At 43.8% G+C, this 144,179-nt stretch overlaps 1 protein-coding gene and 1 pseudogene across 1 annotated transcript; one reads left to right on the forward strand and one right to left on the reverse strand.

Annotated features, from left to right (window-relative positions):
* Positions 1-25,609: 25,609 nt before the first annotated feature.
* On the reverse strand, positions 25,610-110,871 carry HS3ST3A1 (heparan sulfate-glucosamine 3-sulfotransferase 3A1). Its single transcript, XM_027131092.1, has 2 exons — positions 110,262-110,871; positions 25,610-26,256 (listed from the first exon to the last, which is right to left on the reverse strand). Exons 1-2 carry the CDS (start codon positions 110,858-110,860, stop codon positions 25,635-25,637), a joined length of 1,221 nt encoding a protein of 406 aa, XP_026986893.1. The 5' UTR covers positions 110,861-110,871; the 3' UTR covers positions 25,610-25,634.
* Positions 110,872-120,701: 9,830 nt separating this feature from the next.
* Positions 120,702-126,220, forward strand: LOC113632979 (uncharacterized protein C3orf38 homolog pseudogene; annotated as a pseudogene).
* The last annotated feature ends 17,959 nt before the right edge of the window (positions 126,221-144,179 follow it).

Raw genomic sequence — 144,179 nt, forward strand, 5'->3', positions numbered from 1 at the left:
GCCAGGGGCAGGAGAGGGGCTCAAAGAAAGCCATTTCTTACCAATGTGGAGCCCCTGTAATGGGCAGCCTCTGCTCTAGGACTCCCCATCCGAGGACCTTCTCAGGGCTGCACTGCAGTTTGAGGCTCTTCCTTCCCTTCCTAATTCCTTTCATAAATGTCACACTTGCATTCGGATCCGAAGGCTATTATCCTCAATAAATTTTGCTTCACCTCGCCTTTATAGAAAGAGAAACAGCATTTGCCCCAGCAAACCTCTCCTACTTAAAATTCCATTGTAGGGTCTGCTCATAGAGCCCTAACCCTAAAACTAAACATCACCCTCACCCTCACCCTCGGTTTCTTCCTCACCTTTTCCCACTCTTCCCCTCTCCTCTGGGTTCCTGCCCACACATCTGCATCTGCCACACAATAGCCTTCTTTTCTTTTCTTTTTTTGGTGGCATATCAGAAATAGATAAATATTCCATCTGTCTTATCCTACCTAAACCATTAACACACACACACACACACAACTGCTTTACTTTCCAAGTCCCTGCTCTCTGTGGGGCAGGAATTGATCCTCCTTCTTAAGCCCCAGCCCCCAGTAAGACAGATGAAACCTTCTAGTGAAGCAAAGAAAACAGTAAAAATCAAGTTGAACTTTGTAAAGGATGGGTGAAACATGCATACGCTGCTGCATCTGAATTTTACTTGGTCATGTTTTATTCATCTTTGTATTCCCATCACAAATGCCTGGAGTATAACTAACATAGTTGAAATAACTGTTGAATAAAAAACCCACAAAAATTTATCTCTGCTGTTTCCCCACCCACACTCCTCTTTACATAACCCCTCTAGCACCTCCTGGTAGCCAGTGGCTTCAAGCTTCCTTCTGGCATTTTCTACAACCTTAACCTTTGCACCCAAATTAGAACTCTCACCACTCAGATTCATTCTTGGCTCTCATGTAAAAGCCGTATTAAAATCCTTACTCTATTAGCTCCCATTATTCCGGCTACCAGAAATCTGATTAAACTCATAAAGTGGGAAAAGAATTTCCATGGAAGTCAGTCTGCTGCCTTTAACTAGCGGAAGATTTTGGATAAGTGATTCCATTCCCTTGGCTTCAGCTTTCTCATCCGTGCTACCTAGTGTATAATGTCTATTGTACATTAAGGGAATTTTCTGAAAAATGAATTCATACAACAATACAAATGGTTGAAATTTTACTTTATACTTTCTGATATATGTATGTGTGTATATATATATATATTTATTTATTGCATATTCTTGTTAGATCAAATAAATCAGATGCATTCAGCCTTTCTGTTGATGAAGTGAAAAATGTCAAGTAGTGTTGAGGAGATTCTGGGAGGATTGGAAAGAGTGATTTTCCTGCCATCAAGGTATAATCACCACATACACTCACACTCAGTCACACACACACACACCCACATGTGTCTTGAGAGCCATATCCCACCTGCTCTGGAATATCAGGGCAAAAAAGTCTTGTTGACACACTTGGGCAACTCCTTGGTGAGACACTTAAGTCCTTTTCTTGGCCATCAAGGCACAGGATGGATGTCCCGACAGTGCAAGACAGCAACAGTAATAAATGACATGTAAGGGGTTTGAAATACAGGGCGGAACCTTGGTATTTATGCTGAACCGCTCCGAAGCTCTAAGAGAAAGGAAATCTGGCAGAAACCCCTGCATTTCCTTTCCCCACCTCTGGGACGAGGCCCTGAAATCCACACACCTTGGAAAAATGCAAAATATCTCTTGGATCTAAGCCCCCTCCCTATTGGTTTTAAGTACCATAATATACAAAGACGACGGACAGCCGGGAGACCCTGCCGGTGTTCCTCAGTAAAATGTGCCATTGTACATTGTAAGACGCTCCCATCAGAAAGACAGCAGATAAACAGCCTATTTCCTTTCTGTCCAAACTTTTTGGCAGGATCCTAATTTTTCAGTCTCCTTTATTCTCACAACATAGCTAATATATGTCACTTGCCCTAAATGTACCTGAGGGACCCTTGGGGTCACAGGAGTAGCAGCTTCAGGACAGACAATTAACTTTAGGAAGCTTGTTGCATCCATCTGATCGAAAGCAGCAGATAACACAGGATGAGATTTTGAAATACCAGACGAAGGTTCTCCTCTTTTACTGTGTGACTTCCTCTCCCCAGGACAGATAGAACACTCCACTTCGGTGTATCAGGACAGGGATATGTCAGCAGCTGTGCCAAAAGGAAGAAGAACTGAGTCAGCTTTGGATCAAAATTGATTCTGGAAACTCCTGGCAGGAACAGTGGTCTACTAGAAAAAGAATTTTAAGTCACAAGGACCTCAAAATTAGGAGTTTCAAGAGCATACATGGTCCAGCAGATGCTTTCATACATCTCCCTGAAATGAGAGGTAGATAAACAGCTGAGTTATCCTGCCTGTGTATTGGGCAGATTTCAAAGGCTGGGAGGAGAGAGGTTCATTAGAAGAGAGAAAGGAAGTTAGAGGCTCACCTGGTCCTCAGGCAGGTCAGCAGGGTAATCGTGCCAGGTAAGCTGGAGAAGTAAGGCCGCGACATCTGCGTCTCTTCCCTGTGGAGCCTGGGGAGATAAAAACCCTGCCCTCTGGTGCTCAGCAGAAGCTGGAGCTGTAGAGTAGAAATGGCCGTGAGGTGTGTCTCTAGGACTCAGAGTCTTTAGTCTCAAGAATGGCACCAGAGAATGGCTGAATGTCTGCCTTGCACCCCTCTCCCCTCTGCCAGAGAAACAGAAAAGGCTGAGTGGGAGCTAAACAGGTGTGTATGAAGCGGCCTTTTGTCTGGGGCAAGAAGGATGAAGCAGCAGGCTGAATGGTCAGGTAACTGGAGAAATGTTGGGACCAAGGAAAGATAAGACAATGAATGCCAGCTCTGACCAACAGCAGCGGAGGGACACACACACACACACACACACACACACACACACACGCACACACACACACACCCCTGCCTTGGCACTTGGCAAGAAACTGAAATATAAAATGCTATAGGAATTGGGAGAATCCCCAAATTCACACATTCAATGACTTGTTTCTTGAGTTTCTGTACATCGTTTTAGGTTCCTGGGGATAGAAAGGAATAGAAAACATTGTCCCACCCAGTGGCATAGGATCTTAAAAGAGAAAATAGGATCAGCTAGAGATAATAAGGTAATGTCTTGAAAGGGCGAGTTTGTGGCCTGAGATTGGTATTCATTCCCCAGGGGTCTCGGGGCTGGGGCAGGAGTCAGGAAACACAAAGAGAGAAACATTGATGTTTTGCTCTGGTTCACTTAGCTCGAGGGCCTGATTTTGCCAGCATAGTGCACAATATGCTTCATCTCTCTTTGCTGGGCCCTGCAGCCATCTTTCTGGTAGTTAATCTCAGAGCAAGACAGAAGGGGAACCATCTTGACAGGTGACTCAGGATAGAGGTAGAAGTTATGGGACTAAATAAGATTTCTTTCAACCCTAGACTCTTGATCTTGTCACTCTGCCCAGTGCTCACCCTCGTGGGGTTTGTGTACTGGTTCTTCCAGAAGGACTTCCCTCCTGGCCCAGATGCCCAGGGGCCTTCCAAGTGCCCAGCTTCTCGCTCCTAAGCTACTAGCTGCCCTGGTTTCTAAGTCCTGGCTCCCTGAGGCTGATGGAGTATTGCCAACTCTGTTTTGATGGAAACCATATGTTTGTAACTTCATGTCAGTGTCAGATGGCAAGACATGGAGTAGAAGCCATGGCTTCTTGTTCCAAGGGGTCTTTGCTTGCCTTAGGCTCGTAGATCAGTCCTACAGTTTGCTGGGATAACCCAGCATCCCTGTACTCCGTACAAAAAGTCCTTTTGCTAGACGTGCATGTGCTCTTGGTTCTTCCAGGCAAGAAGGCAGAATAGCCATCTCAGAATTGAAGCATCGTGTTGCCCACCCCGACATTGCTCCCTGCAGGGACACAGTTCACCTGGAAGGCAGTGAGGATAAATCCGGGCTTTGTTCCACATGGTGGTAGAAAATACTAGTCACCAAACTTCAAGTCACCCTGAGTGCCTGCTGCTGATTATAAACAAAGAGGAGGGCCTGAGATGGGCAGAGTCTAGGGCCAGGACCACTCTCTCGGGCCTGAGCATAGGGGGGCACAAAGACCCCTATTGTTTACACTGGACCTGTCTGATGCCCAGTCAGGAAGCCCCCTTCGCAAACAGAGTGGCCTCTGCCAGCCCTCGGGGACCTGGGGAATACATTCGCCCAGCCTTCGGTCTGCGTGTTTAGACTCACGCCACACCGAATTTCATCTGGGAGGAAAAGCTGTTTCAGATGACCATGAATAGCAGCTTTCAGCAGCTGTCACTCCCCATTAGGGCCAGCGTGATGTGGAAATGTACTAGAGGCTGGAGTGGAAGCAGCTCTTTCTATTCTAAACATTTATTGACTTCATTTATCCTTTCAAAAAAGTTAATCAGTCCATTTGACTTTCACCACCCCCATCTGGCTTAGGTTCATCTGACTCTTTGGGGCAGAAAAATTTGGTACCTTAAGGCCAGACCTGGGTGGAACTAAGGATGCCAATCTAGGTGATTCTGGGATTCCATTTAGTGCTCTTTCCCTTGGGGCAATCAGCTGTGTGCCTCAGCTTCCTCATATGGACTTGGCCTCAAAGAGACAGGATATGTTTTCTGTGTTAGGAGAAATGGGATAATGTCCCTGTGGGCAGGTATTCTGTCTTATATTTGTCATTAGGAGTAGTGATGGGCTTGCTTCAGGGGCATTTGGTAAACCAGCTCCCTCAGGAAAAAAAAAAAAAAAAAAAGAAGAAAAGAGGAAAAAGAGAGAGAGAGAGAAAGAAAGAGAGAGAGAGGAGGGAAGGAAGGGAGGGAGGGAGGAAGGAAGGGAGGGAGGAAGGAAGGAAGGAAGGAAGGAAGGAAGGAAGGAAGGAAGGAAGACCATATATAGCGTTTGCCAATTTCCAAAGTATAAATACTCTCACCATGGTTGAGTTCAAGGTACCAGCATGACATCACTGAATGTGGTGTCCATGCAGCTGGGAAGAGATGCAAGCTGTTGGCTCTAGTGAGCCAGTAGGGTCAGTTCCAGCACACCACTGGTGCGTGGGCCTGTTGGTTGGTTGTACAAAGCTGTGTGATGGGTACAGGCCCAGGAACTTCTGATTGACCTGTATTCTTCAAGCCAGCCCAGGCAATAAAAGAGCTCTCGATCCGAGCTATGGAGGGGGCAGGAATGACTGGCTGTAGCCCAAGCTAGCAGACATAATGTACTTTAAGCTCCAGCCTAAGACTAAACAGGTCAGAAGAGTCAATCATTAGCCATTCAAGATGTTGAACAGGCAGTGGGGACAGGCCAAACCCTCGTGTTTTGATCCTCGACATCCTGCTTATGTTTGGCCACAATATAGAGAAATGCAAAACTGGTAACCAGGACTTGTTCATGCAGCCTTGATGGAAAGCAGATTCTATTGTGCTGGGCAAGAGAAGGAATCTAACACCTTTGAAGAAAAATGACCCTCGCTAGGAATTTTCTGTATAAGCTGCTATGGCTAAAGTAAACTTTCACAAAGCCAACTGGACTTCCCTGATCACCACTGATTCACTTAAGGATTAGTGCTTGGTTCAAAGCAACTGTGTGTGGAGCGTCTAGGGTGATCTCTGATGAACACCTCCTGTAGGGGCACTTGTACAGCGTGGTGGCAAAATGGTCCAATCGGGAAAAACATATAAATGTAAACACAGACAAGGTGAGTCCTTCGCCCTCAGTCTTTCTCTGTGGAGGGGGAGAAGCTGTTCTTCCAGTGAAATGAGGGGCCTGTCTGGTGCCATAACAGCTGGACCCTGGCCTTCCCTTGTGTCCTCATCACAGTGCCCGGGTCTGCCTCGATTTCTGTCCCGGAGTGAAACCAGTCCTGCGCTTAAGGAAACTGCAATCTAGGAATATAAGTTTAGTATATAAATAGCTAGTATACAAAGAACAACAAAGAAATTGTCAGGTGTCACGAAGGGCTTGGAGAAGGGTGGGGTAGCTTAGAGTGATTAGAGTGATTGGAGAAGGGATTATTAAAGACACAGCGCTGCAACTGGGCCTTGAAAGGGTCACAATATGACGACCTGCAGAGAAATTAGGAGAGAAGGACAACAGGAGAACATTCCAGAAAGCATGAGCCAGTGTATCAGAGTCAGGCAGGCACGGACTGTAAACTGGGGAGCAGGAAATGAAGGAAGGAATCACAGAAAATAACATCAGGAAAAAAAATACAGACAGACTATGGCAAGGCAAATAGTGAATTAATGAAATTTTTGGACCAGGAGGGAGTTTCTGGAAGATGACTGTGGTGATAGGGTGAAGCCAGGAACATGAGAGAAACAGGATCCTTTTCGCTGATCCATCCAGAAACAATCTGACATTGAAACTTCTCCTGATCAGGATGCCATACTCATTAAAAGATGACAACGCATGTGACATCTGGCATCAATGAAAAGGATACGGGAGCCGTATGACACTAGCTCTGGAGGTAAGTTAGCTCTGCCCGGACAGCCTGCCAGGGCCTGGGTATCTGCCATGGGGAAAGATGGTCCCTACGACCATGTGAAGCCGGGATGAATCCCTGAAGAAGGAGGAGATAATAGGATTCGCTCATTAAATTTTTCTTTCTGTTTTTCCTTATGAAAATTTTTCTTATGAAAGAAATGGAATAGATTCATCACGGGGTGGCTGCCAAAAGTGACGTAAAACCATCCAACACGGCGTCTATAGGAACGGCTTAGAAATGCTTTCCCAACATGACTCATTTCACTTTGAAACGCTCAAGTACAAAGCCCTCTGCGATGATGGACCTGTCAGAAGGCAGAGGTGGCGGAGCAGTGGGGTCAGAGGCTCTGGAGCCAGACTGTCTAGTGTGTCGCGCCCTCCATCGCCTGCCTCCTTCGAAAACTTCAACTAGCCCTTAGCTACCCCAGGCCTCGGTTTCCTCTTCCATAAACGAACGTGGAGCTTACTGACAACACTAAGTGAACCCGCACGTGAACTTAGAATAATACCTAACCCATGATAAGCAAGCAATAAGTGTTAGCCAGGGATTCCTATCAACTTCACTTGACTGTTGACCTTCATGGCTCTCAGATAGAAGTTTGCTCACCCTTGAACACCCAGAACGGAGCCGGACATGTTTGTGCCTCTGGGATCCAGCTGTAGCGGTGCCTTCCCTGCTGCTTAGAAGAGAAATTGTCTTAATGCAGCCCCTTTTAGGCTGTGGACAATAAGGGCTTTTAGATGTTTTCTATCCAGGTCACCCCTGGAGGGCTTTCTGGTGCCTCTATGCTCCCACGAGGTCTCCTGAATTGCTCTAGACCTCCCTGCTCGCCCTTCCTTCCCTCCCCACGCCGGGCCGCGCCCCCGGGGGTCAGGGGGAGATGGAAGGGGAGCGCATCCGCCCGCCAGGTGTCCTGTAACGGGAACATAAAGAATTCCCCGTCTTTACCTCTTTCCTGGGAGAACACATTTCCTTTTAAAGCAGCCCGATCTTTTTCTTTTTTTAAACACTTTTAGGTCACCAACAACATCTATAACAGGTTTTGCAACAAAACTTTAAAGAATGCTTCATTTTGTGCTGGTGTCGAGTTAGGAGAGTGAGATCTGGGCCCCAGACTCCACTGCTGCTCACCAGCCCAACACATGTTCTATTCTGAGGCTGATTTTATTCCAAGATAATCTGTCTACCCTCCCCCACCCCTTTTTTAAACCAATGCACGTATACAGCTCATGAGAGGACTTCACTTGATCTACATTTTCCTTCTTCCCCATTCAGAATTTGCTCTCTCTCCTACAGACCTACCATCTCAGTCCAGCTTTCTTCAAAAATACCTGCCGTTCTCCCAGTTTTAAGATAAATAAGTCCTGGGGATGTAATGTATGGCACGGTGACTCTGGCTAACAATACTGTATCGTCTATTTGAAAGTTGCTAAGAGCAGATCTTAAAAGTTCTCATCACAAGAAAAAAATGTGTAACAATTCGAGGTGATGGATGTTAACTAGACTTACTGTGGCAGTCATTTCGCATTATAGACATTTATCAAATCATTGTGTTATATACCTTAAACTAATAGAGTTATATGTCACATATCGATAAAACGGGAAAAGTGTTTTGTTTTGGTCTGGTTTTTTTAAAAACATCGTTCTCCAGTAATAGGGAGAATGAGAATAGGAGTATCTTCTTCCTGAACTTCCCCTTGGTCCAAAGTTAGTATTTTGAAGGAAACAGTAACTAATCCGTATTCTTCACATAATCTCCTAAGTATTTTTTAAAAAACCAAATCTATAGATGTGCATAGTTAATTTACAAGAGGTCGGGAGGCAGGTGTGCGTGTGTATGGATACAAGATGGGAAGGGAGCAATAACAATGAGCTTAGGGGTCCTCCTCTCGCTCCCACCCCTGCCCCAGGGATAGAATTTCTGAAGAATTTACAATTGTGTAGACAGGGTGAGAAAAAATGCACCTTCCTGATTTACTCATTTGGGCAGGATATGCGCAGTCCTGCCCATGGATTGTGGATTAGTCATTCCATCCACCAGGAACTTCGGGGATTGTTTGAGCGATGTCCGGCTGGGGAGAACATCTTTCTGAAATAAACCAGGAGTCAAGGGGTAGAGCCTTACTGACCAAGTCAGCTCATACCTCACAACCTTGATGCCCTCATCTCTTCCCAAGCCCCATTGGGTGATGCTCTTTTCACAGTGTCTTATCTCCTTTGGTTCTTTGCTTTCTCTCACCTGACCCTCGTCATTCCCCCATCACAGTGAGTTTGGCATGCACTAAATCCCTGCACTTTCACCCTTCCTCTTGCCAGAGCTAGGGCTTTCTTTGTTCTACATTCTGGCTCTATGAGTTGGATTAAACCCGTCTGCCCTCACATCACAGGTGGTTTGCAGTAACATCGGGAAGAGTGTCTCATTCCGACCCTTGAGCTGAGCCCAGTTATGCTACACAACACAACGGTATTCATTCCTTCCCCCCCACATCTGGAGCCCCAGTTCTTGAATGTGAATGCCTCATGCTCTCTGTACTGGGTTCCCAGGTAAGTCACAAGGAACAAGAGAAGAACAGGCAGCTTCAGTGGCCGGTGGGCTGAAGAGGTCGTGGCTGGGGGCATAGTGTGCTAGGAAACAGGGAAGGTGGGGAAGGTGAGATGAGTTTGAAAGTCATTCCAGTGGCATTAGGCAAATTACAGAGTCCACAAAGCCAGGTCTGAATTGACATCCGGAAGTCAAAGCCAGAACTGAATCAAGTATGGAATTGTTACTGGCATCCAACAACTTCTAGAAGTACTAGGCTCTCTTCTTTCCACTCCTTACAAAGAAAATAAAATTTCATTAATGTGCCAATGGATAGAGTTTGAAGTCACAAGAATAAAGTTAAGAACCCTTGTTTCCTCATGGAGAGTCAGTCCATCTAGGATTTCTCTTTACCTCCAAATAGTTAATAGAATAAGAGGGGTCGAAGGGGTCTTCTCCTCTGTTCCCTTAGAAGGTCAAGGAGATCAGGATGTGACCACTAGAGAGAAGGACGAGGTTGACCACTTGGGGGCTTTGTCTAGGTCTTCAGGAAGCTACCATGGTTAACTCCAAAGATCTTGTTGAATTCCACGATTAAATGAAATTGAAAATTAACTGAGATTTTCTGCATGGCAGTTAACATTTAATTGACAGTGCTGTGCCTTTGTTTATGCCTCTGGCCAATCATATTGAATTCCTGGATTTGGGTCCAGGGGGTTGGGAAATGATCAAATTGCATGGCTGTGTTTGAAATCCTAAGCTGTTACAAAGCTTTAAAATTTAATGTATCTTCTATTTTTCATGAAAAAGGTCGTGTGGGTTGTGGATATAATTAGGATTGAAGCAGAACGTTTTTCAGTGGCAATCATTGGAATCACTGATTTCACTGAGGTATTTCTTTTTTCATTCCTTTTCAAATGTTTTTTGCTTGGAGCACAGGCAAAAAAAGACCCTGTGATTTGCCGAATTCTTTAATGTCATCCCACCTTCCCCATTACAGCCCTTCAGAATGCTACAGGGCATCACCCAGACGCACAGGGAGAAGGAATTTATGTGCCCACCAGGCCTGGAATGGAAGTTGGAATCTCAGAACACTTCATAAATCTGGGAGGCCTCTCATGCCTGTCGGCAGACTCCTGGCCCCTGAGCCATACGTCAGGTTGAAGAGCAACTTTCCTTTAAGAATCTCAACTATAAAGCATGATCCATTGTGCAAGAAGAAGGTCCCTGAGGGCCAGCTGGGTCCGACTTCCATTGCTCTGTTGGAAAGAGGTCAGTGTGTCCATCCTTTTTTATTTTTAGACAGTAAAAGAGAGACACAGATAGGCAAGAAAGCCTGTGACAGTGACCTTCGTTAGCTTCATCCTGAAAATGTGTAGTGCGGCTGACCCTTTTTTGCTTCAAGGCTACAGCTTCACCCACTGACACGGCATTTACTGCCAGGCGTGTGATGACAACATAGCTTTTCTTAATTGCTCTTGAATGTAATGAAGCAGGAAAGAGAGGACAGGTCTTTGGATTCCTAGCCTCATCAGTGGCTGATGAATCAAGCATTCCATCCCAGGATACCGCTGGTTTTAACTAGCAGTAGGTGCGGGATTTATTGGGGCAGATGGCGGTTATACGGGATGCGGGTGTGCAGAGTTCCCCTGAGCTGGAGAGGTGCGTACCCACCGGGGCAGCCTGGTGCTGTGGAACAGATGTACTTCCTGCCCTGGTTACTTCTCCTGAGTTCTGTAACTAAAGAGCTCCCTGCTGACAAATTCCTCCAACACTTTAAAACCACATTTCCTGTGAAGGTCTTTCGGAGGTGAAGTAAAAGTTAACGGGAAGCGCAGTGAGGGGCCGGGATCGGGTTGCCTTGGGGAAGTTTATTACGATTCACACAATGCTGTAGACCCTGCAGACGTATCCACTCTGACGTGACGTGGTGAACTTAGAGGGAAGCAAGTTTGCCACTTCCTTCACATGGCTTGTCCCTAGAGCAGGGGTGGGGTTCCTCCCAGCCCACACAAGAGAGGCCGTGTTGGTGGTCAGAGGCGCCTCCCAGACCTCACTAGGAGGGGAGCTGCTTGGTCCTGAGGGATGTTAATGTCAGTGACAGCTCACGTTTATCAAGTACCTGTCACTGGCCAAGCCCTGCTCTCAGAACCTGATGCACGCAACTTTATTGAATCTTTAAAACAGTTCTACAGATCTGATGTCATTAATACCTCTATTAACAAAGGAAAGTGAAGCAAATTGAAAACACTATCGTCTGACTCTGCGATCTCTGGGAACCCAGATATCTTCTGGGCGCCTGTATTTCAGCTGTAGGTCTGGGAAGCTGAAATGTGATTAAGTTGGACATACTATAAAAGAGTAAGTTATCATGCGAGACCCTGGGGATCTTGTCCATCTTCCCTTCCAAGCCTCACTTTTCCATTTTATTCCTAGAGTTCATTCCCTGAATTCTAGAGCAGGGATGGCAAATAGGGTTATCACATGCAGGGGCTTCAGTCACTTGGTAGGAGGTTCCCAAAGCATGTGGCTGGGGAGGATTCTCAGGGGAATCGGGGTTCAGTACATCAGAGCACTAAGATGAAAGAATGGCATCTTCTGTGGGTACAGGCGGGAGTGGATGAGGGGTTAAGACCATCCCCACAGTGGTGCCGTTGTATCTCCGTTGGCCCTTCCATAGGGACCTGAAACAGTAAATCAGTTCATTAGCTTATGTATCCTGAGACGCTTCTCTGTGGCGGCACCGTGTTTTCTCGTGCCTTCACACCACCCCCAACAATCCCATCCGTCCTGGGAGGTTTGGGTCAAATACCATTATAGCCTGACGGACGGTCCACAGTGGTGAGGCTGGGGATTCAAAGAAGAGTTTCACCAGCTACTGGCCCCCAATCAGAGTTACTTTACTTGAATCTCCGTGTAAAATAATAAGGAATGTCCTATAAAGAAGCACCAGTGAGTGACAGCAACAGACCCTGTATCGTATGCGACGGGTGCCGTTTATTACATACAATATCAAACACAATATTTTTTTAAAAACAGAAATAACACGGAACACAAAGTGTCCAACAAAATATGTGAAGACAGATGTTTTAAACTCCTTAAACCTTTATCACAGAAAACATACATATTTTATGTTACATAGAAAGAGATAGAAAACCTGGCGCAGTGGTGCAAATTTAATAAATACATTTAAAATGGGATTTTCCAATTTTAAACTTAAATTTTTTTTTTTTTTTGGCCTCACCCCATGGCATGCGGGATCTTAGTTCCCTGACCAGGGATCGAACCCGTGCCCCCCGCAGTGGAAGTAGGGGACTGCCAGGGAATTCCCTTAAGCTTAAATTTTAAATTTGTTACTATTGCCTCTAACTTTCCTTTTTGTAATTTTGTCACAGCGAGTCTTAATACATTAAATGTAATTAATACATTAAACAGTGTCTAGTTTGAATTACTAGAGTAGAAAAGTTAAAGAATTAAGAAAATTCTCAGAGAACCATTTTGAATAAAAGACCTTAGCAGCTTTTGTAAGAACTGATCAAGAATGATGGACTGAAAACAGAAGAAGAAATTATATTCCCTCAGAGATAGGAAACGGTCAGTTGTCTCAGATGGGGTAAAATTTGCAGTACTAAAAAAGAAATTTAAAGACTTAAAGCACATAAAAGCTACCTTTTTGATAACTGTCAGAGAAAAATACTTTAAAGGAGCTTTGAAAGGCTTTTTTTTTTAAAAGTTAATTGTCATCAAATACGACCAAACAACTTGGAACTTCAAATAGAGTGCCCCCTTAATACAGCATACATGTATTTCTACTTCAACAAACATGAGAAAATAAATTGCATCAAATCAACATCCACGACCACCAATGGTCTCCTTTCAGTTGCCTTTGCTCTCCAGGGGAAGAAAATAAACAAACATGTACAATTGGCTTAACGGAACCAAACCATGAAGGGAAGCTATGAATTTGCTTGTTTTTTTATGAACCTTAATATGTTTGCAGAAATCTATAGGAAACCCAGATGTACCCTTGAAAAATTCCAACTTTTAATTTCAGAAAGTCAGGGAAGCTAAAACTGTTTAACCAATTTGATAGATATATAAAATGCTAATAGCCCTAGTCTCTAAGGCCGGGAGACTTGTAAAGTTTTATTTCATAGCATCTAAGTCCTATTTCCTGGCAAATATCTTCATCTTATAGAAGTGCTGCTAAAGAGCATTTTTGTCATATTGAGGTTTTGCAACTGTAATCGTGAATTAATTCCATGACCTCAAAACAGTCTGATAGATACAGCATCCCAGTTTTATTAACCTAGTTTATAGTCGAAGAGGTTGAACAACACCCTTGCCAGTATATGAGTCATCTCTCATTAGGCTTTTTTCCCTAAACTTATCACTATTTTAAACTTCCGAACCATCATCTTTCTTCCTCTTGTAATAAAAACAGAAAATGTGAATTTACGTTGTCTCCATACCAGATGATTGCAGAAGTGGGGTGTGGCATAGGCTAGTAGGAAATCTGCTGGATCACTGGGCCGGTGATAATAATTCTTAAAATAAAGAAAATACTCTGCCATGTAGTTGCAAAGGTAGTACTGAAGAAGAACCATTGAACTTAGGGGCTATGAGGGATACTCGGTGATGAACATGAAAAGATCCACCTTCAGGGGCTCTGACTCCCAAGAAAAAAGTTAGCCTTTGGTGTCAAAAGTCTTGGGCAAACTTTAAAGTGGCCACAATTAAAATGTGTCATCATCAGGGTTAGCCAAGCGATCATCTTTTCAGGTTTGACAAAACGTGCATTTATCCTTGTTTAGAGCTGGTGGGAGCCTTCAAAACCATCTATTCTACTTCCTGAGGAGTAAAGTGAGACTCTAGGAGCCCTAGGAATTTCAGTCACAAGAGAGTGGGACATGAGGCTATGGGGGCTGCTCCGGCCCTGCCCTGGGGAGACCCACAGGTCACTCCACCAAGTAACCCCACGGGTTTGTTCTCTGTAGGATGACTTACAGTGGGCAAGCCTAAGTGGTCTCCCTCCTGCCCATGACTTGTTTCTGCAAAATAGAGGCGGGGGAGGTGACTGAGGGGTCACAAACACAGACTCCATCAGTGGGTTTATGCTACTCCCTGCTCCTTCCACCTCTGGGATTTGGAAACTTCCAGTGTAAGAGCAGTCTTCTAATTTCAGGGTAAAATAACCTTAAAATGGAGTGCAGTTATCCCAAATTGCATAATCTCTGTGCAAAAAGACCTGGAAATGCATAGGAAGATAGGGATGCACCTGTATGTAAACGTGTTCATGCAAACAGTCATTTCCTAAAAGCAGGAGAGGGGGTCTGTAATACTCCTAAACAGTAGCAAACAGAAAGGCTGAAACTTACATCCTATTTGCTGTGCGCCAGGCATGGATATCAGCGCCTCACATAACAATTCAACCCTCATGTCAAGTCAGTGCTTTAAGTGCTATTATTGTCATCCTTTCTTCACAGGTTAGAAAACTGGGGCACAGAAAGCTTAAGTATGTTTCCCAGGGTCTTCATAAATTAATACATTTAGAAAGTAATAAATCTAGAATTCAAATCAAATATCCATGCTCTTAACTAATAATTTACACAGACCCTCGGGATGAAAGACTTAGAAAATAAGCTCAGACGGGCTTAAGAAGGATGTGAGGTGATCTGGCACTGCCAGTTAAAATTAAAATACATCGTCATCATTCCTTTCAAATGGAGCTGAGAGGATGGTCTCCATTGCACTGGGCTGTCCTTGTCTCTCACACGGCTCCATCAGCCTCTCCTGTAAGTTACAGCTGCCGGCCGGGAGCAGATGATGAGAATGAGGAAGGGGAGCTGGGGAATAAAGCAAGAGCCTCGCAGCACTTCAGATCACGGTGAATTTGAACGTGGTTTCGGGGAAGGCCGTGTGCCTGTGGCTGAGTGTGTGCCCTGGCCCCATGCTACTGGGAGGACGAGAAGGAGGTACCGTTTGGTCGCCTTCCAGAGCCCAGAACGGAAAAGCCAGACAAGCTGGGGGAATCAGGATCCATCCAGATGAAGCCGCCATGTGCTTGCAGGACAGATGATCAGGAGGGTCTCTGGGAAGGGGAATGTTGGGAAGAAGCAGAGGAAGCCGTGGAAGAAAACAGAGGATGAGTTGGGTCTTGTTGTGGAACGAAAAGGGGGAAGCTGGTTTCATCTGAGGGACAGAGAGGGGTGAAAAGGTCAGGAAAGGGCAAGGAAAATGAGAAACAAGTCTATGTATTTAAAAAATAAAAAAAATTAAAAGCCCCAAGAAGAATGACAAGAAGAAGGAAAGGGCCAGAAACAAAGATTTTGAGCTAAGGAATAAGAATAGAAAAAAGGCATCCTTTTCCCCCCACATCTATTAGGATCGCTATTATCAAAACAATTCAAATAAAATAAAAATCAAAGAGAAAATAACACGTGTTGGAGAGGATGTGGACAAATTCGAAATTTCATGCTTTGCTGGTGGGAATGTAAGATGGTGCAGCAGCTATTGAAATGTCTGGCAGGTCCTCAAAGAGTTAAGCACAGAACTACCCTATGATTCAGGAATCCACTCTGAGGTATATGCTTAACAGAATTGAAAGCAGAGACTTTCGCAGATATTTGTACACCCATGTTCATAGCAGCATCATTCACAAAAGGCGGAAACAGCCCAAGGGTCCTTCAAAAGATGGATGAATAAATGAAATTATATATATATATATATGCAATGGAATATTATTTATCCTTAAAAATAAAGGATCATCACAATGTGGAAGGATCCTTAGAGACATTGTAAGTGAAACAGCCCAGACACAAAAGGACAAATATTATATGATTCTACCATGAGGTACGTATAGGGGAGTCAAATTTATGGAGACAGAAAACAGGATAGACACAGCCTGGGCTGGCGGAAGGGGATGGGAAGTTATTGTTTAATGGGTACAGAGTTTCTGTTTGGGAGGATGAAGTTTTGGAGGTGGTTGGTGGTGACTGTTACAGGACAACATTGTGAATGTATTTAACGCCACCGGATTATATACTGCATGGTTAAGATGGTAGATTTTATGTGTGCTTTACCAAAAAAAAATTTTTTTAAGGACCCTTTTAAAAAGAGTTCAAAAGACCCTCGGAAACTAAGTAAATTCCCACAAATCCATGCCAACTGGATTTAATTATGAGGCCCTTAGGCACAATGGATAGTGCCTTTTCTGGTCCCTTGAGGATAATCTTTGGGCAAACCCTAGACTCAGAAGGCATTTGTATTGCTGATCAAGAGGCAAGAAGTATGGTCCCCATTTCCAAATGGTTGTCAATGGTGCATTTTCTCAGTAGTAAAGGATTCACAGAGTGAGGTTCTGTCTTCTTCCTTTGCAAGCAGGGAATGAATGGTGCAGGAGGTGGGAAAAGCCAGAGTATAGAAAATCCACGGAAAATAGCATATGTCAAAGGAAAAGCATGGTCTGTCTGGACCAGATCAAAGTGATGATGAAGGATATGGTTAACACAAGCATGAATGAGTTTCTTTATGGCTATATTTTATCGTTCAAGGTGGGAGGTAGTCTGTAAATTAAAGACCCAAAATGGATGGATCAAGATAGTCCCAAAGTAGAAACTGTTATTAAGGACCTTCTTTTAAAAATTTTTTTAAATTTTATTTTATTTAGTTTTTTATACAGCAGATTCTTATTAGTCATCAATTTAATACACATCAGTGTATACATGTCAATCCCAATCGCCCAATTCATCCCACCCCTCCTTCCCCCCGCAGCTTTCCCCACTTGGTGTCCATACGTTTGTTCTCTACATCTGTGTCTCAATTTCTGCCCTGCAAACCGGTTCATCTGTAACATTTTTCTAGGTTCCACATATATGCGTTAATATACGGTATTTGTTTTTCTGACTTACTTCACTCTGTATGACAGTCTCTAGATCCATCCTCGTCTCAACAAATGACCCAATATCGTTCCTTTTTATGGCTGAGTAATATTCCATTGTATATATGTACCACATCTTCTTTATCCATTCGTCTGTCAATGGACATTTAGGTTGCTTCCATGACCTGGCTGTTGTAAATAGTGCTGCAGTGAACATTGGGGTGCATGTGTCTTTTTGAATTATGGTTTTCTCTGGGTATATGCCCAGTAGTGGGATTGCTGGGTCATATGGTAATTCTATTTTTAGTTTTTTAAGGAACCTCCATACTGTTCTCCATAGTGGCTGTTATCAATTTACATTCCCACCAACAGTGTAGGAGGGTTCCCTTTTCTCCACACCCTCTCCAGCATTTGTTGTTTGTAGATTTTCTGATGATGCCCATTCTAACTGGTATGAGGTGATACCTTATTGTAGTTTTGATTTGCATTTCTCTAATAATTAGTGATGGTGAGCATCTTTTCATGTGCCTCTTGGCCATCTATATGTCTTCTTTGGAGAAATGTCTATTTAGGTCTTCTGCCCATTTTTGGATTGGGTTGTTTGTTTTTTTTAATATTGAGCTGCATGTGCTGTTTATATATTTTGGAGATTAATCCTTTGTCCGTTGATTCGTTTGCAAATATTTTCTCCCATTCTGAGGGTTGTCTTTTCGTCTTGTTTATGGTTTCCTTTGCGGTGCAAAAGCTTTTAAGTTTCATTAGGTCCCATTTGTTTATTTTTGTTTTTATTTCCCTTATTCTAGGAGGTGGATCAAAAAAGATCTTGCTGTGATTTATGTCAAGGAGTGTTCTTCCTATGTTTTCCTCTAAGAGTTTTATAGTGTCTGGTCTTACATTTAGGTCTCTAATCGATTTTGAGTTTACTTTTGTGTATGGTGTTAGGGAGTGTTCTAATTTCATTCTTTTACATGTAGCTCTCCAGTTTTCCCAGCACCACTTATTGAAGAGACTGTCTTTTCTCCATTGTATATCCTTGCCTCCTTTGTCATAGATTAGTTGACCATAGGTGCGTGGGTTTATCTCTGGGCTTTCTATCTTGTTCCATGGATCTATGTTTCTGTTTTTGTGCCAGTACCATATTGTCTTGATTACTGTAGCTTTGTAGGATAGACTGAAGTCAGGGAGTCTGATTCCTCCAGCTCCGTTTTTTTCCCTCAAGACTGCTTTGGCTATTCGGGGTCTTTTGTGTCTCCATACAAATTTTAAGATTTTTTGCTCTAGTTCCATAAAAAATGCCATTGGTAATTTAGGACCATTTTTTTTAAACAGAATTTTTTTTTTCAGAATCCAGAAAAGATAACGGCCTTACAGTCAAGGAGTGAGAATGCCAGGACTGCAGAGAAAATAGGAAGAAACACACAATTCAAGGGCAGTCATCACTCCTCTGACATTGACAAATGCAGCTAAGTGATAGAGGAAGGAAAGGTTTGGTGGCCAGCTAGCACTGATTCTTATTAATAAAAGCAAATTTTGGTCACAGTTTTTAGTGGCCTATGGGAAATAGGTAAAGCAATTGATTTAATGATAAGCATTTTAAGAGACAGAAGAAAAATAATTGTGACAGCTCCAACCATAAAATGTTTCCAGACATTTCAGTTGGACTGAGCTTGACAGTACAGTTTATCCTGTGCATTTTTTAAAATAAATGAGAAAATTGAGGTTTAGTGGTACTGAATGATTCATGCAAGAGTTCATCATTTCTGGTCAAATCAAGACTGTTCACAAAATAATCCACAGGACATGGGTTTTCATCTTTAAGGCACAGAAAAAGCTGATGAAATGAAACATCTTTTTTTTTTTTTTCTTTTTTAAAGGAAGCTAGGGTTAAGAAAATGGATGGAGTGGGCAGGTCATGGATTCTTTTCAAGGCATATTTAACTTTGAAGTGTGAGATAAATCTAATGACTATATAATCACATTATTTATCATTACGGCTCTATCCCTGGCCTCAAACAGTGAGTGGAGAAAAAAAATTTAAGTAATGTAGGAAATGAGAAGGGCTGCTTAGGAAGGGTCAGGCAAAGGCAGACTCAGCACAGTTCTAGACACATAGCAGACATCACAGTGGCCAGAGTAGAAATAAAGGAGGGGACAGTAAAAAGGATGACGATCAGGCTAGAGAAACTGGAGCCAGAGTCAATTAAATAATGAAAATGTCGTAGGAATAAATGGGCCTGAACAAGCAGGGAACAGACTGGCGAGAGAGCTAGAGACACACATCGAAAGACTGATGAGGGAAACAGACTCTGGGCATTGTTATCACACGGGAGATTTGCAGCTTAACTTAGGACACAGGATGATGCTGGTCAAAAGAGATCTGCTTCCAATTTTTCCGTGTATTCATTATATATGGCTCAGGCTAGCGGAGTTTATCATTCAGCTCATACGGAACTTTTTACTCAAATAGCAGAGGCCAAAGAGTCTGAAAAAGAGCTCATTATTTACAGCTAGATGGAGGAAGAGCTAAACGTGTTCAACACAATCATTTCACAGTTGGGAGCCAATGCCGTTCGGTGCTTTTGCATCTTAGTGGGTAAGAAGGGATCAGAAAGCTACATCCCCAAGAAAGTTCTCAATTCCAGACGCTCAGGCGCTAGTGGGAAGGGGATTTTTCTCTAAAGAGGACTTTTCCGAAAATGAAAAGGCACACTCTAAGAAAAGGTAAAGTAGATCAAAGAAGGGAGAATCAAGGCCAAGTTGGGAAATGAAAACAAGGTATCGTTCTGGGGCCAGATGGTTACAAAAAGGGAAAAGTGACAACTAAGAGTCTCATTGAAAAGAAAGGCAGGAACCCAAAAAATAAAGATGCAAGATGACGTCTGGCATAAAGATTTTGATACAAGAAAGTATTGCAGGGTAAAAGGTCACCTAGAAGAAAGATGATATGGAAGTAAGAAGGGTGGGAAAAAAGGGGTGAAAAGATATTTGTAAGTTATTCAGTTGAGGGGAAATGTGGAGTTCTCTGGAAATGCTGAAGAGCTGTAATAGCCTAAACTTTTTTTTTTTTTAATTTAGAAAGAAAAAGAAGAAAAAAACTGTTCAGGCCTAAATACAGTATAAAAGTGCTTTGACTCATTCTATATAAAGGTAAGTTATTATTATTCTAGAATATTTACTTGGACTTTTCATGACAAAGTACAACTGATCTGGGGTTTAAGGGGTAAGATCAAGTGGTCTGAAACAAGAACTATGTTTTGCTCTGAAGGTATCAGTTGATAGTAACTCATCAGGAACTCTGTTCCTTCTGAAAAACTGCAGTGAAATGACTGCAAAATTTTCTTGCTTCCTACTGTTCCCTAGTTGACCAGCTGTTGCAGGCTTGAAATAAAGAAACCTGAGCTTAGATAAGGCTTTGTGGGAAAACAGGTGGGAGGAAAATGCCATTGCCCAGACCAGAGGCAGACAACCTTTCAGGAGTGGAATGCCAAGTTGCTGACCCTGGTTCTTCAGGTCAGGGATGAAGGGCAGGGCCCTGGGAACCTGGGAGGTTCCAAGAACACCTCCAGCTCCAGTCAAAAATGTGCCCACAACTTTCACCTCTGTTTCATTCATCTTCCTTTGGGCCCTGTTTTCCTAATGTAAGTATTCTCTGGGAAAATGAAACTCATCTGACCTGCATCTGTCTGGGTGTCTACATCAGATAAACAGACTACTTTCCATAGAGCTAAAGCTCAGAGCAGTTGCCCCAGGTGGACCACAAGGTTTTCCCCACGAATCTGAAGCGTGAAGTGGACACATCAAGTATGGTGCTTCTGATGAGAGGGCAGAACTTAGACCAGTAGGGTTAAGCCCGTAAGGACACAAGGGAGCAGTGGACACAGGCAGGATGGGGGGGAGAAGATACTTGAGAAGTGAAGGAAGCGGGGGTCTAGGAGGTAGGAGGGGAAAAGGCACATCACTTCTCTTTGTGATGAAAACAAGCCCCCAAGGATGGTAAACACTTTATGATTACTATAAAGTGACTTTGGGGACGTGGACCATAGTTGGACAACGTCTAGACCAGACAGTAACCCGAATGCCCCTGAGGAGTTATCAGTTAGCGCCAGCCTAGGAATCTGGCCTCATCATGTACCAGCCAGGAGGAGCTAACGAAGGATGCCATTTCTCATCACATGTGATCCTTCGAATATACCTAAAATATCAGACCCAGGAACTGGGGGATGAAAAGGACTCACAACAGAATGTATGATCCCTCTGTATTGTTACTTTTTATTTTGACAGTAAAATTAGAGGAGAATTAAGATGTTGAGCCTATAGCTATTAAAAGAACACAACCAACTGTTGGAAATTTAACTAGATAATTAGGGTTATAGCCTGAAACATACTAACTAAATATTCTAAATGTCCCACGATGGATTCATATATTAGAAGCAATTTCTATTTTCAGTTTTGTTTCCTCCTGACGTAACGAAAATCCATTATTTTGTTACTCTGTATTTGAGGTTGCACTGCCTTGTAATTTTCCAAAATTCATTTCTTTAAGCTTTAAACGAAAGACCTGCCATTCCACAATTTCATGATGTGACAAACAGGTCTGTACTTTCCCTGTCCATGGTTTTCACCATATAATTGAGGCTCTGAATGCAAATCTGTCTTCACGTCGACGAAGATATTTCAAAGACCATAAATTCTACAGTAGCGCTGATGTTTCTTGATGTTTGGGTTTTTAAAGTCCCCTTCTTCCTCAGTGATTACAGGATGCAATAGGAGAACAGGTGGGTGTTTTATTTCTACACTAAGACTTTCACTGGACAGTGAGCCATATTTTCTTAATTTGGGGAACCATACGATTGTCTCTTCCTTGATTCTATGGTGGGCCCATACAAAGACCTGGGGTTTCTAGAAAATGTGGCAGTAAGAATTCATCTTCCTTTGTAAACCAATAGCACATCTATTGTGCTATTCAGGGCCAATTGTAAACCATAGCACATCTATCTGGATTTAGCTGGTTTACAGAAGTCGAGCCATTTACTTCTATTTCTCGACACTTGGTTGTGTCAGGTGACAAGAAATACTGTCATGGCACTCTCATGGAGGCAAACTGAAGCTGCAAGACTTGAACTTGAAAAAGACTTCAGAAATGTTTTATCAGAATGACATTTTTCCACCCGAAGCTGACTGATTCCACTTCCCAGAAATGCAGTGATCCATTTGTTACAAGCTGCTCCTGTATCTCAGTTGTAAAAAGCCCAGCTCAGCGATGCTTCTCTTTAGTACTTCTCTTGACAAAGCACACCCTTAAACACTGATCTAGTTACTATAGTGGAGTCACTTACAGAGTTAGAGAAGGAAAGGTTTTCAAGAGAAAACCTAGAGCGGTGAGTGAAAGAATTACTAGCCAAACCTTAATTAAAGTCTGGTTTGGACACAGACTAGCTGTAACTGGTGTACTTCTTCGTCAACTGGAAACCTCAGCACCACTGAGGTGCTGATGTCTATGTGTGATAACAAAGAATTATCACACATTTTGGGTGTGATAATACTTTGTTATGAAGGCTCTCATGTACATTATTAGATGGCATCTATAATCCACCATGCTTGGGACCCCCAAATATCTCCAGACATCACTTGGAATGAAAAACTGCTTTTCGTTGAGAGCCACTGTCTTAAGTGTTAGTTTTTGATCTGTACGGTGGAATGTAAGTGGAGAGTAGGTGTTGGTTTAAGGGGAGAAGATGTACTTAGGGTAATCTGCTACATTAATATAAGCTATTATCGCTTTATAGACACATTTATTCACATATTAAATGTTGGTTATCTTCATGGGTAACAGATTTGGCAGGTCTCAGCTGACAGAACAGGATGCAGGTGTTTAGAAGAAACGTATCCTCTTTACAACTGTAAAATCAAGAGTTAATTTAGAGACACATCAATGTTTTAAACCCCTGCATAACCAGCTAAAGAAAGGACTCAAGTGCCAAATGGGGATTTAATCCGCATTACCATTCAGGTTTATTCTAACTTTGAGGATTTTTGAAAACAAGAAAATTAGAGTGGGATTAATACTTCTGGAATAATAAATATCTGTTCTCTAGAAGCTTATTAATCTGTAGTTAATAGGACAAAATTAATTTCCCTTAAAATTTCTTAGTTACTGGAAGAATTGATACACTATAGGTGTGGCCTCAGAAGCAGACGATTCAGAATGAAGCTGTAGACCTCTGGTTGTTCTCTAAGAGGGGTGAGCTTGGAGGAAGGATGATTACAATGTTCAAATCAAGAGCACAGCCTATGATCTGATGTAGCCAAATGGACGAACGAAATCCGAGGCCAAGTCCGTGTACAACAAGAGGAAGTACCACATAAAGGCAGAAATGGAAAATTCCTGTTCTGAGGTAGCACTGACCCAAGATCTTTATACACTTGGCTGGGATCTAAAACCTCTACCACTCTTATGAAATCTTAGAAGTTAGAAGGCTTTCCTGGAATGCTCTGTAGTCATTCATTTTAAAAATCATATGACCAAACAAAAAATCTACATGCAAGAAGAGGTTCTTTGCACTCAATTCTGTTCTTTTATTATTTCTTAATACACAAAAAGATGAAGGTTGCTGAATACAGTTGTTAGATGCACTTGTGTCCCTGTGCAAAAGCCACCTTCGCAGAAGGTCCGGCACATGCTTATTAGGGAGTCAGAAGCACAAACGTGAGTTAAGAGAAAAGACGAAAAGAGTTTAAAATGCGTTTCTTGTTGCTGGTAGTGATGATTCAAGTAGAACCAAAAAACAGGCTGTAGCATCAGGAAACTGAGGGCCTAGAAGGGAAGGCTGTCGGCTGGGAAAGGGGACCTGGATTGGGGGTTTACTTAACCCCTGTAAAAGAGAATTAATAAATCCAGAGATTTAGAGCAATGATAGAATAGCTAGAAACTTAAACTTTTTTCCTTCATTTTAATCCCGTGTTAGACGTCTCAAGAAATATTTACTTCACCCGATGCAGCATCTATGTCAAATGCACAATGAAACTGCATATTTTAAAACAACTTTAGTTTCTTTTGATTGACAACACTGGAGAAGAATATTCTTTTAGAATACTGGAGTGTCTGGTCCTTTACATTATGGAAAATTTCCATGAGATTGGAGACATTTTCCTCGGGTTTAAACCTGTAATAAAAATGTTGCTGACAGACTAATTATGAATGTTTTATATAGTTTGTGCATATGTGCTCTTCTCTAAACCAATTTAATTCCCATTAATGCTAATCTCGTTAATGCCCACTCAGAGAGGAGAGGAATACTCTTAATAAACTATTGATTTATTTGAGCTATCTAAATGGGGAACAGGCAGAAACAGATGGGAGAAGAGGAAAAATCACCACTTTACCCATATCTGCACTTCTTGTTTTCCAAATATTAACGAATATGAGGTTATAACTGGTACAAAGAGGAAATGGGGAAAAATAAAGTGACAAAGTGACAGCCCTCCCTCCACGCATGAAAAATTGGGGCCTTGTAAATGAGATGTTGATTGACCTTTTTTTAGTACTAGCTGCAAGTTTAGAAATAAGATACTACAAAGAGAGGCAGATTTTCTTTGTTAAAAAAGAGGTTTGTAAAATGAGATTCATATTTGTAAGCTCTTACTGAAGTGGGTTTTTCTTTAAGAAAAAAAGGAAAATACAGTCAAAACAAGAATAGGTAAATTCTTCTCCTACCACACCTTGTACTCCTAGTGTGACTGGCCATCTTGTTCTCCATACAAGGATCCAATAATTTCTCTCAACTTCAATTGAGTCGAGATATCCATGTCTTAGGGTGCTTTAACAACCCAAGATTGGCTCTTAAAAGATGTTGTGTCCAAGACAGAGTGGTTTCCTTGAGTACAACTGTGTAAGGTGTCTGAGTGCCATAGAGGCTAGCCTAGAACTTAGAAAGCAACAGGAAACCCTCTCTGTTGGTCCCCAAACTAGCTAAGCATTTCTAAAGGCTGTCTGTGCCTTTCCCATTCTCACTGGAAAAAGTGGCACAAAATAGGGAACAAGTGGAAGGTAAGGTTTTGTCCATAGTCCGCCATCTGGCCTTAGGACACATCACTTAAGCTCCCTGAGACTCAGTTTCCTTATCTGTAAAACGGGGGTAATAATCTCCATGTATTATGTTATTATATCACATCTGAGTATAAGGATCAAGAAAGATACTGTATTTGAAAGCACTGTGGTAACTGGGAAGTGATGTGCAAACATACAGAATCACTAACTGGGAAAGGGGTTAAGAAAAAGTGGCACAGGAGAAAAACTAAAGGGAGAAAAACATAAGGGTAGACATCAATCTTATCCGGGCTTTGTTAAAAAAGGAGAGAGAGCACGAGCTATATACCCTCAGGAGTTTCTTAAAAGTTTTCACGGCAGCTGATGCTCATACTTCATAACTGTGCCTATAAAACATGAAGTGAAAATGGAGAGAATTTAGTTAGATGCGTGCACGTTTCCTTTTTTGTTTCTCCAGATGTTTGCGCGCACAGTTGTACATGACGGTGAGGGCGGAGGCGAGAACAATCTCGAGAACAATCTCTTTAACAACATTCATGGGAAAAAAATACTGAAATATCAGCAGCACAAATATTAAACTGCCTCTTCTCTACCGATTGGTAAAAAAATATATTATCTTCTGATATTTTTTTTTTCTTTTTAAGTTATAAGGTTATCCGTCCCAGCCGAAGTCGTGGCCCGTCATCTGGTAGAACTTGCGGTTGAAGGGCCGGTAGAAGTCGCGCAGCCGCCGCAGGACCTGGCCGTCGATCTCGGGGTGGGGTCTGCCCTTGGTCTTGCCCAGGCAGTGAGGGCGGCCGCTGCCCTCGGCCTTCTTGAGGCAGGGGAAGCCCTTGGTCTGGTTGAAGTAGAAGTGCTTGTCGGAGATGATGCGCTTGAGGCCCAGGAAGTCCTGCACGCGGCCCAGCTCGCCGGCCGGGTCGCGCACCAGCCGCTCGCCGCTCACGAAGAGCAGCTGGCGGGCGGGGAAGTGGCGCAGCCAGCGCTCCAGGTGCTCGGCGTACAGGCCGATCTGGATGGCGCTCCACGCCCGGTCCACGAGGCCCGCCGTCCGGTTCCTGAAGGCCAGGCTCTCGAAGCTGGGGATGTCGGGCCGCTTGGACAGCGTCTGCGTGTAGTCCGAGACGGCCCTGGTCACCGGGTCCCGCACCACCACCAGGAGCTTGGTGTCCTTGGACATGGCCGAGATGCGCGCGGGCGCCTCGCGCGTCACGAAGTAGCTGGGCGTCTTCTCCATGGTGATCTGCCCCTCCAGGGTCCTCGGCATCAGGTCCCTGAGCGGAGCAGAAAGGCACGTTAGGGCCTGAAAACTGAGCGCCTTCCCCTGATTGCCACCGCGAGCTCCTTCCCAGCAGAGGGAGGGTCTTACAGACCCGGAGCCTGAGTTGAGGTACTAACTGCTCCGCTTACTAGATGTGTGACCGTGATCGCGGAGAAGTCGCACAGACGCAAGGCTGTGCACCCCTGGCTCCTCGCGGATGTACTTAATGGGAAATAATAACACTACTGATCTCCTACGGTTGTTGTGATGATTAAACGTATTCATATACCTCAACAGCTTAGAAAAGTGCCGGGCATAGAACACGCGCTGTGTAATTTTTATTTTTTATAATTATCAACCCACAAGGCTGTAAGAAAATAACCTTGATCTAATTCTTTAGGTGAATTAGGATAGTGTAATAAACACAATTGTATGACTATGGGATGGTGTTAAAATACCCTGAGCCCTTTCTGTAGTTTTCTAACAAAGCAGTTACAGTCAACATAATACCATTGCATAGTACACAAAATACTTCTCTTTATAATTCCTGAATTTTCCTGTAACAAGACATGAAATAATCCATCTTTTATCTAATAATTTCAAATGCCATCCTTCCAGTAGTCTGAGTATCTTGGTTCCTCTTTCCATTGGCCCAGTTATCACATTATGGTATATTTTCATGTCTATCAAAGTAAATTCTGACTCTGTTGTTCAAAACGTTCTTAATGATTCTTGTCTGTTTATTCTTCCAGATGAATGTTAGAATCACTTTGTCCTGTGGAAAAAAGAAATCCTGTTGGAGTCTTGATGGAGCGGAGATTGCTACCTAGTTCAAGCATGCGTTCCTGCTGAGAAGTGATGGGTCTCGAAGCCAGTCCAAAACTGTGAGTAGGAGAGGTAAAACCTATTTATCCTTCCAAAAGTGTACTGCCATTAAAGCCACTATTTATTATATATATGAAATACATATATATATTTTTTCTAATTTTAAGGCACCGTCTTGCTAATTCCAAGTTTTATAAGAAATAGACATTGTCCAAGTCAATATTAGATAAGTGTATTTGGGAGATTTACTGCAATGACAAAATGTATTTTGTCCTTTGATCCACTGATCCAAACTGGTAAGTACCCTAATATTAGATTCACTTTTATTCCTGGAGTAAACCCTATTTGATCATGGTATATTATTCTTTCAATATAGTCCTAGACTTGATTCATCATTATTTTGCTTTGGATTTGTCATCCATATGCATTAATGAGATGTTCCTGTAGTTTTTCTTTTGATCAATAGCTTAATCAATTCTGAGAACATGAATTATTCCACAAATAACATGAGAAATGTTTCATATTCTTCTATATCCTAAAGAAGTTTCAACAGCAAAATAATTTTCTGTTCCTTCAAAATTTGATGGGTCATCTACAAAGCCACCTGATACTGGTGGTACTTTTGGGGTAGAGGGTAAGAAAGGGATTAGAATCTTCAAGTATCTTTTCAGTTTCTTCTGTGGTTATTGTTTTTTGTAATACTCTGCCTCATCTTGTGTCAATTTTGGCAATTAATATTTTTCTAAATGAATTATTTTGAAGTTTATCTATCTCAGACATAATATCAACTGGTTCATAAACAGTCTGGTGCCCATCTGCATTACGCCCGGCACAGATTCCTCAACAGTTGTGGCCATAAGCCACTGGTGCTGTGTTAGTTTAATGACGCACGTTTTCTCACACTTTTGCCTTCTTTGATATTTCAGTCAAGTTATCTTTACTTTTTTTTGGAGGGGGAAATGATAATTAGATATCTCATTTCTGTTGCTTTTTTCTTTGTTGTTTTAAAAATCTGCAATTCCTTTTTCAAAAGAACTTTTAATGTGTGCCCATTCCCCATTTCTTAAAAATGCCTGAAGGTCTGGGTAGGATAAAGCAAAGACCAGGGAGGTCACTGTTGACACAAGGGAGACACAGACTGTCTTTACTGCCGACGCAATGCTGGAGCCACTGCGTGACATGAATTCACAGATTTCACCACTGTATATACATATACATACGCGCTATATATATATATTCCCTTCATGGAATTGAGAAATAGGCTAGACCAACCTACTTTGGAAGTTTAGTTACACTTTTATAAGATGAGCCAGGAGATCTATCCAGAAACTGTTGGACTATCTCAGTGAAGAAAATTGGCTCAAAGGTGTGAAAAAGTTTTGGACTGTAGAAGCAAACATCAGGCATCACTGAAACTACAAGAAGGAGTATCTGGTGATTTTTTTTAAAGTCAGCATTCTTGCCTCCTTCCCTATCATCTCTGACTTTTAACCACTCGACCTCATATTTCGGCCAGTAAAATAGAGATAACATACTTCACGTGGGAGCTACTGGTTGGTAATCTCAGCCTTCCTGCCCTCTGGCCCTGGGGAAAAGCACAGACTCCCCAGTAGCCTTTCAGCAGAGATGAAAGCTGCAGAATGTGCCATTCCAGAGGAACTATTACCAATATTTCTGAAAAAAGAAACCATATTTTAAATTATCTCAGTAGGGTAGGAAAAAGAGCTATCCAAAATAGGAGGAGTTTGAAGAGGAAGCAGCTAAAATAGGATTTCAGAGGAAAAACACATTAATTACTGTCATCTACAGGATGAGGAAAGCTGACGGGTTTAGCATCCCCATTGGGATGGGGAGTCGGGTTAACTATGAACTCTCTGCAGTCTACTTTCCTCAAAAACAAAGACGTGCAAGTGTAAGTAAATCCTCAATGAGGCTTACATTGTAGAGCACAGTTGTTTGGTAAAAGGATTCACAACAGAATTCTTTAAAGAGCAGTCTCCCTTTTAAATTCTACATTCATTTTCTTACTGCAATTTGAATTTTAACGTTCAGAAAGGAGATCCTCTATCACATAAAACAAAATGCACATGTACTTTGGAATATCGTATTTCGAGGTGTTTAGGCAAACTTAGAAATCTTCCTTCCTTACCAGAGTGAGGCATGTACTGTGACTCTGCTCTGTGCAAGGGCTCGGCCTGGGATGGGCGATGAAAGAGCCATCCCAGTACGATGAGAGCTTTGCAGAAACACCAGGCACGCGCGAGGGGAGCAGAAAGGTGTACGCAATGAGAAGACATTTGAGGTTTGTCTAAGGACAAGCTGGGGCGGAGGGTGAGAAATTCCACTGAACAATGGCAAGGGGAGGTCCTAGGACGCCTTAATTTCCAGGCAAACAGTATTGGCTATTCCATTCACTTCTCCATAGTGAAAAGAATTTGGAGACATTTATAGTAAGTATAGGAGAGGAGAAATGGGTAGAAACTAGAATAATAAAGAAAAATTAGAGACGCTTACTTGTTTTCTCCTGAAGATGACAAGGAGAAGAAGGAGTTTTACAAGCAAATGAAGGATTATTACCAGATGTGTCCCACACATTTGTTCTTTGTCCCCAAAGAACAAAAGGAATTCTCCATAGCCAAAAAGTAGAAGCAACACAAATATTCATAGAGGGCTGGATGGGCAGGCAAATGTGATCTCTCCATGCAGTGGAGTAGTATTCAGCCCTAAAAAAGGAACAGGATTCTGACACCTGCTGCAACGTGGATGAACCTTGAGAACTTTATGCTGAGTGAAGTAAGCCAGACACAGAAGGACACAGATTGTGTGATTCCACTTGTATGAGGTCTCTAGAGGAGTCGAATCCACAGAGACGGAAAGTAAGATAGTGATCGCCAGGGCCTGGGGGTGGGGGGACGAGGAGTTCGTATTTGATGGGGACAGAGTTTTAGTTTTTCCAGATGGAAAGAGTTCTGAAGAGTGACTGCTCAGCACCGTAAATGTACTTACCGCTGTTGACCTGGACACGTAAGAATGGTTGAGATGGTAAATATTATGTCTGTTTTACCCTGATTTATTAAAAAGAGAACTCACCCAGAGGGCAAAGACTTCCAATTGCATCGATAGACTTGAATTAGATAAATGAATCTTTTTGGCTTTGCAGGTAATTAAACACTAGCATGAGGTACCTGAAGAAGATGGTGGCCTTGCTTTCCTCTTGCAAGACCAAAGGGGAATATAATCATGATGAGATTTTATGGAGCTGAGATCAGAAATGTTTGTGGCCTGTGTCATTTCTCATTTCCTTTTTGTTTACAGTGCTTCTGATTTTTTAACTACCAGCAGGGTGACCATGTGCTACTCGTAACCTTTCCAATCTCACCAGAAAAATCAAGCCAAGAGCGTGGGAAATCTGGATTGTAACGAAGTGTCAGCACGACAGTTTCTACAAGGAACACACCCAAGCACTGCTCTTAAGAAAGTGACGCCCAGTGTGCAGAATTCCCAGCAGTCGGGAGAACCCCATTCCGTCCAGATAACTCGGGTCCAGGGGAGATCAGAGACCCCCGGGCGTGTTCCTGGGACGTCCACACACATGCTCGCTTGAGGCCTCCTGCTGAGGAGGTTCGGATGGTAAGGAGGCTGATGTGCGAGCCGTGAGCTGGCAAAGCCGAATTCTCTGGAAGGACAGAGGCTGGCTGGTTCTGGTGGGAGAGATGAGCTTGGCTTCTCAGGGGCAAAACCCACCTGTAGTGTTAGATGTCAGGACAGCTGTTGCCTTTGTGGAGGGGGGCGCTTAGTGACCAAAAGGGGCCACAGGGGGCTTCTGGAAAGTCAGGAATATCCCAGTGCAGGACCTGGGTGCTGGTTTCACAAGTGTATCCACCTTGTGAAAAGTCACTGAGTTGTATGCCAGGATCTGTGTCCTTTCTGAATGGTGCTATACTTCAATAAAAAGTTTACGACACTTACAGAGGGCGGAGGGGAAGATGGCGGAAGAGTAAGACGTGGAGATCACCTTCCCCTCCACAGATACACCAGAAATACATCTACATGTGGAGCAACTCCTACAGAACACCTACTGAATGCTGGCAGAAGACCTCAGACCTCCCAAAAGGCAAGAAACTCCCCACGTACCTGGGTAGGGCAAAAGAATCGGGACGGGACCTGCACCAGTGGGAGGGAGCTGTGAAGGAGGAAAGGTTTCCACACACTAGGAAGCCCCTTCGCGGGCAGAGACTTCGGGAGGCGGAGGGGCGAGCTTCAGAGCCACAGAGGCGAGCACAGCAACAGGGGTGCGAAGGGCAAAGCGGGGAGATTCCCGCACAGAGGATGGGTGCCGACCAGCACTCACCAGCCTGAGAGACTTGTCTGCTCCCCCGCCGGGGCGGGCGGGGCTGGGAGTTGAGGCTCGGGCTTCGGTCGGAGCGCAGGGAGAGGACTGGGGTTGGTGGCGTGAACACAGCCTGAAGGGGGTTAGTGCGCCACGGCTGGCCGGGAGGGAGTCCGGGAAAAGGTCTGGAGCTGCCGAAGAGGCAAGAGACTTATTCTTCCCTCTTTATTTCCTGGTGTGCGAGGAGAGGGGTTTAAGAGTGCTGCTTAAGGGAGCTCCAGAGACGGGTGCGAGCCGCGGCTAGAAACACGGACCCCAGAGTCGGGCGCGAGCCGCAGCTAAAAGCACGGACCCCAGAGACGGGCGGGAGACGCTAAGGCTGCTGCTGCCTCCACCAAGGGGCCTGTGTGCGAGCACAGGTCACCATCCACACCCCTCTTCCGTGGAGCCTGTGCAGCCCGCCACTGCCAGGTTCCCGGGATCCAGGGACAACTTCCCCGGGAGAACGCACAGCGGGCCTCAGGCTGGTGCAAAGTCACGCCGGCCTTTGCCTCCGCAGGCCCGCCCCGCACTCCGTGCGCCTCCCTCCCCGCCGGCCTGAGTGCGCCAAAGCCCACGAATCAGCGGCTCCTTTAACCCCGTCCTGTCTGAGCAAAAAACAGACACTCTCCAGCGACCTACACGCAGAGGCAGGGCCAAATCCAAAGCTGAGCCCCTGTGAGCTGTGAGAACAAAGAAGACAAAGGGAAATCTCTCCCAGCAGCCTCAGAAGCAGCGGATTAAAGTTCCACAATCAACTTGATATACCCTGCATCTGTGGAATACCTGAATAGACAACCAATCATCCCAAATTAAGGAAGTGGACTTTAGGAGCAAGATCTATGATTTTTTTCCCTTTTCCTCTTTTTGTGAATGTGTATGTGTATGCTTCTGTATGAGATCTTGTCTGTATAGTCTTGCTTCCACCATTTGTCCTAGGGTTCTATCCGTCCATGGTTTTTTTTTAAATTTTTTTCTTAATAATTAATTTTAGTAACATTATTATACTTTACCTTCGTTTCTTTCTTTCTTTCTTTCCTTCCTTCCTTCCCTCCTTTAGACAACGAATCATCCCAAATTGAGGAGGTGGTCTCTGACAGCAAGATTTATGATTTTTCCCCGTTTACGTCTTTTAGTGAGGGTGTACGTGTATGCTTCTGTGTAAGATTTTGTCTGTATAGCTTTGCTTCCAACATTTGTCCTAAGGTTCTATCCGTCCCTTTTTTTTTTTTCTAAATAAGAATTTTTTAATTCAATAACTTTATTATACTTTATTTTTACTGTATCTTCTTTCTTTTTTCCTTCTTTCCCTCCTTCCTTCCTCCCTCCCTCCCTCCTTTCCTTCTTGCCGCCTTTGCTTCTTTCTTTTTTTCTTTCTTCTTTCCTTCCTTCCTTCCCTCCTTTCCTTCTTTCTTTCCTAATACTTCTACTACTTCCCTCTACTTTTTCTCCCTTTTATTCTGAGCCGTGTGGATGAAAGGCTCTTGGTGCTCCAGCCCGGAGTCAGGGCTCTGTCTCTGAGGTAGGAGAACCAACTTCAGGACACTGGTCAACAAAAGACCTCCCAGGCTCCACATAATATCAAACGGCGAAAATCTCCCAGAGACCTCCATCTTAACACCAGCACCCAGCTTCACTCAACGACCAGCAAGCCACAGTGCTGGACAACCTATGCCAAACAACTAGCAAAACAGGAACACAACCCCACCCATTAGCAGAGAGGCTGCCTAAAATCATAATAAGGCCACAGACACCCCAAAACACACCACCAGACGTGAACCTGCCCACTAGAGAGACAAGATCCAGCCTCATCCACCACAACACAGGCACTAGTCCCCTCCACCAGGAAGCCTACACAACCCACTGAACCAACCTTAGCCATTGGAGACAGACATCAAAAACAGCGGGAACTACGAACCTGCAGTCTGCAAAAAGGAGACCCCAAACACAGTAAGATAAGCAAAATGAGAAGACAGAAAAACACACAGCAGATAAAGGAGCAAGATAAAAATGCACCAGACCTAACAAATGAAGAGGAAATAGGCAGTCTACCTGAAAAAGAATTCAGAATAATGATAGTAAGGATGATCCGAAATCTTGGAAATAGAATGGACAAAATGCAAGAAACAGTTAACAAGGACCTAGAAGAAATAAAGATGAAACAAGCAACGATGAACAACACAATAAATGAAATTAAAAGTACTCTAGATGGGATCAATAGCAGAATAACTGAGGCAGAAGAAAGGATAAGTGACCTGGAAGATAAAATAGTGGAAATAACTACTGCAGAGCAGAATAAAGAAAAAAGAATGAAAAGAACTGAGGACAGTCTCAGAGACCTCTGGGACAACATTAAACGCACCAACATTCGAATTATAGGGGTTCCAGAAGAAGAAGAGAAAAAGAAAGGGACTGAGAAAATATTTGAAGAGATTATAGTTGAAAACTTCCCTAATATGAGAAAGGAAATAGTTAATCAAGTCCAGTAAGCACAGAGAGTCCCATACAGGATAAATCCAAGGAGAAATACGCCAAGAAACATATTAATCAAACTGTCAAAAATTAAATGCAAAGAAAGCATATTAAAAGCAGCAAGGGAAAAACAACAAATAACACACAAGGGAATCCCCATAAGGTTAACAGCTGATCTTTCAGCAGAAACCCTACAAGCCAGAAGGGAGTGGCAGGACATACTGAAAGTGAAGAAGGAGAAAAACCTGCAGCCAAGACTACTCCACCCAGCAAGGATCTCATTCAGATTTGATGGAGAAATTAAAACCTTTACAGACAAGCAAAAGCTGAGAGAGTTCAGCACCACCAAACCAGCTTTACAACAAATGCTAAAGGATCTTCTCTAGGCAAGAAACACAAGAGAAGGAAAAGACCTATAATAACGAACCCGAAACAATTTAGAAAATGGGAATAGGAACATACATATCGATAATTACCTCAAATGTAAATGGACTAAATGCTCCCACCAAAAGACACAGATTAGCTGAATGGATACAAAAACAAGACCCTTACATATGCTGTCTACAAGAGACCCACTTCAGACCTAGAGACACATACAGACTGAAAGTAAGGGGATGGAAAAAGATATTCCATGCAAACGGAAACCATAAGAAAGCTGGAGTAGCAATTCTCATATCAGACAAAATAGACATTAAAATAAGGACTATGAAAAGAGACAAGGACACTACATAATGATCAAGGGATCGATCCAAGAAGAAGATATAACAATTGTAAATATTTATGCACCCAACATAGGAGCACCTCAATACATAAGGCAAATACTAACAGCCATAAAAGGGGAAATCGACAGTAACACATTCATAGTAGGGGACTTAAACACCCCACTTTCACCCATGGACAGATCATCCAAAATGAAAATAAATAAGGAAACACAAGCTTTAAATTAGATACACTAAACAAGATGGACTTAATTGATATTTATAGGACACTCCATCCAAAAACAACAGAATACACATTTTTCTCAAGTGCTCATGGAACATTCTCCAGGATAGATCATATCTTGGGTCACAAATCAAGCCTTGGTAAATTTAAGAAAATTGAAATTGTATCAAGTATCTTTTCTGACCACAACGCCATGAGACTAGATATCAATTACGGGAAAAGATCTGTAAAAAATATAAACACATGGAGGCTAAACAATACACTACTTAATAATGAAGTGATCACTGAAGAAATCAAAGAGGAAATCAAAAAATACCTAGAAACAAATGACAGTGGAGACACAATGACCCAAAACCTATGGGATGCAGCAAAAGCAGTTCTAAGGGGGAAGTTTATAGCAATACAAGCCCACCCTAAGAAGCAGGAAACATCTCGAATAAACAACCTAACCTTGCACCTCAAGCAATTAGAGAAAGAAGAACAAAAAAACCCCAAAGCTAGCAGAAGGAAAGAAGTCATAAAAATCAGATCAGAAATAAATGAAAAAGAAATGAAGGAAACAATAGCAAAGATCAATAAAACTAAAAGCTGGTTCTTTGAGAAGATAAACAAAATAGATAAACCACTAGCCAGACTCATCAAGAAAAAAAGGAAGAAGACTCAAATCAATAGAATTAGAAATGAAAAAGGAGAGGTAACAACTGACACTGCAGAAATAAAAAAGATCATGAGAGATTACTACAAGCAACTCTATGCCAATAAAATGGACAATCTGGATGAAATGGACAAATTCTTAGAAATGCACAACCTGCCAGGACTGAATCAGGAAGAAATAGAAAATATGAACAGACCAATCACAAGCAAAGAAATTGAAACTGTGATTAAAAATCTTCCAACAAACAAAAGCCCAGGACCAGATGGCTTCACAGGCGAATTCTATCAAACATTTAGAGAAGAACTAATACCTATCCTTCTCGAACTCTTCCAAAATATAGCAGAGGGAGGAACACTCCCCAACTCATTCTACGAGGCCACCATCACCCCGATACCAAAACCAGACAAGGATGTCACAAAGAAAGAAAACTACAGGCCAATATCACTGATGAACATAGATGCAAAAATCCTCAACAAAATACTAGCAAACAGAATCCAACAGCACATTAAAAGGATCATACACCATGATCAAGTGGGGTTTATTCCAGGAATGCAAGGATTCTTCAATATACGCAAACCTATCAATGTGATACACCATATTAACAAATTGAAGGAGAAAAACCATATGATCATCTCAATAGATGCAGAGAAAGCTTTTGACAAAATTCAACACCCATTTATGATAAAAACCCTAGAGAAAGTAGGCGTAGAGGGAACTTTCCTCAACATAACAAAGGCCATATATGACAAGCCCACAGCCAACATCATCCTCAATGGTGAAAAACTGAAAGCATTTCCACTAAGATCAGGAACAAGACAAGGTTGTCCACTCTCACCACTCTGATTCAACATAGTTCTGGAAGTTTTAGACACAGCAATCAGAGAAGAAAAGGAAGTAAAAGGAATCCAAATCGGAAAAGAAGAAGTAAAGCTGTCACTGTTTGCAGATGACATGATCCTATACATAGAGAATCCTAAAGATGCTACCAGAAAACTACTAGAGCTAATCAATGAATTTGGTAAAGTGGCAGGATACAAAATTAATGCACAGAAATCTCTGGCATTCCTATATACTAATGATGAAAAATCTGCAACTGAAATCAAAAAACACTCCCATTTACCATTGCAACGGAAAGAATAAAATATCTAGGAATAAACCTACCTAAGGAGACAAAAGACCTGTATGCAGAAAATTATAAGACACTGAAGGAAGAAATTAAAGATGATACAAACAGATGGAGAGATATACCATGTTCTTGGATTGGAAGAATCAACACTGTGAAAATGACTCTACTACCGAAAGCAATCTATAGATTCAATGCAATCCCTATCAAACTACCACTGGCATTTTTCACAGAACTAGAACAAAAAATTTCGCAATTTGTATGGAAACACAAAAGACCCCGAATAGCCAAAGCAATCTTGAGAACGATAAAAGGAACTGGAGGAATCAGGCTCCCTGACTTCAGACTATACTACAAAGCTACAGTAATCAAGACAGTATGGTACTGGCACAAAAACAGAAAGATCAATGGAACAGGATAGAAAGCCCAGAGATAAACCCATGCACATATGGACACCTTATCTTTGATAAAGGTGGCAGGAATGTACAGTGGAGAAAGGACAGCCTCTTCAATAAGTGGTGCTGGGAAAACTGGACAGCTACATGTAAAATATGAGATTAGATCTCTCCCTAACACCATACACAAAAATAAGCTGAAAATGGATTAAAGACCTAAATGTAAGGCCAGAAACTATCAAACTCTTAGAGGAAAACATAGGCAGAACACTCTATGACATAAATCACAGCAAGATCCTTTCTGACCCACCTCCTAGAGTAATGGAAATAAAAACAAAAATAAACAAATGGGACCTAATGAAACTTCAAAGCTTTTGCACAGCAAAGGAAACCATAAACAAGACCAAAAGACAACCCTCAGAATGAGAGAAAATATTTGCAAATGAAGCAACCGACAAAGGATTAATCTCCAAAATTTACAAGCAGCTCATGCAGCTCAATAACAAAAAAACAAAGAACCCAATCCAAAAATGGGCAGAAGACCTAAATAGACATTTCTCCAAAGAAGATATACAGACTGCCAACACACACATGAAAGAATGCTCAACATCATTAATCATTAGAGAAATGCAAATCAAAACTACAATGAGATATCATCTCACACCAGTCAGAATGGCCATCATCAAAAAATCTAGCAACAATAAATGCTGGAGAGGGTGTGGAGAAAAGGGAACACTCTTGCACTGCTGGTGGGAATGTGAATTGGTTCAGCCATTATGGAGAACAGTATGGAGGTTCCTTAAAAAACTACGAATAGAACTACCATATGACCCAGCAATCCCACTACTGGGAATATACCCTGAGAAAACCAAAATTCAAAAAGGGTCATGTACCAAAATGTTCATTGCAGCTCTATTTACAATAGCCCGGAGATGGAAACAACCTAAGTGCCCATGATCGGACGAATGGATAAAGAAGATGTGGCACATATATACAATGGAATATTACTCAGCCATAAAAAGAAACGAAATTGAGCTATTTGTAATGAGGTGGATAGACCTAGAGTCTGTCATACAGAGTGAAGTAAGTCAGAAAGAAAAAGACAAATACTGTATGCTAACACATATATATGGAATTTAAGAAGAAAAGAAAATGTCATGAAGAACCTAGGGGTAAGACAGGAATAAAGACACAGACCTACTGGAGAACGGACTTGAGGATATGGGGAGGGGGAAGGGTGAGCTGTGACAGGGCAAGAGAGAGTCATGGACATATACATACACACTACCAAACGTAAGGTAGATAGCTAGTGGGAAGGAGCCGCATGGCACAGGGATATCGGCTCGGTGCTTTGTGACCGCCTGGAGGAGTGGGATAGGGAGGGTGGGAGGGAGGGAGACGCAAGAGGGACGAGATATGGGAACATACGCATATGTATAACTGATTTACTTTGTTATAAAGCAGAAACTAACACACCATTGTAAAGCAATTATACTCCAATAAAAATGTTAAAAAAAAGTTTACGACACTTATAAAAAAATAAATGGACCAATTTTCCATAATTCTCCAAGGAACACATGGATTTCAAACAAGGGCATTTGCTAAACCAGCTACATCTCCAGTTTGTGGACGTTTAGGTCATAAAGGCAAAGGAACTGAGCTCCCATTTCTAGGAACCAGTGGTCCTCATAGGGACCTCTTGCCCCGCACCCCCGGTAAGCATCAGAACAGAAGCTGCCTGGCCTCTGTCCCAAACGAGGTTCTCCCAGCGCTATAAGCACTACCGGGTTCACGTTATCATGGAAGATGTGTCTCTAAGGTGTGGACACAAGCAGAGATACCTGAAGAATGTATTACGCTTGCAAAACATCTTATCAATGGTTTTTTCCCTTAAGATAGGCATTATGCTCCCCCATTTTTCTGATGAAGAAGCTGAAATTCAGGGAGGAAAAGCTGCAGGTCCACGTTCCCACAGTCAGTATATGGAAGGTGACAGAAGTCCTCCCAGTGCCTACGGCCAGGTTATTTCTGTTGCATCAGATGAGAGGAAGTCAGCAGACAAGAGGGATGGGAAAAGGGTATGCCCGAGGTGACTTGGATGGAGCCAGTTGGACGGATGGAGAACCCAAGGACGTGTGAAACTCACCCAGAGGGTAGCTGTGAAGAGCCTGAAAGGCCCAGACTCTGAATTGGACACAGATGAAGAAATTTGTTTGAAACAGGGGAACTGTATGAAATGAGGCTGCAAGTGTGAGGGTGTGATTAGAGTCAGTGATAGATTTAAATCTGAGTCGGAGCACAAGTCCGGACGGATCAGGAAAATCGTGCAGGTAGTGAGATATTTTGCAAGGCTCCTCCGGTGTAATCCAGGCTTGAGGAGCTGAAGACCCTGGGTTTGGGGGCTGATGGTGAGAGAGAAAAAGGTGGTGAGAACGAGAGGAACATTGGTGGGAGAACGGAGGAGGCTGCACAGCTGACTTATGGACGGAATACGTTTTCAAACGTGTTCCCAAAGCTTTAGAGGTGGAAAATGATAGAAATTTTACTTTAAAAAAAAACCCAAAACAGTTCTTTTCAAGGAATAAGTAGGGCCCCCTTCCTCTTAAAAAAGGGGGAAAAGATGTAAGTTTCTCCTTCAGTAGAGTTGAGGCTAATTTTTTTTATACATTTATTTATTTAAATTTTTGGCTGCGTTGGGTCTAAGTTGCTGCACGCGGGCTTTCTCTAGTTGCGGTGAGCGGGGGCTACTCTTTGTCGTGGTGCACGGGCTTCTTATTGCGGTGGCTTCTCTGTTATGGAGCACGGGCTCTAAGCACGCGGACTTCAGTAGTTGTGGCACGCAGGCTCTAGAGCGCAGGCTCAGTAGTTGTGGCGCACGGGCTTAGTTGCTCTGCAGCATGTGGGATCTTCCTGGACCAGGGCTTGAACCCGTGTCCCCTGCACTGGCAGGTGGATTCTTAACCACTGCGCCACCATGGAAGCCCGAGGCTAATTTTTTAAGTTAAGATTTCTGCCTAAGAATTCTAATGGAGACAAAAGACGACACATGATTGGCTTTATCCCAAAATAAGGCTCAGATGGATCACATATTTCCATGAAGAAACCACAGTCTTATGGGACACTCAAAACTGGGAAGAGAAATGTGGATTCAGTCTTGATTCTGCTGTTAAAAGCTGTGTGATCCTGAGCAGGTCACGTCACTTCTCTGGGCCTTGGTTTCTTCATAAGCAAAATAAGACCACCGTCCTCCACCTCTCAAAGGCCATCCCACCTCTCAGGTCCCATGCAGATTCAGGGCTTTCACTCCTTAGTAACTTGTCAAATTCAAAGTTCTGCACAGCGTCACACTTGCTGCTCTGTTCTGAAGTGTGACTCCACCAATCAAATAAAGGAGATCTGTGTAAAGCATTAAGCAGGGCAGTTCTGCAGCAACAGAATTGATTTCAAAGTCAATGAGGTCGGAAAGAACGCGGCTCCCATGACAGATGCCTAGGGAAGGTGCTCAGGCTGGTTCAGACGAAGGCTGTCCTGGCCACGTCCCTCCTGCCTGGAGCTAGCAGAAAGTCCAGCAAGTCCACCAGCCGAGTGCTGTCACTGCCTTTAAGAGGGCAGGGATGAAGGAGACCCATCTCTGTCCCACACGTCCTCTGTGCCCAAAACATCAAAAGAAGATGTATGTCCCTGCTAGAAGGTGAGGTTCCCAGATAGGGCACTGTTACCAATAACACACACAGGGCAGACAGGATTTCAAGTCCAAGTGTCTTAGGAAGAACATGATGAAGCAAATGAGCACTTACTAAGCGTTTACCGTAGGCCAAGATCTGATGTATCCTTTCCTGTGTCTCACAACAGCAAAAAGCTAGAATTACTGGCATAATTTCTCAGATGAGATAGTAGACTCAGAGAGGTAACGTGAGTTGTCCAAAGACACACAGCGATGAGTGAAAGGGACAGAATGAAAATCCAGGTCTATTCTGCTCTAAAGCACACGCTCCTTCCACCGTCCCAGACACCCAGGCAGCATGAGCAAGAGTCTCTGGGTGGATGGTATAGCCATCTTTGACGTTCTGTCAAAACACAGGAATGTTAAATGCACTACTTCCCTATTCATCTCAGAGTATAAATCACTGGAATCTTGCAAACAGGTAATAGACATGTTTTTCAAAGGCTTTCTTCTGTAAGAGAAGGACCTGAGTGGTAAGGCAAAGGTAATTTACCTTGAGAAATAAATAAATCTGGCCCGTGTACACATACAGTTTTCTTTTTTTTTTAAAGTCTCTGCAACCAAAGAGAACCATGTGTCTGTTTTTGGAAGCCTCCAGCAAAAGCAGAAAATTCGAAGGGAAACATGCTCTTTTCACGGCCACGGCATGAAGGTGGTTCCCGGGGGGCCCTGGTGGCGTGAGCTTGGAGCAGAGGAAGCAAAGCAAACTCCGGTGCTGTCGGGCCTGCATCCCTGGGGCCAAGGACCAGCTACATCGATATTTCTTTTCCTGCTGCTGTTATGCGGGACCCTTCCCCCCCCGCCCCCCCACCAAACGTGCCTTGTGAGGCTGGAAAGAAAACTCCCTTCCATTGTTTTTTGAGTTGGCTTCTGTGGGAAAGGAGGACGTATTGTTTTTGAACCGGTTCCCACACTGACCGAATCTGGATGTGCAGATCTAATAAGCAAACTGTCGTCAAGATATTCAAGCATCAAACTTAAAGGCAGGTACGTTTCCCAGTGCCCTTGATGGCAGGTTCCTTCTAAACCTCTGAACAATCAAGTAAACGGACAGAAAGGCATGCTTCTCACCCTCCCCAGGCTTAATGACAGAGGAAACAAGCTTATTTCAAGAAAGCAACACAGTGTTCCTTGGCACTGAGAGGAGAAGAGTCAAGAATTCTTGGTTGATAATTTGGGGTAACCCGTGAAAGGGCAGAAAACACATCTCTCAGGTCAGAAAGAAGGGCAGCCCTGAAAGGGAAGGGGCAAGGGTTATCTGGGATCATAAATTCAAGCAAGAATCCTTGATGTTTGTGTGGGACCTCAGAGTTTCCCAAGCAATTCCACAATTTTTCTCATTCGTGGGCTCTTAGGAAGTGTAAAAATAGACCAGTAACTTCCAAGGCTCATCGCTTCACCCTCTGATTTTCTCCTTCTAAGTTCACTTCATTGGGAAACTCATGTATTCGTAAGATTTAAAATATCATTTCTAACCTTCTTTACAGCGTCCCAAACTCTGTTTTAACATAGTGTCTGGCTCTTGGGAACTGAGAGCTTCTCCCAAAGTCCTAACAAACTATCAAAGAACATCCAGAAGGAAAGCCCTCACCCCCTTAAACACTAAAATGCACAGACCCGCTAATGATAACGGCAGAATCTATAAGAAAATCGGAGCCTGAGAAAAACATAGGAAGTCGCCACTTGTCCACGGTGGGTCTGTCTCTGGATGTCAGATGTTCTTTATGCTTCAAGCTAGAAAGGGACAATCATTGTTCTACCCAGATGCGAAGAATTCAACACTGCACTACCCAGAGAGGAAGCACCTCCTCAACTTCTGCACCCTGTGTGCTACCGATGCCTCACCCTAGCTCTGGTCCTGGTAGAGACCTACACTCTGAAATGTATGAGCAAAATGCTTTAGAATTTGAGGATAAAGAAAGTATTTCACAGGCGTTCACATAGAAAGGCGAACAAAAGAGCATAATAACTAGGCTGCTGAGGAATGAAGGTGACGGAGGGGGAGCTGGGCCCTGACTTCAGTAACGAGGGCCCAGAGCTTACGGAAGATTAAAGAGAACAAGACCTTTCGACTGAGCTCAGTTTTTACTTCACTGAAAGTAGTATCCAAATACCATCTTCAGATACGCAGTGATTCCAAACACTTGGCATCTAGGCAAGCTTGAGAAAAGTGCAACCTTGAGATTTCATTTCAACTGAACCACAGATAGAGAAATGAGAAGCTCACATGTTCAAGGAACGGAGGGGACATCTAAATTCAGTTAGAATAGAAATGTCTTAAAGAATGTTTCCAAATCTAGTTATAAAAAATGACCATAGAAAACAGAGATAAACTGTGATTAAATTAGTCAGGCTCTACAGCCTGAAAAATATTTAGAAACCCTTAGAAGTGTGTGTGTGTGTGTGTGTGTGTGTGTGTGTGTGTGTGTGTATGAGAGAGAGACAGAGAGAGAGAGAGATTGATTACAGAGAGACAGAGAGAAGAGATCAAGAATGAATGAGCTGGAGAAAGTAAGTCAGACAGACAAAGACAAATACCATATGATATCACTTACATGTGGAATCTGAAACAATGATACAGATGAAGTTATTTCCAAAGCAGAAACAGACTCAGACACAGAAAACAAACTTACGGTTACCAAAGGGGAAACATGGTGGGGGGGATAAATTAGGAATTTGGGAGGAACATATATGCACTACTATACATAAAATAGATAATCGACAAGGACCTACTGTACAGCACAGGGAACTCTACTCAATACTCTATAATAACCTATGTGGGGAAGGAATTTGAAAAAAGAATAGATATATGAATCACTTTGCTGTACACCTGAAACTAACACAACATTGTGAATCAGCTATACTCCAATATAAAATAAAGCTAAAAACAAAAAGAATGAGCTGAAGAAAAGGAAGCCGGCAGACTGGGCTGTCCCGTGGGGCAGCATCACCAAGAACTGGGAGGGTCTCAGAAGCCCCCGCCCCAGCCCCGTGGTTTCACAAAGGCGGGAAGTTCTGAAAAGACATGCAGCCAGCTGGACCCGAGGCTTGGCTTCACTCTGGTCTCCTGAGCCCTGGTTCACTGTTCTTTCCATGATACGGAATTCTGCTCCAGTTCTAGAAACACAGCATGCTCAGGGTTTGACCACCTTGAAGTTTCAACTCCCTAAAAAATAAAGTTCATGCCTGCAGGGGAAATTCCCTCGTGGTACTTCTGAGGCAGGAAAGGTACATTAAATACCAGCCCTAATTAAAGGGAGAACTGATTGTCCTTCATCCTATCTGGTACTTTTAACCACGTTCTAAGATCAACAATCCAGAAGGGATGTGGAATTCCTCATCAGAGTGGGCGGGGCCCGGGTCGGGGCTGGCGGGCGGCTGTCCCGGCTCTGCAGCCACGACCCCGCACACCCCCAGCTCAGCGCATCTTGGCTCCTGACAGGGGATTTTATAAACGACTGGTCTGAGAGCTGCGCTATCAGCTTCTGTGGCACTGTGGATGGGGCCCTCTCATCAGCCTGGAATCATCAGGTTTTTGCATACATGCCGCTGCAGATAAGGGAAGAACCGTGCTTTCCTGGCCCGAGATCCACAACCTAAGGACACTGAGACAACTGAGAGGCCGAGGGCATGATGAGGAAAACCCTGCCATTTTAGACAATGTTACATTTGGATGGTGCATTTTTTGTTTTGGTTCCCTTGATTTTTTTGTCTGTTGGTTGGTTGTTAGGTTCTGGACACAGAGTGGGTGCTCATCAATAGGTCTTTCAAGTTTAAAACAGGAAAGGTGACGTGAAGCTATTATTTCGCAGCGTCTGGGGCCCTGGCCTTCCTGGACGTTCTTTCTGAAGTTTGCCATCAGGACCCTGCCATCGGCCTCCCTGGGTTTGAACAATAGGAAACGACCCACATCCTGTCTCACTAACAGAACTTCCAAAATTATCTCACTCGGGTGACACAAAACAAACCTCCAAATTTAGGGCGTCGTCGTGAAATGAGGCGAACGGACAAAACAGGCCTCAGGAGAGCGACCAGTGAGGGCCGCTAGACCCACAGCGCCGGCTGGCTGCCGGATGTGCCGCCACGAAGGGGAAACCCTGCAACAGGGACACAGGTGGCCCATGGGTCAAATCCAGCTGTTTTTTATCAGTAACGTTTTATGGACACACAGCCATGCCTGTTTGCTTACTTATTGTCTATGGCTGTTTCTGAACTTGGACAGCAGGCCAAGCAGTTGTGACAGAGACCAGATGGCCTGCAAACTCTAAAATGTTTCTGACCTTGGCCTTTTCAGAAAATGTTTGCCAACCCCTGCTTCAGATCATTATTGCCACCAGAACAAAATTATTATGAAAATCTTGATGGTAACGTATTTAGTATTTTGCTGAAATTAAGCAGGAGAAATGAATTGTACTGCAGAAGAGATAATTGCTCATGGTGTGTGTGTGTTTCCATTTTATTACTCACCCACACGTCACTGGTCCATGCACAGAACACCGAGCAGAGCAGTAACAGTCAAATCGAGTTCCCTCCGGTATTTTGCCAAAACTTTCAGACATATAAAAACAATAGGTTTAAGCACATTTTTTTGTTTTGTTGTCATGAAGGAATATTTGTCAAAACAGAATATATTATGTTTAACAGTTTATTAGCTTGATTTATCACTTTTGAAATGTTTAGATGCATATGGGATGTGGGGCTTCCATGAGTAGTTTTGTCCAGGGACCCGTTAAGGGTGGATCGGAAGAGGATGTACCAGGGCTTGGAGAAGAAATCACAGAGAAATAGAAGGCAGACAGACAAGGCTCTGGCTCCAAACAAGCCTGAGGGCCTCCAGGAACTGGGCTTTCGAAATGAAGCAATTCACAGGGACCAGGTGGTTCTCCTATGGCAGAGATGTCACAGATGTGCTGTCACTACATCTCTGTGATGGACCAGGAAGGAATCTCTCTCCTATCGGCTCAAGGAAACAAAACACTATAGGCTGCAGAGTGAGATCATGGAGAAAAACAGCTGCTTTCCAGAAGGACTAGTTTTTTTTAATTAAAAATTTTTAAATTTATAAATTACGCAAGTTAAAAAGAATTGCACAAAATTGCACAAACTGCACATTGTAGAAAAATGAGAAAATTCAGAGAAGCCCAAAATTCTTCTACACTCGGATGTAGTATCTTGAAGTATATCCATCCAGGCTATTCTGTGCAATTCTTTATAACATTTGTGAAATGAGATCGTTTTGTATGTAAACCATTCTGAACTGCTTTTCTGCACTGAGGAACAGGAAATTCCTGACCTTAAATGCACATCGACTTCATTTTAAACGACTGTGCAGTAACCCACTATATGAATCACCGTAAAGTGTTTAGTGAATCCCTTATTATTGGATACTTAGGTTGTTTCCAAAGTTAAACATTTTCATTCATGTTTAATTATTCCCTTGACATATAAAGGAAGGTGTGTATATTTTAAAGGTTTTTGAATCATACTGCAAACTGGACTTCCATAAAGATTTTTAAACTTTATCTTTGAATTTGAATATGTTACTTTAGATATCTCAGTTCTATTTCCGTATGTTAAAATATGTCTTCTAATGCATTCATTTATACTGTGTATTATGATATTGCATAATTAATTCCAACAAACATGGAAATGATTTTTAAATATTTTAATACTTACATTTTAAGCTAGTGAGCGTTTTCTCAGACATTCATTAGAAAAGCTACTTTTAAAAACACTACCTGGTTATGCATTTTTGTCTATTATTCTCTACTGAGATGCCTCTTAGATTTTAAGTATTTCCTTTATATTAATTTATTTATACCTTTTCTTTTATGTAGCAAATATTCTGGTTTATCCTTTCTCATTTCCTTTTTGTTTATAGTGTTTTTGATATTTTAAGTGTTTTTAAATCTCTCGATCTTTTTCTTTGTGACTTTTCCTTCATGATGTTTTCTAAGGTCGTCCTTACTTTAATAAATATTAAATAAACAAGTATCCATCTTTGATTTTAATTTTATTCATTTTGGAATCCATTTTAAATTATTGTTGAGGTTGACTTCTAAATATTTTTCTTTATTAAAAATTACAGATTTTTATCCATTACTGATATGCCACCTACTTCATATACCAAATTCCTGTGTAACTTTCATTTTGTGTATTAAGTTTTTATATTCTTTTCTACGTTTATTTTGGCACTAGTAAAGCAGTCTTTTAATTATTGTAATGTTATGATAACGTCTTAAATCTAACACGAAATTGCCCGTCCTATTCTTGAATATTTTTTATTAAATGTTTTCTTCCAAATGGACTAAAGGATTATCAAATATTTTCATCAAGTCCTCTTCTCCTCATTTCCATTGGAATTGGGATTTCACAAAATGTAAGGACTAATTTAGGAAGAAATGACATTTTTCTATATTGAGTCTGTCAATCTAAGAAGATGATATGGATTTCATTTATACAGATTTTCTTTTATACTCCTCAGTAAAGCTTTTATTTTATATTTAAATTAACAGATAGTAAAATTGACATTTTCAAAGCATGATTCAATGAAATTCAGTTATATCTAGATTTGTGTAACCATGGTGACAATCAGAATGTAAAACAGTTCGATCACTTCAATACTGTGCTGTCACTTTGTAGGTAAGGTATCCTTTCTTCACCCCTAACTCCTGGCAAACATTGAATGGTTTTCTTTCATGACAATTTTGTCTTTTTGAGAATATCTTATCAATGGAATCCTGCAGTATATAACATTTCGAGACTGGCTTCTTTCACACAGCATAATGCCTTTGAGATCCACTCAAGTGTTGCATGTGTCAACAGTTTGCACCTTCTCACTGCTGACTAGTTTTCCATTGCATGGATGGACCACAGCTTCTTTATCCAACCACGTGTTGGAAGATAGTTGGGTTGGTTCCACTTTTCAACAATTATGAACAGAACTGCTGTGGATCTTTGGCACAGGTTTCTGTGTGAATATGTTTTTCTCTTGGTTAAACAAGGCGTGGGATTGCCAGGGCATTTGATAAGTAGACATTTCACTTTATAAGAAGCTGCCAGGCTGTTTTAAAGATTAGCGATACCAATTTGCATTCCCAAAGCAATGTATGAGGGGTTCCATTTGCTCCAGTGTATGTCAGCACTTAGTACTGTCAGGTTTTTAATTTTTTGGTTTAGTCTTTCTGACAGTTACGTAGCGGTATCTCATAGTGGTTTTAATTTACATCTCCCTAAAGGCTAATGATACTGAACATCTTTTTGAACATCTTTTCATTTGCTTAATTGCCTCTTGTTTGAAATGTTTGTTAAAACCTTTTGCCCATTTTTAAATTCGGTTATTTTCTTACCATTAAATTTTATAAGTCCTTTATATATTCTAGCTAGAAGTCCTTCGTTGGATACAGTATTTGGAAATATTTGCCAAGTCTGTAGTTTGTCTTTTTTTCATGATTACTGCACTAAATAGTGAAGATTAAATTTGAAAACTTCTTTTTTTCAATTTTTTTCTTTTTCTTTTTTCTCGGTGAACACATTTAAGTTCTGCTCTTTTAGCAAATTTCAATTATACAATACACTGTTATCAACTATAGTCACACCATATAACTACAGTCATACGTTAGATCCTCAGACTTTATTCATCTTAAAAATGAGAGTTTGAACCAACCTCTCCCTAGTTTCCCACCCCCCCAGCCCCTGGGAACCACTTTTCTACTGTTTTATGATTTTGACTTTTTTTAGATCGCACACGAGTGATACGATGAAGTATTTGCCTTTCTTTTAGCAGTGTCTTTGGCTAAGTCGAAGTTTTTAATTTTGATGGAGTTCGATTTATCCATTGGTTTCATGAATTACGCTCTTAGCATCCTAAGAGCGCTGCCTCGCCACAGCTCATGAATCCTCAGTAAAGACCTGTACAGGCGAGTTGTGCACACTTCTTATTGACATTATTCCTAAAAGTTCGTATTCTGGCTACTCTTTTGCATGGGATACTGCTGTTTCATTTAATCTAAAAATACTATTTTTAAGTGTTTTTTAAGATGCAGAAGTCATATTTCTTATCCAGTGATTTTTTGAACTCTCTTTCCTCCGAGAAATAGAACATATCTATGTATTTACACAGAATTATGGTTAAGTAATGTCAAATGAGTCTTGAGACCTATTTGTGGTAGATGTTTCCCTTTTATATATATGTAAGTCTCCAAAAATATTTTAGGGGTAGGTAAGGTCTCTAAAATATAAAGATAGTGATATGAAAATTCCATATTCTGGCCACTTGCACACTTGTCATGAAGTGAGAATTAAGGCCTATGACGGGGGAAGGGTCATGACGGATGCTCTAACCCCAAGTCCCCCAAATCTGTCCTTCGTGGAGCTAAGTCTGACATGGGGTCACGTTCCTATCAACTGGAGGTAGAGGTTCTCAACCGAGGTCCCAAGACTGAATACAGGAAGTAGAGAACTCACTGCAAGTGTATGTAAAAATGGGAACAAGTACATATACCTATTTTTCTGAGGGAAAAGTCTGAAATTTCATCAGACTCTCTCAGAACACCGTCCGACGTCAAGAAGCCACGCTGACAACATTCTTGCCAGCTTCTCATTTCAAGTATATCCAACTCACTGCACATATTCAATAAATACTTACTGAATCACTGAACAAATAAGTATCTATTAAATTATTTTGATATGGCTACCATTAGTTTTGACCCCCAAGTGTAAGATTTTTACTTAGCAAACCTTTGTCAAGCGCCTACTTTGGTCAAGCACCCAATTAGGAAATGGAGCTATGAGGCTCAAAAGACGACATCCCTGCTCTCGGAGAGCTTTACCCTCTTGACAGAAAGACGTAGCAGCAAACGTGTTTGGGAAAATGACTGTAACGGGAGTGTTTAGATGTTCAGAGAAGGAGTACCAGTCTGCCCAAGGAGCTTAGAGAAGGCTTCACAGGCACAGTGGTGCCTGAGTGAAGACTGGAATGACGTTCAATTGCTAACGCTGTGAACCTGAGATACTGCAGGGTGCGTCTGGTAGGGAGGCTGGCAGCCAATCACCAGTGATGCTATACGCAGGTTCACTTTCTCCTGGGTGTCACTGTATCTTACTGGTCAAGTGGAAGAGGGAGGAGGATTTTAGAAGCAACAGTGTTTGATGAAAACATGGGGGCGTAGAAGATGGGGGCACATTCAGGGGATTACAAGTTGCTCAGTCTTGCTGGAAGATAAAGTAAGAAGGATCCCACAGGTTCAATTTACTGGCATATCAGTGTCAGTACACAAACCGTTATGCAAACGTGTCCACTGCAGCACTATTCCAAAGTTCCCAAAACAGAAAACAACTTACATGCTCAAAATTAGGGAACTAGATAAAAACTTCTGGTATATTCATATAAAGGAACATTTTGCAAGGTTAACAAGATTGAATTATATCTGTTTCAAATTAAGAAAGGTCTTCAATATTGTATACGCCATAAAATGGTAGGATAGAATACTATCTCGTATTTGTAAAAACAGGCAATTAAAAAACTGCTCATGTGTTCATTACGTTTCACTGACTGTTAGGCTGGGTGTGCTGACGGCCCCAATTCTTCATTCCTCTCTCTCTCCCGGCCCTTTGCCATGAACTTAGCAGCTTTTTCATCGTGAAGGTGGAATCTATTTTCCCATGCCTGGATACTGAGTGGCCATGTGTCTTGCTTAGGTCAATGAGCATTAGCAAGTGTATAGTTATTTCAAGAAGAGGCTTGAAAAACCTCCTGTATGTTCCTCTCACGTGCCTGGCCACCTCTGTGAGGACATGTCTGGATGAGCCTTCTGGAGGATGGAAGACAACTGGAGTAACATTGAGTGACCAAGTTATCTCAGCAAAGACCACCTGAGATCAGCCTTCGGCCAGCTAATTCCCCAGACATGCGAGCAGACCCAGGAGAGATCGGGACAGTCATCTGGTTGACTCACAGCAGACCACACACACATGAGTAAGGCCAGCTGCGACCTCAGGCCAGCCCGGATCAGAGGAACCCCGTAGCCTTGTCAGATAAACAACGGTATGTCTCTGAGGTTTCACGGTAATGTTATGAAACATGATTTTAGCCATAATAACTGATGTGATGTGTTTGTGTATGATACTGGCTTACCAAAAATCTGGACGGATGCACACCAAACTATTAACAGCGGTGACCTCTGGGGAATGGAATTGTTGGTCAGCTTATACTTCCCAACGCCGAAAGTACTGCTGTATCTTCTAAGAAATAGAGTTGCACCTTCTGATTTGATTCATTTTCCTTTAACTTATTCTTAAAACGCCAAAAGCAGAGTAGATAAGAAAATAGGCCCTAATCCTGGGAGCCTTAAGATGAAGTCCAAATGGTTACAGCACCGGCTTTGTTTGCAAAAGGTTTCGAATGGTCGTCTTTGGTTCTTGCCTGCAACACTGATGGTCCGAACATCAGTGAAGGAGCCACTGAACCTCTATTTTAGCCCGTTTTTCTTTTGTAAACATGCAAGTAGCTCCTGCTTGGGGTGAGGTCATCGAGATAATGGTTGTGTCTCCCAGGAATGGGAAAAGCCAGGATGAGACACTGTTCGAGCTACCCACGATGCTCTACACACACGCAAACCAGCTGAAGGTGCTCGGTATGGTGAAGCTGATGATGCAATGAGTTTATTTTTCGCCACAGGAATGGCCACCTGCTACATGATCTCTTAAAGTCCTTGAGGTTGATCTAGTTTGGACTTTCAGATGATGAAAATAAACGAGGTATTTTTAAATACCGGCTACTGGTGTGCATAGTTGTTTCATTCCTTCATGCCGCCTGTCTGGGAGACGATACGGCTATTGTTTAAACGTGACCAAGTCCAGAAGAAGAGAAAGTCACTACAGACTCTTATGATGTGGTTGGATTTTTCTTCCCCACATTAAGCTTCAACAAATACTGTTAACTGCCTGTAAGGCATTTACAGTAACTGTAAAATCCAAAATATCAGAGGACCATCCCCTGGTGTGAAGTACAGAATGCAGAGGTAGTAAGATGGGGAAATGGTGTAAAAACGGGTCGAGTTTGGGGACTAAACCAGAAGCATCTGGTTCCATTTCCTAACAATTATCTGACCCGTAAGTGTCTTACTTTCTGTCTCAGTCTCTTCCTCCACTTAATGGAAATAGTCAGTGCCCCACCGTAAAAGTCAAACTCAGTCATTTGCCACCATCTCCCCACTTCCGCCTTCCTAACAGTAAGAAGCCTGCAAAGGATCAACGAAGGAAGAGCTGGTTTACATACCACTGCTACTGACACTCTCCATAATTCTTAGAATCGGGAAGTTTTAATTCGTTACTAACTCCCCTTCCGTGGTATGCTTTTATTTTCTAATTCTGCTTGGATGGAGATATGTAGAATCTGCCGTAATAGACCAGTTCTATTATTGTCCAACTCTCTTAAATCCATAGTAAGTTCAAGGGGAAACAAAGCTTTATAGATGACACCAGTCCAACCACACATTTAAATATTACAAAAGCCTGGCTGGGAGATGCAAAATAATTTGCCCAACATTCTACTAACCAAATAGGAACAAAAGTCTAAGACTGCAGGCCAGAGCAACCTCTAGAATATTTCCTAACCAGTGCACGTCTGTGGAGCCAATCCATAGTGATTATAGCTAAGAATGCTGAAGGACAGGCAACATATTTCCGTCTAGATAAATAAAAGGCATCGCTTATTCATAGAAAAACCAGAACCGCATCCTGTATGCTGAGTTTGATGAGGGCTTGGTGAGACCACCCTAAACCTTCCACCCAAAGCAACTTCATCAGCTTCCTTCCAAATTCTCCATCTTTCACACGCATCCTGCTGAACTTCTCTGGTCCCACTGGCATCTTTCCTTCCTACTCAGGAGCAGCTGTCTGCAGAGGCACCCTTCCCAAATCCAGGCTTCTGAGTTTCAGTCACAACCTGCTGCTTGGCCGGGTTGGTCTACAGACTACATTCCAAGTCTCTCCACTTTGGGTTCCGCTTTCAGATTCTTTGCTAAGCGCCTGTTTCTTTTGAGGGGCACAAAAAGGGCCTTTGCTTCCTTGCCCCAGTGGGCAGGATGTCCTCTGCTTTCAGATGTCTTAGCCCTTCCAAATATAGTCTTCATCTTGGGAAAGGAAGTAATTAGCCTGATGGGGAAGAAACTGCCATTTCAGCAGTTTTCTCCCTCTTGGGTTTTGAAGTAATAGAGGCCCAAGCAGGTCAGAAAGAAGTTGAGGGCTGTTGGGTCTTAATGCCCCACTAAGCTCAAATACCAACTACGGGCACCCGAAGCTCATTAGCTCTAACCCGACCCTGCTAATCACCCTGAGTGCTGAATCAGCTTCCATGGACGCTTAGAGAAGCATTCATTAGTGTTTTAACCTCAAAGTGCCCTGTGTGGCCTTGAAGACCTAAGTCTCACTAGCTGACCTACACTTGAAGAAGGAGTACGCCACGCGCTAAAGGAAAAATGGGTCCATTCTGTGGGGTCCATTCTGTGGGGTGCCCTTAAAGACAAACACTGTACTTACTATTCCCCTTGGAAGAACCTTGGCATGTTATTAGGGGCAGTGTTCCCCCTTCTTGGTAACCCTAGCAGAGAAGTGTTTTTAGATCTGAGGGCACAGAGCTTCAGATCAGCACTTCTCAGCCTCAACACGACTGACATTTCAGGATGGATAATTCTCTGCGGTGGGCTACCCGGGTTGTGTAGCACGTGAGCAGCACCCCTGGCCTCTACCCACGAGATGCCAGTAGCACCCTCCCCCCAGCCCCTGCGGCAGGACAACAAACAAAGATGTCTCCCGCCATTGCCAAATATCCCCTGGGGGAGCGAAACCACCCCCTGCTGAGAACCACTGCTTTAGAAGATTGCCACCTGCATTCAAAAGAACAGACCTCAATAAAATAGGACAGGATAGAGATTACCACACAGCATCACAGAAGAATTCTTTTTTTTTTTTTTTGAAAAGCACTTGTTTTATTGTTTTATTTTTATTTATTTATTTTTTATTTTTGGGCTGTGCCACGCGGCACGTGGGATCTTAGTTCCCTGACCAGGGATCGAACCTGCACCCCCTGCATTGGAAGTGCAGAGTCTTAATCACTGGACCGCCAGGGAAGTCCAAAAGCATTCCTTCTTGAACATGTATTTCACATTTTGTTTGTATGTATATGCACGTAAATAACGTGGGTCATGGTAAAAAAAAAGTGAAAAATGCTGATAGAGTATCTTGACCCTCACAAAAACAATTACTTATCTGTGCTTCTGCTAGGAGATGGGTATTAGTCTCCCACTTAAAAATCTCTAATTTTTCTTCAAAAATTTATTGCATGTTTTTTACTGGGTTCTTTTTAATTTAACATGGCTTTATTTCAACAACAAATGGGCACTCTGTCTTCTACCTTATTAAGACAATTGTGCTGATTTATCTCTACTCTAGATTTACAAAATTATCAAAACAAAACATTGTGGGTCATCCAGCAGATTAGGGAGTCTTGACTATGGGCTGAAAGAAAATGTGTGAATCCAAACGCTGCCATTTCAGGGTTTATCATCTGTTTTAGGAGACCATGCATTAAACGATGTTTCTTTAAGTCTAACTTTGCAGGCAGATCACACAGTTAGTCGGTGAATATCAAGTCATACAAGAAATGATATCTGCTCTTTAGGGATGCCTGACGTAAACACATAAAAACTGAAACAAGTATACAATGGTAAAATAATCTTTCACAAACCAAAGCTGTTATGAGTCAAGCTTCATAGATTCACCAAAAACAAAAACAGTGAGCACAGAAGAACATATTACTCCCAGTTTGGGCCACATCACCATAGAACACACAAGTGAAGTTTTGTAGGCGGTGGCAGAGCACGTTCTCAAGCTGAAATAGACATCTGGAATGAGGCAGAAATGCTGAGTGTTTGGAAATGAATCAGAAGTGGGTCAAGATAGGAACCAGAGGCAAGAGGTAAGGTCAAAAGTGAGACATTATACAAGCCAACAGGTTCATAAAGGAGAGAGGAGGAACTAGATCTCAAGGGTTAAGCATCGAAGACTGTAGAGTCATCTGAGACTCTAGAATCAAGCAGAAGATCAAGAGAAGTTTTGTCCACTTTCCTCTGACATTAGTTCCTTTCTAGAAAAAAGTGATGTCAAGATCTGGCCGTGTAGTTGTGCAGAAAGTGGGTAAAAGAAGGAAAAGACAAAAAGAATCTGGTTAGTTTCTTGAGAAGGAAAGAGGATCTGGTGATTGAAACAAAGCATATAACAACTGATGGGACAAAGCAGGGGAGGAAGAGGGTGGTGTCGATGAAAAACGAAACAGGGGACGGAGGAAAACCTTTTAAAAAGCAGTCCTGACCAACAATGTCAAAAATCAAATGCTGCAAAGATGTGGGTAAGGATGGTGAGGGCTGGTGGACTGGACAACATGGTGTACCTCTGTTACCCAAGGAAAGTACGCCCTCCACAACTCCCCATGGTGAGGCTGGTATTTTCTGTGCCTTGGATAATGATAACAGAGGAGCGTACTTTGCCATGGAGAAACCTCTAACAGTTTTCTCTCAGTAAGATTTTGTCTGCTTTTCTTTGGTTGTTTTTAATTTACTTTGGATTGCCTTTCAATAACTGATGTCCTTTGTGTTTCCTGCAGACAGTTTTGGTGACTTGTGTCTTTCAGTAGATTATATATTTCAGGGATATAGATGGTCTGTGATTTATGATGCTTCAGCCTATGATTTTTCAACTTTAGATCCTGCAAAAGCAATATACATTCAGTGGAAACTGTACTTGGAATTTTTTTTTTTTTTTTTTTTTTTTTTTTTTTGGCCACACCATGTGGCACGCAGGCTCTTAGTTCCCTGACCAGGGATCAAACTCGTGCTCCCCTGCAGTAGACGTGCAGAGTCCTAACCACTGGACTGCCGGGGAGGTCCCCGTACTTGGAATTCTGAATATGGATCTTTCCCCAAGGGAGTGGAGTGACAGGAGGTACGATGCCCTCTCACGATGTTGGGCAGGGCAGCCATAGTTCCCAGCCAGCCCCGAGATCACAAGGGTGAACCACCCATACGCTTAACAGCCATCGTGGACCCAGACAACTGTTCTGCTTTTCACCTCAACCCATTATAGGAGACGTTCAACACTTTGTTATCAAGTAGGCTTTGAGTTAGATGGTTTTGCCCAACTGCAGGCTAAGGTAAGTGTCCTGAGCACATTCATTTCCTTCACCGGAGGACACGTGACGGACAAGAAGGGAGTGAAGGAAAGGTCACGGACAGAGGTGGTTTCCTATGGGGGCCCCTTTGGGAACCTCCACCACACTGGGCTTCTGGCTGGATGCTTCACTGTCTGGGGACCAGGGCCCCATCCCCAGGGACTTCCTGCCCCTCCGCATGTGTCCACCCCAAACAACCTGCCCGTTTCCACTCCTCAAGCCCCAGGAGCTGTAAAGAGAGAGCTGAGACCGGCAGTCTGGGTCTGCCCTCACCTACCACTGCTCACGTCCATCCTTTCCAACTGCTTGTTTTTTTTTTTTCCCTTTTCTGCCTGGGCTTTAAAAAAATACGAAACAAAGGCTTTCTATGTCCACAAAGTGACACTTTAGGGGGAGGGAGGGAGGGAATGGGGCACGATAAAGAGAGAGGATGCTCGAGAGACACAGAGTGGATTCTGCCTAATTATACTTTTTAAACTCCCCTAATTGCTCTGTTTAATTATTGATGTGGAAAGTGTTTCCTTTGAGGGAGTTCAGTCATCAAGAGCCCTCAGGACCAAGGAGACAGACATCACCTGCTTTGGGCTTGGTAATTAAGGCGCAATTGTCACCCAGGAGTGGGGCAGACCCCTTGGGAGGGGAAGGTGGGGCTGTGCCCACCGCCAGTGCACAGCCCCCAGCCCCCAGCCCCCAAGCACAAGTGCACCTAAGGCCTCAGAGCCCAGCAGCTTCTAGGAAGAGCAACTGACAAATAGGACGGGACTCTGCCACAATCGACTCCCATTCTGTCACTGATCTTCCTCCTTTTACAAACAAACAGCTGCCCACAGACTCCCAGCTCTTGCTGCGGCTCACGTGTCTTTGTGGGTTCAGCTCCCCTTATGACCTCTAATTGTTTGGGGACTGCAAGTCACAAAAGCCTAATATCTGAAGTGTCAATACAGTTTTGTTTTGGTTTTTTAATGTGTAACTGAACCACTGGGCCTAGTGCCGATATCCCAAGTAACGTCCTCATTTTCTTCCCTGACGTCCGGCAGTATTCATTTCCTCGGCCCCCAGGAAAAGGCGGTGCCTCCCGGGGCGGCCGGATAAATGGATGCTTGAATGTCACTGGAATGAAGGAACAGGAATGGGAGTGGGTGGATTGATCTAGTAGATTCTGATTGAGATGCAGTTCAGAATGGACCCTAGAATGAAGGAAGTCATAAGACGGTGTCTCCACTTCCTCGTCTGTAAAATGCAGGGGCTCCAGTGCACGACCCTTAAAGGCCCTTTCCGGTTCTCATGTTCTGGGTATATGTAGGTCAAAGAGTAAAAACTCTGATTAGCAGCAAAAAAGATGGAAGACACAGAGATGAACTACTCTGATCCCCTTTCATGCAAGGACCTGCAGCCTGGCTGTGTGACCAGCTGCCAGGTCCCAGTCGTTTGAGCCCTTAGGGTCCATCTTACTGCGAAGCACAGGCTCTGCTCCCGGGGTCTCTCCGTCAAAGCCTGGACAAGGAGGCAGCCTGGGGGCTCAGCCCTGTCTGCCCAAGTTGGGACGCCTCTGATGACTGATCTTTGCTCTGGGTCTCCCACTGCGGCTGGCAGAGACTGTCAGGTCTACACTGGGTCTGCCCAACCCAGATTCCTTCCCTTTTCCTCCGCAGGTGGCCTCTCTCCAAGACATCTTTTATACACCTAACTCCTTCTCAGGATCTGCTTCCCGGAGAAGGAGAACCCAAAGGGTGATGGGGAATGAGCTGTAAACAAAATGGCATAAAACTCAGGAAAGGATGCCATGATTCCAACCATGGGGGAAAGCACGGTCACGAAGGAAGTGGCATTCAAGGTCGCCCTTGAAGAATGAGTGGGTAGAAAAAGAAGAAAATCGGCCTTGCAAGCAGAGGGATGGATGCGTGCACAAAGGCACAACGATATAAATATATAGGACGTGGGACCACGGGCAGTGCCTGGAAATGGAGTATTCCGTGTGTGCAGCGGTGGCGGCCGGAGGGTGGGCCGGAAAGGTAAGGCTGGAAAACACGGGACCCAAGATATAGAGCTGTCACAAAAGCCCCGTATAGACAGCCACTGGTTTGTAGACTCTGACATAGGGAACTGGGAACCCTGGGAGAAGAACGAGCTACCCAAAGCAATAAAATACGGGAAATTCCATAGCACAGTACTTTCGACAGCCCTAAAAAAAAGATATTTTACCTCTGTGTAGGTGGCTTCCTTGAACGAAGACCACCAGCTCTTTGTCAGGGAGAAAATGAATTGCTTGTCCCACGTTACGGCAAAATCAATCATATCGTAACACCGATCTATCAGGGAGAATTCAGTTTCTAGGCCCGTGTTTTCAGGGGCAGTTAATACTCCGATCCCTTTTTAGTTATTCAGGAGAAAAAAAGGACCTGCCCCCTGGGTCTCAAAATAACTTCCTTACGACCGTTATCAAATTCTGACACTGAAGTTCATCCGTCCTAACAAAGTTTTCATTTTATAAATCACAATTTGCTGTAATAAAAACAAAACAGCATTTCCCAAACTTTGTTCCAAGGAACACACAGTCCTTTGGGTTCTCACTGTCATGAGGGAGACACTGTGCATGACAAATCCCATTTACTTGTCATATTGAACCTGAGAAACACAGCTCTTAGAAGTCCACCGTGAGAAAACCCTTAAAAGACCACCATTTAAGTCTGCTGAATCCATTTCCCATTCATATCTGACCACAAAATCTTCCTGCCCTCATGACACCCACAGACACTACAGAAGTGACATTATAGGGAATACATTTTGCAGGCTGACTTTGAGGATTTCAAAAGCATTTGCTATCGAAACGTGACAGTAGTGAACAAAACCATCGCTTTCACAAAATCCCATCTTTTATTCTTGAACTTGGTGCCTCAGGACTCAAGGTAAAGTTAAAGGGGTTTCACTCCCAACCAGGTATGTGCATGGTCCTTCCAACCGGTCATGGTGTGGAAGGTCCAGTGAAAGGTGGGATGGGGAATATTAAATTTACTGTTTCTGTGGTCAAAAGAAAAGCTCTAAGCTGGAAGCACACATTGAAGGTATAAATGAGAAGCTCCAGGCCTATGGTTTGCTGACCTGCCAAACAATCATCTATTGAACGAACTTCCTATTCTGCAAAATTAAGGAACGTTTGTATAGAGTTGTCTTAGGGTTTGTGACCCCAGGGCAATATTCCTGTGTTCCCCTGAAGTTTCGGTGATGTGATCAAAATTGCACATTATTAAAAAATGATGCAAATCTGTCCCACACAGCTAGAGAAAATGCAAGCCAATGAACTGTTCATTCAAACTAGGCTGAACACAAACCTCCAGGCTTCTTGGAAATGTGTTAGGGACACCCTACTAGGTGAGAGGGTGGGTCAAGCAGGTGGGTTCTGGACACCCACCCTCCCTCACTCAGTCAGCACGGATTCTTTTATAGACTAAGAGGTGGCAGGAGGTTTGTACGAACATTTGAAACCAGAACTGTAATCTATCTATCAACATGCACACACTGGAAGGTAAATCTGTCATTAGGAAAAGGGACACGACCAGGGGCTTGATGGCAGGGGAAGAAATGCCCTCCTCTTCATTGCTCTGAATAAATGCAACATGAAGTTCCCAGGGGATTCTCCTGATTAGATATCCACAATCCCACCTAAAATACAGCTCTTATTTTCGGCTTTGAAAATAAGAGGAAATTGCCGGGTCCAATGTCTCCAGTCACTTTAAGTGCAAAGGATGTTTACAAATGATGGGTCCAGAAATGATGGCTTCATGAGGTCATGGGTCAAATGACAAAAATCACAACAATAATAACAAGATAGTTCACATACACCATCTCTATGGTCTCCAACTTCCCGGATGGCGAAACTGAAGTGTGCAGAGATTCAACAACTTGTCCCAAGTTCCCTGGGGGTAAGAAGGAGTGTTGGGACTTGAACCCCAGATCGGCAGTGCTGTTACAAAGGCAGTGGGTCACATTAAGCAACTTTAAAAGGCCCTAAGTAACACATCTATTCAGATATAGGACAAAACAGGTTATTCTCAAGGATCCTCAAGGGGAGGCTCGCTTTGTGGAACTTGGAGGCAACTGCTACCAACCAAAATTTAAATGGTGCTCAAACAGCTGATATCCCTGAATCATGGCTTCCTCTGCTTGAACTTGCCAGCGGCTATGCTCGGTACAATGTGCAGTCACTGCACGCGGACACGCATTTAAAGCTTTGTAAATGTGACGAGGATGAGGCGGGCATTTCCTCTCTTCCACCCAGTGGTTTTACAGCATTGAGTCAAGGCCTTCTCTTCCCTATCTCTTTGAGGAGGGCCAGTGAGTGTGTGCTCACTCCAGCCTGCCCAGGAACGAGCCCACTGGCCACCTATTCTGATAAACAGAATCAAGACCCATTTCCACTTGAGCCAGTCAGGCAGCTCTTCCCGAGGTCAACTTGGTGTCGTCCAGAATTCGAGAGAATCCATCTACTGCCCAAGTCTGGACGTCTTGACTCATTCAATCAAACACTTAGGGAGGAAAGCACCAAAAGACGGCTGTGTAATTTTATCATGGCTTCTCTCCCAAGTGCATTCAAAGCAAAGCATGGATTGAGTTTGTTCAAAGAATGGCCAGCTCCTTAGACACACTCATTAGTAAATAGCTCGCCTTCAAAATCTAGAACCCACGGTTGCATTTTCCATTTTCAACCAGTTTTCGTCATCAGTGCAATTCCTGGGTGATCACCTACCCCCGCGCGTGACATCCCCTCTCATCGGAACAGGAGTTTGCAAGTGGCAGCGCTTTGTGAGGGCGGCGTGGGGGTGTTGGTCCTACCCACATCCCAATATCGGAGCGAAAAAATAAATAGGTTTTGTTCCCTTAAAATGTTTCAGGCAGGAGAGACCGCCTTGAATGTTATAAACTTCAAGAGAAAAAAATGTCCATTCTTCTTCCCCACACCCCACTCTGTTCGAGTCTCAAAAAACATGTAAATCTTGGCCCAGACTAAGCAAATCACCTTAAAAAGGAAGGCTGGAGAACTGTTTATTATTTGAAATGTCTCTCCCTAGGCCTTATTTTTGATAAATTGGCTTCAGCTCCATTACTTCATGATATATCTCCCTTGACATTTAATTATACTTACTTCAAACACATTAAGCGAATCAGTCTGAACAGCTTCTTATTAATATGCAAATTTCTCCTTTGAAAACCCATGAATCTGTGGAAAATCTCTTTAGGCTTCCGTTAGACCCACTCAGGAAGTTGTATACCTCACACAGACACTCGCTTCATTCACTGACTCAATGATTCAGCACTTACTAATTGTCTGAGTTAACTATTCTGACCACATCAAGGGGAGTTGGGAGGAAAGCGGGGGGGGGGGGGGGAAGAGGGGGGACAGGGAACCAAATGGGATTCAGAAGCTGAACACTTAAAAGATGAATGATCAGAAGGCCAGGCCTGAATTAGCGGCTGTAATTAGAGTTGAAAAGCCTCTCTGCAAACACAATCAGCCGTACAGCCAGATGAGCTGACACAGCCCCCTCTGTGGCGGAGGAGGCCCAGCTCACCAGTGAGCGACTGACTTCTCCGGCCACTGCTCTCCAGGACAGAGGAGGGGCAGCCGAAGGTGGGCTCCTGCGTGCGAGAGATCTCCGTGCAAGCTCAAGTGTTCCCTGCCCGTGTGTTCACTTACGATCATGTTTGCAAAAGACCTGGTTGTCCTGTAACAGGGGGACCAACATGGACTCTTGTAGTTCTCAGAGGAACAAAACAAAGACCAAACGGAGCGCTCAGAAGTTCAGACTTCAACTTGGCAAAGGCATGGTCCTGAGGCTGTCGGGGGTCAGAAGCAAGTTCCAGAAGAAGAAGCCATAGCTCCCCAAATCAGGACAAGAAGGCTACACTTCCGGAGCAAGGAGAAGTCCTGGCACCGAGGAGACAGAGGCAAGATGGTGCGAAAGTGAGATTTCTAGGAGAATCCAAAGCCTGAGGGGTCAGAAAAGAAGGGGAACAAAGTAGAGATCAAGGGAGAAAAGGAATCTGGAGAGCCAGACTTCATGAGAGAATTAAGGGATTCTTGGCTCTCTGATGATGGGATACTCAAGATGGGGAAAGACCACCATTCTCCACGGTCCTCGGACAAAAGTGTGGGATTTGGGACATCTGGGCAGCAGAGGATAAGAACATCGAAAAGCAGCGTATGCCGGAGGCAGATTCCGTGGCCTTATAACCGTGATGGCATTGGACATGCCCAAGAAATACTTGCAACTGGTAAGCAATAGGGTGGCGTATTTGCTTTGACTCATGATGAAAATGGAGGAGACGTAACAGGTTATTTTCAGTGACATCTGTGAGTGCCACTTCGTAGCTGTGCCAGCCGGAGTCTTTGCTCCTATAAATGGTTTAATGCCCTATCTGCAGCGCTGCTGAGAGAATCTAAAGATGATATATTTAAGGTACTTGGAATGAGGAGTCACGAATGGTCGGTGCTGTCATTAAACACTCCTTGAGGATGCGATGTGTTCTACTGCACTTTGCATCCTTCCCCTGAACAGGTGGGCTCTCAACCACACAGTCTATTCTCCTTATTCCAGGCACTTTACAACGTCCCGCAAACACTGAATCAGAAAATACTGAATCATGCTCCTAGGGGAAACGCAGGGTTAGGCTCCCATGAGCCTCTGGCCACAACATTTTCATCAATCAATCAGTACATCGCCTTGTCTTATGTGTGTTTCTGTTTAAAGACACCTCACTTAATATATCCTGTTGATTCATTAATGTTGAGCTTGCAGCCAGCCATGCTCTAACTCAGACCTGAACGAAGCTCATCTAACACACGGATTTTCTCCACAGAGCACCTCGCAGCCTCAGGAACACTGGACAGCCCTTCAGTTCTACGCTTCGGGGCCACTTTAAAGAGTGAAATCACCAACAAAAAGCACGAAAATGAGAAGCGCATGGCACTAAACAGATCCCCAGGAGGACGTCTGTTCACAGTCTGAGCTGAAACAGGAGGGCAAGGCGTTGCTTTTTTGTGATCTCAGGTGGGAACACACACACACGGCGACTTAAGTTTTCTGTGCTCTGCCCGTGTCCAAAAATGACCCCGAAAGCGCTGCAAGTGAAAACTGGGGGATTGCAAATAAATTTTAGCAAGTAGGCGAATTCACAAACACAAATCTGTGAATAACAAAGGTCCACTGTATTTATTAAGTGGATGAATAGAAAGTGAAATGAAAAACCTGTAAAAAGCAGGCCAACTGCATTGCAGGGCTTCTTCCAAATTAGGTTTTCTGCTCTTACAAAAAAAAAAAAAAAAAAAAAAAAAGCAAAACATCTTTAGGTCAGAAACACACTCATTCATACGAAATGGCACGTTGATGTCAAATTGCTTTCCCTATGCTAATAAATGAATGTACTGACCCACTATCTATTCTCTGGGGCATAAAAAGGGAGAAGAGAACAGATCTACAGAATTATTTTAGATTCTCTCATCAAGCCCAAAAACGGAAATATCAGCATGTTTTTCTGACTCCAGAACCTTCTCTAAAGAACGCAGAGAACCCCAGAGTCACCCACTGTGCGGCTGCGGCGTGCAGAGTGCTGTTCCTCGGAGCTCACACACCAAACCTGTACGCTCAGGTTCAGTGACCCTTTCATGGTTCAAGCCAGAAAAGTTATACCTCATCCCATTCTCATTTGTCAATAACCCAGAAGTTCAACTTCAGAGCGCAAGCTTTAAAGAAGGCGCTCGGGTTTCAAGGTCTCTTTCCAAATAGATAAACCTGCCAAAGTCGGCTGCAAAGTCTATTCCAAGATAAATCAGCTTGGGGACCAAAAAAGAGGTTTAAGTTGTTTTTTAAAAAAAAACTAATTTTTTAGGCTAACTTTTAGGCTAATTTTTAATGCAACTGAATGGACTTGGGTTTCATTTTGTAGATATGAGAAAATACATTCTTTTTTAACTTAAGTTCTCCTTTGCTCTACAAGACAACGGCCACAAGCTTTCTGCTCCCCACCTTCTGGGTACCCACGAGGGTCCACAGACCTCTCTGCACAGATGCATGGTTTGCAGAACAGAATAGGGAGAGGCCCTTCGGACTTAAGGTTTGAATTTCTTCTCTTCCTCGAGAGAAGATCCTACTTAATAATAGTGTTGCTAACTCATCCCACCGACGCTCCCCCCGGCCAAGGTGAAAGCTGACAGTCACGTCCAAACCATTCAAGGCATGAAAACCGAAACCTCAAGATGAGCAAAAGCTTCTCGTCTCAGACTCGTCACCGGGTCGGGATGAGCTTTGCGGGCATCAGACCCACCACCCCACAGGGTGCACGCTCAGAAGGGCTCCACTCCCTGCTCAGTGCTCTGCTGCTGCACCTAAAACTTCGCAATAACTTTTTAACAAGGACCCCTCCATTTTCACTCTGCATTGCGCCCCGTAAGGTAGGCACCTGGTCCTGCACGGAGCTAATTACTGACTGAGAGAGAACTCCCCAGATCCCTGGTCCAGTGCTCCTCCCATCTGGACACAGTCACCACACCTGAGGTCCATGGGACAGCTCACCTACACAGACATGTGGCATCAATTTTGTGCCCCAAGAACCCATCCATCCATCCGTTCTTTCATCTGTCCATCCATCCATCCGTTCACTCATCTGTCCACCCATCCATCCATCTATCCACCCATCCATCCATCTGCCCAGGGCGGGCTGTGAACCAATCTCTCTGCACTGCCCGACTCGAACGCACTGGAATCACAGCCTCCACTCTGCTCTGCACAGACCCAGTTTAACTTTATTAAAAGAATGAGCTAACAGACAGGCAGGTTAGGGATACAATTGTTTCCTGGATAAATAGCACGGCCCTCATATGACTGCATCGGTGGCATATTTTATGCGTATGTATTTTTATAAAGCAGCTAGAGAAATAAAGCAACGTTATATCATCTAAGAACTACAATACGTGACTTTCTGTTTGGCCGGCTGCCCTGCAATCCTTCCCTCCACAGCTCCTGGAGTGGTCCCCTGCCTGTCCCCATTACTCTGCACAAAGGTGAATAAATCAGCGTGAAACTCTTACTATCTCATTTTCTCTCTGCTCCCCCCGCTTCTGTCCTCCGCATCTTGAACGGTTTGAGAAAAATTAATGCCCGTGTCTCTGGCAAACGTATTGCACCTATAATTCAGCTTTAAAACAAGCACACCAGCAGTGGCCAAACCTTGGGTGGAAGGTTCATTTTTCACATGAGTAATTGAATCCTTCCCTTCAATTCCCTTTCAAGTATTAAAGACGACTTATGCCTCGCTGAAAAATCTTATAAAACTTCCACCAGACACTTGTCAACTGAGGGTAGAGATGCCTCTTGTACCAGACAGGGATGGGGGGAGGGGAGAGGAGACGAGACAGCGGGAAAGCATTCTCCTGTGGTTCACAGGTAGAAGGTTATCCTGAGGTACTGAAAGTAATAAGAATCCTCTATTTCTTCAGCCTCCACTCTATGCCATCAACATTTCAGTAACATGAAAATCTGGACTTCAGTGTTTACTTAGGTGACATCGCCAAATTTAACTGAGTTTTCAACAAATGCAATAAACATTCTTTAGCAGATTGCTTTGCCCTGCCAAGGTTTTAAAGAGTGTTTTCTACCAAAAAATATCTGTTTGGCCTGTAAGTGCTACATTTGTGTATTTCAAGTGACACATAAATTTTATAGTGTTTTTCTATCCAACAGAAGTGACATGTCTGACCACTTAATCGTCAGACAACCAGCAACAATTTCATGCAATGAAGCTCACTGTGGTACTGCATAGCTAAGTCACCCTTTGTGTTTACAGACGGTGATTCCACCTTTTTGTTGTTTATCAAACTTCTTTTACTGTTCCCTGAAATGGCTCAGTGATTCACCTCCAACCACCTGGACTGGCCACTGAGTAGCCCAGGAGACATGGACTCACCATTTTCCGAGTCCACCGAAGTTGTCTCTTGATATTTTGATGGTAGCACTTTCTTTTCCTTGAAATTCATCCCCCCACCACCTTACCTTATAAGTGTCTAATTTCCCATTTCTGGTCCTTATCACTACCCCCTTCTCCCTGAGGGTTTGTATTCTTAAGAAAGTGTGTGTCACCTGTCACTGTCTTCCTTTGCCATGAGAATTGAACACAAAGCACCAGTAAAATAACATGGAATGTGAAATTCATAAAACTGTGACCCGCACTGGTGACCACTCCTACGAAGCTGGGAGTCACATCAGGACACTGGGGCCAGGTCCTCCAGCCCCATCCTTCAGCCCCATTTGGGTGGAAGGGAAGTTCTGCAGGGTCGAACACTGAGAAGTCCCAGATGTTTTGTTTTTGTTTCGCTTTTCTTCACCTAGAGTCTGGGCAGCATCAGAAGACAAAAGAGCAGAAGAGTCTATCAGAAGGAAGGGAAGCGTCTATCAACCAGAGTCCATCAGCAATCTCCCGGCCAGTTGTCTCAGCTCGCTACTGCTGCTTAACAAAGCACTCGATGCTTAGAGTGACGCAAAGCATTTTGTGTTTTAAGAAGAGCTTGGCTAGGTGGTTCTTCTGCTCTACATGATGTCATTTGGACTCATTTAGCTTTATTCATCTTGGAGCTCAGCTGGGGCTAGAATGACCAACATAGCTTCCATCACACGTCTGGGTCCTCAGCTGCAGAGACCGAAGAGCTGGGGGCTGGCTAGCCTCTTTCTCCAGCAGGGTTGGACTCCTTGTACGGCGGCTCAGGGCGCCAAGAGAGCAAAAGCAGAAGCTGTCAGCTCCTTGCATGGCTAAGCCTGGAACTGGCATGGCATCACTTCTGCCTCCCTCTACTGGCCCCTGCAAGTCACATGGCCAGCTCAGATGCAAGGGGAGAAGAAATAATTAGATTCCACCTCTTGATGGGAGAAATGGATGAACAAATATGGATGGGAGGAGCTGTCTGTGGCCATTGTTGGAAACAACCCCAGACCAACCCCCAGTGTTCTTCTAGTCCGAGGTCCTAGCTTAGGGGAGGGTACTAAAGGTCAGTTGGGGGAATTTGTGGTCATTCTCTATGATTTCGCTTCACAGGTTAGACGCATTGCCAAAGAACACCTTTTCCCTTAAACAACACCGCATACTTGCTATTATATCCTCACTTCAAGTTTATTTGAGTTACACATCAGTGCTATCACTAGGAGTCAATTTGTGGATAAAGTAGGAAACTTGTATAGTGGAATCAGATCCCATGCAATTCCTCAACGTACTCAACTAATCACTCTCAAAGAGAATGAAACATTCTAAAAAAGAATGGAAAATTGGGAGATTGGGATTGACATATATACAATAATATGTATAAAATGGATAACTAATAAGAACCTGCTGTATAAAACACTAAATAAAATAAAATTCAAAAAAATATAAATAAAACGACAAGTTTGTAAGAGTGCTATGAATAAACAGACTGATGAGGTTTAAAAAAAAAAAAAGAATGGATACATGTATACGTATAACTGAATCACTTTGCTGTACACCTGAAGCTAACACAACATTGTAAATCAACTACACTCCAATAAAATTTTAAAAAGAAAGAGAACGAAATGTATAATATATTTATGCTGCCCTGCTTAGTTCAAAAGAGACCTTGGCTTCCAACAACACAGGAAAAAGAATATCTCAGCCAAATGTCCAGGAAGAAAAATAATATATGATTTGTCTTTGGGCTTCTATGGGTCTAAAGGATTCTCAGAGACCATTCTGATTTTGTAGCTCACTGATATCAAAAGCTCAGCACAAATCATGTAAGATGAGATTCCACTCTACACGTTCCAAACTTACCACAGAAGAGCTATAAAGAAAGGGTACCCGCCCCGCTCCCGAGTCTGGGCTCAGGTAAATAAACCCAAATTCCCTCCACGAAAACATCTGAGCCTTGCTGGTGAGACTGACAGACTCATCTTTAGAGTTCCAGCAGAAATTAGCTCCTTGCGATACATCTCCGGTACAGATGAAATGCAATTTTGTACAAAGAAAGTAAATGGTTTCTTTTAAATTTCTGATTGCCTCTGATTACCGAGCTTTTCTGATAGATCAAATTGTCCTCAGGCAACAATCCATACTGTTCTAGTGTTATCTGTGTCACCGGCTAGCTTCTCAACATTGGGCAAGATATTTTTCCATTCTCTGAGCTCCAGTTAAGGGGTTCAGTGGCTGGTCATCAAAGGAATGTTAAAGAAAAGGAGTAAACATCATCATCAACACTTATTCTTGCAAAGTGTTTTACAGGTTACAAAGCACTTTTATGTCATTATCTCATTTGATTTCAATTTCTAGGGTCCCTGCCATCTTCAACACTATCGATTTGATGGATTAAAAAATGCATGGTCAATTGATAAAATATACCTTGTTTCAGCAGTTTGCTTTAAAGAGTCAAAGAGTTTTAAAAGCTCCTGCTGTGGGGAAAATCTGATTCTTTCAATCCCTACATTTATGTTGGAAGACCACATATCATTTTCAAAATAGTTTTCAAAACTTAAGGAGAGGTGTGATTTACTACTTAACGATCAGCTTCCACTCCCACATGCTCTGTGGTCCAGGAGAAATTCACTGTAGAATGAGAACCTCCCAGAGAAAAGGCATTCGATCTGTCTTCTTGGAAGATCCTGGCGTTCGTTTCCGTTGGGTCTCTGCGACTTCACATCCTTTCTTCAGGCAGAGCACCTTGCTCTTACCAGTACTGTTCTATTTTACCTCAGTGTAAAATTTCAGTTGAACCCAGAGTTCTAAGGTCACCAAGTATTTGAAAACTACTGCTTAAAGAAACACATGTGGATTTGTACATCTTGCTAAATCTACTTAAATATTGTGATGTAATTCTCCCTACCGATGCTGCAAAAGAACTTTTTTCTACGGAAATCTACGATATGAACTATTTAGACTGACCCTGCCTATCCCCAAAGGCCTCCTTCATAGCTCTACCCTGTAGTTTGAGTGAGTGTTGAACGGATGCCCAACATTTCCTATCTCTGGGCTAAAGAGCCTAAGACGACAAAAGAAATCACGCCAGGAGAAAATAAAAATGAAACAAAGATCCAGCCATAGAGTTTGAAAGAATTCTCAGATGTTAATTCTGACCCAAGTGCCAGTGTGAGGCACTGTTGGGGGAGATGCTGAGTGATCTCACTCTGGACTTCTTAATCCATGTTCTATTAATGGATTTTAGCCACAGCTCAAAAGGTTAGGAATTAAAGACCACATTTCCACCTCTTCTTATTAAATTATTCTAACCTCACCCTGGGTAATTCATCACTGTCTCACTCACTCCTGGTATACATGTTGGGAATGGAAGGGCCGGTGTGTATAATTACCCTCTCCACCTTCCCAAACATATTATAAGAAATCAAGGCCTGAGTCCGGTTTCTTTGAGATTTGAGAGGCTGATTCTTCCGATTTTACATCCTGTGCTATAACAGGACAGCCAGTTCCAAGAGACTCGCGCTCCGTGAGAACTCTCCTCTCTCAGTGGAGTCCTAAGCTTGATTATTTTCAACGTTGATCTAGGTTGAGTCTTCGAGCATCACGGCCAGACGGCTCTCTGTTGGCTGTTGACACGGCACTCGTTCGGTGCACACGAATTCCGAAGGCTATTCGAATGAGGGAGGTGCAGGCCTTTCTCCATCTGTGGATGGTGCTGGTTTTCTCTGTTCTCGGTATATGTAATAAAGTATGCTGAAGAAATGAAAACCTTGACCTAACTGTACCTGTTTATGCGCTCAGTGCGTCTCCTTAAAGTCTGTGTGTTGAAGCTTTAACCCCTAAGTGACTGTATTCAGAAACAGGGCCTTTAAGGAAGTAATTAAGGTTAAATGTAGTCATAAGGGTGAGCCTTAATCTAAAAGGACTGGTGTCCTTATAAGACGAGACAGAGACAACAGGGATGCACGTGCACAGGAAAGGCCCCTTGAGGACACAGAGAAAAGGTGGCCATCTGCAGCCAGGAAAGAGGTCTTACGAGAAACCAGCCCTGCTGATACCTTGATCTTGGCCTTGCAGCCTCCCAAACTGTGAGAAAATTAATTTCTCTTATTTAAGCCACCTAGCCTGTGGTATTTTATTACGGTAGTCCTAGCAGACTAATACAGTACCATATAACTGCAAGACCTGGAAATCAGCATAAAGATTAGTTTCCAGGAGACATTAGGACTGTCTTTATGTGAGGGGCTGCTACACAGAGAATCTAATTTTTTTCTCTGTGTACCTAGGAGGAAATCCAGAATCTGCTAGAATTATAAAGCTAAAGATTTGGGCTCAATTATAAAAAAGAAGTTTTAGTGGCTAAGGCTATTCAAAAGAAGAATGAGCTATGCACAAAGAGCAATGAGGTCCCTTCACAAAACAACCACCTGTCAGGATTCTGAAGCATCATGTAGAACGTCAGACTACTATGAGTCTATGATGACGCTAAGTGGTATAAGTAGGACTAAGGAGACCTCTCATCAAAGTTGACCACTAACCAGATCATGATCTTGGCAAGCTGCACAACATCTCTTCATCTCAGTTTCCAAAACCTTTTTTTAGAGCAAGTACCATTGTTGTGAGAATCAAAAAAGACTATTAGTGAAGCACGATATGAATGGGAAAAACTAATCGCCATCACCATCACCACGTTTTTCGGGCCATCAGGCACACCTCATTTTATTGTATCTACGAAGCCTTATTGCGCTTCACCGATTTGCACTTTTTACAAGTTGAAGGTCTGTGGCGACTCTTCCTCAGGCAAGCCTAACGGCGCCGTTTTCCCAAGAGCATCTGCTCACTTCAAGTCTCTGTGTTACACTTTTGTAATCCCCACAGTATTTCAAACTTTTTCATTATTATTACATTTATAGGGTGTTCTGTGATCAGTGATCTTTGATGTTACTGTCGCAAAAAGATTATCATTTGCTGAAGGCTCAGATGCTGGTTAGCATTTTTAGCAATAAAGTGTTTTTTAAGTAAGGTATGTACACTGCTTTTTAGACATAATGCTATTGCACACTTAACAGACCACAGTACAATGTAAACGTAACTTTTATGTGCCAACAAATCCACACGACTTGCTTCATTGCAATACTCGCTTCATTGTGATGGTCTGGAACCAAACCCACAGTATTTCCGAGGTATGCTCCTGTCGGCCTCACCCAGAGCATCAGCACAAACACTTAAAAACTATCAGATGAATCTTTATCTGCAGCCTCCTGCCTGCGTCTATATACAGTTGGCCCTTGAACAGCACAGGTTTGAACTGTGGGGTTCTTGAAGATTTTTTTCAGTAAGTATTACCTGATCCTCGGCTGGTTGAATCCATGGACGTGGAAACGAGGATAAGCAGGGCTGGGTATGGGACTTCAGCATCTGTGGATTTGGTATCCATGACGATTTTTTTTTTTTTGCTCTGGGCTTGCTTTAAAAATATAAACATTTATTTTTGAAAGTGTTTATTGAAAAGGCAATCATCTAGACTCCTTTACAAACCAAACCCTAAACTTTTGTATTACATCAGAAGAGGAAGAAAAAGCAGAGGTGAACTTGGACAGAGGGTTCTGTTTTCCAAAATAGGTGTAATGGGATCTGTATCAGCTGTAGATGGAGAGAAAGAAATGTCAGTCCTTCATGATAAGGTCTGGGAAGACCTTTGTAACTCGGGCAAAACTGCCTTTCCTGTGAGTCACCCTTTGGAGGAAAGGGCCGTCTGCCCGGGAGCAGATCTGCTGTCTCCCATGCTTTCATCCATCACTCCTCAGGCCCTGGACGTCCGGCACAGCCCCTGCCTCTTTCCTGGCTCCCCTTGGCTCCTGCTGCCGTGGAGAAGAGAGGTCAGGAACCTGTGACTCAGGTGAGCGACAGGGAGCAGATGGCGCCTACACTACCCCAGCCCCTCCGTGCACCCGGCTCCTCGGAACACGAGTAATTATTATAAATGGGCGGGTGACTGGAGGAGCAAAGACGGGGGTTTTCCAAGGGGACCTGAAAGCCTCATCCTCTAAAAAAGAAATGCAGCCTCGGAGCTGGGCAACACAAAGGGACCCCTGACTGGACACTGTTTTCTGACACGATGCTCCCTCCGCAGGCTGTTGTTCTAATCTGATTAATGAAAGGACAGTGTTAACGGTGGGGGGGGGGGGGCGCACAGCCTGCTGCATCTCGTGGCGGACCAAGTCGGGCAATTCCCTCTAGAACATCAATTCTCGGTGCCCTTGTCAGATAATTGTTTATGACGAGATGAATGTATGTGGCCATCTCGGGTAAACGAGGCTGATGGATGGGTTATTAATGATGGCAATAATCAGTTTGGTAATAGCCGGCTCGCGTGTGTCAAGTGGCAGCCAGGAGGGGTAGCCTTCCTCAGTGCCCGCATCTTTATCTCCAGGCTGGAGTCTGACAACTGCCCAAGATCACCCGTGAATAAACACTGCGTCTTCCCCAGACATCATTAACCTGCCCATGCTGATACGCCTAAGTAATGCTGATATCTTAGTGACACCAGAGAGTGTCCAGGTAATGAGAGTGGCATGAGGGGTCGGGGACAAGGCATGGAGGCATCGACCCTCTGCTCGCTCCAGGGAGCAACTCCCCCGTAACCCACCCCAGGGTTTGCGTGTCGTCAGGCGTTCATTTCTGGATTTTCCTCTCCCCTTGGTTTGCCATCCCCACCCCAGAAAGCTTTTCTTTCCTTTCTAGTCTTGGGGGCTAAGCATCTCTCCTCACGAAAGAAGTTTTCATGTTTTCTATCCCACTCCAATGGGCCCAATTTCCGTGGTCACGTGGCCTCTGAAATAAGCCAACTGTGCTCCGGACACGGATGAACGTGAATGTGGATCCTGGACCTGGAGCTGCATCACCGTGTCCGTGAGGTCATGGAAGAGACCCCGGTCCTGGACGTGACCGTCTCCTGATCTGTCTGCATCACCCAGAGCATCCAGCCCAATAACTTAAAAAGTACCAGATGAATCACCATCCAACCATCTTATGGCCTCAGGGGATGCCCCTAACACTGATTCCTCACAGTGAACCACATCCATTGGTCCTTTTCTGACGGTAGCTGGTCCTTACTCTCAACTTTTGTTTACAGAGAAGCTCAGATCGGGGGATTTATTCAAAGACAGGACTAGGGTGACATGAGTGAGAGATTTTCCTCTGGTATGCAATTTAAGGGGGCACAAAAAATTCAGTCATCAAGATAAATAAGATGTTAATGCAATATTTTAAGAAATCAGAACTGATGCAAAAAATATCGATCACAAACAAATGAGCAACCTTTTAAATAAAGGCAGGATCACCGTTCATTTGCTCCAGCAGCGTCCTCTCCTAATTTGATAGGTTTCCACCCTCTACCATGCACACAGCACCAACGAACTGTCCTAAAGAACAGCTTGGACCTCACCCTGCCCTGTTCAGAGGACCACAGATAACTGCAAACTCCCGAGCCAGCGCCCTTCGCTCTCAGGCTCCAACTATTTTCCACGCTTTGATGAATTTCTGTCTCTGAAAAACAAACAAACAAACTTCACTTCTATCTTCACTATTCACTTCTGTCTTGATGCTGTGCTTAAACTTTTTCCCATTCTTAAATTTTCACTCTTTACCAAACCCTGTCCATTAAGATCCAATCATCTCCTTCATGCAACTTTCTCGTAACGACCTCTTTGCCTCCTGCATTTCCTTTTCTGTTTTTCATATATGATTTAACCCAAGAATTACTATTCAACTTTGTAGGGCTGAGTCTACTTTATTCAACTAAGCTGTACGCTTTGTGAAAGTGAAGAAAGTTCTGTCTTATCCGACTGACAGGCACTTAACTGATTTGATTGAGGCCTGAGTTTATGGCTGTCTGACCGGCAACTGCTGGTTTTGGTTTTGAACACTTTAATTTTCCCTTGGCTGACCACGGTACTTACAATCCAAGTGCCAAGGTACGTCAGGGCAAAATACGATTGCGACACTGATCGATACAGCCTCCCTGTGAAAGCATCCTCAAGGGTGTACGGAAAGGGGATGTGGGGAGGGTGGGAAGGGGGTCCTTTCTGTCTCTTCTTAGGTGGATGGCTTTGGCTCTGACACCTCATTTGTAATCTTATTTGTACAAAGAGTTCCCATCTGTACTGAAATGTGTTTGTCTCCAAACTCTGCCCACTGGCTGGAGCGGCAGTGCCCCAATCGACCTTCAGCATCATGATGATTCAGTACTGCATTTGTTAGTAACTTTTCTGGCAGGTCTGGGAGACTTTTTCAAGTGCAAATTAAGGCAAAGAAAGGTAAAAAACTATAAACAAAACTACCATACGACCCAGCAATTCCACTACTGGGCATATATCCTGAGAAAACCATAATTCAAAAAGAGTCATGTACCAAAATGTTCATTGCAGCTCTATTTACAACAGCCAGGACATGGAAGCAACCTAAGTGTCCATCATCAGACGAATGGATAAAGAAGATGTGACACATATATACAATGGAATATTACTCAGCCATAAAAAGAAACGAAATTGAGTTATTTGTAGTGAGGTGGATGGACCTAGAGTCTGTCATACAGAGTGAAGTAAGTCAGAAAGAAAAAGACAAATACCGTATGCTAACACATATATATGGAATTTCAGAAGAAAAAAAATGTCATGAAGAACCTAGGGGTAAGACAGGAATAAAGACACAGACCTACTGGAGAATGGACTTGAGGACACGGGGAGGGGGAAGGGTAAGCTGGGACAAAGTGAGAGAGTGGCATGGACATATATACACTACCAAACATAAGGTAGATAGCTAGTGGGAAGCACCCGCATAGCACAGGGAGATCAGCTCGGTGCTTTGTGACCGCCTAGAGGGGTGGGATAGGGAGGGTGGGAGGGAGGGAGACGCAAGAGGGAAGAGATATGGGAACATATGTATATGTATAACTGATTCACTTTGTTATAAAGCAGAAACTAACACACCATGGTAAAGCAATTATACTCTAATAAAGATGTTAAAAAATATATAAAAATTTAAAAATAAATAAATAAATAAAAAATAAAACATTCCCTCTTCCAGCCTCTTCTCCAGCCCTTGAACTTGAGAAGGGGGAATGGAAGCTGCAGAGTAGGGTAAAGAGCTTCCCACGTCTAATCTTTCTGCAGCAAAAGCAAATAATCAGAACCTCCAGTAACCCCGTTCAGATTATTTGGTTACTGACTAATACTGCTTCCCCTTTAGCAGAGAGAGGATTGAAATCAATTGCTTAGAGAGGTGGCCTTTTGGTGTCATTTGGACATTTGGTTCCCCTGGGACTAAGACATGCTGGCTTTTTCCATGATTAAGTAACTTTTTAAAAAAAAACTTTTTATTTTATATGGGAGTATTGCTGATTAACAATGTTCTGATAGCTTCAGGTGTACAGCAAAGTGATTCATTTATACATATACATGTATCTGTTCTTTTTCAAATTCTTTTCCCGTTTAGGTTGTTACATAATATTGAGCAGAGTTCCCTGTGCTATGCAGTAGGTCCTTGTTGGTTATCCTTTTTTTTTTTTAATATATAAATTTATTTATTTATTTATATTTGGCTGCATTGGTTCTTCATTGCTGCGCTCCAGCTTTCTCTAGCTGTGGTGAGCAGCGGCTACTCTTTGTTGCGGTGCGCGGGCTTCTCATTGTGGTGGTTTCCCTTGTTGCGGAGCACGGGGTCTGGGCACGCGGACTTCAGTAGTTGTGGCTTGCGGGCTCTAGAGCGCAGGCTCAGCAGTTGTAGCGCACGGGCTTAGTTGCTCTGCGGCATGTGGGATTTTCCCCGACCAGGGCTCGAACCCGTGTCCCCTGCATTGGCAGGCGGATTCTTAACCACTGCACCACTAGGGAAGTCCCCTGGTTATCCATTTTAAATATAGCAGTGTGTACATGTCAATCCCAATCTCCCTAACTATCTATGATCGATTTAATTTAAATTCCTTTTTTCTTTCTTCCCACAGAGCAGAGTCAACTCAGTAAGCATCACTGTGGCCCAAAGGCACACACGAAATCCAGAGCCCTATGAACAAGGGGTTGGCTTGTGTCTTCAAGGCTGAGTAGAGACTCGTGCCAGTGCCCCCTCCAGCTCCACATGGACACTAAGCGTGCAGGGGTGGGGAGACAGGAGAGAGTTGGGGTGCTGTGAGTTCACACGATGGGAAACTTGATGCTGCCTGAGCAGGTGTAGCGGGTGGGTGGAAACCCGGGAGAGCACCTCCTGGACCCCGTGCAAGAGAAGCTGCCTGTGGGAAGAAGCAGCTCTCACGGCAGGAGCCGTCCTGAGGCATCACTGCAGGTTCCGAGTGCGCTGATACGGATTTCTCTGCTGATGATACTATGTTTTCTCTCTTCATTGAAAAAAACAAAGATCTTTTCTACCTGTGGTTCCTTCAGGGTCCTCACGACTTGTCCAGATCAGATGACGTTCTAAAGAAACGATCCAGGTACTGAAATTCTAAACAGCAGTTCAGATCTCCCTAAACATCTCTGAGATGATGCCTCACCAATCAAGTTGCCATCCACAGCACTCCTTGCTTTAAAAAAGGGGTATTTCGCCTGAAGTGCCCCTGGCCGGCTGATATACTACTTTCTGAACGCTCTGGCATTTTTCCCAGGCACATGAAATAGTGTTGATTTCCCAAAATATATATACTTTTTAAGTTCATCATCCCTAACCTCCTCCCCTTACCCTTTCAGGTACTTCCTTTTAAAACTTGGCCTAACCCCTCACATCTTTATCAAATTTCCCTTAAAATGATACCCAGGAGGAATCTTACTCTTTTGGAAGCCCTTACAGATAGAGACTTCAGAGCAAGGGATCATCTAATAATTTTCCTACGAAAACTCCAGGCAGGAATCTACAACGGAAAGTAGACACTGAGATAAGGAAACGGAGCCTCTGATATGATCGCCAGCAAGTATGGGGGCTGGAGACCCCAAGGAAAATCAGAGATTCAAACAAAAAAGAACCTTCTCGGTAAATTAACCAGCGTTGGGGACACTTCCTGCCACATAAACGAGACATCTTATCCATTCGACAGATCGCAGGTTTATTCCTTGGGGTTTTCTTGCTTGTTTGTTTTCTTTTGCTTTGTTTCTGAGAGCTTCTATCGAGTTGCCAGCCTGTGCTCCAGGCAGGACTGAGGCTCAGAGCTTCGCAGGTCCAGCTGCAAAGCCCACGGCCCAAGTCCAGCAGTTGAAGCGGCCTGGAGCCCTCCATGGACTGCAGCAAAGCAGCAGGGAAATTCGAAGTTCTCAAAGCGGTAATTGCCAGTTATTGCTCTACTGGTTCCAATTTTAGTAGTAAATTAGCAATGCATCAGGCTTATTAAAAAATAAAAATGAGAAATAAAAGTGCTCCAAGGGGAATGGCAAATCCGCGAAGTTTTTCCAGACACAGCCGTGACCAGAGCCGCCCTCTGACTGCTCAAGGCCCCACGTGGCACTGATGTCCCTGGGATGCGGCCACCCGCCGGGCGCTCAGGGGTCACTGCACAGCCCTGACCGGAGCACAGCCTTCCGCGCTGAGTGCCAGTGATTCAGGGACTGTCATGACCCAACCCTATGAGGGCGACCTAGTTAGCAGCGCACTCAGCCTTCTTCCAAAAGAGAGAGAAGGCAAAGGCTTTGTTTTTCAAGCAGGAAGAGGAAAAGTTCATCGAGGTTTTCCAGACCTGCTGAGGTGGGGAAAGACGCTGTCCCCGCCACAGATGTCACCTCCCTCCAGCATCTGTCCGCCCTCCGTGCCTTCTTATCTGTAAACTAAACTATGTGATGTCCTCGTAAGTGACCTCCTTGTAGGCAAACCGCGTGAGCATGCTTCTGCTGAAAACAGACAAAAACAGCAAAGTCCCGAGAAGCCAAAGCCCACGTCAGAAGCAGCCACGCAGCTCAGCAGGGTCACAAAATGAACAGGGGCTGGGGGACAGGCTGGAACGTTTCCCTGGCAGAGCCTGTGAGACGCCACCTCCTCCCTCCGGCTCACAGTTGCCGAATCACTTAATGAGACTGGATTTTTCATTAGCTGACCCTCCTGTTTATCTGGGGTGATTTACACACTCTATTTTTCACGCAAATGAAAAGCCTGAATAAAACCTTGAGCGTTCAAGTACGAGTCAACAGATAACAACAGACATCAGCTCTAGAAAGAGGAGCCACAAAGTTAAAGGAACAAAGCCCTAAATAGAAAGGGACTACAAAGGTACATTTTGGAGAGAAAAAAAAAATTTACAACAAATAAACAAAACCCGAAGTAAATTTTAAGAGGTATTAGCCCGATATGCCCACAAAACTTAAATATGGACCTTACGGAAACAGAGATAAATTGTGAAATAGTAAGGATAAAGAGAGGCTCAGAAAGAGCGAGTGGATGAAAAGAGTTGCCGTACAATCCGGCAATCCCACTCCTGGGCATCGATCTGGACAAAACTCTAATTCAAAAAGACACGTGCACCCCTACGTCCACAGCAGCGCTACTCGCGATAGCCAAGCAACCTAAAAGTCCGTCGACAGAGGAATGGATAAGGAAGATGTGGTACACACACACAATGGAATACTACTCAGCCAGAAAAAGGAATGAAATAATGCCATTTGCAGCAACACGGATGGACCTGGAGATGATCACACTAAGTGAAGTAAGTCAGACAAAGACAAATACCATATGATATTACTTACATATGGAATCTAAAATATGACACAAATGAACTTACCTACATAACAGAAACAGACTCACAGACGTACAGAACAGACTTGTGGTTGCCAAGGGGGAGAGGGTGGGAGAGGGATGGATTGGGAGTTTGGGATTAGCAGATGCAAGCTATTATATATAGAGTGGGTAAACAACGAGGTCCTACTGTAGAGCACAGGGAACTAGATCCAATCTCCTATAATAAACCATAATGGAACTTTGCTGTACAGCAGAAACACAACATTGTAAATCAACTATATTTCGATAAAAAAAAAAAAGTTACAAAAAGGAGTGGGTTGAAAGGTAACAGAAATGGGAAGGGAAACAGGACAATCATTAAAAGACACGAAAAATACAAAGGTAGAAAAGTTCATCATCACTGTGGAGGCCAAAGGTGACTCTGTGTCCTCTTAGGCTGCAGAGAAAAGTTGTGGAGAAAAAAGGACAGAAAAGGGGGAAGGGCAAACAGAGACCAGGGCTTCACGATGTGGGGATGGGCTGCTCCAGATGAAGCTCTCATGACCCTGAATCTTGAGACAGAAAGAGTTTACCATGGACAAGGACGACTACTGAAAAGGGACAAACACATGATGTACCCAGGTAAACAGTTTGAATTTTAAGAATAAAGACAGAATCATACAAGTTACCTAAAAGCAAGACAACAGTTGCCTAAGGCATCTCTTTCACAGCATGAAATACCATAAAAGCAGAAATCAGCTTCTGCGGAATTTGGTGGGGGGAAATATCTATGACTCAGGAAAGCTAACATTTACCAAGATTTCATTTAAGAGAAGATTTTTTTTTATATTGGACATGCAAAGAATCATAATGAAATGCTGAAATATTAAAGTACTACAATGAATACATGGATAAATGGAAATAAAATGTTCAAATATCTTACATAAATTTTAAAAACAAAAGAGAGCAGTTATTTATGGTATGCGTCAGTAATAAAAATAAAAATATACAACTGAATGATTTTAAAAAAAGATTACCACAAGGGACAGAGTATAGGGGCTGGAATCAAACAGGGACACAAGGAAACTGACATGAAACGACACCAGTTTATATCTTTGAAAAACATCTATATCCATCTCTACCTATGTCTGAAGCAAATATGGAAAAAGGTCAGGTCTGGTACATGAGAGATCAACTGTATTATTTCTATGCTTGACATTGTATATGTCCGTTAAAAAATAACTGAATAAAGGAGAGATCAGAGAATAAAAGGCTTTATCATCAAATAAGCTAAATACAGAAGTCTAAATAGTTGTCATAAAGAAGTTTATAAAATGCCAAGGTCAAAAATAGCTCTTGAAAAAATGACAAGGTTAATGAAAAGTAATAATAAGATGCCAGGGGATATAATATTAGCGGTTTGAGGTCTGAGTTCGGGGATAACACTGATCTGTGTTCCGAGCCTGACTCCAGCACCTAATGGCTGTGTGACTTTAGGAAAATTGCAGCACCTCTCTGAATCAGTTTCTCCCTTTGTCTTACAAGGTTCACAGTGATACCTGCCTCCAAGGATAACTGTAACAATTATGTGAAACAACAATTACAAATCTCTCATCCTAGAGCCTAGAACATATGGATTCTGAATTAATATTAGCTATTACCAGTATTATTAAAACAAAAAATGGGACAGGGTGGAAAAAGTGTTGCAGGAAATAAAAGCAAGAATATCAGTTCATCTTTCAGAAAGTAAATCGGTACTTTTTCTCTCCAAATTCTCATTATAAGAGAAATATAGTTTCAATTTTTAAAAAATTAATGATAAAATTAGCAGAAGTAAGAATACGATAAACTTCAGCCAAGTTAATAAAAAAACATAGTCTGGGCTTCCCTGGTGGCGCAGTGCTTGAGAATCTGCCTGCTAATGCAGGGGACATGGGTTCGAGCCCTGCTCTGGGAGGATCCCACATGCCGCGGAGCAACTAGGGCCGTGAGCCACAACTACTGAGCCTGCGCGTCTGGAGCATGTGCTCCGCGACAAGGGAGGCCGCGATAGTGAGAGGCCCGCGCACAGCGATGACGAGTGGCTCCCGCTTGCCACAACTGGAGAAAGCCCTCGCACAGAAACGAAGACCCAACACAGCAAAAATAAATTAATTAATTAATAAACTCCTACCCCCAACATCTTCTTTAAAAAAAAAAAAAAAAGTCTGTAGAAAAAGAAAAGTTTAAAAATAAGTAACAATGACAACAAAACGCATGAAATGGGATGATCGTTTGTCCAAACATACGATATGCTTAAATGAACAGATACATGAATGAATGTTCATTCATGCATTTGTTCATCAATGAACAAAAGTGGGTTCAGCCTATCAGACTGTTACACGTATTGTAAAAAACCCAGCAACGATTTGCTCTGAAGAGATATACCTAAAACAAGGTGGCATCAAATGGTTTTAAAAAGTAAAATTAAGGCAAAGAACTTGAACAAGCAACAATGAATAAACAAATTAAGTAGGAGAGCGACACCAAATAAATCAGAGTTTAAGGGCAAATGCACTGAATAATGGTAACAGTCAAAACCTCTTTGTTGCCCATATGGCACCTTGATGCAGATGTGGAAAAGCGCCCCATCCTTGGGTGCTGCAGCCCCGGGGCAGGATGCTCAGTGTGGCATCACCAGCCGTGAGCATCTTTGTTTCAGCACCCCAGCCCCTCAGCCGGGTACCAGCACCGAGCAAAGCTGGGGAAGGTCATTTCATATTAGTGGACGGTCCCTCCCCCAAATATCTAGGAACTCAAACAACTGTATATCCAAACTTTAGTTCTAGACTACACTTACAGCTAAAGAGAGATTAACATATATATTATCCATATCTCTATATAGCTATAGTATATGCAGAAAGGTTTTAAGCAATTTATTATGTTTAGGTATCCTTCCCCTTTATAAAATTCTGGAAATGAACACACTGTTACAGTAGATAGCTCCAGGGAACAGCTGACAGGGACCAGCATTTCCTTAGACACGTTCTAGGCACAGAATGTCAGCACACACCAGCCTTAAAATAACTGAGGAAACTGAAGAACAACAGGCAAATATAGATTTTGATTTTGTTTAGGTTGTGCAATTAACAATATTCATTTTTCAAGGAGTTCATTTATAGTTGGGCCACCGACTTATTTTTAGTCAATTCTTTGATTCCATAAGCTTTTATTTTGAAAAACGTCAGAGTTCTAGGAGAGTTACAACAATAGTCGGAGTGAATTGCCCATTAAATTCTTCACCTAGAATCACCAACTGTTTTTGTTTTTTGCCACATGTGCTCCTGTGTGTGCAAATGTATGTATTCTTTTGATGAACTATAACAGAGTTAGTTGCAGGCATAGTGACACCTCATCCCTAGATGCTTCCACATATATCTCCTAAGAACAAAAGTCATTCTCCTAAATAATCAGAATACAGTTGCCACGCTCAGGACGTTTAACATTAAGGCTTTTTTTTTTTTTTTTTTCTTTTTTGGTCATAACATGTGTCTCGATTTTTGGTTTAGAACATAAGGTCTCCATTAGTCTGGATACCTTTGCTGATTATGCTGATGCTAAAGTGAGCTGACCTCTTCCAGGGCAAAACAATATAGCTCCATTGCTCAAAGGATAAATCTCTCTAAATGATTCAATACCACAACTCTATTTCACTCAAAGTAAACTGCAATATAGGTATCAAATAGAGAAACTGATTTTGAACTAAAGTACTCAGCACTTCAAGAGAACTCTTTTCAATGTTTTCTTCTTTTAAATGATAAATACACCAAAGTTTGGGAAATTAAAGTGGCATTCCTCAAGTTCACCGGCTGAGAAAAGGCTGGTGAAATTCAGACAAATTCCAGCAGCGTCATCCAGCAAAGCAAGAGAACTTAAATGCTCAGCCTGTGGGGGGATGCGGCTGTAGAAGAGTCGCAGAAGACCAGAAACACATGTTTCCCTCTCCCTCATTCCTGTAACTAACACATCCAAACAGAAGCCCCACCCTTCACGCACATTACAATCATCCTGGGACCATTTACAGGACGCCCAGATGCTTTGGCCTCCAGCTCAGACCAATTAGGTCGGAGAGCCAGGGCATCAGTAGTACCAGCTCCCCAGGGGGCGCTAGAAAGTGGCCAGCCCCAGGACCCAGTGCCCTGGAGGAACGGCAGCCTGGACATTAGCTGCAGCCAGGCACTTTTGTCCACTTCCCACAAGTGGAAAGTTTCTCATCTTAGGAGGTAATGCTAGTCTGCATTTTTTCTCTCCCCACTGCTGACTCTCTCCCAGGCATTCTCCCTGAGATGCTGCCAGCCCAGAAGCATCCCTAAACGCACTGGCCACAGACCTCCCAGCGAGCTAGAGGCACCGAGGAATCCCACCAGTAGGCGGGCCCAGCAGCAGGCAGCAGCCCTTCGCTCACAGAAGCACCCAGAACGCTGTGCATTTTGCAAGAGCGAAGGTCCCCATCACAGGGGTGACAAGAGGAGGCTCCCGAAGCAAAGTGGCAACGCTGTGTGCCGGTCTGTGCTGAAGGCAGCCTCCTCGGATAAGCTTTTGGCCGTGATGGGGTTCTCGCTGCGCTGGCGAGCTCGGCGGCAGGAGGACCCCACACTTGCCAAAGCAGGGTGCAAGGTCCACCCTTATGGACAGCTGGCTCCTCAAGCAGAGACCAACCAGCAGTCTGTTCAGCCTGTCTCCAAAAACCTAAAAATGGAAACCGACGGCGGATCACACTCCGCCCCCTTTCCCTCCACCCAAGGCCTTCCAGCCCTGTCCTGCGTGGCTGAGACCAGCAGTGTCTTTGGCTGTGTCTCCAGCTCTGCTGGCCACACGACAGGCCAATGAATCGGAGGTGAGGTGACTGGCCCGCAGACAGAGAAGATGGCAGACTAGCGTCTCCGAAAAACGGCCTTCAGGGGGTTTGGATGCCGGTTTCTTTTATAGCACAGAGAGGGGAAGGAGATGAGGAAGTAAAGTAAAAAGGCCATAGGTTTTGCAAATACCCCCTGGAATGGCCAGCCTCAGGGAGGGGATATGTTAATTTCTTCTTCCTTGCAGCCATCCACAGGTGGACAGGGTCCAGATGTGTCCCTGAACAAAGGCACTTTAGTTTAACATTCAGGCAGAAGGACAGGGTGCCCCGAGGCAGGCCGTTATGTATATAGAGACAGTATCCTTTCAGTGAACAAAAGCAACGGGAAGCAAATGTTAAAGTGAAAGAAAGACCCTTCGCTGTTACAGGGGGTGCCCAGCCGCCTGCAGGCATACTGCGTGCCAGTAGATGAGTCAGACACAGACCTGGCCCGGAGGAGTCCAGGGTAACTCCCTCTGCAGAAGGCAGGGACACACCCAGCTGCCTCTGACCGACACCCCAAGCCTTTCTGTGAGCACTGCACATCCTGTCACCAGTGTGGTGGCCGGGGACTCACGGACCGTAACCCTATCCGATTCCTGACATTGCCGCCCCCTGCCACCCCCTCTGATCTCTCTTACATCCTGGGATCAAATGGCCCTATAAAAATGTCCAGTGTGAAAGATTCAAAAACTGGAGAAACATGACCCCGAAGGAAGTGCTTTACCATCCTCCCCCCAGGCCCCTCCATCGCCGCCCTACACCCCAGCCCCGGTCAGGCAGAGAATTTATGGGCTGTAAGTCCTGTTTTTCTACATCGATGGAAACTGCTGGCAACACTTCCATGGGCCAAAATCCATCCAGAGTCAAACATCAAGGCAGCCAGCTGGGCTCCAGGACCCAGGCTTTATGAAGCCAGCCGACGTGCCCTGCGACCGCAAACCATCTTAGATTTACTATGACACGACTGTATTTGAGCTCACAGAAAAGGTGATTTTTGTCTAACTTCGGCTGCCTGGAAGGCCTGAGCTTCTTCTACAAGGGGATTGTGTATGAGGAGTGGGTACACAGCCTGCGAAGCTCAGTGGGCCCGCTGTTGCTGCTCGCTTGGTAGGGGTAAAGGAGTCAAATCAACCCCATGCGACCCACGACAAGACCCCCGAGATCCTCAGGGCTGCGCTGGAAGTGGGAAAGATACAACCTGTGATGTACAGTGCAGACGGAAGGCAGGGGAAGGGGAACCCATCTTCCCCAAACGAGTACCAGACCCTCCTCCCTCCAGGGATGCATGGATCCCATTCCGAAAGTAAGTGATGAACCTTTCGGACGGGCCACCAGAACCCTGGGAAAAGTGAGATCACAGGTCATCTGTTCAGGGGGGCAATGGTACTGAAAGACACTAACGGTGGGGCCCAGGGAAGTGGAGGGGTTAGAAGGGCACCGACGCTACTGAAACAGGATGGCGAATTCTCTGCTCTCTGAGGCACCTGAAGGGTCTGTGTGCTGGTACCAGTGTTGTGTTCGGATCGCGATGCAGGAGGACGTTACGTCAGCTGGAACCAGGGCAACCAGAGGAGGATCTGTGTAGGTAATCTAGAAGTCAGAATCTGGGCAAACTGTGAATGGCACAGATGTCCAGCTCATCTGCCGATCCCAGCGCAGGGAGCATTTAGCTTGTTCATGTCTATAGCAGCTTGGCGGGTTGGAAACTCAGAAGGTTCTTTCAAGCTCTACCTCTAGGAATCACTAATACAAAGGCGTTTGGCTCAGCAAAGCATCACAAAATGACCTTCCTCCAAGATACGGGTTCCCCATGCCGGACTCGAGGCTCTGTCCTCTCTCTTTCTGGCTATGGAAATGTGTCCCCAAAGAACATGGCTGGAGCTCCTTCCTGTCTTGAGCAGATGTCTCTGAACTCTTAAAATGCTTTTCATCAACTGAGAGAGGGCAAGTGAAAAATCACAAAATTGCAACTATTAGCACTGGTGCTGGGCATACAGTTTTTCTCAATTACTGTTGAATGCATGGCCCAATGTACTGGTACACAATGAAACATGTGGACGGGTCGCCCTGACCAAAAAGCTGCATTACCACTGCTCTGTAGGAAACTATAGAGTTTAGGTTTGATTTTAGGAAACTTTTAATGTTAATCCAAGAAAAGCCATTCTTCCATCAGCGGCGCCTCAGGACACGTGTTAATGATATTTTTTCTACACACTGATCTTTATTCAGCCTGTGCACAGCGACATGTATTTTAATGCCTTGGTGTAGAAGATACTAGAAGTGCGGTGTACTGTGGAAGTTTGAAAGGAGTAGAAATTTTCTCCAAAGATCCAGGTTCTTTCTGACAGAGACTTATGTTTCTGAGAAAATTATCCAATCCGAGAATCTTTCAATGTCTGAGTTTAATCCATTTACATTTATTTTGATTACTTATAAATTTGGACTTCTTTTCTACCATCTTATTTGATGCTTTCTAGATTCTACGTCTAGTCCTATGTTTTCTTGTTCCTATTCTATGGGTTTTTTTTTTTCGCTACTTTGTTGACTTCTATTGGGTTGACTGAGTTTATTTATACTGTTTTACCATCGCTCCAGTTTGAAGTTATTTTTATTCTTTTAGTGGTTACATGCAAATGGTTTGCATGATGGTTAACTTAAGAAAATCTAAAGTGAATATCACTCTCCTTCTCACTATCAACACTACCCTTCACCTCATTCTCATTAACAATCCAACAAATTTATGCCTTTTATTAATTTTATATCCTTGCTCATTTAGATGTACTATAGCATGTTTACCCAATTCTTGGCTCTACACGGCTTTTATTACACCATGCTTTCCTTACGGATTCAGTCTTTCTTGCTAACGTATATCATTTAGTAGTTGTTTCAGTGAAAGCCTGTGTGTAGTTAACTCTTTATTTATCTGAAAGTTCTCCACGTTCTCTTCTCTGGATGTCTTACTACATGTACCTTGGACCTAGGTTAGTCTATTCTCTGTGCCTAGAAACCACCCTCTTCTAGTCCTCTGCCTCTTTATCTCTTTGGTAATTTCATCAAACCTTTTAGTTATTAATATTTTCCAGCTGCTTGGTTCTGCTGTTTGGTAAACCTATCAGACTGATCTCTTAGTTATTACTAAGTTTGTTTCTGCTATTTTAATCTGCAGCTTAGCCTATCCATTGAGTTTTTAATTTCAACTCTGCTGTTCTTTTCACATTCTCTTTGGTTCTTTTCCAAATCTTTTTTATGCTGTTGTAATTTTTCATTGTGACTTTTATATATTTTAAAATTTCTCTAATAATTTAAAACGAGTTGTAAACACCTTTCAGAGTGCTGTGCCTCTGAGGTCTTTCTGGGGTTTGCTGAGTCCCCTGTTTCTCACTCATGGTTGATTTCTTTTCTCAAGTGATTGAAATTGCTAATGGTGGCCTCATCCTCCATCCCGGCTGCTCATTCTGGGGAATTCTCCTGGGAACCAAGTTATAAAAAAATCCAAAGCAGTTTTTTTTTTTTTTTTTTTTTTTGGTCTGCCAAAGATACCAGGGGTTTCAATGGCCCTGAGACCAGTTTTTATGTTGATTTCTCAGTGTGTGAAATCACAGTTTATACTTCTCAGTTTATACTTCACAGGAAGTATAAACTCAGACCACATGCCAACATACAGAACTGCGGTTTTAAGTTTTTGTGAGTGATTTTTTCTTTTGTCCAAAAACCTGTTGAGAAGGCAAGCCTCCTGGCCACATTCTCCTGAGCTTGATAGGTGAGCCACGAGGACAGAGAGCAGGGCATTTGTCACGGCATTTGGCAGATGTAGGGGCCACCGTTTTGTCTCTCCTGGCAAACACAGGCCGCATCCCGGAACGCCGGCCTTCCGCCTGCGGGCCCTCCCTCCTGGGCATCCTCTGTGGGTACCACAGCCTCGGCCTGCATTGCTGTGGCGGGAGAATTCCCTGCCTTTGGACTCTGGCTGGGGGTACTTGTTTTTGTTGTGGTGGTTGTTATATTTTCTGCAACATTCCTGTGTGTTTATTGTTAGTGGCCGAGGGAGGTGGGAAGGGGATCATATCTTTCCCCAGCTCAGTCCTTCTCATCACTGGAAGTGTTTCTGAGATAAATAAAGGTTCTCATGGTGAGGCTATATTAGTCCCACATCTCACGAGCGGAGAGACTAAGCGTACAGCATCTCCGTGCATTGCAGGAACACACGGCAGATGCATACAGCACAGGAGCCCTCCGAAGGAGACGACCCTGAAATGCAACACCTGCCCAAAGCCTGATGCTCACAGAGGACCCAAGAATGAATTCGATGAGTCATCACTCCTGTTCCCAGGCCGCGTCCTGCCAACTCTTCCGGTTCCTCTTTCTCTGTACAACCAGCCATGATTTTTAAGATGTCCATTTCTCACAACTAGCAGCCTCTGAAATTTTAATGCAGGAAACTACACTGGAAGTAAAATTCTGATGCAAATCCCTTTCCCTTGGGAAAGACAGTGGGGGGAAGAAAAGGGCAAAACAGAACTTCTGAAGAGCGCACCCAAGAACTTCCAGGACGCCTGCCTTTGCGACCTCGCTGGCGTTCGCATTCTCTGCTTAAAAACCTAAAACAGGGCTTGAGCTGTCCCTCGCTCCTCCCACCTTCCTGCTCACGGAAGCTGGGCCCTGGGAATTCTATTCCGGGTGCCACTAATCCCGCCTGGAAAGTGGCACAGTGCGGAAGACAGGAGTTAGCAGGTTAGCCAACGGTTAATCTAACCTCTCAAAGTCTTCTCACAGCTCCAAGTGATAAAATCTTCTAGAATCATTGACAGTCAAATCTTCTCCACACATTTGTGAGACCCCAGCTGTTATCCAGGGATGCAAAGTAAACAAATGTTCTTAGGCTACAGAAGGTATAGATCAGCAGTCAGTACTACTCGTAGGCAAAGAAGGTTCATTTCTGCGAGATTTCAGTTTCTCCCCCAAATGACGGATTGCTTCCTTCTCCCACTACCTACTACAAAAATCATTTCTTGCTTTTTGTCCTAAAATGATGAGAACAACAGATGCTTAGTCCTAATACACTTTTTCATGATAAAGGGAGTACCACCGTATAAACAATTTTGGAAAACAGGAAGAGGAAATTATCGCTGGTCCCTAAGTCTAGCATGCTGGCATTTTACTGGATCTCCTTTCAGTCTTTTTTTTTTTCTTATGACTTTTATTTCAGTATCATAAAATGATACTTAAAATCATTTTACCCCATGTGTTTTTCATGTATTTACAGGAGCTTGGGGTTCCTAAGTATCTCTTTTTTTTTTTTCATCACAACCACCCTCCCACTTGAGCCTGGTGAAAATTCTTGGCCATATTTTACAGAGAAAGAAACAAGCACAGGCGTTTATTTGGTGGCGAGTTGCTCAGCGTCACAGAGAGACAAGAGAAGCTTGCTGTCATGAAAGCTCTCTCCTTAGATGTCTGCAAACACAGGGAACTCAGCCCACACAAGCTCATGGGTGCTGAGAACAGTAGCCACAGCTGGGATTAGAGGGAGAAAGGGGGACGAAGGGTGGCTTGGAGGAGTAGCGTCACTAGTCTAACCTGCGTCTGTCTGTTCCGAGCAAGAAAGCCAGTTTTCTTATGAGCTGTATAGTCCTGAGGGGAATTCCAAAAGAAAAAATCCCCCCAAATACTCTGGGTGATGGCAACACTGAAGGAGGCATACAGCCTCCACTGGAGACTGCTTTGATGAACTCTGCTCATCTGGATCTACAGATCCTGTGCCTTTTTATATTCAGTCTCCTTGTTCTTACATTTTATATTGTGCAGTTGATGCATCATTTCAGCAAAAGCTCTTTTCTGTGAAACTGCAGGAAGAAACTCTCCCTCAGAGGACATCCAAGATGGCGCTGGGTACCAATCTGCCGACTCCAGTGGTCTCAGTGACTAACTGGCAACTTACCCCAACTTTCCCAGGGCCCTGTGGTGTCTGAGGAGAGTCACCACGTCCTAAGGGACCGTGCAAACAGAAGAGAGTCCACAGCGCACAGAGGACACATCGATGGAAAACTATGTGATAAAACGAGCACAATAAAATTCTAAGAACAGACTCGAGGTAGTGAGCAGATGGGTGTTTACTGCAAAAGTCTTTCAACTTTACTATATACCGAAATATCTCATAACAAAATGCTGTTTTGAAGATTAGTGTTCTCCTAAGTAACAGAATGCTGCTGGATAGATTTTTTTCACCTGCCTTTATCTCTCTTCACCTCACCCCCTCACCGTGTCTTCCTTACCTCTACGATTCCTTGAGAACACATCTCTAAAGATGACCAAACATGTTCAGAAAACACTGAGTCAAACCCAGTTTTTAAGAAAACAAAACTGAGGTCCTACCGAGGGGAACAGACTTGTCCCAAACCAAGTCATCACCTGGCGGGTTCAGGAGTACGTCTCCAGTTTCCAGATCACACTGACACTTTCCTTCCTAGGAGATGGACAGTTGGACCTTTGTATTGTGGACATTCCTTGAAAGGATTAGAAAACCAACACATCTGGACATTTCAGAAGGAGGTTTAAAAGAAGCCAGGGTGCTAAGGATAAGGCAAGAGCCAGCAGAGGCAACATGTGAGCAGCTGAGCAGCTGATTCTGTGGATACAGGGCTCACATTTTCCCAGTCAAATGAAATTGTCTCTCTGTTGTTTTAGAATCCCAGAAACAGAGAAACTTGATCACACTTCTACCTGTACAATACTGCTGGGAGTAGAAATTCACACAAGCCTTCTGGAAATCAATTCAGCGATACTATCACATATTCACAGCCTTTGACCTTGTGATTCTATTTCTGGCAGAGCATTCCAAACAACTTGTATTCAACATGAAAAAAAAGCATTACAAAGATATGCATCAAAGCACTGCGAATAAGAGCCCCAAATTAAAAAGTGCCTAAAGCCCAAATGATCAGTAAATTATGATACATTCTTAAAAGGGGATTTAGAAGTCATTACAATATTTATAAAAGGTCTAACAATATAGTTAGAAAATGTTTATATGATACTCCTAAATGATAAAATTTCTAACAAATTGTACGTGTGCCCTGAGCCTAATTAGATTAACAAATTTAAAAAATACGTGACACATAGTAAAAGGCCTGGGAGGAAATACATCACATTGGTTACAAGGCTTGTCTGTACTGCATTTGCTACATTTTCTGTAATGGTATCCAGTCAGCTGTGCTATAACTCCAACATATGCATTCCTAAAATCCCTCCACTACATAAAATCACACAATAAAAACCACAGAGCTTATGGGGAAAATGGACTTAAGCTACAACACTCTCAGAATTTATCAGTGGCACATTTTTTGAAAGGTAGGAACCTAGTAATAACAGTACCCCAGTTTTCACACTTTAACTGGTTAAGTGATTCATAAACACATGACACTTGACCTTGAGAAAGCCCTAAAGTTTTCTAGTGGAATTGCGCGTTGGGAGGGTTGCAGCTTGGGAGTCATTGCGAAGTGGTGGAAAGCAGGTTATCAAAAATGGGACTGTTCAGCAGATGTAGATGAACGTAACTCAGAACTGGCTCTGAGCTGAGGTGGTTGGTGGACAGTTGAGGCACATGTGTGCAAATGTGTCCACGTGTGTGTGTTCTTACACGACTCACTTCAGCTGAGTGCAGTTTTCTGCCTTCATCTAGTGTTTCTTGCTGATGAAAATGTACACGAGCTACAAACGTACAAATCTAAAACTGGCAGTATACGCAAACGCTTTCCTAAACTATGAATTCCACTGGAACAAACTCAACGTGTTCGAAACAATCACTCTAGCAGAACTGCTGTATCATCTTTCTAATAAATAAATAAACGTGAATATGAGCTACTAAAATCCTCTTTCTAGGGCTTCCCTGGTGGCGCAGTGGTTGAGAGTCCGCCTGCCGATGCAGGGGACACGGGTTCGTGCCCCGGTCCGGGAAGATCCCACATGCTGCAGAGTGGCTGGGCCTGTGAGCCATGGCTGCTGAGCTTGCGAGTCCGGAGCCTGTGCTCCGCAATGGGAGAGGCCACAACAGTGAGAGGCCCGCATACCACAAAAAAAAAAAAAAAAAAAAAAAAAAAAATCCTCTTTCTAAAGTGGTCTACACCCTCTGCACTCTCTCAAAACAACTAGTCACGTGAATAAAGAATAAATAGATGAGATTCTGCTTGGCAACAAGTAAGCAAAAGAAGCCAAGAACTGACTAAACAGTTTACCCTTCAAATAAGTCAGGTTACGTCAGTGTTTGAAGACATATCAGAAGATTATTTGTTGACTAGAGCAGCTATGGGACTCATTTAATATACTTTGGTCTGTCAGATAAGTACTGGGCCCGATGACCTGGAGGTCATTTCTAATGCTAATAATGAGATTTTATGATAGTGTACTTATTTCTTAATAATTAGATAATTTATTTGGGGGTGAGAACAAACAAGTTCAGTGCCGAGAGAATTGAGATTTAGTACAAAGTCCGTGAAACTCAAACAGGAATTGAATATCATAAAAGTAAATTCGGTCACACTGTTCTGAGCCTAAATAGTTCAAGTTTTCAAAAACTGTTTATGATACATTTTACATTTTGTTGTGGCTGTGTCTAAAAAAACCCTGCAGATCTGTCTTATTTCCATCATTGTTATGTGAACATACACTATTAAACAGTCTACATTACTTTCCTCTGATTACGGATTCCTCTTTCCTTTAACTACTGTCTTAGCATTTCTGTGCCGACAGAATACAACCCACAGACTCAAACTTGTAAATATCACCTGAGAACAATACGAAATTTTCCTCTGATTTTAAACTTACCTTGACTTAAGCAAACAAACACAGGCACAAAAAGGCCTTCCTGGGACACAGTTTGTCCAACAGAACACTTCCTTTTTCTGATGGATGTGATAAAAGGGGAAACGACTCATTTGGCAAAGTATAGCACATCATTACTCAAAGCTGGGTTCAACAGTTCAGATTTTTAAGGCCTTGGGAGTAAGGAAAAGAATTTTCTTTAAGGAAAATGATTTTGCCCACGCTTTCAAAACGGAGCCAGCATTCTACAAAATTCTGATAAGAGGCACTCAAAAATCAGACGCCCAAATCAATACATTGAAATTGTTTACATATTTAGTTATTATGCAATTTCAAGAACTTACTGTTTTGAAGGGCAACGATTTCACCCAAACCTTTAAAACTGTGCTGCAGATCATGACAAGAGGTACACATACATCCCATGTTCAAGCCAATGTACTAATGGAGCTGTTTAAATAAACTATTATTTATTTGCTTTCTTTTATGAAGGAAGGGGAAACAATGCCTGAAAGAAGAGAGTCAAAATATAATCTATCTGAACGGACACACAACGAGGTCCTGCTGTAGAGCACAGGGAACTAAATTCAATGTCCTGGGATAAACCATAACGGAAAAGAATAGGAAAAAGAGTGTATACATATGTATAACTGAGTCACTGTGCTGTGCAGCAGAAACTAACACAACATTGTAAATCAACTACATGTCAATAAAAAAAACCATATATATATATATATATATATATATATATATATATATATATAATCTAACCCTTGATGTAGTTTGATGAACCATCAGGGGATTGGCCACGGAATGAGGCATTTCACGTCCAACAGATTTCCAAGTATTTCATAATAATCATCTTTTACATCTGCATACCCCTGTTCATACATTGTATCATGTGACTCATGATTTTCCTGTTTCCTCTCCCCAAGAAATCGATAATCTATTAAAGAAACCATATTTGAAATACTGTCATATTTTTCTGAAATCCTCTTTGTTTGTCGTAGATAGTAACCCCCAGCAGACACACTGATGATACGTAAGCAGACTGCACAGTTCACGAGGTTCAGACATGCGTTAATTTTGTAGACGCAGATGATGTGAATTCCTGTGAAGGCACATAGCCGTTCAGTCTCCGCGAATGTGGGGAGATGCTCTTTTTCGAGAAAGATCAAGTGGACAGAATAATGAGGACCTTTACTGGAAACCGATGGCCACAGGAAGGATTGTGGACGGGGAGACACACAAGGAGGGGCAGGTGCGAACATTTCCACATCTGAGAATTTCAGGACTCACAGAAGTCCCCAGAGGTATCTACCGAAAACATCAAGAGCGCCAGATCCGAGCCAGGTCTGAACCCGCTTGCCCACCCCACGCCCCTCCTCGTGGGTCTCTGGGCCCCCTTACTGGTGGCCTCTGAAGCATTAGCTCAGCAGCGCTTCTCTTTCTTTTCCCCTTCTAGTTTTGTATTTTCGCCACTGCTGCAAGTATGCAGCCCTCTGGCCACGCAATGAAAAGTTCTCCAGTTCTGTCACACAAATGCAAAGGGCGACACGGTGGCCTGCTTCATTTTAATCAGGATATTAGATGAGTGAAGATTTCATGCAGTCATTTGTTTACACTTAAACCCTCGAGCTTTTGAGTTCCTCGGTTCTCTGGACGTCTCACCCCCCCCTTCCCTCCTCCCTTATACTTTCCAAATCTCACCACCAGGCTGTTTAAAGGTCCACCCTCAATTTCTGAGTGGACTAGAAAGGACCATCATGGTGAAATAGATGAATTATTTGCAATACTCCAAGACTAAACCTAGAGAGATGCCATGAAAATAGTTTCTGAACTTTAGGTACGCGAGTCCCCTTATTTTAAGCAATTTTCAACTTGAAATGTCCTTCACGTCCTTTCCCTAAGAGCCTCTATGAATCAGAGAGAAATGACTGCCATTGACTTAAATGAGAAACAAACACTACAAAAACAATTTTTTTCCCCCATAAGCAATAGATCTGTGAGTCAGACAGTAGGAATAAGTTGGTTTGGTTTTCTCAGGTTTTTCTTTTTTCCTTTTTTTTTTTTTTTTTTTTTTTAATGCTTTCTCAGCAGCAGCAAAATTTCCGGGGAAAAGAAAGGAAAATATTAGAAGCATTACAAAGAATGTCTTCAATTTGGTATTCCTAGAGAAGAAATAAGATGTCACCAATGGGGACTTCCCTGGTGGTCCAGTGGGTGGGACTCCGCACTCCCAGTGCAGGGGCCCAGCTTCGATCCCTGGTCGGGGAACTAACTAGATCCCGCACACATGCCACAACTAAGAGCTCTCGTGCCGCAACTAAGACCCGGTGCAGCCTCAATAAATAAACAAATAAATAAAAATCAATCTTAAAAAAAAAAAAAAAGATGTCACCAGTGAAAGGATATCCATGGTTGAAACTTTAAATTTCAGTGTTGGTGAGAGAAAACACAAAGCATTCAGAAGTCCTCATTCTTTCAGGGAATTTTCAAGTGAGTTTTCAAAAAGACGGAGATTCTTAAAGCAAGTTTCTTCTGCTGCCCGGCCTTGCGATGGAGTTTAGAATAGGCTGGTACGGCACTACCTTGAAAGTTAGCCACTACACTTTCACCAGAATGTTCAAGAAACTTAAACAGGTCTATCAGATGCTACTTGTGCTCAGTAACTAACGCAGGAAGTTTTAAGCATCCAGCCAAAGAGCACAGTCTGCAATTTAAAAAAAAAGGCTTTTTCCTAAGACCTTGTGATAAAGGAACTGCTGATCAAGCCACCAGGCCTAAGTAACGACATCCACGCAGAAAACAGGACACAAAAATGCAGTAACCAGGACAGAAACGTACTAAACACACTGTAAAAACCTCCTTTCTATATAGGGAAGTTTTATGTACATGGATGGCCAGCCATAATGGTCATAAAGCAAGCAGGAGGACCCCACTGGCCAACTCAATCCAGGAAAAAGAGGGAGACAGCAAAGACCAGGCAGACACATGGATGAAGTTCATCACACTCTCTGCCTCTTCTGAGTAGCTTTCTTTTACCCATCAACACACTGCCTGCTTTGTCACACGCCATAGCCCACCTGGTCTCAGGGTCACCAATAACCTCCTAGTTGATGAGACAAACATTCTTTGGTCTCGGACCTCTATTCACACCTTCTGTAACATTTCATACCACTGACCTTGAAAACGTCTCCTCCCTGCTACTGCCAACATTTTCTTATAAAAATTTTAAACGTGGCAAAAATTGGTAAGAATTGTACAACCAAACACCCATCTACCCACCAACTAGATTCTAAATAGGGATTTTTCTGCACTTTTATTATCACATATCTACACATCCCTCTACCCATCCCTCAATTCATCTCATCCTTTTGAATGTGTTTCAAAGCAAATTCTAGACATCAGTACCTTTCCTAAACACTTGCGTGTGCACAGCATAAACTGTAGGAACGGTCCTTCTTTGGGGCAAGAACATAACCATGTCTTCCTGCTCCTGCCCTCCCCTCCCTCCCCTGTGTCCTTGCTGCACAGTTTCGTATCTCGGCTACAGTGACGCTGGCACGGCCTCAGCCACCAGGCCTACGGGGGTCCCAAGCCTGACCTTATTTGTGTGCTCCAGCCCACCTTGAGGCTCCATCCGCTTCATGTGCCAAAACGAAGTTGTCTGTTCCCCTTGGTACCTGTTAACTCCTTCTGTGTCCCTCCCTATGACAGTCACAGTTAATCATAAATATCCCTGAGCTGGAAATCTTCCAGTCTTCTCCAGTTTCTCCCCCTTTCCTCCTTGCTAGCATCCCACACAAAGTTTTATGATTCCTTCCACCAAAACGTCCAGCAGATCTCCTTCCCACCACTTCCCATGGCCATGGCCCTGTTCTAGTTCAAGCCTCCATCTCTGTCCTTGAGACTCAACAACCAGGGGCTTGGTGTGCATCCCCGCCCTTCCCATGCCACCTCGGACTGGGTTTCCTGGGCAGAATCAGAGGACGTCTACGGAATCAGCTCTCTATGGAAAGCCTTCAAAACCCCTCCCCGGCCCTGCCTCAAGAGCCGTAATTACCCAATATGGTAGCCACTGGCCTCAGGGAGCTACTGAATACTCAAAATGTGGGTAGTCGGAATTGAGAAATGCCGCAAGCATAAAATGCATATGAGGGACTTCCCTGGCGATCCAGTGCTTAAGACTCCATGCTTCCAAGGCAGGGGGCACAGGTTCGAACCCTGGTCAGGGAACTAAGATCCCACATGCTGTGTGGCACGGCCAAAAAATAAAAATAAAATAAAATAAAGTGTTAAAAAAATAAAATAAAACAAAATGCGTATGAGATTTGGAAGATTTTGGACGAAAAATACAAAATGTCTCGTTGATAATGTTTTATTGTTGATTACATGGTGAAATTATAATATTTCAGACAACTTGGCTTCAATCAAAATATTATTAGAATGAACATTGCCTCTTCATTACTACTTTTTTTTTTTTTTTTTTTTTGCGGTACGCGGGCCTCTCACTGCTGTGGCCTCTCCCGTTGCGGAGCAAGGCTCCGGACACGCAGGCTCAGCGGCCATGGCTCACGGGCCCAGCCGTTCCGCGGCATGTGGGATCTTCCCGGACTGGGGCACGAACCTGTGTCCCCTGCATCGGCAGGCGGACTCCCAACCACTGCGCCCCCAGGGCAGCCCCATTCCTACTTTTTTAAAGAAGTTACCAGAACATTTAAAAGGACATATGCGGTTCCCGTTACATTTCTTTTGGATAACGCTGATCTAGAATAAAGTCCAAACTCCCTAAACATGTTACTGAATGGTCTCAAAAGTCTTTTCTGACACTTTGATCCCAACGTGATACCTCACTCTTCAGCTGCAAACTCAGACTGTTGACTGAAACTGCTGGGTGGGATTGCTTCTCAGGACAGAGGTCAGGTGACCCCATCACAGGATGCCCAAGCGTCCAAAAGACAGACGGAAGAATGGAGAAGCAGGGGAAGCTCTATGTAAACTAAACAGGTACTCGAGACAAAGTCAAGGAATCCACAAAATGCATTATTAAGCTTTTGCAAAAACAATGACCAAAGACTGCCGATTTGTGTTTATATGATGTCTCTTCCAAAGTAGAACGTTTGTCATTGAGCATAGGAATCACCTTTACATGGAATGCCACCTGCTGAACAAGTCTGCATATTTCAAAAAGTTCCCACTGGTCACTGCCTGGGATGGACACTTCTAGCTTCATCCAGCCTCGAGGAGCTGTTATTTCTGAGCGGCACCTCGCATAGGGGTCCCTCAGCTACACCCTCAGCACCTCCCATGAATGTTCGTGGTGGATACTCACATGCTAAGTAAAGTAAGGGAAGGTCCAGGGACATATCTGAAGCTTTTAGCCTATCCTAGAAGTCTGCAAACCAGGCCAGTGAGCCAAAGGCCTGTTTTGGTCAACAACGTTTTTATTGGAACGTAGCCACACCCATTCATTTACATATTGTCTAAGGCTGCTTTCCTGCTAAAAAGCAGAGTTGAATAGCTGTGACGGAGACCATATGACCCACGAAACCTAAAACATTTACTATTGGCCCTTTCCAGAAAAAAATCACTGAGCCATGGCCTAAGGCATCATTTTTTTTTTTATTAAACAAAGAGTGAATCTCTTCTGTGTCAGGTACAGTTCCAGGGCCCAGAGATACAAAGTTGAAAAAGACCAAGGTTAGTTTCTCGAGGGACCCTGAAGCACGTTCACTTTAGTCTCTTCACACAGGACTTCTGCTCACACCCGCCAGTGTTTTTCAAACTTTTTTCTATTGAAATCCACTAATAACAATTACGTTTACATCCAATCTTTCAGCACACACTGATCTATTTATGTATGTACATACCTGAACCAAGCTTGTCAAGATAATATCTGCCCAGCTTACTACCTGGGATTCGCTCTCTTATTTTATCCTGTTATAGCCCCTTCCATTAAAAAAATAGTAATTGGTTTTATTATACACTAATGTCTTGGGATTCACAGTTTGAAAATCTCTTAATACACACCAGCTTTTTGTTGCTAACTCTGATCTTCACTGTAAGCCAAAGGTTATAAACTAGCAGCCCCTCTCCTCCAGATGAAATTGATTTACTCCCTCTATGCAGAATTTTGGTTTGTGTTAGTTTTGGTTTTTAATATGTTAATTATTTCTCAATATGTTTTTTAAAAAATCAGTATCCCGAGATTCTTTAGAAAAATCAGAGGGCAGGGCAATCATGAGTCTACTTTCTTTCTTGGTAACTGTCAGCTGGAGCTGAGAAGTGGTTTCTCCAATGTCTGATTCCAACTTGCCACCCTCTGCCACAGGGCAAATGCACCTGAAAATCCCAAGAATTTTCATCACAAGCATTAGCTCCCCATGAACTCCCCCCGCCCCATATAAATATAAAACAGATCCAATGTGTTTTCTTTCCATCATTAAACCCTAGCAAGGCATTCTAGTAGACCCTCTGGCTTTGGGGAAAGCCTTTTTAACAGATACTGTTGTAATCTCAAGTCCTCCTACACCAAGAAGAAACAGAAAGGCCTCATTAGAAAGAAAAACAAGCGGCCTTTATTTCTTTAAGAAGGACCCACAACATTTGATGAAAGAAACTACAATAATTAAAGTCCACCAGAAAATTAAGAAAAAACCCAGATGCCAGTTTTTGTTTACTCAAAAGCTTTGTTTGTAAAACGAAATCACTTCATCACTGCAGCCTTTTCTTACCGCCAGAACTTTTCAAAACATCGATTGCAAGCAAACATGGCTTCAGTTAAGAAAGGTGACCAGGGGCGCAGCAGTTAGCCCTGGGAATGTAACTTTCGTTGCGGCTTAATTCAGTTCCCTTTTTAAATACCTGAGCTTAAGGAGAATCTGCAAAGATTTACGACCGTAACAAACACACCACTTTTGAATTTGTCATTCAAACCAGCCTGGCAACTTTGATATTTCCTATTGAAAGGAGAGCTCTACTCCAAGTAAGAACTCTGAAAAAGGGAAAAGGAATTTTATTCCCATAATTTGATTGATTACTTCCTACTCTGAACACTCGAGAGAGAAAAAGCAAACTTTTTTTCTGTCTGTAGTTGGATTTCTCCCACTAATCTTTTACAATCAGGTAACAACCGTAAAACACAAATTACTTACAAGGATCCACAGGCCAATCGTGCGAGCTGGGTTCCAAAGTCCATAAGCACCAAAATACTGGGGAAAACATCCGAGATGAAAACCACAAATTTAAAGATGAATTGATCACTGACTAAATTCAATTCAATACTTTAATTCACCAGTTCTGGGAGGAGAAAGAATAATGCTATCAATTGTTCCATTCTCTGGAATAATTCTGCCATCGATACAAATCCTCCAAAATGATATTTATGTAATTTAGAGCATGCAATGGTTTCCCAATTGTAGTCTCCAGAATTTTACCCTGAAAAATGGAAGCTCTAAGCTCTTGTCTTTTAGCTTAACCTTGGGCAAGGCACCGTTTTCTCATAGGCAGAAGACAATCTCTGAGATACTTTCTAATTCCAACTTCCTTTACGGTTTATGATTCTGTCTGGTTAGAGCCAGAAAAGTTCAAATCAACAACCATGCCTTATTTGGCAATGATCCGACCAGTACAGTAAAGAGCTTGGCATTATTAATGACCAGTTGGCAGGATAATTAAATAAAAATTATTAATAACAATAATAATGAAGATAAAAGAGTGCCTGGGGCTAAAATTTGGGCTATGGCCTGATTGGGAATATTAACATTTCTAAAGAAAAAAAGTTTCTATCAGAAAGTGCAAGTACATGTGGATGACTGAGTCACTTTGCTGTGCACCTGAAACTATCACAACATTGTTAATTGGCTATACTCCAATATAAAATAAAAAGTTAAAAAATAAAGGGCAAATACAGAAAAGAGTGCGAAAGATGGACTTTGGCATGACTCAGCCATGGCTGGTTGGGGGTTTCCTACAAAGTTGAAGACACCAGGGAATGGGTACAACCACCAACTCACCTTGCCCCACTTCCAGGAGCAGCCAGCCACCTTCTCATATGTCTCTGACAATATCTTGGCTTCCCCATGCAGCCATTTAGAAGGAGGAAACTTGCTCATTTGGACCACTAAACAAAGAGGTTCTTTTCACGGTGATTATTTTTCAATGGGTGGGTGAAAAATCAACTGAATGGCTCAGGATTTCTGATATGATCAATAAGATGAGCTCTGTGATCAGATTATATTATTTCTTAAAAAAAAGAATTACACAAAAAGTAGAGGTGGTTTTAGTTATTCCAGATAGGCCAATATACTCACAAGGATATTTAAAGACTTAAAAATTCGCTTTGTCAACTCTATGTTGATATGTTGCCTAGTTTTTAACTAAACGTCTAAGGCCCAGAATCAAACATGTCCAAGTCCTTCTATCACATGGGACAGGCTTTCAATCCCTACCATCTTTGAGCCACTGATGGCTGGATATCTAACCAGGAACCACACATGGGCAATTCCATCTGAGAACATGATGCTTCCCAGCGGTGAAGCATTGGCATAAGGTGGGTGGACTTGGATTCAGCACTAGTTCTACTATTTACTTGACTATATGACCCTGGGCAAGTTACTTCATCTTTTTGAGCCCCAGTTTCTTGAGCTATAAAAGTAGTAAATAATAGGACCTACCTAATGATATTAGTCATATTAAAAAAGTATCCAGACTACATGCAGCAGGTCATGCAGCAAAATCTAGCAACACCCAGTGTGGGCTCAACAGATGCAGCTATTATTACCTTACATCTAAAATGACAGACAGATCATTCAGACAGGAAACCAGTGAGGAAACATTGGATTTGAACTATATGCTCAATAGTTAGGACCGGACAGACCTAACAGACGTATACAGAACATTCCATACAACAGCAGCAGGATGCACACAGAACGTTCTCCAGGGTGGATCATATGCTTGGCCACGAATCTAGTCTTAACACATTTAAGAAGACGGAGATCATATCAAGTATCTTTTCTGAACACAATGGTATGAAGCTAGAAATCAGTAACAAGCCGAAAACTGGAAAATTCACAAATATGTGGATGTTGAACAACATCCTACTTAAAACCAATGAGCCAAAGAAGAAATCAAAAAGTAAATCAGAAAATATCTTGAGACAAACGAAAATGGAATCCGAACACACCAAAACTTATGGGATGCAGCAAAAGCAGTTCTAAGAGGGAGGTTCATAGTGACAAATGCCTACATTAAGCAAAAAGAAAATCTCAAATAAGCAACCTAACTCTACCCATTAAGGAACCAGAAAAAGAAGAGCAATCCAAGCCCACAGTTAGAAGAAGGAAAGCAATAACAAAAATCAGAGTGAAAATAAATGAAACAGAAACTAAAATGACAGATTTCGTCAAATGTACTTTGCAGGGTTCAAATATTTTGCTATTTTTAAAAAGTTTCAACATGCATGAAGAAAAGCATTATACCAACTAAGATGGAAAAATGTCAAACAACAAGCCCAGAATGGCATTAAATCACGGAAATTATTTTTATCTACATAAGCATTTAGTAGCCTGTCCTTTGCACGATACAGGTTCATAAGACAGATGCGACCAAGGTAAGTGAGCCAACGATTAAGAGGAAGTACTGTTAATTTCTCTGAGTCTCAAGACGTACCAGGTATTGTTTTGTTTTGCTTAAGTAAAAATAAGATTTTAATTTTTTTTTTTTTTTTTTTTTTTTGCGGTACGCGGGCCTCTCACTGTTGTGGCCTCTCCCGCTGCGGAGCACAGGCTCCGGACGCGCAGGCTCAGCGGCCATGGCTCACGGGCCCAGCCGCTCCGCGGCATGTGGGATCTTCCCGGACCGGGGCACGAACCCGTGTCCCTGGCATCGGCAGGCGGACTCTCAACCACTGCGCCACCAGGGAAGCCCTGATTTTAATTTTGACAGTTCTTAAAACTAGCAAAGGAAATGTTTTGAGGCAGACTGTCATGACTCTATTAAACCCGAGCCTCTGATGCACAACAGAGGCCGAAAATGCCAGCACGCTACCTGGACAGGGACTCTGAGACTGATAATGCTGGCGTCCCAGGCCTAGCTGCTGCAGCAGGAAGAACCCCCAGGATGCCCAGGTCCTGTCCTCCAGCGCTCTGGAGGTTGGATGTTCTCCCTTCCACCCTCTCCTTCAACCCCGTGATTGCTCCAGGTCCGCTTTGTTCCCGTGGCAGATCCCGTAAGCCAGGGTCTAAACCAAAGGTTAAAGCACAAGGGCAAGTAAGCAGGTAGAACATTTAAGCTGACCCAGAAGACCCAGACTGTGTTGTCATCTTAGCTGTAAGGAGTGTCCCCAGGCACGGCCCCATCGCGTCACCGCATCGCCAGCTTCCCCAGCTTCCCCAGCCCTGACAACTGCCCCTCCTACACTGGAGGCAAAAAAGCCAGATGCCCACGTCAGATTTTCCTCTGACCCCTACTTCAGTTCTCTGTGTTCTCAAGAACTTGCCACCGCCGTCAAAGTGTTTTCTCTCCAGGCAGAGAGGGATTCAGTCAGGGCTGGGTGACTTTTTATACCTTCTCGACTTGACACTTGCCAACCACAAAGAAGAGAAAGAAAGACAAAACAGTCTCTGTCCGTGTTTCAGAGACAAGAGAGTAGGAGGGGGGCCCTGAGCCAATGGTATTATGCAATAAGCTGAGGGGGAGGTCAGCATGCCTGGAGCAACAGGTGCTGGCGTGGAGGGAGCCAGCGGGCTGGTGCTGGGGGCCTTGGGGAGGAGAGGAGTCAAGGGCTGGCTGGGTGGAGAGTTTCGGGATGACCCCTCACACTCTCTGCCTTCTTTGTTAATGGTCTTCTTTTCCCTTTGGTTTTGGAATCATTCTAGACAAGAAAACTGTTAAAAAAAAAAAAAAAAAAAAGCAGTACAGAAAAATCTCAGAGACCCCTTCAGCCAGACAGTTTCCCCTGAGGTCATCTTCCATAACCCTGGTAAAGGATCAAAACCAAGAAATCAACCTTGGTGTGACACTGTGAACTAAACCACACACATCAGTCACATTTCCTCAGTTTTCCACCAATGCCCTTTTTATGCTCCAGGATCCCGTCGACGGTACCAGACTGTATTTATGCATTAGCAATTAGCCTCTTTTTTCCCCTCCCAGGGTGACAGTTTATCGGTCTTATTTTGTCATTCATGATCTCGCCATTTGTGAAGAATGCTGGTCAGGTATTCTGCGGCTGTACCGTCCACTCATGTTGGTCTAACGTTTTCTCATGATAGATGGGGGTCAAGGATTTAGGGGAAGAAAACCCCACAGGTGAAGCCCTCCTCCCTGCCTTACACCAGGGGATACAAGATCTCAACACGGCAACGAGGGAACGTCACCCTCAGCACTTGGTTCAGTGGGGTCCGCCAGGTTCCTCCACCATAGCGTTCCCATGTTCCCCTTTCCCCCTTCCTTACTTTTTTTTTTAAATTGAATTATAGTTGATTTACAATGTTATATTAGTTTCAGGTGTACAGCAAAGTGATTCAGATGTAAACACATATCTATCTAATCTTTTCAGATTCTTCTCCCTTATAGGTTATTACAGAATATTGAGTAGAGTTCCCTGTGCTCTACAGTAGGTCCTTGCTGGTGATCTATCCTATATATAGTAGTGCGTACCTGCTCACCCCCCCTCGCCAGGCCCTGGACCAAAGTCACAGGAAACAGTCTCCCATTGGAACTCCGAAAACACCTTCCTATAAAACCGTCCCACGTGGTAAACCTTCCCAAAGTTTATCTCAGGTGTGTTAAGGGTTAAACAGGCTTCTGGGTGCTGCCTGTTAAGAACCCTGGGACCCTCTTCCGGAGCCTATACCACGCGGGGATAGAAATAAGACTGCATTACTGATGTTGAAATAAAATCATCTGGGAGTGTTTTCACGTGAAGCTGGCTTTCAGAAACAGAGGCAAAACACACTAACAAAACTAATCTGGGCATATGGCATTCCTTTCAGGCACGCACATTCCTAATATAAATCTCCTAATCACTTCTCTCTTCTTTTTCAGGTTTATTGTCAAGGCAGGTCTTTTCTATTTCTCTCCAAAGGATAACCTCCCTGCCTGAAAGAGCCGGCTCAGGCAGAGGGGCTGTAAGTGCTACCCAGGATGACTTTTTTTTTTTAAAGTGAGACCAAATATACTCTGATCATGATGAGGTTTTCAAAGTCCACCCTTTTGAGTTCCTTGCTGACTCTCCCTCCCACTAGGTGGCGCTACAGGTCACATTCAAAGTGGCTGCTCTCAAAAGAGACCAGGAAGAGGATTTTCTTTTTTTAACCTTTGTGAGAATATCACAAGTACTAAACTAACTGCAAGTACTAAACTTCCTTCTTACTAAGCAGTTCCCCTTTTCTTTTTCACATTTACTGCCATCTGACAGCTTCTGAAACTGAGCAAATCTGAACTTCTGGAATCCAGCTTTCAAGGAATCACAGAATAAATGTAAATGTTAGAGGCGTAAGGGTCATGACCACATGAGTGATATATAAAATCAGCAGTTGCATCATTGGAGGCAAGCAGCTGGGAAGATGTTTCAATTCTCTGAACTCAGCATTTCCTCAGTTTCTACGTTCTGCTTTCACATAAGTTCATTTCACTCAAGTTTATTTATTAACTATATCAATATTCCCCCTCCAAATAGATTTTTTAAACTGTATCAAATGAGCAAGGATTCTAAAGTGCTTCCGAACATTTTTAAGACATTCTTAAAAATGCAAAGACTAGGGAGCTAAAATATTACTTAGGTGCAATTTCCTCTGGTAACACATCAAAGGCATATGTTTTAATAAGAAACCTCATTTCCACAATTATGATTCATCACTTAAGGAAAAACAAACTTTCTAAAAGCTTCGAGTCTAATATCATTGGGAAGCACACGGAGAAAGGATGCTCTTTATCAGCCCAGTTCCTGTTCCTTGGGGGAGGAAGACGTGCCCCTGAGGGAAATCACTACGTCTATCAAGTTCCCAACCCAGCGCAGCAATGTGGCTGATGGTAATGGTGATGTGCAGTCCTTCAAATGCATCCCGTAGAGATAGCAGGCCTTTGCTGTTTATACCAAGTCAGTCTGTTTGCTCCGTGACACTCTCCTACTATGATGTGAGCATCTGGTCTGTGTAAGGTCAGCCCCTGTTGCCATTAATTGCACAGGCTTATTTTGTTCTCATGACCCCTCCAGAATACAGATTTGGCACGTACTCTTTCTGGGCCAATCAACAGAAATTCTATGAGACAAATATTTGGGCCAGAGCGTTTCTTGATTTTTTTTAAGAGGAAGGCAGAAGATTCCAATATTGTGGAGGGCTTTCGCTCCAACTTGGCCATGCATTCCACACACACTACATCAGCACCTGATAAACCTCATCACTACAAGGGCATAATCACTCACACAAGGTATTCCAGTTCCAGGCTACACCAAACATGGTTTTGCTATTGTTGTTTTTAATGCCTGGACTAAATAATCCTAGACCTTGCTCGCCCTGGGTGTCTGATGCTGCTCAGAAGTTCCCCAACCACTAAATAACTTTTCTGTGATCAATTCTATCACTTTCCCCACCTACTGGGTACCTGCTCTTGCATACATGTGTGTATGGGTTCATGCATGAACCTCGTGCGCCACACACACACACAGAAATGAGACTGTTGGACTGGTCCTGCTGGGTTGGTCTACTGGGGAGATGAACCCGGGGCAAACAAAATGGCAGCTTGTAGCTTCTCAAAGGGGTTCTTTGCAACCTCACAGTTGATGGAGAGTGTCCAGTCACTGAGGGCTCCAGGGAGCAAATGCATGAAAGAAATTGGGCCCTCCCCTCCCCCCACCACAGACATGTACCCTAGACTCAGGGCCCAAAGCTGCTTCTCCACGATCCGCCCCCCCCCCCACCTCTTATCCCTTCCAAGGTCCTTGGCTTCCCTCTGAGGACACAGAGCCCCTTTGGATGTCAGTCCCCAGGACCTTGCATGGGTGGCCAGACTCCCTTGGCTCGAATTTCACTTCCAACCCTTCATGTAGAAGGGCTGGTGGCTCAGGAGGGTGGGAAAGTACGCACGGAGGTACTCTGCAGCTGCTCCCAGCTGCTCCAAGATGCCGATCACCCCCGATAGGAACCGGAAGTGCCTCTGCTCAGCCTGCCTCTCCCGTGGACTCGATAAACAAGGCAGTGATCAGGAAGGGCCAGAAAACTTCACATTCTGATGAAGCCACGGAAAGGACCAACTCCTAAACTCCAAGCTGAGTAATCTTTGATCTTTCTGGATGCTACAGAGTAAAATAAGTTTAGCGACATTCTTCTCTGGGGAAATCACCCAGTCTCACTAAAGAAAATGAGTCAAAATATAGGAAAGATACATGCTAGCACAGGAGATAGATGATGAACACTTACTATCTTGTCCCCAAGTAAAAGACTGAAGTGTTACAGAATCCAAACGTTTATATTCATATACATATATAAATATATATATATGTACATAGTATATATAAGCACACACATTATCTTTAAGTACTTTATAAACAGTTATCTTTTGTCTTAGGAGAAAAATAACCATGGCCTCCAGCTGGTGCAGATATACAGGCAGAGTAGGGGAGGGGGCTTCTTTTAGAATTCCAAGGTCACCTGCTCTTGAACCACAGCACACGCATTTGGTCTTAACTTCCAGAAAAGATCTCAAAGTTCTGAAGGTAATGAAACAATTCCCCCCTTTTCTTGAGGAACCCATCACACATCCGATGGAAATGGAGACCGCTCACAGTGAAGGATTGCTTTCCTGTGACACGCAAGCCACAGACATTTGTTGTCCTGATATCATGTCAGCTAAATTAAGTAATGTGGAATGTTTTTTTAAACCCCATCAGAGCGGAGTTTCATATCCGGAAAAGTCCACTGAAGCGTCCTAAATTATCATCAACAAATTTCCCGGCATATTAAAATGTTCATTTATTTCATTTATTTTAGAGTAATATTAGGACATTTTTAAATCAATAAGAATAACTTCCTTTTTAGAGATTTTAAATAAATTCGTTTTCTTGGCCTTTACTACACATTTGTCCAAACGAAGAAACCATTGATTACACTGTTCTTGGGATGTAGTTTATAAAGTACTTTTAATTTTTTTCCCAGAGAGAGAAATTTATTGACACATCCTAACAACGGGCATTTTTAACTCTCAAACTCAGTTTCCAAGAGATTTTCTCCCAACTTCGCAGCAGTAACAGATCTGTCCCATTGTCAGGACGGTAGGGGGCGCTGCCACAACAAACTATTACGACAAATTGAGAGAATTTTCACTGGGCGAAAAAACAAGGCTAGACATCATGATTCTCCCATGTCAATGAGAGAAAATATTGTACAAATTTTTTTTTTAAATTATTGTAAAAAATATTGTACAAATTTTTTTCTCTTCTATAATTCACTTCAGGGTTGAAATACTAGGGTTTTCTTTCTGTTCGTGTGTGTGTGTGTGTGTGTCTGGTCATAAATGTGTGTTAGAAACCCTATATTACAATTTTGGGGCTGACTCAAGAAGGTCTTACCGAATCCCTTTACCTAAAATACTGGCTAAACACAAGCAGCTAAAACGTGCCTAATAGTTAAATGGCATTCTGTGTGATTTTTTTGTCATTGGTAAGTAAGTCTTCAGTCTTTTTCACAAACATCTAACTCCAAGTTCAGGGCCGAGATGAAAGAGAACTGTAGCAAAGTTTCATTAAATAATCTCATAATCCAGGCCCCATAGGTTGGACTTCTTAAATAGTTTTCCATGTAATTGATTTAAACTTAAATTTATGCGTCCAATAAAAGACCACTGCAAATGGTAAAACAAAGACACTGCTCCAACACTTGGAAAATTAAATTCACCAAACCATGAAGTCTACTGTGCAGTTATTTTTGTAACCACCATAAACTGCTTTATAAAACTCCTCTACCGAAGTAAACAGTCCAAGGAGATATTTACTTTATAGCATGCCTCCAGTTTCCAAACGAGACAGCAGCCTCAAAGTTCATGACTTTTTCTTCTTTTTTTCCTTTCCTTTTTTTTTTTTTTTTAAATACTTGTGTTTCTAGTTACCTTGAAACCTTCCTTCTCTTACACAAGCTCAGAAAGGTCAACGGAAAATAAGATCCAGCTCTGTGGATATACTGTGCCCCCAAATACTCATTTCTGGAAGAGGAAGAAACAGTCCTACTTTGTGGAAATAAAGGCTATATAGCAAAATGAAAATAAAGGGTTTTAGTACTAAATGTTTCACCATATTTAATAGCACCTCTGAGTCCAACATTGTCTTAGATGTTTTTGGGCAGTCGGCTTGAAATGTGTTCACTTATAGCCCTGTACCAGGCCACATACAATGCAAACTGCTATAGATAAGAGTTTTAGGGGTCTTTAATCACTTCTTTCTTGTGTCCTTGATGGAAAAAACAGAGCTGCCTTTGTGCTAAGAAGAAGGACCTGTTGTTTCCAGATTCAACAGGTCATTTTTATAAGAACTTCCCAGAGGATACAACATAAATGACAGAAACACAAGGGGATTTTTTAAGTGGCTGATGATTTTAAATGATCTATATTCTATAGTAAGGGAAGGTTGTTTTGTCTTCCTCTCCAACAAATGGAAAGTTACTGTTTTAAACATGTTTAATGTTCTAGTTCGACTTTTAGGACCAAATGTTTTCTCATGAGTTGGGTTACTGTAAATTTGCTTCCTGTGCTTGACCCTCGAGTAAATAAACTTGTCAAATCACATCCATTTCTCTTTTGGGGATGAATGGTTAATTGAGTGGGCTTTTGAAATATGTTTAAATGGTATTGTAACTTTTGTCCTATGATTTCAGTCAAGATAACAAGGAGATTGCAAATTTAATGAACAAGATAAAACTTTATAAAATGGAAAATTCTGGCCTATTTTTCCATATACTCAGAGGAAAGAAAAAAAGGCCAATATTTTATGGCAAACAAAATCCAGGTGACACTAAGATTTATTAGAGTTTGGCTTATTCTATTATTAAAGGTGGTTTGAATTTGAGAAGACTGGTAAGTTTAAGATTAAGACCTAAATCAGACTTGTTTCCTACACTGTATTAGGAGGGTTTTTCACAATGTAACCAGGATCTCTATTTTTCCCCACGTTTCTTCCTTTCAAAAAATTTTGTCTACCTCATTTTTAAAGGGAATTGTTTGGAGATCTTTAGAAAAGTTTCTGCCAGTCCAGAATCAAAAGGTACTCTTCCCTACAAATACAGAAAGCATTTTATACGAAGTCATTCCTAGCCCCAAACAAAAGTTATTGCCAACGAAGCCATCTTTAAAGCACGCTGCTCTCACATATATCTCCCCAAAACCTAGAGTCTAGTTCTTGACACTTTAACTCAGTGTCTATATTACTTACTACCTAGGACAATTAGGCAAAGACTTAAGGTAAATAAATAAACAGGCGATGGCAAAGCCTGCGTTAACCGCAGGGAATCGCCCAGATGAAGAAGAAATAAAAACAGGCTTCCGTGGGAAAGGGATCCACTAGGTCACGTATCTAGTAATTGGTGAACAGGTTTCTAACTTGGAAGACACATGTTTCTTTTTTTTTCTCTCTTTAGCTACTACGCACAGGGAAACTTTCACAAAGCAGGAGAAAATGATGAGATTGGCTATTTGGGGAAAAGGGAATTCCAAGAGCTAAAGACAAAATCTGCAAGGCCAAAATTTCCCTCCGACCCGCTCCCTCTTCCCCGGGAGAAGGCAGGGTGGGGAAGGAAACCCCTCATCTTAAGGACAACTACCGATGACCCTCTGCCCTCTGCATGAAACCGGGGAGGGCGATGAACTGGGTGGGCGTCACCACGGGCTCCTCAAGCCCCTACCCCGGGCTCTGGCCGCCCCCGCCTGCCCGCCTTGTCCGGCCCCAGCTCACCGGTACCAGGCGAGGCCCTTGTCGTAGCTGCGGTCGAAGAAGTGGGGCTCGGCGCCCACGGCGCGCACGTCGGGGTGCACGCGCAGGAACTCGAGCAGCGCCCGCGTGCCGCCCTTCTTCACGCCGATGATGATGGCCTGCGGCAGCTGCTTGCTGCCTTCGTCCAGCAGCAGGGCCAGGGTCCCCGGCGGCGTCTCGGCCACGCTGCTCCCGGCCCCGGAGCCGCCGGGACTCCCCGCCAGGCCAGGGGTCTCCTCTTCCCAGGCCGCCACCTCGCCGTCGTCCCGCAGCGCGGGCGGCCGGCGCCTCGGCCACGGCTGCACTTGCAGGAGGCGCTTCCTTCGCGCGACCGCGGGCCACGCCACCGGCTCCCCCGCGCCTCCCGCCAGGACGCCGCGACCCGGGGCCCCCGCCTCCTTGCCACCGCCCGACCGCCCCACGACGGGGCCCGACAGGGTCTGGCAGCGCTCGGCCAGGCAGTAGAAGACGTAGAGGGATGTGAGCAGGGAGCAGAGCATCAGCAAGAACTTCCGGAAGATGCTGCGGGACAGCGGCTCGGTCGAGGTGGGGTGGGAGCCGGCCAGGGCCGGAGGGGCCATCCTAGCCGGAGGCGACGTCGGGCAGCGCGCTGGCCATGCTAGGCCGGGACTTCGCCAGGTGCCGTGGCATCCTCCGGGGGGGCCGGCGCGCTGGCCGGAGGCCACATCGCCCTGCGCCCCTACGGCCGTGCGAGCTGCCCGGGCGGCAGCAGCCGAGGCTCCTCGGGGAGACGGAGCCCCCGGAGCCCTGCGCTGGATCCCAGCCTCCGGTCGAGGGGGCGGGAAAGGGGACGGGGTGCCGTGCTTAAGAAACCATCGTCTGAGAATCGCCCAAGTCCTGAGCCCGGGGCCGCACTCGGCGCCCCCGGTCCCCGAGAGTCGCCGGAATGGGGGTGTCGGCGGCGGTGGCGAAGGCGTGCGTCTCAAACCCGGGCCGAAACGGCCTCTCGGCGGGAGTCCCAGCTCAGCGATCGTGCATCCCTCGCTCGGTCCCGGTGAGGGGACGTGCGGCTCCGAGGCCGCTGAGCTCCGTGCGCTGCAGACCGCGGCGGGGACTGTGCCTCCCAGCCACCGCTTCCTCGGTCCCCGGCCCGCCTGGGCGCACGCTCTCGGCCCCGGGGCGAGGTCCCCCGAGTCCCTCTACCCGAGCGGGAGCCAGAGGACCCGCGCCGAGCCGTCCGACCCTCTTGGTGCGCGCCCAGCCGCTCCGGCGGCTCTCGGGCCCCACCTGGGAGCGGCGTGGACGAGCCGGGCTGCGCGGGACCTGTCAGCAGCCGTGGCCACTGCGCTCGCCGCCTCCCGGGCCGTCGCTGCAGCCACACGTGGGGCTCCGAGGGCAGCAAACTTGGAGGTGACGTCAACGGCCAGGGCCGGACAGGCCCCCGAACGAGCGCGGCGGGGAGGGCGGCGTGCGACGGCGAAAAGGTGGCGCGGACCCCGAGGCGGCCGCCCAATGACATCGGAGAGGGCGGGGGCGACAGGGGCGACGCCCCTTCCCCACTCCGCCCACCCCTCCCCGCCAACCACAGCCGGCGGCCTCGCCCCCTCGGAGCGCTGCCGGGTCTGCGGCGGCTCCTGGGGCGTCTGACAGCCAGGGCAGCCGGATCCCCGGGGACCTGACTTCCACCCAGCCAGCCGCTCGCTGGATCAGGGGTTCCCAAACCTCTGCGACGCCGCTCTGCCCTTCGCAGCCCTGACCCCTCCGAGAGCCCCGGTTCCCTCCCTCCGGAGTCGCTACATCCTTCCCCCGCTCTGCCCCGCCCCCCGCCCCCTCCGCGAACCTTCAGAAGTTTTGTTGGCGGAGGTTCCCGGGACCAAGCCGCGCGCCACGCCCCCATTTGTCCTGGACTAACCGAATTCCTCCGCTGCGGCTTCGCCTTCCACCTACTCTGCTGTCCACTGCCGGCTCCGAAGCAAAGCCTTTTCTCCCCGCAGCAGTTTTTGGTGTTTTTTGTTTTTTCATCTGATTGTTTTCCTTTGTATTCGTTTAGGATGATCAGAGTTCCCCAGCACCTGGAAAGGAGCAACCTCTTAGGAAATGAGCCAATAAATAAGGGGAGAAATTAAGATTTAAAAAATTATATCAGGTACAATTCCAAATCCATATGCCCAGTTTTTGAGGGATTTTTTTAGTGTTGCTTACACTGGTGTGTGTGTGTGTGTGTGTGTGTGTGTGTGTGCGCGCGCGCGCGCGCGCGCGCCCGCTCGCCAAGCTAAAGGAGTTATACGTCCTTTCCTAAGCGGTTTCCTCTTTCTCTTGCCTCCCCCGACCCTATATCCTCTCCCTGCCCTCCTCGGAGAGCAGGTCAGGAAGGGATACAAATCGCCTTGCTGTTTAATGGAGGGAGGTGGCCCGTGGAACCTGCATGAGGTGGTTTTTAATTCCAGTCCGATTTGTTCCTGATTTCTTGGCTTCCTCGTCTCGGCAGGACGCCCCGCAATGTGGGCGGTAGCCTGACCTCTTCGTACCCACCCTTGCAAGCTGTGCAGGCTGCTTTCGGGGCGCACTGCGGTTGCTGACCAGGGCTGGCAGCGGGCAGCAGAGCTAGGGATGCAGGAAACTCACAGGGGAAACTTCTGCTTCCTGTGCTCTATCTGACGTGGAATTGAAGTCCTTTTTAACCTTCCAAAGGGGACCTGGTGGTTCTGACTCGGTGCCTGGGTAGAATCGCTGTGTTTGTGCCGGTTGGATAAATACCCAGGACTGGACGTGATTTTCTGTTTATGAAGTGCCAGTCCCAACCTATTCTGTAAACTAGTGAAGAGCTTGTTAGGTTCCACTGCCGCAGAGCAATGGCCTTTTATGTAAACTAGTGAAGAGCTTGTTAGGTTCCACTGCCGTAGAGCAATGGTCTTTTATGTGAACTAGTGAAGAGCTTGTTAGGTTCCACTGCCGCAGAGCAATGGCCTTTTATGTGAACTAGTGAAGAGCTTGTTAGGTTCCACTGCCGCAGAGCAATGGCCTTGTACAAGGATGAACAGTAAGTCCTGCCAAGCTTTAAGGCCTCTTTGTGTCCTAAAATTGGACATCAGAAATCTAGTTGAGGTTTAATACTAACTTGAGCTTTAATATATTCTAGTTTGTCTCTTGGTATTTCAGTCTGACTTGCAAAAGTGAGACCAAAAAAAAAAAAAGGCAGTTTTAAAGTTATTCTGAAAGTATACGCAATCCCATAAATGGTGCCAAACATGCTTGGGTTTTCCCACCTGGAAAATGGCGGCCGCCCAGCCCCCTTCTAGCTCCAACACGCTAGGGTATTGTGCGTTTTCTTTCACGCTCCCAGCACAGGTACTTCCTTTATGTGGGTATTAAACACCCACACTATGTAGGAGACAGGGTTCTAAGGACCACTCACACCGTATCTAGCTCTAGGGCAGCTCTGTACATTAGAAATAAAATAGAAGCCGTGAACACAAGCCTCACAGGTCATTTAAAATGTCTAGTAGCCACCTTCAAAACGGTAGAAAGCAGGTGAAATTAATTTACTAATACAGCCAACATACCTAAAACTGTGATTTTACCATGCAGTCAATATAAAAACTACTGAGGTCATCATGTTCTTTCTTTCCACACCAAGTCTTCAACATCCAGTGTGTGTTTTACACTCTCAGCACCGCTTTACAGGGACGAGCCACATGCCAAATGTTCAGTCACCACAAGAGCTAGTGGCTCCCATGCTGGACGGCACGAATGAGGATGTTGTTTTTGGTGAGAGGAGTGTCTGGTGTTGATGTGCATGGATTCATGAATGGTTCTCCTCAAAGAATTTTGGGTGCTTCACTGGACCTTTCATACTGCCACCCTTCCCCCAGAAGACTGACATATCTCGGGAACAACTCTATGGCGCTCCACCGCCCCATTCCTTGTTTTAGGAGCTTATGATCTTAATGAGACAAAACGTACCCACACTCTTGAGAATGCAAAATCACATTGTGTTCAACTGAACACAGGTGTGCTGCCCACTCACCGGATTCACATCCAGCTCCGGGATGCGCCCTGTCCCTTCCTGTCCCAAAGCACATGGTGTTTCGACCCAGAATGTACACCCTCTTCATCCCTCAGATGTCAGCTGTACACATCTTTAAGGATGCTTTCCCTCTGCATCCCCTGTCCCTGGTTTCATCATGTCTCCTGGTACAGATTCTCAAAGTTCCCGGCAGCTTCCTTACAGACTTGATGAGGGTTTGCAATGTTACAGGTGTGTGGTTATGTCTGTGTTTCCCCGTTAGAAGCTGAGTACTCCAAGGAGCCAGGAACCACTCCTCAGTAGCACACCTGGAACATCTAGCATATTAGTTGGTGCAAGGAGATGCCTGGTGAAGATCTGCTGATGAACTAATGAACCTAGAGGATTGGGGGCTGGGCATCCCAGTCTGAGAGAGCACCACACAGAAGCCAGGAGATGGGAGGGAGCATCGTGCAGTGTAAACCACTTGTGTTCAGTGTGAACCAAGTGTGGGCTGGCCTGGGGAAGGCACTGGGGGGACTAGAATTAGCACAAAAACAAGACTAGAGAAGAAAACAGGAGTCCTGATAATTAGCTAGAAATAAGGAGGGAGATTTGGTGGAGGGGCTGGATTTCAACATGGGTCTTAAGGAATTGACTGGGGTGGGGGGACATGATATTTTAGGTCACAAGGAATAAGCACTAAGGTGTCTGCTGCAAGACACAGACAATAAATGTTGAGTAATGCCCTGTGACCAAATCTTCATTTATACTTATTTCAGCCGTAAGGAAGTGTTTCAGTGCTCTCTCTTTTAACTTAAGAGACAAAAATGTTAGGGTCTGCGATCTTCAGACTTCAAATTCGAGCGGCTGATTTCTTGTGCTCAGTCCAGGAAGAGTGAAGGTAACATTTTAGAAAATTACTCTGCGAGCTGAATGCTGGATTGGTTAGAAAAGCTTGGATGTAGACAACACAGTGGAGAGTCCAGAGTTAGATGTGAGCCATGAAATCATAAAATCCCAAACTGTAATGTTATTAGCAGAGGGTACAAATAGAGAAAATCTAAAATATCTTACAAAGAAACATAAAATCTGTGATAGGGCAGATGTCGCAGATGAAAGAATACTCAGAAGCCATTCCAAGTATCGCCACTGAATGGGTCCTTCTCCAGCTGGCCTGGCGTGTGTTTGCTAGTCAGCTTTTTTCGTCTATCTTTGCAGTTGGGCATGCTGGTGAATGCTCTAAATTGACTCGGGGACCCGCGAGTAGGACTGGAGAAATGGAGCTGAGTAGGTAGCAGTCAAATGGCCAAGTGGGAGTTGAAGGTGAGTCAAGCCACTGTCAGAACTGAAGATACAGCACTGGACACAAGACCGTTCTCACCAAAGGATGAAGCAGACTTGACAAGAGGTCCCAGTGACTATTCTGATCATTATGATCCTTACTCATCTCATGTGGGGGGGCAAAATGGTTTTCTCAATCTCAGGTGACATGTTGATTAATATGTATTAATGGCTATCCTGTGAGTCATTAAGAGTTCCAATAAAATAGAAAGATCACCAAGAATTCCCAAAGTAAGTGGAATTTAAGAAGGACCTTGTAGAAGAAGGAGTAAGAGTTTTGCAGATGGAGATGAGCATGGTGGTAGTTCCAGATCGAGAAACAAAATAAACAGAATTACAAGACAATATTAAAAAGTGTTCTTACCACTGTTGGTGATATTAGTCTTTGTAGTTTGGACAAGAAAGGATGATGAGAGAGAGAGACTAGTGATATCCCCTGAAGGCCGGACATTGTGCTGGGTGCTGGAGCTGCTCCTACTAGGTCTCACTCTGAGTGGATGCTCAAGTCTTTGCTTGCCATTTCTAATGCTGGAAGAGGCCAGAGTTTCCCCAGATACAGCCCTAATCCTGGGAAATGTTCCATAGTAAAGTATTCTGTGATAGAATAAATTTGAAAGACTACCCTCTCTTGAGCATTCCTTAGAAACATTAGCATGTTACAGTCTCTGAAATGACTTTTCAGTAAAGATACCAGTTAAATTTTGCTTAATCCAATGTTTTCCAAGGCTTTTGGACCACGGACTCCCACTACCCATGCCCTATCCAGTAATGTTCCTTGTTCTCAGGAACACGTATCAAGAAATGTAATCCTAAACTTTACAAAGGCTTGCTGTTGTCAGGAACCTCGAAGGACAAATGTTTTCTGAACGCACAGGGGCCTCAACTACAAATAGCGAGGGTTTGTTTTCCTTTGAGACCAGGTAGGGGACATTTCACCAAGTATCTGGACTTTTCTTTGTTCTATTATTTCTCCAGGGACCCACCTCCCCCGAGGGATAGGGCTTTAACTAAGGTCTTGACAAATGGTAATTTTCATGAATTATTGATTTAGCCAAAAATAAATGGAAAGCTTGATAATTACACAGAGATTTTCTCATGCGTCTTGCTTCTGTCCTGAGTCAATTCTTTCAGATTCTGTGACATATGAAAGAAATGGGTGCAGGTTTTGAGATACACCTTATTAAGAACTGAATTAGCATGCAAAAGGATCAAGGGACATTTTCAGTAGACTGACCACTCAGTTCTCAAAATCTCCAGGCTACAATGTAAGTTAAGGAGGAAGAAATAAGAACTGTTAGTTAAAAAGCAGGACCTATTTAAATAAATAATAGAGAGCTAAAAGTTGATTCAAGGAGGGCTATACGGTTATTTTTTATTTATTCTCAGTTTCTCTTCTGAGAGTAGAGGATGCTGAGTCCATAATTTTTTCTTTGGTTTATTATAATATTGGTATTTCTTTTATTTAAAAGATATCACATACTTTTTATGGTAGTAGGCCAAAATTGAGTTTATATTTTAGGTGAACTTTAGAAGGATGTGGGGCATAAATAATGGACCTGAAGGATAAGGGGAGTCAGAGTGAGTTTCCTTGGTTCTCCACCTCTAGAGATTTTTAAGCTTTCCTTATGTTATAGGAGAAGGAGGTATGAGTCAGAGGGAAAGTAGGAGAGTGACAGCCTGGTGCTTCCTATCTGTCCCCCTCCCAAGGCAGGAGCTGGAGGAGAGACATCGACCCCCTAGATGAGCCAAGGGAATTTGAGAGCAAAGGAGCCTTGTGCCTCGGTCCCCAGGGAGCACCCAGGGAAGCGGCAAGCCTCAAAGAGAGAGAGCAGAAGAAGAGAAGGGCTGTGGATTCCTTAGAAAGCACCAGCAACAACTCCCTAGGGGCCCCTCAAAACTCCAGAGGCATGGAAGAAGAAATCAGTCAGCTGAGACGGAGCAGGGTCTGGAGAAGCCTGGGGATCAGGAACAAGGCATGACGCAACCGTGATAGGCGTGGGCTGGTGACCAAGGACAGGAAGGACAAAGTACAGCTCATCAGATGCCCAGTGGATGGGTAACAACGGCCGAAACCCAGACTCCCTATGATACCTTGGCATCTCTAAGACCAAACCAAAGATATGGAGTGAGAGCAGGACTGGGGGCAGGGGGAGGGAGGGGGAGACCCTGAGGGTCCCCAGAATGCACTGAGATTACATTTCTGATACTGTGAAAACAGTCGCTAAAAATGGAAACCCAGCTTCAGAAGCAGGAGACGGTTACTTTGTGCACACCTGATTTCCAGTTGGAGATCTGTGTGCTCATTATACTCTCTGAAGTAGGCATAGACCCCCCAGGCTTAGTTAACTCACCAGAACGTATAAGGCATGCCTTGACACACCCATGCACAGCACCTCTTTCAACAAAGGTTGTTACTTTCCTTTTTAGTTCTGATTATTATTTCTCCACAATCATATAGCTTTTCCAGATATATTATTAGGCAACTGAGGGCAAGACCGCACGGTTCATCACTGCTGATATTTTCCTGCATACTGACTTGGTCATTTTATCCATCTGATCGCCCCTTCTCTTTAGCATTCTGCCCTTCAACTACTGGCATAATAGTAGCTGGGGCTGCAAGGATAATGCTTATCTTTACTAATTAAACACTAAAAGCCCAAGCTCACCTCCGAGCTTTTTACAGCTTAGCCTCTGACACGGCTCTCGCTCTTTTAAAGGATTTGGAATAATTCAAATCCTAGACTATATAGGAATGTGATTTTTATAAACCCATTTGCCCAGGAAAAATATAACGGTTTTACACATGGATATATATTGATTTTAAAAAATAGTTCCGGGGCTTCCCTGGTGGCACAGTGGTTGAGAGTCCACCTGCCGATGCAGGGGACACGGGTTCGTGCCCCCGTCCGGGAGGATCCCGCATGCCGTGGAGCGGCTGGGCCCGTGAGCCATGGCTGCTGAGCCTGCGAGTCCGGAGCCTGTGCTCTGCAACGGGAGAGGCCACAACAGTGAGAGGCCCACGTACCACAAAAAAAAAAGAAAGAAAAAAAGTTCCTTCTTTGTATATGATTAGGTCTCTTTTTTTCCTTTACAAACAGGAGAATTCAATCCAGTGTACTAAACATCTCAAGAGATTATGAATGAGACCAGGGAAAGTTACCAAGAAAGGGATATTCTGAGTACGTTTCTTACGTAAACAATTTCTCTATGTGTTGTAAGGTAACCATTCAATGTTTCCCCCCCCACCCCAAATGATGAACTAGTTTTCCTAATACCTATTCTTTCCTTGCTGACTTGAAATGACATGTTTCTCTTGTATTTAGCTTGATACGTACTTGAATCTGTCCTGGGACATTTTATTTTGTTCTATTCATCTGTTACTTTCAGGACCACACTGTCATGATAGTACTTACTATGTACCATCACTTTGAGACTCCAAACCCTAAACTACCATTCCAAAGTGTCTTGACTATTCTCACGCCTTTATTTTCCTAGAAATTTAAGTTTATTAGATCAATTACCCCCCAAAATATGCTGTTTCTATTTTTACTGGACTTTAATTTCATTTACTGATTTCTTGAGGGGAAATTCAGGTATATATAATATAATATAATACAATATAGTCCCTTCCAAGAACATGGTATGCCTTATGCTACATCATCACCATTAGTCTGTTCTATTGAATTATATTGCATGACCACAGGAAGAATTTTTCATTGTCTTCATAAAATTCCTGCATCTTTTGTTATGGTTATTCCTGTATGAGTTAAATGTATGATTGTTTTGTAAATGAATCTTTCCGCAAGATATTTTTCATGATTTTTTCCTTGATATATAAGCAAGTTATTACCTTTCCCACATATATTCAATAACTGGCACCCATAATGGATACTCTTACTAGTTTCAATGTTTTTCAGTTAGACAATTATTTAATCTCTAGTTGACAAAAATTTTAAATCCTCTTTCCAAAAAGTCTAACTCATTCATTTTTCTTGCCACATTGCATTGGCTAGAACTATAAAAATAATGCAAAAGTAATGATAAAATATCAGATGTCCTTCTTCTGTTTATGCTATTTATGGAATAATTCTGTATTTTACCTTTAAGTATGACGTTTGTTCTTTTTTCCACTATGGAGTCTTCATCTTATTAAAGAATTAGCTAACTTCATTTCTAATATAAAAATACACTTTAATTATAAATGAGATTTTGTATAAGGCCTTTTACAGATACTGAGATACCTGTTCTTTTTGGTTTGTTTTCTGTGATGTAATATTTTATGTTACGTCAATTTGTGTTAATGTTGAAGTGTACTCATATTCACCTCCTTGGTAATGTTGTACTGTTATTATTATTTTATTTTGCCATTGTATGTGTTTTGCTAAGATTTTATTTGGGATGCTTGTATCTATATATTCATTCAAAAGGCGAAACTTTTATTGTATTCAATTTTGGTCAGGTGTTTTTATTATGATTAATCTGGCTTTCTAAAAGGACATGAGACATTCTACACTTTTTCCGTGCTCTGCAAGAGTATAAATAATTTATGAGAGTAATATAAAAATTATCCATAAAGCAATTCAGATCTGGACCCCTAATGGGGAAGGATATTCATCAACAATTTCAAACAATCATGGTTTTTATATTCAGATTTTCTAACATTTCTTGAGTCAGTAATCATTCCTTAAAATCATTCATGAGAATTTAGATCAATATAGTAAAGTGAGCATGCTCATTACCTTACGGGGAGGAAAATAAAGGAAAAAGTGTAACAAGTGTAACAAGTAGACCAGAAATGTTGCAGAATGCATGAAAGCAAGACAGAAGAATAGAGTAGATACAGGGAACCAAGTGCTACCCAACATGCTGTAGGGCAGCGGTCCCCAACCTTTTTGGCACCAGGAACCCGTTTTGTGGAAGACAATTTTTCCACCGTCCAGGGCGGGGGTGGGGGGCGGTGTCGGGCGGAGGGGAGCGGCTGGGGGGGCGGTGGTTGGGAGGAGATGGGTTCAGGCGGTAATGGGAGCGGGGGGGAGCGGCAGATGAAGCTTCATTTGCACGGCCCAGGGCAGGGGTTGGGGACCCCTGCTGTAGGAGATGCTGTCGCAGAGATGAGCGTGGTCCCGTGTAGTCTCAATGCCATAGTCAACAGGTGGGTATGAAAAGTGGAGGAGCAGTTCCTCAGGGTGATGAAATGGGAAGCAGTGCTCAACCTCCGCCCTCTGCCCCTCCCGCTTGCGGTGTGGCTCGGCAGTGGGAAGCCCTCAGAGGTTCTGGTTCACAAGGGGCCATCCCACCCCACCTGGTAACCCTATCGGTGACCAAACAACATAGAAAAGCATAGGCAGAGAAACAGAGGGTCTTACGAGACTTGCAAAATATGAATTCACTGTTTTTGTAGGTTACAAAATAGTCAAACATCAGTAATACCATTTGGTCAACCTGCTTTGAACCACCAGGAAAGATCGATACTTAACTGCATTAAAAGAAGGAACAATATCCACAGGTAAAAGTGCAAAGAGAAGAAGCAAAAACGCTTTTCAATAAGTAAAATTACTATTGTCAGTGATGAGCAAGAGACCACTGCATTCATAGAAAAGAATCAGCTCGACTTCTGCCTTAAGATTGAAGTTTCTTCACAGAAAACCTCTTTGCCAATACCTAAAGAAATGAGTAAAAATTAAGAAACAAGCTACCTCTCTCCCATTACAAAATGTATCAGGAAAGAAGGGAGGGAGGGAGGGAGGGAGGAAGGAAAGAAAGAGAGGAGACCTAATTCAATTTGAGCAGAGCTGGGGATAAACTTGATTCTGCTCCTACATCTGTTTCAATCCCTAGAAACCATTCTGGTGAAGAGACATAAACCTGAGAAATTTTACTAATATTCCCAAGTCTGGAGAGATGAAAACTGAGGAGGGAGCTTTATCTTTTGACTCTTCTGATCAATAAGTAATAGAAATTACTGCTGGGGAGCAGTGAAAGCATGAGAGATGTTGCTGGGTGGCCTCATCCAATTGGCAGAGTAAAAACACTGATGATAGAAAAGATTTTCAAGAATGAGCAAAAAAAAAAAAATCTAAAAGAGTAATGCGAAAAGTATATTGGTGTTGACTTTTAGGAAGGTGAGTTGCCACCCTCTATCAAGCTAGAAATGATAAATTCTTCCAGGAATTTATGCTAAAGAAATGCTTGCACTTGTGCCCAAAGATGCAGAGATGCTCAATTTCCATGTTGTTGATAAAAGCAAAGTTTCTAACATCCTAAATGTCCATCAACAGAGACGTGGTTAAGTAATTTAAAAGGCTACCTTCCCAAGGAACACGCTGAAGCTGTAAAATTGGATGAGGCAGATCCACATGTCAACACCAGATTTACCATCAACTCATTTGCTTAAGTGAAAAAGGAAGTTCCAGAGCAGCATGGATAATATTATCTCCCATGTAGATTTTCCCATATGACACCGAAGACATAAATACACACATATGTATAGGCCTCAGTGGGGGAGAACAATGAACACTCAGCTCTTGGCGGTGCTTATCTTTAAGAAGACGAGTTCAAGAGATATGGAAAAGGGGATTTCTTGGTTTTGCTGTACTTAATTGTTTGATTTCTTTCTATGACAATACGGTCGTGTTTCACTTGTATAATATTTGCTTAATAAACATAAAACATGCTAAAATCATTCTATTCATCAGTGTTCAAATTGTGTATAGTACTCAATTATAATTTTTAAAATATTGGATCTGTTTACTTCATGATTCTAATTCTTATTTAGTACACTTGTGTTTTAGCCTCTCCTTTATTTTTTTAATTAAGCTTGCCAGAGTTATGTACGTTTATTTATTTTGTTCAAAAACAAAAAACTGAGAAGTAAAACCACCCTTTTCTATTTTCTGATTCACTGATTTTTGCTTGTAAGTTTATTTCCTTTTTTCTTCTTTCCTTAGATGCATTTTGTGGTTCTGTTCTAGAATCTTGAGCAAGAAGAGAGATCATATTTTATTTATTTTCATTTTTTTGTTGTTCAGTGATAGAAGTTTTTAGGGTTATAGATTTTATCTAAGTAGAACTTTGTCTACATCCCAAAGCTTTTCTATGTGCCGTCTGTATCGAGCTAATGCTTACTTGCTATGGGTTCGGCATTGTGTTATAAACCTCATATACAACCTCATACACAAGACTCCTGTCTCATTTTACACGGGCGAGCCAAAATATCTCTTTGGGGGAGTGAGCACTCCCTCATTCTTAGCCCATGTGGCCTGGGAAGCCTGGATCCAGCCTGATTTACAGGCGTGGACACAAAAGCCAGAACTTGGCCATAGTGATTTGTTCACAACCAGGCCAATGACCCAAACCCAGTTAATTAAAACCTTTCATGAGACTTTTACTAAGTCTTAGAAGAAAAATACACTCTTTATCATGGAATCTTTAGCCACATAACAAAATGAAAACAGGTGTCTTTGCCTCCTTGTGGATAGAGTTTGCCTGAGATTGAAAACAAACACAAGGGTGTGAAACTGTACTGCCTAAGAGCAGGAGAGTGACTTTATCCAGAAATGTAGCACAGCAGCCCACCTGGCACTTGTGGCCATGAACTTAAAGTACAACAAATCAGCACAGTTGTATTTTCTTGAGTCATGTGCAGTTTGTTGCCTGTGTCCGGGCTGAAATACATCAAGATTAGGGACGAACCAAGGTGGAGTGTGTCAAACAAATACTCTGAAGTCAAAGAAGAAAAGGGAGTTAAGGGAGGGACTGTATGAAAACGACAGAACCTAAGCTGAGTGGGAGAAAAGGGAAGGTGTGAGTGTGTATCAAACAGTGAGAAATGGTAAAACCAGTGGATCTGAGGGGAGTGACTACAGAAATAAGATGTGACGTTACAAGGCTTTTGGAGATAGTGCAATTATTGGTCATGATAAGACCTAAGGCAGTACTTTTAAAACAGTTTTTGACCTTGACCTAGAGTAAAAAATACATTTTTTTATCACAACCCAATACACATATACATACATGCATCTCTACGTGCATCTCTCTCCATATATCTTATTTATTTATTTATTGGAATTGGCTCATATGATCATAGAGGCTGGCAAGTCCAAAATACTAGCTTTATGCTAGATGTTTTATCTGTATCAAGTCTAAACCTTACAGCTCTCCTACAGGATCTTAGATGCTGGGCCAGGCTCAGAAAGCTGAACAGGTGTCAGTAGGGATGCATTGCAGATCTGCCTGGCTGTGATCTTTCCACTCCACTGCACTTGCAGTGATCTGGGGGCCAACGGTGTGCCCCAGAAGGCTTGTTAGCAAATGCTCTCTATCAATTTGGCCAACACACATGACTTCACAGGAGAGCAAGCATTTGCCACCAGCCCCGCTGGTCCTTTTGTAGAACTAACCTTGCCAGGTGTACCTCTAGCATCCTTGGATCAAGTACCAATTATAACTGAAGTGCAATGTCATTAGTCACACAATTTTGAGCAGCTGCAGTTTAACTCCATTAAATTCACATCACCAAACTGACATAATGAAGGACTGCTGACAGAAGGAAAATAGGTATAAATCATACCTTCATGTACATTTGAATCATGGTGGAGTCATATCTAATACTCAACCACTAAGTGTAGACACTCTTAATTCAGTAAAATTTATCATTAAAAGATCCTTGGAATTTATACACAGATGAATTTCTGATCATACACCCGTTACAGAAATAAACTGGGATACATCAGATCAAACCTAACATCCCCATTTTACAGACGAGGGACTGAGGGATTATATGAAAGAGTAACTAACATTTATATTGTGCTGAGTTCTGGAGTTAACCCTGACTCCACCATCTGTCAGCTGCCTGATCTTGGACAAGTTACCTAATCTCTCCTGGCTTCAGTTTCCTTTTCTGTGCCATGAAGATAACAGTAATGTGATTGTCTATCATGACTGAGTTGATGTGAGCAATAAATGAGTTAATACATATGAAAGGCTTTATAGAGTGCCTGACTCACAGAAATTGCTCAAAAAATGGTAAATATGTAATTGCTATTATTCCCTTTTACTTACTTTTAGACATGACAATGGGAACCTCTTGTAGCCAAACTTATGGGATGGGTGCTTTATATCTTGTTTGCGAGGGTATCTCCACAGCAGGAATAAAGGACTTTAAAACATGTAATTCTCTTTGAGGAAATAGGGGTTTCTTGCTGGAGAAAACTGGGAGATTGTGAGCTCCATGACAGTGAAAATAAATCTGCCTTGAACACATTTCGCCAGCACATGGTGGGTGTTCAGTAGGTCTTTTCCGACTAATATACTAACTGACCATCTAGTTAGAACAGAAGGCAGGCACTAGAAAAGCTCATTAACAATAAAAGGAAGAAAATAAGTACCCATCAAAGAAAGAGAATTTGGCCAAAGGAATGCCAAAATGGAATTTATAATGTTCATGGATCTAATGAAAATGTATAATTGAAATGATATTTAATGACACAAACAACATGCAGTCAAATGCAAACTGTGCAATAAAGATCACGCAGGATTAGGGGATCTGTTGCCAAGGTGCCAGCCTGGTGGGCCTAAGGGGGCGACGTTATTGGCATCCTCTCCCCCCCTTTCTGGGGGTTGAGAAGTCGGGGCTCAGCTACCCAGAGATGGAGGGCTGTCGTAACCTGCTCGGCCTATTGGACAACGACGAGATCGTGGCCCTATGCGATACCATCACCAACCGCCTGGTGCAGCCTGAGGACCACCAAGATGCCGTTCGTGAAATATTAGTGTACAGTCAAGGTGCAGAAGAACTTTTGAGGCGTAAAACAGTCCACCGAGAAATCATATTTAAGTACTTGGCAACACAGTGGGTTATTATACCTCCAGCTACTGAAAAACACAACCTTATTCAGCATGCGAAGGATTACTAGAAAGAGCAGTCACAACTGAAACTGAAGGAAGTGGCAGGGCCAGTTGAGAGAGAGGACATGAGACTCTTTGAACAGCAGGAGAAAGAAGATAGAAAAGCTGAAAAGTTTGATTTTCGTCGATTAGGCGCAGAATTCCGTCACTGGTGCTTTGCACTTCTTAATTCTCAGAATGCTATTCTGGGACCACGTCAAGAAGAATGGGGGCCACAGCACTTCTGGCATGACGTCAAGCTTACGTTCTATTACCACACATCTGAAACAAAATGTGATAGACCACCATGGAGCAGAAATTGTGAGACTTCGTCTGCTGTCACCAGTGAATGAAGAACATCTTTTTCTCAGTCCCAACCTAAATTCCCATGGACTGAAATGCACTTCTTCTCCCCATGGTCTCATTATGGTTAGAGTTTGCTGGGACCGTCCACCGAGGGAACACCTGTTGGGGTATTTTTGAACAGATTTTTGGACTCACCCACTGCCCTTTTGTGGAGAATACTTGGAAAATCAAATGTATCAACCTGAGAATTATTGGAGAGAGTTCCCTTGCTCCCGCGACATTAATGAAAGCAGCTATTACACTTGAACCAAGTGATCTAGAAGCCTTTTATAATGTAAACACTTTATGTGGTCCAGTGAAGTACGACTCAATGCAAGGCAGGCACTGGAGAGTGGGACTGGAGACCAAACTTTATCTAGTGGAAAGGAGGCACTGTTGAACAAAAGAGAATTAATTTTACCTAGCCCTTGAAGCACTGAGTGCTATATGTCAGTCTGAAAAATCTTGTATACAGAAATTCTTCCAAATACTACATCAGTGATGTTTAAGTGATTTCAGATTGGGGGACTGACATATTTTAGCTGAAATGTCTTTCTTGACTACAGGTTAACATATTATGTGAACACTTGCCTCCTTCTACTTGAGTTGCAGCAAATGTTCTGAAAGCTTCATGCAATTCATCAAATAAATCCCACTTTAAATGTTGTAAAAAAAAAAAAAAAAAAAAGATCACGCAGGATTAGAAATTCAGAGAAGAAGTTGCTCACTGAAGGCTGGAAGAATCAGAAGCCTGAGGAGAGGATTCCTTTTTTTAATGCTTACAGTTTGGGTAGGTGGAAGGACAGGAGAGAACTTCCAGGCAAGGGGAACGGCACAAGTAACAGCATCAAGGTGGCGATAAACGTGGGCAGAGATGATGAAACGAACCAGAAGAAATGACGACTCTTTTTAAAGGTGTGGCGCGTGGTACCGTGGCCGCGTTGCCCGCAGTAGCCGGTGCAGTTCGCGACACGTTCTTTGAGATCTTCCTCGCGCTCAGGAAAGAGGAGCCTCTGTATCTATTATGTGGATGCTTCGGGTCACCTAAACAGGTGCCTCCTCACAGCCTCTAATTTGCATGAGCCCAGCAGCCCTACGAGAAGTAACTGGACCTCACCTATAGGTAGGGCTATTACAAATATGTTTGAGAATTTTGGAAAGGGTGTGCGTGTGCATGTGTGTGTGTTATCTAGTTTACAGGTATGGAGAAGAGGGCGGTTAGTGACAGGAGGAATGACAACTCAGGGACAGGGCAGTCACGAGGTGGTGGCCCTGACATCAGTGTCACGTTGTGATCAAATCAGCCCCTTCTCAGGGTCTCTCTGGGTGGCAAAACTGAAAAGAGCTGTTTCACCAGGATCCCAAGCTGCTCTCCGGGAGGTGAGCAGAATCTGAAGGGACTTAATCACCCAGTGTCCCTGTGCCCGTCCTCCTACACAGGGAGCCACCTACAGGGGAGAGAACCGAGTACCAGGTACCAGGAGGCAAGTAGCCAAGGACTCCAGGTAATGGCAGTAAAGTGAAACAAGCATGTCAAGGTGTTAAAGGTCAAAGGTGGTCCCCGAAACACCTGAACGGCAAAGGTGGACCGCATCACCAGAGAAGGGGCAGAAGGCATGCAGCTCGGGTTATATGTGAGACCCCAGCTCACACCAAAACTGTCACAGACACACTCTTCTGGGCAATGTGACCCAGAGTTTTCTGCTGGCCAGACTCCCCTGGGACCCTTGTTAGGTGTGCTGGAAGCCCTGCCTGCCCTCACTACTAAATAAGGGTCTCTAGTGGAGGACCCAGAAAGTCCTTTGAATAACAAGCATGTACCCCGAGGGAAGGGGTCATTCTCACCACTGAGGAAGTCTGGACAACTCTAATTTCAGAGACTTCTTGAAAGGTGCCAACGTGGAAGGTGGCAGTCTGGTCACTTAGCACATAGAGGCTACTGACACGGCAGAACTGTTAAAGTGAGTGATGCTAGCTGGTGGCACGGAGAGGATATTTGGGTGACAGCTGTGAACAACTTCGAGTTGGCATGCTTTGCCGATGTCAGCCTGGGCCTGTGGCATGCATTAAATAGGCCACAAATCCTGGGCAAGAGGGACAGTCCGCCATCAGCAAATGTATCGTAAGTCTTCCTCCGTAAGAATTTTCCTGATGACAGTGTAGGAGACAAATCTAGATATTCCACTGAATCAATGCTGTCATTAACAGATTTACAATGTGATCAATAATACAGGCACTGTAATCAAATGAACCACATAGGAATAACAGTATTAAATGCCTGACAGCTTTAGAAGTTATTTATCTGTCCCTCGCTCTATAAATCTATATGTATTTTTCTATCAATAGAGATAAAAGGAAATGCATATAGAAATACAGATATATTCCTTTGAACAACTACCAGCTTCCCCTTAAACTTACCTCAATTTTCAAACGGCATGCTAACTATAAAATAAAGTGTGCCACGAGTTTGTCAAGCACATCTTTAGGAGCTGGAATAAAGTTTCCATGCCCCAGAAGATAAAGCTTTTGCACAAGACAGAGAGAAAAAGACTCATGGGAGCTTACCGGGGAGAACCTTCTATGCCTTTCTGCCTTTGCATCCTACAAATATTGTCTACTTTGCAAGTTGGAGGTGTCCCACCACTTTAATATTAATTTGCATTTCCTGCCTCATATCGATTTGGCTGGAGTTTGCATAAGCTGCGGCGCTTTGCCCACCAAGAGAGAAAGTCATTCAAATAAACTTTTCTTTCTTTCTGGAATTCACCCCAGTCCCCTCCTTTTCTCTCTCCCGCTTCGCCTTCACCCCTCTCTCAGCCCAGCTCTGCCCTTCCCTTTTAAAAAAGTTGCATTAGTTCTTTACAAGTGAACAAGAACAGAACCAAATGTTTCACATCTGCTCTCCGAGTTCACGGATTAGCATGAGAATGAGTGGCCAGTGTTTCAATGATGCACAGTCCAGTGGATGAGAATGGGGGCTCAAGCCCGCTATCAGAGGGCTCTCTGGCTCCTGCCAGATGTCCTAGGCCCAGGACACAAAAGCAGTGAACCCAGGGCTTTAACAAATCACCTTTCTCTGGGTCTAATCACTCAAGAAAAGGTTTTGTTGTGGGTTTGGAGAGGGTCAGGTTGGTCTTTCTCCAGTGATCTGTAGCTTCGCCCAGCCCCTCCAAGCCTTCACCCCGGGGGCTTTCTAAAGAGACCTCTTATTTCTCTCCCCCAAATGCATGGCTCTGAGGGCAAAAGCTGCATGCCAGGGTCCCCCGAAGGCTCAAGGGCTGCAGGGGACTCATTAATCAACGGTGGCAACGTCGCTGGTCTGGCACTCACTCTCTCTGTCTGCACAATAAAGACTTTAGCAAGAATAAAATGGCTCACTGGACATGTACAAGGTCAGGCCTAGTGGCAAGATGGTTCCAGTGTGACCACAGTCGGAGGAATCCTGCGCTTCCTGGAGGGAAGGCCCATAAACTGGAAAGCGGTGGTTCTCAAAGTGTGGTCCCCGGACCAGCATCATCAGCATCACCTGGGAACTTGCCAGAAATGCAGATTCTCCGCTCCACCCTGACATCCTGAGCAGAAACTCTGGGGTGGGCTCAGTAATGTGTTTTTGAGACATCTGCCAGGGGACTGTCATCTCCAGAAAGTCTCCTTAGTTCCAAAGAAAAGAAACTCTAGGAAAATTTTTAGTTTTTTACAGTAATTTTACACCCGTACATGTTTTTTGTTTGTTTGTTTGTTTTGCGGTACGCAGGCCTCTCACTGTTGTGGCCTCTCCCGTTGCGGAGCACGGGCTCCGGACGCGCAGGCTCAGCGGCCATGGCTCACGGGCCCAGCCGCTCCGCGGCATGTGGGATCCTCCTGGACCGGGGCACGAACCCGTGTCCCCTGCATCGGCAGGCGGACTCTCAACCACTGCGCCACCAGGGAAGCCCCCGTACCCGTTTTTATTCTCATCTTAGATAGGGTGACCAACCATCCTGATTTGTCCGAGACTGTGGGGTTTCCCAGGAAGTGGGACTTTCAATTCTAAAACTGAGAAAGTCCCCGGGAAAACTGGGACAAGTTGGTCACCCTATCTGAGGAGCAGGGCCAGTTTGATTATTCCTGGACTGACCTGCATGCCTTTCCACCTGTCTGTTGCTGCCCTGCTGCTCCATCACCTTCTGGGTTGGAGGGGACAAAGAAAAAGAGATTAGCGAGAGAGCCGTCAGCCAAAGGAGAGAGTTCTCATAATGCAAGAACAACAGAGGGCTCAAAAAACAACGAAAGGAAGGCAGCAACTACGCAGAGGCCGTGGGTTTTGTATGAAAAATGTCTCCTTTGACAAGGAAGTGCCGCCTTTAGAGAGAAGGCTCGGAAGCTTCTTCCTGCACTCAGGATGACAGGGTATATATTCTTGGTCACCCTTCCATAATCTTAGCAGAAAAATCATTAAACCAGTCAATTCTTTATACTCCCCATTATACATTCTATATATTTCAGTTAGGATGCTGTCCTATTTCATCCTGATTTATCTCCTCTGCTGCTCTTTAGGAAGTCATGGATCTGGGCCCCGAGGTTAAAGGTGAGATTTAAACCAGAGATAGAATTTGAGGGAGTTCCCTGCACTTGAGAGCGTATATGGAAAGGGAAGAGCTACCTTTGAAAGTCAGGGATCTGTAAACTGATGGGATGCCAGACACAGGTGGAAGGAAGGATTACACGTGGTCACTCTGGACTGGAGGGGGTATTTATGCGACAGGTATGCAAAGGTCACAACACCGCCATGCTACTTGACGTAGAAGTCTTACACCACAGGAAGTGATGTGATCCGGCAGCTGTGCAGGGCCAGAGAGGTAGTATTTGGTCCCTAAGATAAGAAGAAAAGGTCTGGTAGTGACGGTGAGGAATATGCTCATTTGCAAAGATGGCAACGCATTATTAAACTCCTGATCAAATTTGGGAATGTTTCATTTAAAAATTATAGAAAAAACGAGAAAGGGAAAAACTAAAGTGCAGTAAAAGGGGCATAGGTTTTGGAGCTCAACAACGTCGAGTTCAAACCTTGCCCTTTTACTTACTTATTATGGGACCTTGGGCAAGTTTCTTAAGCCTCCTTTTACTAGAAATCTGGACAAATAACATCTGTCTCCAAAGGGTTCTTTGAGGATTAAATAAGGTGATAAAATCCTTTGCAGGGTACCTGGTACACAGCAGGTGCTCCCTAAATGCCGAGGAGCAATGTGATATAGTAGCAAGGTTTGGATTTTTGTTTCAATAGAGACTTAGGTTCCAACTTCTAACTCTGACCCTTTTGAGTATGTGTCTTTAGTCATTTAAGCTCTACGTGTGAAATTAACTGTGTTTGTCTCTGAGAATGCTTTAAGGATGAAATGCGCTTTCATACACAAAGCGCTCAGCACTTGGCTGGGTGTCACCCCCCTCCTTCTCCAAATCGTGTTAACCAAACCCTACTCAGAATTCCCACATAGCTCTCTTAAACTCCTCCCGCCCCCCATGCATGGTCATTGGGTACCTTCCAGGCTTCTCCTCTCTAAGTTCTCTGTGTGCATCTGTGTGTCTCTAACACCTGGCAATGAACACTGAGATGAACTGAGCCTTAGAGAATGGACATCTGGTAACTATGAGGACCAGTTTAACCCCAATCCCTGGATCTGGGAAAAGCAGGTGGGAGAATGCCTATAGGTTCACTGATTTCTCTGGGGCAGAGCCTGGGCACCAAGGGGTGAGGGGCAGGGCTTGGACTCAGGACTTCGCCCCCTGTGAATGCTCCTCCTACAGGCAGGCCCTCTTTTTTTTTTTTAATTGAAGTACAGTTGATTTACTATGTTGTGTGAATTCCTGCTGTACAGCAAAGTGATTCAGTTATACATATATATACATTCTTTTTCATATTCTTTTCCATTATGGTTTATCACAGGGTATTGACTATAGTTCAATACTGTATATTGAATACAGTACGACCTTGTTGTTTATCCATTCTGTATATAATAGTTTTCATCTCCTAACCCCATACTCCCAATCCATCCCTCCCCCACCCCTCCCCCTTGGCAACCACAAGTCTGTTCTCTCTGCCTGTGAGTCCACTTCTGTTTCATAGATAAGTTTTTGTGTCATATTTTAGATTCCACATATAAGTGGAATATCACATGGTATTTGTCTTTCTCTTTCTGACTTACTTTTTTTTTTAATTAATTAATTTAATTTATTTATTTTTGGCTGCGTCGGGTCTTCGTTGCTTTGCGCTGACTTCCTCTAGTTGTGGCGAGCGGGGGCTTCTCTTCATTGCGGCGCACGGTCTTCTCATTGCGGTGGCTTCTCTTGTTGCAGAGCACAGGTTCTAGGTGTGCAGGCTTCAGTAGTTGTGGCACGCGGGCTCAGTAGTTGTGGCTCTGGGGCTCTAGAGCACAGGCTCAGCAGTTGTGGCGCACTGGCTTAGTTGCTCCAAAGCATGTGGGATCTTCCCGGACCAGGGCTCGAACCCGTGCCCCTGCATTGGCAGGTGGATTCTTAACCACTGCGCCACCAGGGAAGCCCCTGACTTACTTCACTTAGTATGATAATCTCTAGTTCCATCCACATGGCTGCAAATGGCATGATTTCATTCTTTCATGGCCGAGTAATATTCCACTGTGTCTGTGCACCACATCTCCTTTACCCTTTCATCTGTGGATGGACACTTAGGTGGTTTCCAGGTCTGCGCTGTCGTGAATAGGGCTGCTCTGAACATAGGGCTGCGTGGATCTTTTGAACTACAGTTTTGTCTGGATCTATGCCCAGGGGTGGGACTGCTGGATCACATGGTAGCTCCATCTTTAGCTTCTTCAGGCACCTCCATGCCGTTTCCCACAGTGGCTGCACCGACTTACGTAGGCAGGCCTGCTTCTTGCTGCCCCGACTGCTGTGACCCTCCTGGGCTCTGAGGATCTGGGAACCATGTCAGGTGGAGTCCAGGTTGGACTTCACCAGACCTCTGGTTGGGTTTTGCTTCTGTGCTTCTGCTCTCCAGGCAGTGAGCAGCCCGCAAAAGAATACTGGAGTTGCAGTCAGCCTTTGGGTCAGACCTCCAGGCTGCATACACCTGGCCAAGAACTGTGGCCCCATCACCATCCAGGGGGCACTCACCAGGCCCAGCCCTCCCGGGTGGTCTTCCCTGCACCTCGTGAGGCAGGCAGGAGGCAAGGCCCAGGTGTGGGATCATACCCAGCTGTGACCTGGAGATCACTAAGCTGCCTGACGTCACTGGCTGGTTGGCAGCCCACTCAGGACTCTGGGAAGCCTCTCTGATTCGGGCTGCCCTACCACACGGCCTCCTCCAAACCCGCCTCTTCACCCCCAGTTTCCTCCTCTGCAAAATGAAGGCGTTCGATGCAAGGAGCTCCAGAAGGGTGAGCCCAGGACAGCCCATCCAGTCCTAGGACTCTCCACCTCCTTAGCTCTGACTTGTGGAGGCTGCTGGGGGTAAGACCACACGCTGCGAGCTAGTCGGGCAGCCTTAGGATCCCATGTGACGTTGGGGAGGCATGTCCACAGGCCTTAGCCTCCTCAGAGGAATGGAGATAATGATACAAACAGTTACAACGTCCTAGGTTTCTGGTGACATCTGCAAGGAGTCAATATATGTGAGCCGCATGGAGCTCCACCAAGCACGGAGGGCCACCACGTGTTAGCCGAGGTCCCCTTGTCATGGAGTGGATCCACCTCGCAGTGATTTCAGTGGGGGCCTGGAAAACAAGGACTGGCTTTAAGCCCAACTCTGGGGCTCTGTCCCCTGTATCTGCTTGATCCCCTGCTTCCAGCCTGACTCACCCGTTGTGGTCAGAGTGGACGCCCCGCCTGCTGATGATAGCTAACATTTCCTGCTTTTGCTGTGTGCGTACCCTTTAATACATCCTTCACAGCGCATACAACAGATGCAGTGCGAGGATGAGGCAACAGAGGCACAAGGATGCTGAGTAAGTTGCCCGTGGTGGTGAGAAAGTGGCCAAGTCTGATGTGAGACCCTGGAGGTAGGGCAAGCAGGGGTTTTGCCGAGCAAACTTTCTAGAAGGCGTTGATGGAAGGGGAGGCCACTTGACCTTGAGCTGGTTTTCCAGCAGAGTCCCTGCTCCCCAGGGCTGCTTGCAGCACCTCTGTCCTGGAAGAAGAGAAAGGCAAGGGGTGGGCTGAAGGCTGACCTCTCAGCAGCTGTTGTTTCATAACAATTTCCACTTGTTTATAAATCATAAGCGGAAGTTGATGTGTTTGTAACCCAGCAGGGTTATCTGCGGGCTTGTCCCTGGCTCTGCCTTGGGTTTGGGATGATGCTGGTGAGCTCATGTGAAGCCTCTTTGGCTCGCTGGGTCCATCTCCAGTGCAGAGTGGACCAAGTAGCATCGGTGAGGGAGACAAAACCAGGCTCTTGTTGTGTTTTTGTTGCAGTGTTGCAAGCAGATGGCAGCATGAGTCCTGCTGTGGCCCAGTTCAGTGGAGCAAGTACCACCACCAGATCACCAGGGGCTCCCTCTGCACCAGAAATCAGGGCAAAAAGCAGCCCAGGGCCCCAGTCAGCTGAACAAAGGAGGCCCCATCACCCATCTAATTGCCCCCAAGCACAGGACCAAGAGAAGGTGGAACAAAAGGCAGCCTCCTTGCAGAGTGAGCCCCAAAGAAGAGCAGCCCAGCCTGACTTCCACTGGCCTCTAAATCTTGAACCGGGATTCAAGTGCTATTTAGCATTGGTGAATTGGGACTTGAAGCAGAATTAATGGCCTCCAAATTGTATCTTTCCTCCCAGCCATCCATTAGTTGTTCTGGCAGAAGGATAATGACACTTCAGGAAATACAGCCGCAGAATCGAGTCTTGTTCATCGCATCCCTGGAGCGAGTTCAAAAAAGTAAAAACTTTCCAATAATATATTTTCCCTCAGGGTGAGAGTGAATAGGTCACCATTCCTTTCTCTTAAAAGAAAAGCATATTTGTTTGTTTTCAAATAATGAAATTTTGGAACCTTTCGGATTTTACGGTAGAGGACTGTTTGTGTTTTAAATTGTAGTAATAGTGTCTGATCTTTATTTCTGGGGTGGTTTGTTCTACCCAAGGTGCATCTCCTTCCTGGTGAATCTCACTGCCCAGAGAGAGGGAAGTGGACACGACTGAGGTCGAGATGGTGCTGTGACATGCATGGTTCCCCTTCAAGAGTCTTTTCAGTCATTTTGGGAAATTGGTGCTGACGTCAAAGCTGAAAGCCAGATCCAGTAGAGACTGAGAGTGACACTGATGAAGCCACTGGCTCCGTTAGAGAAAGGGTCATGCCCATATCATTTTAAGTCCTTTTGAAGGCACTTAGCGTTCAGAAGTAGCAGGAAGATGTCAGTGAGGAATTTAATGCCTATATTCCAACCAGCGCTGGACTAGAAGCTGAAATACCCCAGGATCTGTGACACCCCAGCTGCAGATCAAGAGGGGCCGAAAGGATCTAACCAGTAGTGCGTGTGTGTGTGTGTTATATGAGTTCTGCTGTGGCCAGGTCCAGTGGAACAAGTACCAGCATCAGCTGATAGTGAAAAAATATAATTTAAAAGTTGTTTTATATTTCAGGGCATATTGTATTTGTAAACAGAAAATAATACTATCTAATTCGTGTCATTGTTTAAATCAGGGCCCCCAGATCAACTGTCCACGGAGGAGACAAGTGATGTGAACAAGTGAAGCAGTGGAGGACAGAAAGCAAGTTAATCCAACTCAAGCCTGTCGTTGCCAAGTCACAATGCACACCCAGTATTGCCATATACATTCACTTTTCAGGAGACCCTGGAAGCTCTGGTTTTTTCAGTGTGAACCTTTTTTTTTTAATTGGCTTAATTGTTAAACACATATACCTACAATCCCATCTATGGGCCTCATCCAGCCCACAGGCTTCCTGTTTGAAACCTCTGATCTAAATCAATGCTTTTGCCTGAAGAAAAGATGAAGCAAGTGCTTCGCTGATATTCACAGTCTCATTACTGGTGCCTGGAGCCAGTGGAAACAGGGGGAGCAAGGGGGAGCTAACACGGGCTGCTTGGAAGGAATTAAATCCCTTTTCAGAATTGGTCCTAAACCCGCAAGCCCTGAAGTGTCGCTTAATGTCAATATTTTTCTCTTCCCCTCTGTTCTCCACACCTGCCCTTCCCCTCCTGCCACCAGGCTTATGTTGTTTTAATGTCTGGCTGGTTGGCTGTTCATAATTCAATAGAGGAAATGAATAAGAAACACATAAGTCTTCTGCTTACTTGTCGAGTCAACAGTAAAGCAGTCTCACGGCTGAAACCCCTGTGGGTTCTTTAGATTAGGATTGACATATATACACTACCATGTGTAAAATGGATAGCTAGTGGGAACCTGCTGTATGGCACAGGGAGCTCCGCTTGGTGCTCCGTGATGACCTAGATGGGTGGGATGGGGGGTGAGGTGGGAGGGAGGTCCAAGAGGGAGGGGACATAGGTATACATACGGCTGATTCACTTCATGGTACAGCAGAAACTAACACAACATTGTAAAGCAACTATACTCCAATGAAACAAGAAAACAAAGAAAAAAAAATAGGCCTTGGGTTTTCCAGGAAGCTGTGAGATGTGGGAAGGTCTGTGAACAGGAGGGCAGGAGTCCTGGGATCAAATCCTGGCCCTGCCACTAACTAGGTGTGTGCCCCAGGTGAGCCTCATGTGCTTCCTCAGCAGGGATGGGGAGACTCTGGTTGGGCTATGATGTCCAAGGCTTCTCCCAGTTCTGCAGGATCATCTGCGATATTTGCTCTTCTTGTCTTTTCTTTCTTTGGATGGAGGGCAGAGGCTGAACTTGGGAAACTGAATTCAGCTGAGCTTGGTATTGGACTGGGTGCAAAGAGGAGAACACGCAGTTGAATGAGTAAAAGCCTAAAATCCCATAACTAAAATTACAGTGAGATACTATCTTGAGGTATTATTCCATGTTTGCACACTTTCTCCTTTATTTTCTTTTTTCCCCTTCCTCCAAGTTAAGTAAGTAGCTGGTTCTGCCTTTATTGCTACTAGCAAAGGATTCAATAGAATATTCTAGAAAAAAAATGATAATGTCTTCATATTCTTGGAGAAGGCAGAGGTTTCTTAAACAGGATATTAAAAATAACGGTAAAAGAAGATTTTCTAAAAATAAATTTAAATTATTTATGAATGGATAAATTGGACTTCATTAAATTTAAGTACTTCATTGGGACAAAATATTTGCAATGCACATAACCAGTTAAGGACCTGTATCCAAAATATGTGAGCAACTCCTATAAATAGATAGTTTTAAAAAGAAAGAAAATCCAGTCGAAAAGTGAGCAGGATACTTAAATGTGCACTGCACAAAAGGAACTACCCAAATGGCAATAAATACATTAATATGTGCTCTACATCACGTCCATCAGGGGAATGCAAACTGAAACCACAGTGGGATCTTACTATATGCCCACCTGAATGAATAAAACTGAGAGACTGAAAATATCAAGTGCTGATGAGAATGCATAACAATCAGAACTCTAATGCATTGTGGGTGTGTGTGTAAATCAGTACTACCACCGTGGAAAGATGTTTGCCAAGATCTTCTCAGGCTGAGCACACACCTGAACTATGTTCCAGTAATTCTACTCCTGCAACGGTGGTCCAAAAGCAGTTCTACTCCATTACAGACGGGTGCCTGTGTCCCCAAACACATACACAGGACTTATCATAGTGACTTTACTGTTAGCCCCAAATTGGAAACAGTCTGATGGATAAATAAAGTATAGCTGATTCAAACAATGGGCTAGTACATAGCATTAAGAAAGAACTGCTGATGCAAGCAGCAACGTGGATGAATCTCACAGACTTTTGAGTGTAAAAAAAGAGAAAACACACAAAAGAGTTCATACAATATCATTCCATTTAACTAATAGCAAGGGAAACCATTGACAAAGCAAAAAGACAACCTACTGAATGGGAGGAGATTTTTGCATATGATATGATTAATAAGGGCTTTATATCCAACATATATAAACAGCTCACACAACTGAATGTCAAAAAAACAAACAACCTGATTAAAAAATGGGCAAGAGAACTGAATAGCCATTTTCCCAAAGAAGAAAAGATGCTTATCATCACTAATCACCAGGGAAATGCAAATCAAAACCACAATGAGTGGTTTTAACCAACAGAACTGAACAGAACAAAACCACAACCTCACACCTGTCAGGTAGCTATCATCAAAAAGAACACAAATAACAAACGTTGGAGAGGGTGTGGAGAAAAGGGCATCCTAGTGCACTGTTGGTGGGGATATAAATTGGTGCAGCTACTGTGGAAAACAGTATGGAGGTTCCTCAAAAAACTAAAAACAGAACTACCTACCATATGACCCAGCAATTCCACTCCTGGGTATATATCCGAAAAAAACCCCACACAAAACACTAGTTCGAAAAGTTACATGCATCCCAATGTCCATAGCAACCTAAGTGTCCATTAACAGATGAATGGATAAAGAAGATGTGGTGTATATATACAATGGAATACCACTCAGTCATAAAAAAAGAAGGAAATTTTGCCATTTGCAGCAACATAGATGGACTTGGAGGACATTATGCTAAGTGAAATAAGTCAGACAGAGGAAGACAAATACTGTGTGATATCACATACACGTGGAATCTAAAGAATACAATAAACTAGTGAATATAGCGAAAAAGAAGCAGACTGACAGATATAGAAAACAAACTAGTGGTTACCAGTGGGGAGAGGGAAAGGGGAAGGGGAAACATAGAGGTAGGGGAAAAATAGTATATGTCAATTGTATCTCAATAAAACTGGAAAAAAAAGAACAAGCAAAACTGACCTTTAGTGACAGAAGTCAGAGTAGGGACTGCCTTTGAGAGGGGTCATTGATTGGGAGGGGCACACGGGAGCCTTCTGTGTTGTAAATGCACTGTTTTGATCTGGACAGTGAATACACAGGTGTAGAAGTTTACTGAGCTATACAGTTAAGATTTATGCACTTTACCTAGAAGTCTCTCTGGCTTTGGAGTTTGAAAAACATAAGAAGCGGCTTTAAAGCCCCACATTCAAGGACACTTTTAAAAATTACTGTTGGCTGGATCTTCTCCAGATCAAACCAGAACCTATGGGAAGGGGACGGGGGTGAAGCATCAATTCTGATGGAGCAGAAATGGCTGTTGGAATATTACACACACGCGCGCGTGCACACACAGTCCTCAGGTAATTATCATTAACAGCCAGCGCTGAAAACCAAAGCCTAAGGGGAATTTCGAGTAATTGTAAGTAAGAGAACGAATTCTGGCACCATAGACAATCATGTTGGTTAGAAGCAGCAGGAAATGGGAGCCTTTCCTACAAGTCCTGCAGCAGCCTGAAAAGAGATGCCTCAGGGCAGGACGAAGAGAGAATAGTAGGGCAGCTCACGCAGGACCCCAGATAGGAAGTGGCGCGAGGCTGTGCCCTGCGCAGGAGCCAGGCTCCAAGGCGGCCCCTAATGACACATGCTTCCTGGCATCCATACTGTTGTGTGATTCAGAGATGCCCCATGTGGCCAACAGGATAGGTGGCAGGGACAGGGAGTCATTTCCGAGACTAGTCATCACAGACGTTACAACTCCCGCTTTCACTCTTTTGTAACTAGTTGCCATGCCGTGAAGATGCTCAAGCCGCCCTGTGGAGGGGCCCATGTGGATAGGAGCTGAGGCTCCTTCACCCATTGCACCCCATCCACTTACTCCCCTGTCCTGTGCTTCTGAAACCAAGCAAGACCCTGCGGGGCTCCTGGGCACAAAAGCCTTTCTGTGTCCCCCCTTTCTTGTTTATAGGAAATAGGCTTCATTCAGCCTCCACGACCCTCCCTGAGTTGCAAAGGGCAGGTTCAAACAGCTGCTCATCAGGGAAGGGAGGGGATGCAGAGACAAGGGAGGAGCGGTCAAGACACAATGGTGCAGCCTTGGGGCAGTGTCCTGGTTCCCCCTCAAGGGATACACATTAACAGTATATTTGAGCTGTTTTGCAGATACTGAAATCCCCACCAGGTGAGAGAAGTTAACTGTGTGCTGCCCACAAGCAGTAGACCCCAGACTGGCTGGAACCAGAAGGTTGACGATGCTCACTCCCACTTACCTCCCCACCAACCAATCAGAAGAATGTCCACGAGCTGACCACGTCCTTCTCTTTGAACAATTACTATAAAACTCCTCACTACCCCCTCCAGGTCGGGACACACAGTTTTGAGGGCATTAGTGCACCATGACCCCCCTTGCCTGGCAAAGCAATAAAGCTATTCTTTTCTACTTCACTCAAAACTCTGTCTCCAAGATTCAGTTCGGTACCCGTGTACAGAGGCCGAATTTCAGCTACAGTTCTGCTGCTCTTTGTGGGTATTGATGTGCCCATTAGCACATCCAGAGGTATATGCAGAGGGCTTTGATGAGCAGACCAGAGCTCTGTGACTTATAACCATCACAGAGCAGGTATCACAGTGAACTGTCCGAAAGAAGAATGGTTCAAATCAGCCTATTACCTTCTACCATTTTTTACTACCCATTTGGCATGATTTCTGTTATGGAGAGCTCGTAAGATGACACTCAAGAGATCTTGTCTAGATAAGTGACGCAGAAATCACAAAATGAAAGAATTTCCTCCCAAAGAACCATGATTCCAAAATTAACCAACAGAACTCGATCATTTAGTTACACAAATGATTCCTTCTTTTTAAAAAATGTTTCATATATTCTGCATGTGAAAAGGCTATTTCCTTATGCTCAGTTCATTTAAAAATGTAAATAGAAATATATATTAATATTATGTGTTAAAAATAAATATGTTAGCAGTACTGCATGGTATATTTGGACTTATAGCCCTTATGACGCAGGCATAGGTTTCTGAATCACTATTATCAGTTACTGACTATCCTTAAACTGGAAATTCTTATTTATTGAAATGCTTTCTGTCTTAGCTTATGCTACCATGAAAAAAATACCTTCGACCGGGTGGCTTAAGTAACAGAAGTTAATTTCTTACAGTTCTGGAGGCTGGAAGTCCGGGATCAAGGTGCCACCATGATTCAGTTTCTGATGAAACTTCTCTTCTTGGCTTGAAGACGGTTGCCTTCGTGCTGTGTCCTCAAATGGCCTTCCCTTCACCTGTGCAAGTGTGTGGAGAAAGAAGGAGAGCTCCAATCTTGCTTCCTCTTCTTACAAAGACAATAACCCTATCAGATCAGGGTCCTACACTTATGATCTTCTTTAACCTTAATTAATTCAAAAAGGCCCTAGCTCAAAACACCACAATGCTGGGGGGTTAAGACTTTAACATATGAATTTGGTGGGAGGACACAATTCAGTCCATAGCACCTTCTACTAACAAATGATCTGGGTAGGAAAAGCTTTTAAAATACTAACATGCAGGCTTTCTATGGAAACCTCTTCTCCATGGTGGTTGTTTGCATGATTCTCTTGTCAAAAATATAAACAATGAGGTTTTTTTTCCCTTAAACCTATATCGCATGAATGAAGTAATGCCCACACTACTCCCATCAAATTAATAATGTCAATTTTAAGCCCAAACTGAACATGATGTAAAAAAAATACACTGAGATATATGGAAAGGAATGCATTCAGAGTTATTTAAAATGTGTTTTCACGTGTAAACTCTCACATACTGAGGAACTGACTATTCAGGGTGTTGTTCCAAACTGATGGTGAATAAACTTTTAAGAATTTGTAAGTTATACTTTGTTCAAAACACAGCACAAGACAGAAATTTGTGTAATCAATGCTTCTGCTGGTCCCTAGAGAAATACAATAAAACTGAATTTTTTTTTAAACAAAGGCAATTTCTGAAAGCCTCAGAAAAGAGAAGACGCAGTTTCTTTCAGTAAATTGGAAGAGAAAGCAGACAAGTGAGGACAGATAACAGGGCCTGCGCTGTAGGCTCTGGAGGCTTTCTGTGGAATGAGGATCACCCTGTCTCTTTAGGACATTCGGATTTTACCTCATGACTGGAGGAAGGCAAAGGGATGAAATGTCTAGGAACCAGGTGCTATATTCAAGCAATTAATTTTTGTGTGTATGCATTAAAATACATACAACATAAAATTTACCATTTTAACCATTTTTAGTGTATAATTAATTCAGTGGCATGAATTGTTTTACCATCACCACCCTCCATCTCCGGAACTTTTTCATCATCCCAAACAGAAACAGCCCAAACAGTAGCCATGAAACCATAATCCCCACTCTCCCATCCCCCAGCCCCTGGTCATCTCTATTCTGCTATTTCTATTAATTTGGCCACTTGGTATCTCATATAAATGCAGTTATACAGTATTTACCTTTTTGTGACTAGCTGATTTCACTTAGCATAAGGTTTTCAAGGTTCATCCATGCCGTAGCATGTATCAGAATTTTTTTCCTTTTTAAGGCTGAATTACATTCTGTGGTATGTGTGGACCATATTTTGCTTATCCATCCATTGTTGATGGACACTTGGGATGCTTCCACCCTTTGGCTGTTGTGAATAGTGCTGCTATGAACATGGGTGCACCTGTGTCTCTGCCTTCACTACTTTTGAGTACACCCTCAAGTGGAATTGCTGCATCACATGGTCATTTAAAGTTTAATTTTCTGAGGAATCACTGTACTGTTTTCCACAGCAGCTGCACCATTTTGCATTCCTCCTAATGATGCAGAAGTAAAATCTTATAATACACTTTTATTATTCTTATTATTTTTTCTTTAAACAGTCATTAGTCCTTTAAATACATATATCTCTTTTTTTAAATTTTTTCATTGTTTAATTTATTGGCTGCAGTGGGTCTCTGTTGCTGCGCGTGGGCTTTCTCTAGCTGCAGCGAGTGGCGGCTACTCTTCGCCGCAGTGTGCGGGCTTCTCATTGCAGTGGCTTCTCCTGCCGTGGACCACGGGCTCTAGGTGCGTGGGCTTCAGTAGTTGTGGCTCGCGGGCTCTAGAGCGCAGGCTCAGTAGTTGTGGCGCACGGGCTTAGTTGCTCCGTGGCATGTGGGATCTTCCCAGAGCAGGCCTTGAACCCGTGTCCTCTGCATTGGCAGGTGGATTCTTAACCACTGTACCACCAGGGAAGCCCCATATATCTCTTTATATATAACTTTAAACATTTTTGTGTGTGTGTGTGGTACGTGGGCCTCTCACTGTTGTGGCCTCTCCCGTTGTGGAGCACAGGCTCTGGACGCGCAGGCTCAGCGGCCATGGCTCACGGGCCTAGCCGCTCTGCGGCATGTGGGACGTCCCCAGACCAGGGCACGAACCCGTGTCCCCTGCATCGGCAGGTGGACTCTCAACCACTGCGCCACCAGGGAAGCCCTATAACTTTAAATAAAGTATATACATATACTATTTATGTGGACTATATAACTATGACTATTAAATGCCGTTTCATATTTGCATACATACTTACCCTCTCTGGTCCTTTTCAAGTCTCTTTTCCAGCAACTCAGGCTTCCATCTCATGGTGTTTTCTTTCTCCCTTTCTTTCTTCCTTTAGCATTTCTTGTGGTACAGATCTGCTGGGGATAAATTTTCTCAGGTTCAGATTTTCTGAAAGAGTATTTCATCTCCATGTTTGATGAATATTTTTTCTGGGCAAAAAATTCTAAGATACTTACTTGCTTTTTGCTTCCTCAGATGAAATGTTAGCTATTACATTTTATTGTTTTACCCTGTTTCTAATGTGCCATTTTTCTCTAGATGCTTTTAAGCTTCCCCCACCGTGTGTGTGTGTGTGTGTGTGTGTGTGTGTGTGTGCGCGCGCGCGCGCGCCTGTCTGTCTCTCTGTTTCTTAGCAGTTTGGCCATGATGTGCCTACGTGTGTATTTATCCTGAACGTGGTTTGCTAGACTTTTTGAATCTGTAGGTTAATGTGTTTTGGGAAGGCTTTCATTTGTGTTCAGATGCTTAAAAAGTTCTTAGCATTCACTGCTTACAGAGGACCAACCCAATTTGCCATCCCAAATGAACTATCGGAAATAGTGGGGATAAAAGGGTTTGCTCTACAGAGCATCTGAGCTGTAGAGCCTCACTGCGGCTCCATCCGACCCTTCCCTCTCTGGAGCCCTCCTGGCCCACTACTGGAATATTCCAATCTTAATTAGCAGTGGGGTGTCCTGGAAAGGAGCTACCTTTGTATTTGAGGTCTGAAAGCTGCTAATTATGTGACCCTTTGCAAGTGACTTAAGTTTTCTGAGCCTCAGGTCTATCACATGGGCCCCTATCTTGCAATACTGTAGCCAAAACTGAGATCGTATATAGAAAAAACCAGCACGGTGTTTGAGGCATGGTTAGACCCTGCAGTCTCCTTCTGTTCAAAGC

The sequence above is a fragment of the Aethalodelphis obliquidens genome, unplaced genomic scaffold, assembly GCF_003676395.1.
Source record: "Aethalodelphis obliquidens isolate GAN/ISIS:26980383/991018 unplaced genomic scaffold, ASM367639v1 scaffold38, whole genome shotgun sequence".
NCBI lineage: Eukaryota > Metazoa > Chordata > Mammalia > Artiodactyla > Delphinidae > Aethalodelphis > Aethalodelphis obliquidens.

What these genes read in the sequence shown, in the direction of transcription:
- HS3ST3A1 (XM_027131092.1), bottom strand. Translation starts at nt 110,860, where the DNA reads ATGGCCCCTCCGGCCCTGGCCGGCTCCCACCCCACCTCGACCGAGCCG. An exon ending in AAGGGCCTCGCCTGGTACCG is followed by an intron (nt 26,257 to 110,261) that starts GTGAGCTGGGGC and finishes TGCTCCGCTCAG; the next exon opens with GGACCTGATGCCGAGGACCC.